At 37.0% G+C, this 144,179-nt stretch overlaps 1 protein-coding gene and 1 pseudogene across 1 annotated transcript; one reads left to right on the top strand and one right to left on the bottom strand.

Annotated features, from left to right (window-relative positions):
- Positions 1-29,008: 29,008 nt before the first annotated feature.
- On the bottom strand, positions 29,009-142,484 carry HFM1 (helicase for meiosis 1). Its single transcript, XM_044945443.2, has 39 exons — positions 142,274-142,484; positions 141,999-142,179; positions 131,973-132,127; positions 130,476-130,785; positions 123,108-123,373; positions 122,803-122,850; positions 111,622-111,692; positions 111,050-111,182; positions 110,038-110,189; positions 109,422-109,499; positions 109,073-109,231; positions 106,857-107,057; positions 106,685-106,773; positions 101,893-101,936; positions 101,685-101,786; positions 101,141-101,286; positions 100,071-100,165; positions 99,325-99,458; positions 98,451-98,498; positions 94,829-94,909; positions 86,206-86,297; positions 84,660-84,766; positions 84,519-84,566; positions 78,071-78,168; positions 77,858-77,986; positions 72,615-72,700; positions 72,295-72,378; positions 72,013-72,170; positions 70,547-70,650; positions 69,807-69,953; positions 51,140-51,220; positions 50,779-50,894; positions 47,125-47,204; positions 46,022-46,128; positions 37,906-38,019; positions 36,476-36,566; positions 30,542-30,653; positions 30,297-30,448; positions 29,009-29,553 (listed from the first exon to the last, which is right to left on the bottom strand). The coding sequence occupies exons 1-39, from the start codon at positions 142,482-142,484 to the stop codon at positions 29,484-29,486; spliced, it is 4,680 nt and encodes a 1,559-aa protein (XP_044801378.2). The 3' UTR covers positions 29,009-29,483.
- LOC102407737 lies at positions 112,970-113,857 on the top strand (annotated as a pseudogene).
- Positions 142,485-144,179: the final 1,695 nt, after the last annotated feature.

The following is a 144,179-nucleotide window of genomic DNA, read 5'->3' as shown; positions in this document are numbered from 1 at the left end:
ATATTAACACACCCAAAACTTTCTCATTTTGTAACTGGAAGTTTGTACCTTTTGACTGCCTTCTGCACATCCTCCACTCCGCCGTCCAGGGAACCACCAATCTACTCTCTGTTTCTGTGAGTTTGTTTTTTCTTTCAGATTCCATGTGTAGGTGAGATGATACGGTACTGGTCTTTGTCTTGTTTCATTTCACAGAATGCCTTCAAGTTCCATCCATGTTGTTGCAACTGGCAGGATTTCCTTCTTTCTCATGGCTGGATAATATTCCATTATATATAAAAATATATCACATTTCCTTTATCCATTCATCTGTGGGTGGATGTTTAGGTTGTTTCCATGTCTCAGTGATTCTAAATGATGCTGCAATAAACATAAGGGTACAGATAATCTTTTCAAGATAGTGATCTCATTACTATTTCATTACTACTAGATATCTGAGTGACTCTCTCAGATATCTACCTAGAAATGGAACTGCTGGGTCATGTGAAAAGAAGAGAAGTGAAAATCAAAGGAGAAACAGAAAGATATACCCATTTGAATGCAAAGTTCCAAAGAATAGCAAGGAAAGATAAGAAAGCCTTCCTCAGTGATCAATGCAAAGAAATAGAGGAAAACAATAGAATGGGAAAGACTAGAGATATCTTCAAGAAAATTAGAGATATCAAGGGAATATTTCATGCAAAGATGGGCTCAATAAAGGACAGAAATGGTATGGACCTAACAGAATCAGAAGATATTAAGAAGACGTGGCAAGAATACACAGAAGAACTGTACAAAGAACATCTTCACAACCCAGATAATCACAAAGGTGTGACCACTCACACTCACCTAGAGCCGGATATCCTGGAATGTGAAGTCAGGTGGGCCTTAGGAAGCATCACGACGAACAAAGCTAGTGGAGGTTATGGAATTCCAGTTGAGCTATTTCAAATCCTGAAAGATGATGCTGTGAAAGTGCCGCACTCAATATGCCAGCAAATTTGGAAAACTCAGCAGTGGCCACAGATCTGGAAAAGGTTTTTCATTCCAATTCCAAAGAAAGGCAATGCTAAAGAAAGCTCAAACTACTGCACAATTGCACTCATCTCACAAGCTAGTAAAGTAATGCTCAAAATTCTCCAAGCCAGGCTTCAGCAATACGTGAACCATGAACTTCCAGATGTTCAAGCTGGTTTTAGAAAAGGCAGAGGAACCAGAGATCAAATTGCCAACATCCGCTGGATCATGGAAAAAGCAAGAGAGTTCCAGAAAAACATCTATTTCTACTTTATTGGCTATACCAAAGCCTTTGACCATGTGGATCATCACAAACTGTGGAAAATTCTGAAAGAGATGGGAATACCATACCACCTGAACTGCCTCTTGGGAAACCTGTATGCAGGTCAGGAAGTAACAGTTAGAACTGGACATGGAACAACAGAGTGGTTCCAAATAGGAAAAGGAGTACATCAAAGCTGTATATTGTCTCCCTGCTTATTTAACTTATATGCAGAGTACATCATGAGAAACTTTGGGCTGGATGAAGCACAAGCTGGAATCAAGATTGTTGGGAGAAATATCAATAACCTCAGATATGCAGATGACACCACCCTTATGGCAGAAAGTGAAGAGGAACTAAAGAGCCTCTTGATGAAAGTGAAAGAGGAGAGTGAAAAAGTTGGCTTAAAGCTCAACATCCAGAAATCCAAGATCATGGCATCTGGTCCCATCACTTCATGGCAAATAGATAGGGAAACAGTGGAAACAGTGTCAGACTTTATTTTTCTGGGCTCCAAAATCACTGCAGATGGTGACTGCAGCCATGAAATTAAAAGACACTTGCTCTTTGGAAGGAAAGTTATGACCAACCTAGATGGCATATTCAAAAGCAGAGACATTACTTTGCCAACAAAGGTCCGTCTAGTCAAGGCTGTGGTTTTTCCAGTAGTCATGTATGAATGTGAGAGTTGGACTATAAATAAAGCTGAATGCAGAAGAATTGATGCTTGTGAACTGTGGTGTTGGAGAAGACTCTTGAGAGTCCCTTGGACTGCAAGGAGATCCAACCAGTCCATCCTAAAGGAAATCAGTCCTGGGTGTTCATTGGAGGGATTGATGTTGAAGCTAAAACTCCAATACTTTGGCCACCTGATGCGAAGAACTGACTCATTTGAAAAGACCCTGATGCTGGGAAAGATTGAGGGCAGGAGGAGAAGGGGACAATAGAGGATGAGATGGCTGGATGGCATCTCTAACTCGATGGATGTGAGTCTGAGTGAACTCTGGGAGTTGGTGATGAACAGGGAGGCCTGGTGTGCTGCGATTCATGGGGTCGCAAAGAGTCAGACACAACTGAGTGACTGAACTGAACTGAACTGATGATAGTTCAATTTTTAATTTCTTGAAGAATATTCAAAATTTTCTCGAGTGGCTGCACCAATTTACAGTCCCTTCAACAGTGTACAAGTTTCCCTTTTATTCCCGTCCTTGCCAACACTTGTTACTTCTTGACACTTAGATGACAGCCATCCTGACAGGTGTAAAGTATTAACTCATAGTGGTTTGGATTTGCATTTCCCTGATGATTAGTGATACTGAGAACCTTTTCATATACCTGTTGGCCATTTGTACATCCTCTCTTGAAAAATGTCTGTTGAGGTTCTCTGAGTCCTTTCTTTCTCTCATATCTCGTAATCTGTCAGTAAACCCTACTGGCTCCACCTTGAAACTACACTCCGGGTTTGACCACTTATCACTATCACCACCATCCCATAGTGGTCCAGGCCACCCACATCTTTTGCCTAGATTCTGCCAGAACTTCCTGATTATTCTTCCTTGTTCTCCTTCAGCCCATTCCCCAACACAGCAGGCAGAATGACCCTGCTAAAATTAAAACATGCTGGGTCAGCACTCAGCCCAGAACCCTCCTATGACTCCCCACATGGTGCAGAGTAACGCCAGGTCCTTACCAAGTCCTGCAAGGCAAAGCTGATTTCGCCCCAGCCCTGCCCAATTCTGGCCTCATTTCCTGCTTTTCCCTCCCACCTCTGCTCCTGCCACAGGGGTCTCCCCACTCCTGCTCAGGTGCCAGCAGTGAGCGTCTACCTCAGGCTTTTGTACTTGCCTTTCCTCCCCATCTAAGTTCAGACCTTCTCAGAGAAGCCTTGCCCTGGCCAGTCCAATAAACCCCACTCCAGACTCCTTTTATTCCCCTCCCTGCCTTATTTTTACTCTTTATCACTGCCTAACATACTAATCTTTTACATACTGTATCTTTGCTTTATTTTATCTATTTATTTTCTGTCTCTTTCAGGCAAGCAAGAGATTTTTGTCTCTTTTCTTCATTACTGAGTCCTCCTTGCCCCAAATAGTGCCTGGCATACAGTTGTGTAATAAATGGGTGAATCCCCAGGCTCTGGGAGTGGGTCTTTGGTGAGAGCACAAAGAAGGAAGGTGGAATTGCACTGCGCAAGTGGTGGAACCATGGTTTGTAGGAAGAGAAGACACAGGAGGGAACCCGGGAGACAAGCTCCTTGAAATGAGGGCCTGCCTCATGGTCCCCATGATTTCCTCAGCATCTGCAACATGGCTAGGCCCCAGTAGCTGCTCAGAAATATTCTTCCAACGAGCATACTTTCTTTAGATTGAAAAAATCTGAAAAAGGAATGGGGCAAATCCAATCAGAGTTGTGATTTTAGACTCTTCCTATAAATTCTCAGGTTACACAGGAGTCTGTCACCTGGGTACCCTCTTGTTAGGCCACTTTTTTTCTTCAATATTTAAATAAAAATACCTCAAGTCTTGTGGGACACAAGCTATGGGAAGTCCAGTAACCTTCCCCAAAGTTAGTAAACCCTTGGGCCTCTGCTCTCTCAGTCACCCCTCTCACTAACCTCTTGGGCCTGCCAACACTCCACCTGACGTGTGTCAGCACTTTCTTGGGCTGCTCCCCTCTCTTGTCCCATGGAGAGCACCCCATGAGCCCTGGTAATACAGCGTCTGCAGCAGGCTCATTCTAAGATTAGGGTTATACAAAAATTTGGTTGTTGTTGGTTAGTCACTAAGTCATGTCTGACTCTTTTTGCAACCCCATAGACTATAGCCTGCCAGACTCCTCTGTCCATAGGATTTCTCAGCCAAGAATACTGGAGTGGGTTTGCCATTTCCTTCTCCAGGGGATCTTCCCAACCCAAGGATTGAACCCTGGTCTCTGACATTGCAGGCAGATTTTTTACCAACTAAGCCACCAGGGAAGCCCCCTATACAACAATATATGAGACATTTAATATGAAAACTTGTTATCCCTGTTCCTGAAAGTTCCTTGTCTTCCCTCACACTGACCACCACTGCCCCCGACCGGCCCCAGCCTGAGGTTTCTCACTGCCCTACTTTTCTCCTCAGGCCACACACAGACCCAGACAGGATAAGCCTGGCCTATATGTATAGTTCTTTTCTTTGGGTCTGGCAGAGTTCCCAGAAACACCTTTGCCTCCAATGTCAGGACACTGAGACCAGGTCTTACAAAGCTGTTTCCATTTCAACTGTGTGTGAATTTGGAAATATGGTTTGGATTATCTCAATTTATTATTTTGTGAGCACTATTTCCAACCTGGAAATGGTTACAAAATTGCTTCCTTCTCAACCCAAACATGTGGTGTAAAAATTAAGAACAATTCAAATGGGTCTCACCTCACCCAAGAGCCAATAATTCAAACCCACAAAGTCCCACTCAAATCCTGACTTTATCAGCCACTGTGGATTAAGGGGAGGAAAAAAGATAAGGTCAGGCATTGGAGGGGGGTGCCCCAGCTGTTTGCACTCACTAGGCCATGGGGTGTGGGAAGGAAATAAAGCTACCAAAGATCTGCTTGCACCTCACTTCAATCGTACATGTCTTAGGGATCAAGTTGCAAAGAACCACTTGTGTCTAAGAGCAGGCTTCACTTTAGGAGGACAAGCTGGCCTCCCAGCCACCTCTGGAGGATCTCTAGCCTGAAGATCAGCAATGTGTAAGGCTGGTGATTGTGGATCAACACCCGTTCTACTTCAGTTCACCTAAGGCGGTGGTTCTCATAGTGTGGTCTCCACACCAGCCACATCAGCGTCAGCTTTACCTGGGAACGAGTAGACACAGACCTCTCAAATCCCACCCAGACCTACTGAATCAGCAAGCTTGGGAGTGGGACCCAGGAATCTGTGTCCTCAAGTCTGAGGACCACTGACTTGGCCTTCTGTACAGCCTCTATACAAAGTCAGGCCTTCAAGCCTGGTGAAATCCGATCAATCCTTTTCAGGTAAAAAAACAAAACAAGGAAAAAGAAGCCTAACTTTATTTTTACAGAGAGATGGACAAAAAAGGCACAGAGAGGATGCTGATGTGACGCTCTAACTTACCAAGCACAGCAAGCGTGTCCATGACTTTGGAGGTCAGGTGCTGGTAAGGTCAGTCCTCCAGCGACCAGCAAAGGATGCACAAATGAATGAAGAAGTCCCGTGAACTGTCCACTGAGCTGTCACAACACCCCAGGGTCCTCTCTTAGAACCAGTTCACTTTTAGGTGTATCTGGTGGAAGCCGTGGCCCTCACAAATCTGTGCCAAATTCTGTACCAACATCCCTCCATCTCACAACCCTAGGCAAGTATTTCTTCTTTGTTTTATAAACAAGAAAACTCGGGAAATTAATTGTTCACGTTCACACAGGAAGTGATGGAGCTGGAATTCATCCTAGAATGTTGAACTGCAAAATGCCTGCTCTCTCTCGAGGCAAAATCCTGCCTTGTCTGATTAGAAGCGGTGAGGGAGGTTTACAAGGCAGCACATGGGGCGCAGGAGAAGGAAATGCTCAGGCTGTGTGTGTTAGGCACTCAGTCGTGTCCAACTCTTTGCGACCCCATGGACTGTAGCCCATCAGGCTCCTCTGTGTATGGGATTCTCCAGGAAAGAATACTGGAAGGGGTTGCCATTCCCTTCTCCAGGGGATCTTCCCAACCCAGGGATCAAACCCGCGGTTCCCACCTTCCAGGCAGATTCTTTACTGTCTGAGCCATCAGGGAAGCCAAGGCAAACTGGGGCCTGAAAACCGCAGCCCAAGAGCCCCAGCAGCCACTACTGAGTGGTAACTGGTAACAAGAATTTATTTTCACAAAGAAGTTTGTATGTCTTCACTCAAATCTAAAAGGAAGGGAAATATGCAATTATTGTAGAAATGCTAAAATGCAATATGGTTACACTGAATGGATTAAAATTTAAATATCATTTAAGGAAGACTGAGGGAAAACAAACCCATTTACTGATGATGTTGGCTAGATAAAGTGTCTCTGCAGTATACTTCTATTAAGCGCACGGTGAGCTTTTGAAGAATGGGTTTAGTCTTCAGTTCTGGACAGGTGAATAGTGTATCCATTTCCTGTATTGCACCCCATGAGCTCAAGCAATGATGCTCAAAGAATAGCTTCTGCAGTTTGGGCAGTCAGCATACACCTGGAAATGCACTTTAGAGTTTAACCGAAACCAAGCAAAAGTCAGCACTTGGTTATTACTATTATTGTTTTAATAAGCACCTTCAGCAAACCTACCAATCTTCCCTAAAAAAAAAATCTTATTCTTTTTCCCTGGTGACAAGGGAATAACTTATGAAAATATTGCCTTGCAGTTCAAAGAATGATGCAATGACAGACAACACTCAAATTGGCGATTATTTAGTACTTGGGCCTCCTGCCTGTTTCTAAAATGTTGATTAGTTCTACCCTTGCCAGGTGGGGTTGAGTCTTCCATGTGAAATGCTACAGAAAGCAGCAGCATTCCTATTTCAAGGATGGAAGAAACATTAATTATTCCTTGGAATCCTGTGGGGTGAAGTGGGATTTTTTTTCCCTTCCCTTCCCCAAACACAACAGGAGAATTATTTCCTAATAAAACTTCCACTAGGCTAGACTAGTGTAGATGGAACATAATTTTTAACAGGTAGTGGCCTGGAACCTGACAGATACTGGCAGAGTGGGTGCCCCTGTTTTAAAAAGCTGAATGTGGCTGACAGTAATACCACTGCTTCCTTACGTCTATTAGAGTCACTGTAAGGTTAGACAAATACATTCCCACCAGCACAAAACAGCAACCTTCCAAAATGTATGTCAGTGCTGGATTTACAGCCAAATCCAGAAGGGGCTTGTACTTCTTACACTGCTCCCATTAATGAGACAAATGTCAGCATCCATAAGCTATTTTTTTGTTCCTGCTTATCAAATCTTTCAAAAAATTGATAACTAGTCTTTATAGATTGTGAAAGTCAGATATAACTCTGAATGTATTACCTTACTGGACCCCTTGGGGTAAACTTATCACCTGGAAACCATTTTACATGGACGATTTGACTTTCATGTGGAGTGTCATAGTGTACCCTGGATGGAAATCTAAAATAAAATATCTGGACTACAACCTTCCTCTTGGTGGGATTTATGATTCCCTCAGTACAATAATTTTGAAAATTGTATCCCTTATGCTGCAAGACTTGATATATTATTAACTGCTTGAATTGGAAAAGCTTTCCAATAGGCTTACATGCTATCTAGAGGCATGGATTAATTTTTTTTGGAACTACAAGCTTATCTCCAACTCTTTTTCAGCAGTCTAAACTGCCCACTTCATCTTCTGTCTAGAGCAGATGAGAGTGTCTATCCCCTCTCTGGCAGCAGAGCTGTGAGGCTCTGCTTTTAGCAAAGGTCTTCCGGAAGATGATGACCATTGATACACTAGAGAATCGGTTGTGTTCAGTTAATCACACCCCAGAGAGACCTGCATCCACTGGTTCTCCTATTTCTCATGGCATTTTCTGGTTTTAATTCTACTCTGGCAGAACTGAACTGGTGTACAGAGAATGCTGGTAGGAGGGAGTCAGTGAGGGGGAAGGCGATGCAGAATATTGTTTTTGTGAACTTAGGGAATAGATTTTTTTTTTAACCTTAAGGGACTTGTACTGCCACAGAGAAATTATCCACCTGTCTTCTGCTTTCATGGCCCCTCTTCTCATCCCAGACACTGTGCCTTGAAAATCAGCCATGATTTTCTGGTGTATAAGAACCACCAGACTCTCCAAAGGCAGAGAGACCCAGAAAGCTTTCCATGGGGCTCTTCTTATAAGATTCTTTCCCTTCAGCCATGTCAGCTGGGTTGGAAATACATGGAATTACCTGTTTTACAGTCAATTCTGTATGTAGTCAAGATAAGGCTAACTGTCCTAATCTGGGGACAGCTTCTGTAAACATTAATTTTGGGGACATGAAAGTGCAGGGCTTGGGAGCACATTGCAGTAAAAACCAATGTGTTCTATGGCCTAAGGTGCTAGAAACATGGGAACATATTTAGGATCAGTCACATGGCTCAGTGGTAAAGAATCTGCCTATCAAGCAGGAGACACGTGGGTTTGACCCCCAGGTCAAGAAGATCCCCTGGAGAAAGAAATGGCAACCCACTCCAGGATTCTTGCCTGGGAAGTCCCATGGACAGAGGATCCTGGCAGGCTACAGCCCATGGGGTCACAAAAGAGTCAGACACAACTTAGCAATTAAAAACAACAAAGCCACAAGAAAATTTGAAATTCCCTGAAATTTCACAGCTCATGTATGAAAGAATTAGAGGCTCTCTCCAATTTGATAACAATCCTAAAACTTTACGTGATGTTACATATAACATATTGTAAAGATGAAGTAAATTCTAAAAACTATCATTAATAAGCAACAAATTTTTATCAACTACATTACAGGGTAGACTGAACAGGTAGTCAATTGTAGAGAAAGTGTTATAAAGGTGTATCCAATTAATCAAAGTACATTAGTTTTGTGGCTTTTGTGAGGCCTATAACTTTCTGTGTTGCTTCTTTTTTATAATTTGTTGTGTTTTTCTCTCCACCTAAGTAAATATTCACTTTGTACTCATTTTGTATCAAACATTTCCAAATTGAATGAACTTTAGGCTTTGCAATATCTGGATCTACCCCTGGATGGGTTAATCGCCCTTCTCTAGTAAAGGGATGACAAATTTTGGGTAATATAATCATCTTCTATGTATAATCTAATCAATTGTAGGACTAAGCTTTATAGAATTTATAGTTTTAAAATCTTTATTAAATCTAGAGTTTTATATAATACCTCTTTATGGAAAATATATAGAATATATCAGCAAATCAACATTGAGATACTTTTTTCAGGTTAGCATAACAGAGTTCTGTAAAAGCTTTAAAGTTCTCTGTGAAATACATCTACTTATGGTGAGTTTCTCAGGTTTTCTTTTTACAGACTTCCCTGGTAGCACAGTGGATGGGAATCCACCTGCCAATGCAGGGGATACAGTTCGAGCCCAAGAGGATTTCACATGCCTTGGAGCAACTAAGCCCATGTACCACAACTTCTGAGTCTGCACTCTAGAGCCCAGGAGCCATAATTACTGAATCCTGAGAGCCCAGAGCCTGTGCTTCACAACAAGAGAAGCTACCACAATGAAAAGCCTGTGCACTGCAATGAAGAGTAGCCCCTGCTCACCACAACTGGAGAAAGCCTGTGCACGGCTATGAAGACTCAGTTCAGTTCAGTTCAGTCGCTCAGTTGTGTCCGACTCTTTGCGACCCCATGAATAGCAGCACGCCAGGCCTCCCTGTCCATCACCAACTCCCGGAGTTCACCCAGACTCACATCCATCGAGTCAGTGATGCCATCCAGCCATCTCATCCTCTGTTGTCCCCTTCTCCTCCTGCCCCCAAATCCCTCCCAGCATCAGAGTCTTTTCCAATGAGTCAACTCTTCGCATGAGGTGGCCAAAGTACTGGAGTTTCAGCTTTAGCATCATTCCTTCCAAAGAACACCCAGGGCTGATCTCCTTCAGAATGGACTTGTTGGATCTCCTTGCAGTCCAAGGGACTCTCGAGAGTCTTCTCCAACACCACAGTTGACTCAGTACAACCTAAATAAATAGTTTGTTTTCTTTGCTAGCTATTTAATTATTTATTAGTCATCTTTAATGATCTCTTTTAAAAGTTTATATATACCAAGGACTTTTATCATCCAGTAAATGTTAACACTGAAGGTTTAAAAGTATGTTGAGGATTAGTTAACTGACTCATTTAATGAATAAATAATGCAGTGATCAAATGCTGAATTGATATGAGTAAAGTCTGTTATTAAAGGATCACAAGATATTATTTTTCTATAAGAAAATCTAAAGTTATCACTTGAGGGATCATCATTTACAGGAAAATGTTCTTCCTGAAAGGGGTGCAGACTAGCTGGCAAGGTGAAGGGGCTGGTATGTATTTCTCTGGCCTTCCCAGAAGACAATATACAACAAGATAAATAAGCTCTATCTTGCAGGTGGGGAAGGAGCCAATAAGCATTAAACTAATGCACAGCTAAAATTGGGGGCAAATTTCAGAGGAATTCCTCCAGCCGGCATGGGGGACACTTGCCTGGAAGCAGTGCAGATGATTCCAGGGTCTGTCTCTTCCCAGCTGTGAACCTCAAGCCACACACCATTTTTAAACTTTCTGTGTGTTAACTTTAGATGATGAAAGTCCTTGGTATATATACACTTTCAAAAGAGATAATTAAAGATGACTAATAAATAATTAAACAGCTAGCAAGAAAAAGAATGATTTATTTATTTATTTCAGCTGCACTGGGTCTTCATTGCTGCACACAGATTTTCTCTAGTTGCAGCAAGCAAGGCCACTCTTCCTTGACCAGGGATTGAACCTGGGCCACCTGAATTGGGAGCATGGAGTCTTAGCCACTGGACCACAAGGGAAGTCCCCCTCTCCAATAATCTTTTAGCCAGGCTGTTGGAAAACTTTTTAGAATACGGAAACTGGAGCTTCCCTTGAGTGAGTGACTAATTGCTCAGTCATGTCTGACTCTTTGCGACCCCATGGACTGCAGCCCACCAGGCTCCTCTGTCCGTGAGATTCTCCAGGCCAGAACACTGGAGTGGATTGCCATTCCTTTCCCTAGGAGATCTTCCTGACCCAGGGTTCAAACTCGAGCCTCCCACATTGCAGGCACATTCTTTACCACCTGAGTCACCAGGGAAGTCTTTGGCTTGACCCTGCAGAGGACAGAGTGAAAGCAGAGAAATCACTGCTGTCTCCTCCCTGGGAGGTTCCTGGGCATTCAACCCTCTTCGTTAGCTATACAGAAAACCAAGTTTGCAGTTGGTAACTTTGGCTGTCACACAGAGCCTATCCATTTGGAGAGCATTTAGCTTTTTGACCTAAATGTTCCCATGTTTAGGAAAAAAAAATGTAGTCTAATTAATTCACAATAAAAATCTTCTCATAGAAGATAAAACTCATCTAACCCAAACAGAATTGAATATGTGACAGGATGCAGTCATCAGCATGCAGCAGCCTTAAAAATTGCAATATCTGACCTTAATATGTGTGAATCTATCAGGATTCCATTGTCGACATGTATATTTTTCAATATTCTTCTCTAAGTTGAAATCATGTCATTTATATGCAAATGACCACATCCTCAGCAGCTGCTGCTTCTCCGTTGAAGCCAAGGGACTTATTTGCACTTAATAAAGCCTCATAAATAGGTTTTGCTTCTAAAAGGGTGGGGAAGCAGGAAACCCATCATAGCCTTTTACAGTTACAAGCTTCTTTTTGTTTTGAAAGCGAGCGGACACCTCTAAGAGGACAGTTCTCAGTTACCAAAAGGAACAGGGCTCCTCACCCAGTCAGCTTGCCCCTTTTCTTCTTGGGAAACAAATGCTCCGTCCTTCTTGGCACCTTCTTCCCACCACAGCCATGGCCATCGCCAGTCTGCATCTGGGTTGTGATTTAATCCAGACTCTAGTACAAAGGAGGACTGCTCTCTCAGTGGAACCTCCTGCCAGGTGGGAAGAGCAGGAGTCCAGACCCAGGAAGACCCCTCAGGCCCCCTCAGGCTGTTCTGTTTGAAAGGAGAAGGAGAGGAGAATTCCTCCCGAAGCGGAGGAGAATTTTTCCTTTTATGAGTTATGAGTTTCCCTTTAAAACACTCCACACAGGGAAGGGACAGCATATGGGGACAGTTTGTACCCTCTGAGGGCTCAATCAAACAGCGTTAAAGGAACATTAAAAACTCAGCTTAATTCATGGGGTAAGTGCATAGAAATTCTCCTTCTCTCCTCCCACTCCCGTCCCCCTAGCTGGTCTTCTTTGTCAACAGAATTGGATGGAAAAGGAAAAGACTATATGCACTAGGTGTCCATATAATATGAATTCTACCCATTTTCTATTAACGCTCCATAAAACCTCCCAGGCTTCTACACTGGGGTCAACAGAAATGTTCCATTTACCATTTAAGACCACTTAGGACATGCTTTAAAAAAAAAAAAAAAAAGAAGAAGAATATTATAGGATAATTGTCTCCTGCTGTTAGATGGCTAAGATAAACCTGAGGCACTTATGAAAAATAAATAATGATGGGAAGCAGGTCATTTATTTTTAAAGCACCGTGCTGCTGATTTGATAATAATGACCTATTATCCCTGTCAGAGTAATAGAGTGTTCCTGGAGTTTCAGTTCTGGTGTGTGAGCAACTGGCATGATAGAGATGATTACACTGTCTGATAAATGTGTATAATCATTGAATACACCAGTTGACAATACTATCATTAAATTGTCACCAGCTAGGCAAAGAGACAAACATCTCTACCATATCAACCTATCAGAGATGTTTATAACTGCGAAAACATCCAAACACAATGCTAATGTAAAAGACACACACCCATACATACACACATAAAAATCCAGTCACTAGGAGCAAAATGTAGCCAGGGAAGAGCTGACAAGAAGTGATACATGGTCCTTTAGTCAGGAGTCCCGGGCTCTAGTCTCATCTCTCTGAGCCTCAGTTTCTTTAATTTTAAAAATAGAGATCATACCTGTCTTGTGCACTTCACAATATTATTATCAGTATCAAAGTTGTAAAAAATACATAATACAGTTGTAAAAAATACAAAAAACACAAAATATACAAAATGAGTATTATATGCTCAGTCATGTCTGACTCTTTGCAACACCATGGACTGTAGCTCACCAGGCTCCTCTGTCCACGGGGTTCTCCAGGCAAGAATACTGGAGTGGGTTGCCATTTCCTCTTTCAGGGGATCTTCTTGACCCAGGAATCAAACCCATGTCTCTTACGTCTGCATTTGCAGGAGGGTTCTTTTTCGCTGGCGGCACCTGGGAAATCCCCTGCAATCTTTATCAGCATCCATTTCCAGAATTCTTTTCATCTTGCATCACTGAAACTTTGTGTCCACTAAACAATAACCTTCAATTCCCCCCTCCTCCCAGCCCCTGGCAACCACCATCCTATCTTCTGTCTCTATGAATTTGACTGCTCTAGGAATATAAATGGAATCATACAGAATTTATCCTTTTGTGTCTGACTGATTACACTTTACACAATATCCTGAAGGTTCATTCATGTTGCAACATATGTCAGAATTTCCTTCCTTTTTAGCTTAATAATATTTCATTGTATATATAAGCTGTTCTTGCTTATCCATTTATCTGTTGATGACTACTTGGGTTCCTTCTACTTTCTGGCTATTGTGAATAATGTCATAGTTTATATGAATAGGAAAATAGAAGTATATTCTATTTATGAGTATTCTAAGTATGAATATGTTTCTTTAAGACCCTGCTTTCAATTCTTTTGGGTATATACCTAGAAGTGGAATTGCTGGACCACATGGTAATTCTATGATTAACTTTTGAGGAACTCCCATACCGTTTTTTACAGTGTCTGCACCAGTTTACATTTCCACCAGCAGTGCACAAGGGTTCCAGTTTCTCCATGTTCTCAACAAGTCTTATTTTCTGTTTGTTTTTTTTTAAATAATAACCATCCTAATGGGTGTAAGGTGGTATACACTGGTTTACTTTTAATACAATGATGTACAAGAACCATTGTCTAATATTATCATGAAAATTTTCACATTTGGGATGACATTTTCTTTTATTTTTATTGAAGTATAGTTGATTTACAATGTGTTAGTTTCGGGTGTACAGCAATGTCACTCAGTTATTGCATACATATTATCTATTTTTTTCAGATTCTTTTTCCTTATAGGTTATTATAAAATATTGGAATGACATATTTTTTTAACCATAGATTAGATACTAATTTGCCAAGTATGTTTACAACTACAGTTCAGAGTGATTTAGGAGCTCCTCAAATACCTGTCATACATATATATATATGACAGGTATATTACAGATATAGCTTTAATGGAAATTTGCCCCCCAGAAATTATTTATATGCTAAATTATACATATAATTCATACATGCATGAAGAGTGATACTTAAGAAGTTTTATAATTTATATGCATGCGTGGTCAGTCTCTCAGTTGTGTATGATTCTTTGTGATCCCATGGACTGGAGCCGGTCAAGCGTCTGAATCCGCAGAATTCTCCAGGCAAGACTACTGGAACTTTGTGTCCACTACTGAAACTAAATGGGTTGCCATTTCCTCCTCCAGGGGATCAAAGAAGGTTACCGCTGAGCCCAGGCATCAAAGAAGGTTACCACTGAGCCACCTAGGAAGGCCCCAAGTCCCAAGTGTTTTACTCTTGCTTAATTTTGCATACAGAATCGAGGATAAATAGATTAAAAGACACTGTGCATGGTTGTAAATACCTTTTTAGAAAATGTTTTTAGGTTTTAAAAACCTGGGAGAGGGAAATTAACTCACAAAAGGACTGATTTCTTCCCATACTTAGGAACCCTCACCAACAGTCCATTTCGCAAAAGGCCTAAATATAAACAGGAACAAAGTGAGCCTCTGTTGCAGGACCTCCAAGTCTTGCATTACAGGCACAATGAATTTAATTCATTTCAGTTCAATTAAAATGACATCAATATGGTTCTGTGCCATAAGCCCATTGGATTCTGCTGTGACTTAGTGGCTTAAAATAACACAGATTTATCACTTACAGTTCTGGGGGGTCACAGGCCTCCTGGAGATAAAATCAAAGCTACTTGATTTTAAAACTGGGTTCAGGATGGGGAACACATGTATACCTGTGGCAGATACATTTTGATATTTGGCAAAACTAATACAATTTTGTAAAGTTTAAAAATAAAATTAAAACACACACACACACACACACACACACACACATACACAAAATAAATAAAACCCTGGGTTTCATTCCCTCCAGAGGATCTAGGGGGAGAATCCATATCCTTGCCTTTTCCAAATTCTAGTGGCTGCCTGAATCTCTTGACTTGTGTGACCCCTTTCTCCATCATGGACTTCCCAGGTGGCTCAGATGGTAAAGAATCCACCTGTCACACAGGAGACCCAGGTTCAATCCTTGGGTCAGGAAGATCTCCTGGGGAAGGGAACGGCTACCCACTCCAGTATTCTTGCCTGGGAAATTCCATGGACAAAGGAGCCTGGCAGGCTATAATCCATGGGGTCACAGAGTCAGACACGACTGAACAACTAACACTACTACTACTCTCCATCAGTGTGGCATCTTCAAATTCTTTCTCTCCTGAGCTCTGCTTCCACCCTCACATCTCCTCTGATTCTGACTCTCCTGCCTCCCTCTTTCATTTATAAGGACCCTTGAGAGTAGGCTGGGCTCACCCAGATAATCCAGGATAATCTCCCCATCTCAAAATCCTTAACTTCACATCTGCAAAGTTCCTTTTGCATGTTATGTGACATACTCATGGACTTGGGGATTAAAATGTGGACATCTTTGGGGGTCTTATTTTGTCTACCTCAGGGATGGATTATGCATTCTTTCCTCAGTCATAGGGCCTAGATATTATCCGTATTTTAAGTCAATACTTCAAATGGCACAAGCTGGCATTCAGAAAAGCCAGAGTTAATCAGATAAAAAGCAGATATCAGCATGCACTCTTTCACATCACCAAGAGAATCAAAACAGTATGACAATAAATTTAACTTCTTGTCATGTTGAATTCTTCTTTCAGTGCTACATTATCAGAAAGAGGCAGTATTGTTTTAATGTAATTTATATAGTGCCTTCCCCTGAGTGATGAACTGAATATTCCTTAGTATCCTTGGAGAATTAGGCTATCTCTTTTTATCCCAGCTCAGCCACTCCAGCAATATAATATGCTGCACTATAACATCTGTGTGCAAGAAATAAATCAGACTCACTAAATTTAAGGATTTCACTTAAAGAAATTCCTTTGGAGTTTTTTTTTTTTCTTCTCACTTGAAAATGCTCTTCTTTGGGTATTATAAAGCCATTGACCCATATTAGATTAATTAGGTCAATTAGCCTTTAGGTAGTAATTACCACTCAGATGGCTTTGACTAGTTCCTTTTTAATAAAGGTGTGCCTTGAAAAGAGATTATCAAATTCCTGCCATATAGTAGCATTAAGGAAACATGCATTTAGCAGTTCTTTCTGCAATGTGGTTTGGGTGTAGCAGTGACACTGGGTAGGAAAAGCTTAAGGACTTTACCTTCATGAGTTGCTTATTCACATTCAACCATTGTTAAAAGCCACATGGGTATTTTCCATTCAGAGAAGCTGTTGATAGCTCTGAATGCTGAGCCTAATTCAGAGCAACTCCCTCTCTTTTTCTAACCTGTCAATAGGAATTCCCACATTTTTAAACTGTCACTGGCCCCAGCACCTAAAATGGGACTCCCATCAGCCAACACATTTATCTGAAACTTTTGCTTTCTGTTTCTTTCCTTTAACAACATTCCCATATTTATGTTAACATTGACAATGCTGCTAAGTTGCTTCAGTCGTGTCCGACTCTGTGTGACCCCATAGACGGCAGCCCATGAGGCTGCCCCATCCCTGGGATTCTCCAGGTAAGAACACAGGAGTGGGTTGCCATTTCCTTCTCCAATGCATGAAAGTGAAAAATGAAAGTGAAGTCGCTCAGTTGTGTCCGACTCTTCACTACCCCATGGACTGCAGGCTACCAGGCTCCTCCATCCATGGGATTTTCCAGGCAAGAGTGTTGGAGTGGGGTCCCATTGCCTTCTCCACAATAGCTGCCGCTTAATGAGTATTTGCTAGGTTCCAGACATTTCACTTTTTAAAATGTTTCATTTATTTATTTATTTTGCTGCCCTGGGTCTTAGTTGCAACACACGGGATATTTAGTTGCAGCATGTAGGATCTAGTTGTCTCACCAGGAATCATACCACAGGCCCCTTGCATGGGGAGTATGGAATCTTAGCCACTGGGCCACCAGGGAAGTCTCTCGTTGCACATTTGTTATTCATTATTCCTAATTGTTACCATGAGTTAACAGCTATTTGTTGAAATATTTTCTCTAGATACTGGAGATAGTCAAGTGGATATCCTTTCTCCACATCATAGTTGAGGAAACTGAGGCAGAGGATCTTAGTGAGGCGCTCAGGCCCAGGACAGGGGTCGTTGCAGGCAGCCCAGGGGTTTACAGGGAGCCCAGGGTCTGTCTGGCTCTGCAGCATGGCTCCTCACACCCCATCAGTCTGCTCCAGTGGAAAGAGGGGTATTGGAACTGCTGTCTCCTTTCAGAGCTGTGTTTGAAAACTCACCGGACTGTTTGGTACATAAGGTTGCTGCTGCTGCTAAGTCACTTCAGTTGTGTCCAACTCTGTGCAACCCCATAGATGGAAGCCCACCAGGCTCCCCTATCCCTGAGATTCTCTAGGCAAGAACACTGGAGTGGGTTGCCATTTCCTTCTCCAATGCATGAAAGTGAAAAGTAAAAGTGAAGTTGCTTAGTCGTGTCCGACTCTTAGCAACCCCGTGGACCACAGCCTACCAGGCTCCTCCGTCCATGGGATTTTCCAGGCAAGAGTACTGGAGTGTGGTGCCATTGCCTTCTCCAACATAAGGTTGCTAATGAACTCCAAATCTTCGAGGAAAGTTTAAAGGCACTTTAGGAACCAGGTTGAAAAATAGATAACTCACAATTACTCAGAACACAAGTTTCACCCCTAGTAATTAAAGGTTTTAATTTTTTTCAGGAGTCTGATACACACACAGGTGTAAAAAAGTTGATGTACTACTTAAATGAATACATATAAATGGCATGAGGCATAGTTCTAGGTGCATCCTTGCTGCTGTTTTTATGAAGTGAAAGTGAAAGTCGCTCAGTTGTGTCTGACTCTTTGCAACCCCATGGACTATAAAGTTCATGGAATTCTCCAGGGCAGAATACTAGAGTGGGTAGACATTCCTTTCTCCAGGAGATCTTTCCAACCCAGGGATAGAACACTGGTCTCCCACATTGCAGGCGGATTCTTTGCCAGCTGAGCCAGCAGGGAAGCCCATAGTTCACTCAATTTCTGATGTTTAGATCATAAAGCAGTGCTCAATTGTCAGTTGTGCACTGACATCATCATGTTTTGTAGTCTTTGATTTCCCACGGAACAGAAAGGACTCTGAGCAAATTTACTCTATTGCTGAGGTCTGGACATTTCGATCTCCTGGAATATAGAGATAACTTTGTTTCTGTAGGTTTGTTCTACAAGTGTATTAAGTTTTAGAACCTAAAGCCTAAAGATTTAGGTTCCTAGAAGAATCAGAAATTTTCATATTGGGAATGTAAAAATGGAGTTTCTGGAGGGCAATTTGACAATAATTGGTTTCAATAATTTAAAGGTACATTTCTAGTGAAAGATGAATGTATAAGAATGCTCATCGCAATACCAGTTATTAAAGAACTGAAAACAATCTAAATATATATGAATAGGATAGTCATTCGGAGAAGGCAATGGCACCCCACTCCAGTACTCCTGCCTGGAAAATCCCATGGATGGAGGAGCCTGGTAGGCTGCAATCCATGGGGTCGCTGAGGGTCGGACACGACTGAGGGACTTAACTTTCACTTTCCACTTTCATGCACTGGAGAAGGAAATGGCAACCCACTCCAGTGTTCTTGCCTGGAGAATCCCAGGGACGGGGCAGCCTCATGGGCTGCCGTCTATGGGGTCACACAGAGTCGGACACGACTGAAGAGACTTAGCAGCAGCAGTAGCAGGGTAGTCATTAAATGTTTTGCATACCATGTTCATTCTGTTGATACATGAAAACTGATTATGTATAACATTTATATTGTATTGCTAAATGAAAATAAAGATAAAAAAGACTATAATTTCACTTTAAAGTGTCCTTGTGTGTATCTGGATGACTGTATTTCAAAATATGCAAACTGTGATTACCATCCAGTGGTGGATGGCAGGTGATTTTAACTTCTTTGTACATTTCTGTATTTTCTGAAATTTCTTTTATCCACATTTCCCATTTAGATCACTCAAACCACACCCACCAATGACAATAATTCTAATGCATGATATAAATCTTTTAGTTTGCCTATATTTCTACAAAATATTTTTTCTTGTTTTTTTGTACAGATATTTTAAATTTACTTAGATAGCTTCACGTTCTATTTCTTAACATTTTTCACCTAGTACTGATTTTTAGGCCTCTGTTGCTATGTGTACTAGTCTATTGCTGAATTATTTTCTTTTTTTAAAATATAAATTTATTTATTTTAATTGGAGGCTAATTACTTTACAATATTGTACTGGTTTTGCCATACATCAACCTGAATCCGCCATGGGTGTACACTTGTTCCCCATCCTGACCCCCCTTTCCACCTCCCTCTGCATACCATCCCTCTGGGTCATCCCAGTGCACCAGCGCGGAGCATCCTGTATCATGCATTGAACCTGGACTGGCAATTCGTTACACATATATTATACATGTTTCAATGCCATTCTCCCATACCATCCCACCCTCACCCTCTCCCACAGAGTGCAAAAGACTGTTCTATATATCTGTGTCTCTTTTGCTGTCTTGCATACAGGGTTATCGTTACCATCTTTGTAAATTCCATATATATGCGTTAGTATACTGTATTGGTGTTTTTCTTTCTGGCTTACTTCACTCTGTATAATAGGCTCCAGTTTCATCCACCTCATTAGAACTGATTCAAATGTATTCTTTTTAATGGCTGAGTAATACTCCATTGTGTATATGTACCACAGCTTTCTTATCCATTTGTCTGCTGATGGACATCTAGGTTGCTTCCATGTCCTGGTATTATAAACAGTGCTGCGATGAACATTGGGGTACACGTGTCTCTTTCAATTCTGGTTTCCTTGGTGTGTATGCCCAGCAGTGGGATTTCTGGGTCATATGGCAGTTCTTTTTCCAGTTTTTTAAGGAATCTCCACACTGTTCTCCATAGTGGCTGTACTAGTTTGCATTCCCACCAACAGTGTAAGAGGGTTCCCTTTTCTCCACACCCTGTCCAGCATTTATTGCTTGTAGACTTTTGGATTGCAGACGTTCTGACTGGCATGAAATGGTACCTCATTGTGGTTTTGATTTGCATTTCTCTGATAATGAGTGATGTTGAGCATCTTTTCATGTGTTTGTTAGCCATCTGTATGTCTTCTTTGGAGAAATGTCTGTTTAGTTCTTTGGCCCATTTTTTGATTGGGTCATTTATTTTTTTGGAATTGAGCTGCTTGTATATTTTTGAGATTGTTTGTCAGCTGCTTCATTTGCTATTATTTTCTCCCATTCTGAAGGCTGTCTTTTCACCTTGCTTATAGTTCCTTTGTTGTGCAGAAGCTTTTAATTTTAATTAGGTCCCATTTATTTTTGCTTTTATTTCCAGTATTCTGGGAGGTGGGTCATAGAAGATCCTGCTGTGGTTTATGTCGGAGAGTGTTTTGCCTATGTTCTCCTCTAGGAGTTTTATAGTTTCTGGTCTTACGTTTAGATCTTTAATCCATTTTGAGTTTATTTTTGTATATGGTGTTAGAAAGTGTTCTAGTTTCATTCTTTCACAAGTGGTTGACCAGTTTTCCCAGCACCACTTGTTAAAGAGATTGTCTTTTCTCCATTGTATATTCTTGCCTCCTTTGTCAAAGATAAGGTGTCCATAGGTGTGTGGATTTATCTCTGGGCTTTCTATTTTGTTCCATTGATCTACATTTCTGTCTTTGTGCCAGTATCATACTGTCTTGATGACTGTGGCTTTGTAGTAGAGCCTGAATTATTTTCATAGTATAAGTACTATAAATAAGCATATGCTATTTTCATAATCAGAAAAAATCCAACAGAACTTTTTATTGAAAAGATTTCTTCTAACATAAGAGCATAAAACCATAAATTATATGATTTTGTAAATGGAATATCCAACTGGAGGATTATTTATTACACTGAAAATTTTATTTTTCTAAACACCTCTACTTTAGAAATGTATTTGGAATATGTAACTTTTTTCCATAAGTGTAGAAAATTCAAAGAGCAAAGAGAATATTTCTATGAAGACTCTAAAGTAATTTATTTTAGGAGGCAAAATTTTCAAAAGACAAAGTTATTTTGATAGTGGAAAGTAGTGAAATGAACTTAATAAAGTGTGTTCTCACTATATATTAAAAATGAAATTAAAATCATTTAAAATAAAAGAAATATGACATTGCAATGCAAACAGAAATTGAGGAGAATCCCAGAAGGATAGGAAATAGTTGATGGACAGCACAGGAAAATGAAAAGACAACTGGAGGAAGTAATAAAGCCTATGGGGAAAAACTTGAAATTTATATACGGAAAGTTCATAATTTTCAACATAAAAATCTAATAACAACTGATAATCCCTTTCCTTTCTTTAATTTAAGGATAAAAATAGAACTTTAAGAATTACTTTATACAATCATATTTTTATAAGATAGATATCAAATACCCTCAGTAAGATTTGTGTTTAACTTTCAAACTTCTCCTCAAAACAGTATATTCCTAGATGATAGATGCAGAAAAAAAATCACATGTAACTATTTATTATGGGGGAAAGAGGCAAGATGAGAGCCATATTTCAAGCAGATAATGCTTAAGTCCTATGATGCTGGAAAATGTCACAAATAATTGGGTTTCTTCTCTGTCTTTTTTAGGGTAGTTTTCACATACAGCAGACAGAAAGCTTTATGACACAACACTAACAGACAAAACCAAATTGTCTTTACAAAAAGGATTTTGTTGAACACAGGCTCTCCTCTGTCTCTTCAAAATATTGGGTTTCAAAATGAAGTCATTGACCTAGGAAAGATAAACAAATAGGCTCCAGGGATCTGGAGGCAGGACAAAAAGCAGGTTAAAGAACAGAAGCTTAAGTGTGAAAACCGAAAAACAAAATAATTACCTGAGGCTCAGTGCCAAATGGGAAGAAGAGATGTCTACTGATGTTGACAGGTGACCTGCAAAGGGGATAACCCACTCCCGTATTCTTGCCTAGAAAAATCCCATGGACGGAGGAGCCTGGCAGGCTACAGTCTGTGGGGTCACAAAGAGTAGGACATGACTGAATCGATGCAGGAAGCACATACACATGTATAAAATATATACATAACAAGAGAATTTACCTCATAGGGCTATTGTAAAGATTAAGGGTATATGCCATCTATGTTCTATGTACCAGAGGGCCTTACTTAGGAAGTTTTTTTAAAAAAAGAAAGCATGTTTAACATTTGAGCATCCACCTGAGACTCAGATCTGAATTTTTATACTGAGATTGGTGTAATTGCAATGATTTCCATAGATCATATTAAGAAATGAGACTTCTTGCACAAATCTATCACTACTAATGATATAGTGAGTAGAAATATGGTCAAGAAGTTGTGTAAGAGAGAAAAATCAGAAAACAGATGCAGCTAGAAAGCCATTTGCTGAGGTGCAAATATTCAGTTGCAGAGAGCTAATTCCCAAACTAAAATTAAGGAGAAAAGGCATAAGTCATCATCACCATCCTCACTATCATCCCATGACTCAGATAGTTCAAGAGAGTCTCAGTCGTTTTCTGATTCTGAAAGTGCTTCTGAAGAAAATTTTTAAAAAGAAAAAATAAACATGAAAAAAGTCCTGAAAACACAACCAAGGAAAAATTAAAGAAAAATGCATCTAGTGAAATGAGGCTGAAAATCTTGAACATGACTCCAGTCTATTGTCTATTCAGAAGAGATACTCCTATACTTGAAAATAGATTCCTACCAGGAACATGAGACCAGAACCTCAGTGGAAAAGGAAAACCAAAAGTCAAATGGTCAAGAAAATGAGCATGTACATGACAAAAATAAAAATTTGATCATGTTATCAAGCAAGGCCTAGGACAAATGGAGGCAAAAGTGGATGAGTGAGTTGTGCAAATTAATTTCTATTTTGTCTCCATTTTCAAGTTTAGAGACCTGTTGATGAATTTCCTTTATTTCTGTATTTTCATTGTTTTTAGGTTTTTGGCTTTTTTTTTTTCTTTTTAATGAGACTTAAAATTGAGTTGATCTTTTGATAATCTGTAACCTGAATAATTTGTCTTGCTAAAATAAACTTGAAAAAAATTGTAGCAAAATTCTTTTAGCTTTAAAAAAAGTTCTAATTGGTAAAAGTTGTTTCCAAAGTTAACAATTTAGAAATAATAAAAACAAAGGTGACTTTAGTCATTTGTATAATTTTAAAGGTTTGAAGCTATCTACTGTCACGGGAGGTAAATTCAGGCAAAATGTTAATGTCAGCTGAATTTTAATTCCTCTTTTAATAAAACATTTTATAACTACAACATAAAATTCATGACTGTAGGTTTATGGACACTTTTATAAATCTTTTAGAATGCTATATGGGGTTTGGGTTATTTTGTTTGGATTTGTTTAGGTTCATTTTGTTTTGCTGAAGTATGTAAGGATTTTTAAGGCAGGTGTTAGTTTAGGGAAAGGTTTCTGAATTGAAATGTGAAAATAAGAAAGACAAAGATTGCTCTTTTGAATTATCTGCCCTAATTTTTTAAAATTTTACTTATTTATTTATTTAGGGCTGTGCTGGGTCTTCACTGCGAGCATGTTCTTCTCTAGTAGCAGTAAAAGGGATATTCTCTAGTTGTGATGCATGGGCTTGTCATTGCTGTGGCTTCTCTTGTTGGGGAGCACAGGATCTAGGGTGTGCGACTTCAGTAGTGTGGCACGTGGGCTTACTAGTTGTGGCTCCCGGGCTCTAGAGCACAGGGTCAACAGTTGTGGCACACAGGCTTAGTTGCTGTGAGGCATGTGGGATCTTCCCGGATCAGGGATCGAACCGTGTCTCCTGCATTGGCAGGTGGACTGTATTACTGAGCCACCAGGGAAGACTGAATTATTGCTTTTATGTTACGCTAATAAAACAAAACTCTACAGGGCATCTACGTATCTCTCAAAGCTACATAACAAAATACACAGTTGATGTATGAGAATTATAAAGATAATTTAGACAGTTGGTGAAGAAAACAACCTATACTGAGAGGTAATTAAAGAAGAGCTATACCACCATGCTACATTTAAAATAGGAAATATATGTGCAGAAAACCAAGTAATAATCATTACTCTTTTATAATTGTCTTCTGGAATGGATCCTCTTAAAATTCTGGTATCATTCTCTTCTCTTCCTTTCCAGTGAAAACAAGTGCTTCTTACGCTTTAATGTGCATATAATCACCTGAGGATCTTGTTAAAATGCAGATTCTGACTCAGAAGGTCTGGAGGGAGGCCCAAGACCTTCTAATCAACTCCCAGGTACCTCCCATGTTACTGGTCTTTGGATCAGACTTTAGGTAGCAAGGTCTTTAACTACTGGCAGCCAGGAGTTGAAATATCAAGAAATAGTAAGTGGCAGCATTTTCCCTTCTGTTTTGTTTGTTCCACTAACTAATCAAAACTCACACTAAATTCTTAGCTTACTCACTTATCTTAATTCTAAGCTTAGCTTAGTTTACTCCTCTTTGCCCTGATTTCCTCCTCACTGGTACCTTTTCTATACATACCTGTTATTATCTAGGATGCACTGGTATCCAGTGCTCTCCCTCTAGGTTAGGGGTCCTTGAACAGTATATTCCCTACAGTGCCTGTTGTTCCCATTTTCTAGAAATGGAGTCTTGGTAAAGAGACTATTTCATAATCTACTAAGGAGTAAATTGTGATAACATCTAGAAAAGTGAGTAACCCAGCGATCATTTGTATTTGGCTTTAGAATGTATTAGAATATGCCATTGAAACATGTAAAATATCATGTATGAAATGAGTTGCCAGTCCAGGTTCGATGCACGATACTGGATGCTTGGGGCTGGTGCACTGGGACGACCCAGAGGGATGGAATGGGGAGGGAGGAGGGAGGAGGGTTCAGGATGGGGAACACATGTATACCTGTGGCGGATTCATTTTGATATTTGGCAAATCTAATACAGTTATGTTAAGTTTAAAAATAAAATAAAATTTAAAAAAAAAAGAAAAAAAAAAAAAAAAAAGAAAAAAAATGTAAAAGCCATAACATCAACTCTTTTTCTTTCAAAAGAATGTTCCTGTATATTTTTGGTCCCTCTTGTGTATTCCACAATTTATTATAAGTATAGAGCCACAAACTTTGCCAATGGCTTGGGAAACTCTGTAACTGTGTACTTATGACTAGACAAGTTCATAATGTGACCATACTGTTTTTTAATTTTATATTAGAGTTTATATATAATTTTATAAAATAATTTTATATAAGAGTTTTGAACTCAGGAAATAAAGGATTTTATTTTGCTGTTAAAAAAAAAAAAAAAAAAAAAAGAATATGCCAAAGATTTATAATTACATTTTACTTAACATAATATTAAAATAGATCTGTGTGCTCTGACCATAAACCAACCAAGAGTGTTGGCGAGGAGGGAATGGGAATGGAGGGGACCTATTTGAAAGCATGAGGAAGTATATATAGGAGGGAGGTCTAAGATTAAAATCTTTTCTATGGATGATAATCTGTGGAAATCAAGAGTTCATTATTCAAGTCTTATGTGATTTAACACAACTCAGACATGACAATTAAACATTGTATTATCTCACCCCTTCCCAATGGGTTATTTGAAGTGCTGTTAAAGAATATTTCTTTTCAGTACAAATAGTTACCATTCATTGAACACATACTATGTATCAGTACTTAAACTAAGAACTTTCTATGTAGTGGCTTACTAAATTCTCACTCCATACCTATGAGGTAGCTGCCAAACAGCCAATTAAGGACATTTTTAGTTGAAAAAAACTTCTGGAAATTTAACCCAACAAAGATTTTTGTGAAAGCTCTGTTGTATGGTTCATTCTATAGGACTAAGTTAATCCAATGTATTTAGAGCATAGCTAATAAATAGGAAAACTTAGGGTTATTATTCACTTCATGGAAATAATACCCAGTGACTGTACTCCTTTAAGCGGTCAGTATAACATTTTTTGGTGCTCCAAAATCACTGCAGATGGTGACTTCAGCCATGAAATTAAAAGACACTTACTCCTTGGAAGGAAAGTTATGACCAACCTAGATAGCATATTGAAAAGCAGAGACATTACTTTGCCAACAAAGGTCCGTCTAGTCAAGGCTATGGTTTTTCCTGTGGTCATATATGGATGTGAGAGTTGGATTGTGAAGAAAGCTGAGCGCTAGCAAAACAGACACCGATGTATAGAACAGTCTTATGGACTCTGAGAGAGAGGGAGAGGGTGGGAAGATTTGGGAGAATGGCATTGAAACATGTAAAATATCATGTATGAAACGAGTTGCCAGTCCAGGTTCGATGCACGATACTGGATGCTTGGGGCTGGTGCACTGGGACGACCCAGAGGGATGGAATGGGGAGGGAGGAGGGAGGAGGGTTCAGGATGGGGAACACATGTATACCTGTGGTGGATTCATTTTGATATTTGGCAAAACTAATACAACTATGTAAAGTTTAAAACATAAAAAAAAAAAAAAGCCAGAAATACAAAAAAAAAAAGAAAGCTGAGCACTGAAGAATTGACGCTTTTGAACTGTGGTGTTGGAGAAGACTCTTGAGAGTCCCTTGGACTGCAAGGAGATCCAACCAGTCCATTCTGAAGGAGATCAGCCCTGGGATTTCTTTGGAAAGAATGATGCTAAAGCTGAAACTCCAGTACTTTTGCCACCTCATGCGAAGTTGACTCATTGGAAAAGACTGATGCTGGGAGGGATTGGGGGCAGGAGGAGAAGGGGACGACAGAGGATGAGATGGCTGGATGGCATCACTGACTCAATGGACGTGAGTCTGAGTGAACTACTCCAGGAGTTGGTGATAGACAGGGAGGCCTGGCGTGCTGCGATTCATGGGGTAGCAGAGTCAGACACGACTGAGAGACTGAACTGAAGTGATACATAACAAGGTTTTGAATGACATATATTTAACATACACATAATTTTTCAGGTAAGCACTTGCTCAAATGGCAAATTATCTACCCAAGTGTTTCTAAAATTGGCCTGATGATAGAAAATGACCTGGAGTGCTTCTTAAAACCATAGAACTCCTAGTTCTGTTCACTGGTGATTCTAAATTAGTTGCTCTGAGATGAAGTCTGCCAAGTTTCTGTACTTACTATATTATCCATCATTTCTTATGATGAGCAAAGTTTGGGAAACATCAGTTTGCGAGTAAAGTTCAAGCTTCTTATTTTAACATCTAAAGTCTTCCACAAAGTGACCTCAAGGTACAGATCAAACATCTACAACATTTACCTATGTTTATAATTATCTATTCATTATTCTTCCCTCGGAGCTTTGCTCAAACTGTCCCCTCTGCCTACAATGTCCTTCTCTCATGTATTTGCACATCAAAATCTTATTCATCTTTCAAAGCTCAGTTCAAATTTTTACCCCTATAAAGGTTTCCTTGACCCCATAGTCAGGATAATACTCTCTCTCTTACAGATTCCTATAGTTCTTTATTTTTAAAAAATATTCTTTATTTACTTTGGTTGAGCTGGGTCTTCATTGCTTACGCAAGCTTTCTCTAGTTGCGGCTAGCAGGGGCTACTCTTCATTGTGGTGCGGGCATCTCACTGTGGTGGCTTCTCTTGGTGTGGAGCACAGGCTCTAGGTATACGGGCTTCAGTTGCAGCACATGGGCTCAGCAATTGGGGTGATCTGTCTCTAGAGTGCAGACTCAGTAATTGTGGTGCACAGGCTTAGCTGCTCCATGGCATGTGGAATCTTCCTGGACCAGATATTGAACCCGTGTTCTCTGTGTTGGCAGGTGGACCCCTTCCACTGTACCATCAGGGAATTCCAGAACTCCTATAGTTCTTTAAATCTCTATTGCAATGATTCTCAAAGTGTAGTCCCTGGAATAGCAGTATCAGCATCACTTGGGAATTTGTTAGAAGTGCAAATTCTAGGCCCCATGTCAGATCTATTGAGTCAGAAACTGGGTATGGTGCTCAGCAATCTGTTTTCAAAGAAGCTCTCTAGAATATTCCAACACATCCTGAAACTTGAGGCCCACTTCTCTAATGTATTCTGTATTTATTATTGTTATATTATAGGTCTTAACTTCTCTGCCAGAATGTAAAGCTCCATGACAGCAAAAGTAGTGTCTTCATCATTTGTATCCTTTGCACTACCAGGCATAGTACTTTTCACTTAGCAGATCACAGTAGGTCTTCTTAAATTAAACTGCTATTTCTTTAGTGTCAAAGTCTATGTATGCTAGATGAGCAGACTGCAGTGAACCAATTTTTCATTTTAATGGTGTTTAATAACCTTTAAAGGTTGTAGCATGATTGATTCAGATGCAGAAACACCAATTGTAAAGATGACTAAAATAAGGGCTGGTTGCTCTTACTTTTCAACAGAGACAAAGTCTTAAACTTGTTCTAAGTTTAATACATATGATGCCTCATAAATGTTTACTAATAACAGCCAACAACCTCATCTTCTTCTCTACTTCTCTTGTCTCTAAGGCTTTTATATCTGAAGAAAAATTCCTAAAACTTCTGAAGTGGCTTCAACTTCACACTGTATCTATAAATAAATTAGATAATAAACACTGCTTAGCGTGCCTATGATACTACTTATTAATAAAGAAATCTGAGAGATAACTCACTGGAAAATAATATCAAATAACTTTTGCTGTATTAAAAATCAACATAACAAAGTTAGAAATCACCACATTAAAAAACAAGTTAAAGGAAGACAGTCTACACTGATTAATGTTTCCTTTATTGTTGCTTGAAATGATATAAGAATGGTTCAGACAGCCACTGGATTCTTAAAAATCTTTAGTAAAAAAAAAATCTTTTAGTAAATTAATGGTGAAAAATTGATACAATAAATAGATTTACTGACCTACAAACATTTTGCCTTCACAGAATTTCTTCTTAAGAAAATATTAAATTGGTTCTGGTCTAAATCCAATTAATAACCAAATAGTTATTTCTAAATGAAGCTTAATTATCAGCTTATGAAACAAAGCCTCTGTAAAAGTGCTTTTCATGAAGTTACAATATTATGGGGGAAAAAATCAGTCCAAATATTTTGTTGCAAAAAAAGTCAACAAAGTTGGTCAAATCCAAGAATAGAAAATCTGAACAAGTATGAACTGCTTTTTAAAAATAAAAATCATGCTTTGTAAGGTGTCCTTATAATTTGTCTTATTAATATAAAAAGCATTTTTGTCTGTTTTAGAAAATACCATCAAATATGCCCAGAAAAGACTTTATTTCGTCAGCTTCATCATCAGGATGATACCTACTGGGGGGAAAAGCAAATGTAAAAGTTAACTATTTTTATAACACAGATTTATAATAAATAATGTACTAAATATATAAAATGGATAAACTTGAAGATTGCTGAGAGGTAATTTATCAAATGAACTTCAATATGCATAATCTTATAGGAAGTCTGGAGGAAATTAGAATTCATGAACTATGAAAGGTAGAGACAAGTATATTAGATAGATATTTCTTTAGACATATTGGAAAGTAGTGCCATTTAATCACTGTCAACAGGTCTCAAAACCTTGACTATTCAAGAGGGAGACGGAAACTGCTAAAGGTAACCATAAAATCGATCAGCAGTAGGGGCACTGATTAGACTTAACCTGACTTCTTCTTTGAACCTGTAGAATTATAACAGAACCTGGTGGCTGAAATACAACTAGAACATTAGAAAAATTAGCTGATCTCATTTCTCAAGTGACTTCATATTTCATATTATCAACATATTGTATTCAAATTAGTAAAAAAGTTTATCAATGTAATACAGTGTTTTAATTACTGGCATCAAATACATAGGTTCTCAAAAATTGAGATATTTGACATTTTGAATTATCTTAGGGAGCTTAGCTTACCAGAAGTCTAAAATTTTTACATCTTTAAGTAAATAAAACATTTAGGTTCTGATCCTTAAAATGAACCAAGGGAAAAGGAATGCTGAAATTCTTTGTAGAAAGCTTTCACTTGTATAGTCTTAAAATATTTTTAAAGAGTTCTTACCTGAAATCAATCTCCTTTTTACATTCATTTCTAATAAAGCAATCCACTTTCTCATTAAAATTTGAAGAGTTTGATATTTTTTCAGAGCGAGTAAAGTATAGCTTTTCAATCTCTGGTGACAGACTTTGTTGTTTTCTTTCTTGTAAATGGACCTATATTTTGAGGTTAAAAAAGTCAGCAACCATTGAAGGTTTAACTATTCAGGCAGTATTTAACAGAAAAAAGAGAGAAGTGTTTCTTCTTATAATACTTGCATTTCCAGATTGTTGAGGTAATTGTGTCATGGAGGATGCACCAAACTTGGACACAGCAGAATTTGATAAATAAATATCTGGCTTTTCATGTGATGAAACAAAACTAAAAATCAAAATGAATTACTTGGTCAATTATGGCATATAAAAGAAACAAACCATTCTAATTTAGATCAATAGCAATTCTTTGGAAAATATGATTAGCTTATCATATTCATCACCCATAAAATTGATGCTCTATTTTTTAGACTCATGGTGAAATTGGTGTCTCTTCTTTCTTTTTGACAAAAAAGCAATTTGTATATTACAAATTAAATACGAATACTACTTTTAAAGGCCTACAGAAACAATCATTCTTCAGTTTTCATTAGAATTGAGTCTTAATCATCTGTAATCAAGCAGTCCATAAATCTTCTCTAAATACCACTTGCTTAACTTTTAGTATCCTTTCCCTATTTTGGTCTCACTGTAGACAGACATCTCTAGTTATCTTCTCATGTGTAACTGTATATTAGTGTTCATCTTTAATCTTTTATATTAAATTCATTCATTAAAAAACATTCATGATTCACTACCATAAGCCAGATATTGCACTAGGAGCTAAGTATAAGCAGTAAACAAATCTTTAGGAGGTGATCATCTATAGAGGTGCAGACAATAAACAAACAGTAAACATAATTACAGATCCTGAAGTGATATGAAGGAAATGAACTGAATAATAATATAGTAGATAACAGTGTGGAGCACAAACCCCCTTTAAAAAGATGGTCATGGATGCCACTCTGAGGAGGTGACAATTTAAGCTGACACAGGCTAAAATGTGACAGTCATGCAAGGAGCCACAAATAGTAGATGGTGTAGGGACGAATCACACATATTGCTAGGACAGAATCTTTTTATCTCTTATAGCAAGGAATGGCAAGGAATTAAAACAGTAAAAACAGTATGAAAGGAAGAGCATGTGTCGCCTTTTCATCATAGACCCTCAGCGCTCACAGGCCTTCCCAGCAGCAACTTTTGGCACCAGTTTCTCAGAGGTTTCTTGATAGAACTCCATTTTAAACCCACCTATTTTCTGTTGGTCACTTTTAAACTCTTCCAAAATTATTTGTACTTTTCTAAAGTTGTGGTGCACAACACTGTTCATATGCCTTGTTACTTTCCTACTTTGATTTGCCTACTTTCTTTATACCCATGGCTTTGTTCCACTGTGATGCTTCTAATCTGTTTACTCTGTATGACTTAGAGTTAGAACCAATGAATGGAAATGATAAAAAGACAAATTTTAAAAGCTAGTGAATGACCTGAGAAATCCAAACATGAAACGAGCACTATAGAATGAATAAGCTCCTGGTCACTGGAATTGTCTTGGTGGAAACAGCATGATTACTTGCCGGTAATGTTGGATGGTTCCTTTCAACTCTGGAATTCTATGAAATCTATGATTCTGTGATGTTGATACTAATGTTCAGTAAAATGACTAAATAATAGCAAAATATCATATGACACTTACAAACTTAAAAATTTTTTTAAAGTAGGAGAAATAACTCTTTAGTAGAAAACTGAACCCTGAATAAAAAGTTACCAATATTTCTTCTCTGTGGGAAAGTTTTGGTTCTGGCTCTAACTTCTCTCCCTTAAGTTCTAATCAGGTACAACATACAAATGTATTTTACATTTCTACAAAGATACTTTACGTTGAACACTTCTAATATAATTTTTTTCAAATGTCTCATATGCTCTATATCCTTAAATAATATTTATGTCTACCCACTTGTCATTTATTCTTCCCTGTTCCTTTACTGTAATATTCTATCAATTTCTAAATCTACTCTTGAAATGACTCAAAAATCCAATTCTATCTCTCAGTTTCTATCACTTCTGCCCCAGTTGAGGACTTATCATAGTCTGCCTTTCTCATTGGACACTATGCTCCTGGTGGTCCTACCCTCTACAATTCATTCTACATATCACTGCTGGAATGGTATTTTTCTGATTGAATTATATAACCTTAATAGTTATAAGCTTAAATAGCCTTCAGTTCAGTTCAGTTCAGTCGCTCAGTCATGTCCTACTCTTTGCAACCCCATGAATCGCAGCATGCCAGGCCTCCCTGTCCATCACCAACTCCCGGAGTTCACTCAGACTCACATCCATTGAGTCAGTAATGCCATCCAGCCATCTCATCCTCTGTCGTCCCCTTCTCCTCCTGCCCCCAATCCCTCCCAGCATCAGAGTCTTTTCCAATGAGTCAACACTTCGCATGAGGTGGCCAAAGTACTGGAGTTTCAGCTTTAGCATCAGTCCTTCCAAAGAAATCCCAGGGCTGATCTCCTTCAGAATGGACTGGTTGGATCTCCTTGCAGTCCAGGGGACTCTCAAGAGTCTTTTCCAACACCACAGTTCAAAAGCATCAATTCTTCGGTGCTCAGCCTTCTTCACAGTCCAACTCTCACATCCATACACGACCACAGGAAAAACCATAGCCTTGACTAGACAGACCCTTGTTGGCAAAGTAATGTCTCTGCTTTTCAATATGCTGTCCAGGTTGGTCATAACTTTTCTTCCAAGGAGCAAGCATCTTTTAATTTCATGGCTGCAGTCACCATCTGCAGTGATTTTCGAGCCCAAAAATATAAAGTCTGACACTGTTTCCACTGTTTCTCCATCTATTTCCCATGAAGTGATGGGACCAGATGCCATGATCTTCGTTTTCTGAATGTTGAGCTTTAAGCCAACTTTTTCACTCTCTTCTTTCACCTTCATCAAGAGGCTTTTTAGTTCCTCTTCATTTTCTGCCATAAGGGTAGTGTCATCTGCATATCTGAGGTTATTGATATTTCTCCAGGCAATCTTGATTCCAGCTTGTGCTTCTTCCAGTCCAGCATTTCTCATGATGTACTCTGCATATAAGTTAAATAAGCAGGGTGACAATATACAGCCTTGACGTACTCCTTTTCCTATTTGGAACCAGTCTGTTGTTCCATGTCCAGTTCTAACTGTTGCTTCCTGACCTGCATACAAATATAGCTTAAATATCTTAGATGGTTCTTCACTGCCTACTATGGAGATCAGAACCCAGAGCCGGCTAGGCTACAATGGGTCTCTAAGCATTATTATTTTTTGGATAAAGGGTGCTGCAGATACTTTAAAAAATTAGTTGTCAAAATTTAAATGTCAGATGTCACATAAATTTTAGATTCTTAGCTTTTTTGAAAAATCACAAAATCTGACAACACTAGACTTAACAGTTCCTGCACTGCAACATCTGGTTAACTCTGAGCAGTGGTTATTCCCTTTAGAGGGGGCACTCTGCAGTTACCCTTGGTCCATCAGATCCGGAAGCAGTTTGGGTTTGTGAACTCTGACCTACTGGACACAGCACAGGTATCTAAATATGGTCCCTCACAGATCTCAGCAATCTCAGCCTTAATTCTGTGCCAACATTGACCCACTTTACTGACCCTTGAGCACCAGATGCCTTTTCAAACCTTATCCCTTTACATACACTCTTCTACCTGGAATGCATACAGTTCAGTTGCTCAGACATGTCTGACTCCTTGTGACCCCATGGACTGTAGCATGCCAGGCCTCCCTGTCCATCACCAACTCCAGGAGTTTATTCAAACTCATGTTCATTGAGTCAGTGATGCCATCCAACCATCTCATCCTCTGTCATCCCCTTCTCCTCCAGCCTTCAATTTTTCCCAGCATCAGGGTCTTTTCCAATGAGTCAGTTCTTTGCATCAGGTGGCCAAAGTACTGCAGTTTCAGCTTCAGCATCAGTCCTTCCAATGAATATTTGGACTGATTTCCTTTAGGATGGACTGGTTGGATCTCCTTGCAGTCCAAGGGACTCTCAAAAGCCTTCTCTAACACCACAGTTCAAATCATCAATTCTTTGGCACTCAGCTTTCTTTACGGTCCAACTCTCACATCCATACATGACCACTGGAAAAACCATAGCCTTGACTAGATAGACATTTGTTGGCAAAGTAATGTGTCTGCTTTTTAATGTGCTATCTAGGTTGGTCATAGCTTTTCTTCCAAGAAGCATCTTTTAATTTCATGGCTGCAGTCACCATGTGCAGTGATTTTGGAGCCCAAGAAAATAAAGTCTGACACTGTTTCCATTGTTTCCTGATCTATTTGCCATGAAGTGATGGGACTGGATGCCATTATCTTAGTTTTCTGAATGTTGAGCTTTAAGCCAACTTTTTCACTCTCTTCTTTCACCTTCATCAAGAGGCTCTTTAGTTCTTCACTTTCTGCCATAAGGGTGGTGTCATCTGCATATCTGAGGTTATTGATATTTCTCCCAGAAATCTTGATTCCAGTTTGTGCTTCACACAGCCCAGCGTTTCTCATGATGTACTCTGCATATAAGTTAAATAAGCAGGGTGACAATATTCAGCCCTGACATACTCCTTTCCTGATTTGGAACCAATCTGTTGTTCCATGTCCAGTTCTAACTGTTGATTCTTGACCTGCATACAGATTTCTCAGGAGGCAGGTCAGGTGGTCTGGTTTTCCCATCTCTCCCAGAATTTTCCAGTTTGTTTGTTCCCGACAGTCAAAGGTTTTGGCATAGTCAATACAGCAGAAATAGATGTTTTTCTGGAACTCTCTTGCTTTCTTGTTGATCCACCGGACGTTGGCAATTTGATCTCTGGTTCCTCTGCATTTTCTAAATTCAGCTTGAACCTCTGGAAGTTCACGGTTCACGTACTATTGAAGCCTCGCTTGGAGAATTTTGAGCATTATTTTGCAAGTGTGTGAGATGAGTGCAATTGTGTGGTAGTTTGAGCATTCTTTAGCATTGCCTTTCTTTGGATTGGAATGAAAACTGACCTTTTCCAGTCCTGTGGCCACTGCTGAGTTTTCCAAATTTGCTGGCATACTGACTGCAGCACTCTAACAGCATCATCTTGTAGGATTTGAAATAGCTCAACTGGAATTCCATCACCTCCACTAGCTTTGTTCGTCTTCTTCTTTGTATTCTTGCCACATTTTTTTAATACCTTCTGCTGCTGTTAGGTCCCTACCATTTCTGTCCTTTATTGTGCCCATCTTTGCATGAATTGTTCCCTTGGTATCTAAAATTTTCTTGAAGCGATCTCTAGTCTTTCCCATTTTGTTGTTTTTCTCTAATTCTCTGCATTGATCCCTGAGGAAGGCTTTCTTATCTCTCCTTGCTACTCTTTGGAACTCTGCATTCAAAGAGGTATAGCTTTCCTTTTCTCCTTTGCCTTTCACTTCTCTTCTTTTTTCAGCTATTAGTCTTTTCTTTTATACCTGTTAAACTCAGTTTTGCTTTTGTAATGTTTATTTTTGGCTGTGTCTGATCTTAGATGCAACACACAGGATCTTTGGGATCTATGTTGCAGCAGGTGAGATCTTTCCATTACAGCATGTGGGCTCAGAAGTTGCAGTGCATGAGCTTAGTTGCCCCACGGCATGTGGGATCTTAGTTCCCTAACTAGGGATCGAACCTGTGTTCCTTACACTGGAAGGCAGATTCTTAACCACTGAACCACCAGGGAAGTCCATCTCCCTGTCAAACTCTTATTCAGTTTTCACATCTTGTGAAAAGTGAGGATTCCTCACCTCAGCCCCAGAGACCATGATTCAGTAAGTCTAGCATGGGGGCCCAGGAATGTGCATTTTTAATGTGTTCCCCTAGGAGTTGGACATAACTGAGTGACTAAGCGCACACACACACACACACACACACACACACACATGGCAATTTTGATTTGTGTGGTCTGACAAGAGGACTTTGAGAAACACTGCTCTAAGATTAAGAGGGCTTAGCTTGGCTGATACCCTACTGCTTCTCTGCCATCTAATGACATGATCCTCCTCTCTACTTACATGTCATAAAAATATAAAGTCCTAAGTATTTGAAACCAAAGTTCTAAAACTTGCCTCTTAGACAATTCTCTTTGGAATTGGCCTTTTGATTCTTGGAATGGTAGCTTACTTTCCCCAGTACTTGAACTCAAAGTGTTTCCAAATCCTAGGTAAAGAGATAACATTTTGAAATAAAATACCAGGAAACAGATGAATAAAGCTTTTCACAAGTTCTACAAGGACTCTCTCCAAAAAGACATGACCTGGTTAAAGAGAGAATGAAAAATTCTCAACAATTAAATTTACTGTACATATATAAAACAAAGGAGTGAAGTTAATGGAGTAAAACTACGTAACACATAGGTTAGCTTATTAGTCACTATATTAAAAGGCCCCCAAACCACTTTTATTCATTTACAAGCCATGTAAATGATCAAGTCAAAGTTATTCAATATTTTCAGTGATCTGCAAAGGGCTGATTTCCTGCTGTCAGCCATCCTGGGACAGAGTCTCTCCATCTTGCTATCTTGTCTTATACTTATCAAGGTTTTCACTTCTCTGTTTTAGTGAAATAGGCTGAATTTGCCAGTAGCTCAAAGGCCTAGTTCCATTATTTTTGGATTGTATATGATTTAAACACAATATCTAATACAGGAGAAACTAATCGTTTCCTCTTAATTATTTATACCAGAAAAGTCAATTCATGTATTATTTCTGCTAGAAATAATATTTTTATGTTGTTTACTAGCATATAAGAATATTTAAAAAAATGGAATATTTTAAAATATAGCAGTTGTTTACATGTCCATCCTAAACTCCCTAACTATTGCTTCCCCCCATCCTCCTCCCTTCCCCTGCCAACCCCAGCAACCAGCAAGGACCTAGTGTATAGCACATGGAACTCTGCTCAATGTTATGTGGCAGCATGGATGGGACGGGAGTTTGGGGGAGAATGGTTACATGTATATGTATGGCCAAGGCCCTTCACTGTTCACCTGAAACTATCACAACATTGTTAATCAGCTATACCCCAATGCAAAATAAAAAGTTAAAAAAAGTGGAACATTTTTGTCTTTCAAAAACATTACCAGACCATGTGAAATCTTAAAATGTAGAGCAGGATAGTCTCTTTTATGAGGGAAAATTCAATAAATCTTAATTTGAATACAGCCTTTAGCAACAGAAGGGACAACAGAATAGAAAAAACTCATTCGCTATATCATCATTATGGAATAACCTTGACCTCTGTCCTAGGGATAGGAAATGTTATGTGTGAGAGGGCCACATTTTTAGTTTTGCTAAAAATTATAATCTGAATAAATCAAAGCTAATTAAGTACATGCACCAAAAAGGCAAATAAAATTAGTTTAAAAAACTTGACTGAAAAACATTCGAGGAATTTCTCATGAATTATTTCATTCTAAAATACATACATTTAAAATTAAATACATATAATACATATATAAAAAAATACATACAAATGAAATATATTTTATGCTATTTACCTGATGTTTTTGTCTTCTCAGTTTCAGCTGAAAAGCTAGTAATTTCTACTAAGTTTTCATCATCAAAGTCATCCCAAACTTCATTTCCCAATTCAAAGTTCACTTTCAAAACTTCTGAAAATGAGAAATTACTTTTAATCACATCTGTCAAATTCTAGTTTCCAGATGCATTAAGATTTCTGTTGAATAGAATTGTTTGAGGGGCTTTTTTACTTGAAGTTATAGAATAGGTCCATCAAGAAAAATCTGTCATGTGTTTGTAATTAAGTATGCTGCTGCTAAGTCATTTCAGTCGTGTCCAACTCTGTGCAACCCCATGGACTGCAGCCTACCAGGCTCCTCCGTCCATGGGATTTTCCAGGCAAGAACACTGGAGTGGGTTGCCATTGCCTTGTCCAATAAGTATCAGTTGAGTTCAGTTGCTCAGTCATGTCCGACTCTTTGCGACCCCATGAATCGCAGCACGCCAGGCCTCCCTGTTCATCACCAACTCCCAGAGTTCACTCAGACTCACATCCATCGAGTTAGAGATGCCATCCAGCCATCTCATCCTCAGTCGTCCCCTTCTCCTCCTGCCCCCAATCCCTCCCAGCATCACAGTCTTTTCCAATGAGTCAACACTTCGCATGAGGTGGCCAAAGTACTGGAGTTTCAGCTTCAGCATCATTTTTTCCAAAGAAATCCCAGGGCTGATCTCCTTCAGAATGGACTGGTTGGATCTCCTTGCAGTCCAAGGGACTCTCAAGAGTCTTCTCCAACACCACAGTTCAAAAGCATCAATTCTTTAGCGCCTAGCCTTCTTCACAGTCCAACTCTCACATTCATACATGACCACAGGAAAAACCATAGCCTTGACTAGATGGACCTTTGTTGGCAAAGTAATGTCTCTGCTTTTGAATATGCTATCTAGGTTGGTCATAACTTTCCTTCCAAGGAGTAAGTGTCTTTTAATTTCATGGCTGCAGTCACCATCTGCAGTGATTTTGGAGCCCCCCCAAATAAAGTCTGACACTGTTTCCACTGTTTCTCCATCTATTTCCCATGAAGTGATGGGACCAGATGCCATGATCTTCGTTTTCTGAATGTTGAGCTTTAAGCCAACTTTTTCACTCTCCTCTTTCACTTTCATCAACAGGCTTTTTAGTTCCTCTTCACTTCCTGCCATAAGGGTGGTGTCATCTGCATATCTGACGTTATTGATATTTCTCCCGGCAATCTTGATCCAGCTTGTGTTTCTTCCAGTCCAGCGTTTCTCATGATGTACTCTGCATATAAGTTAAATAAGCAGGGTGACAATATACAGCCTTGACGTACTCCTTTTCCTATTTGGAACCAGTCTGTTGTTCCATGTTCAGTTCTAACTGTTGCTTCCTGACCTGCATACAGATTTCTCAAGAGGCAGGTCAGGTGGTCTGGTATTCCCATCTCTTTCAGAATTTTCCACAGTTTATTGTGATCCACACAAAGGCTTTGGCATAGTCAATAAAGCAGAAATAGATGTTTTTCTGGAACTCTCTTGCTTTTTCCATGATCCAGCAGATGTTGGCAATTTGATCTCTGGTTCCTCTGCCTTTTCTAAAACCAGCTTGAACATCAGGAAGTTCACGGTTCACGTATTGCTGAAGCCTGGTTTGGAGAATTTTGAGCATTACTTTACTAGCACGTGAGATGAGTGCAATTGTGCGGTAGTTTGAGCATTCTTTGGCATTGCCTTTCTTTGGGATTGGAATGAAAACTGACCTTTTCCAGTCCTGTGGCCACTGCTGAGTTTTCCAAATTTGCTGGCATACTGAGTGCAGCACTTTCACAGCATCATCTTTCAGGATTTGAAATAGCTCCACTGGAATTCCATCACCTCCACTAGCTTTGTTCGTAGTGATGCTTTCTAAGGCCCACTTGACTTCACATTCCAGGATGTCTGGCTCTAGATGAGTAATCACACCATTGTGATTATCTGGGTCGTGAAGATCTTTTTTGTACAGTTCTTCTGTGTATTCTTGCCACCTCTTCTTAATATCTTCTGCTTCTGTTAGGTCCATACCATTTCTGTCCTTTATCGAGCCCATCTTTGCATGAAATATTTCCTTGGTATCTCTAATTTTCTTGAAGAGAGTAAGTATAGGTACTTACTGTCTTTAAGAAGAGAAGTAAGTAAGTATAGGTACTTTTAAAACCATAAGCATCATTATCTATTGACATATGAAACACATTTTTCAACTTTAATTCACATTTTTCAACATTTTAAACAGAGGTCTTGTGTAGTAGTTTTCTAAAGCACTGGGGTCAAGCAGTATTGAGTACTGTAGTCAACCAGTTTTATTTACATTACATGTAGTGATTGATTACTACACTAAATTTAATTTTCAAGATATTTTTCTAGATAAAATTAATTTTCCCTCTTAATTCCTGCGTAAGAATAATCTTATTCCAAGATTGGATTGTAATAGCTTCTAAAATGGGCTTCCTATCCCATCTCCTTTCCTTACAAGTAGTTAATTTTGAGTATTGCTATGAAAATATATCTTTATTTTTCTCCTGCTAAAATATCCTCAGTGTTATCCACTGTATATGACCTGGGTTTAGAGCCAGACTACCCATTGTATGTAGCCTGAGTTAAAGTCAGACTACCCAGGTGAAAATTCCACCTCTCTGATTTACTGGTTGGATGATATTAGACAAGTAATTTAAACTCTGAGCCTAGTTTTCTCTTCTGCAGAACAGGGATAATAGTACCTAACACATATGATTATTATGGAAACTAAATGTCTTTACCTGTGCAGTTTTACACAGTAGTGTGTTAATAAATAGTAATAATTTGTTTCTCCAAAAAATCTTGTGCATATATATGTATTATATGTATTTATTATATGTAAAGGATGTGTGATTGCAGCCATGAAATTAAAAAACGCTTGCTCTTTGGAGGGAAAGTTATGACCAAATAGATGGCATATTGAAAAGCAGAGATATTACTTTGCCAAAAAAGGTCTGTCTAGTTAAGGCTATGGTTTTTCCAGTAGTCATGTATGGATGTGAGAGTTGGACTATAAAGAAAGCTGAGCGCCAAAGAATTGATGCTTTTGAACTGTGGTGTTGGAGAAGACTCTTGAGAGTCCCTTGGAATGCATGGAGATCCAACCAGTCCATCCTAAAGGAGGTCAGTCCTGGGTGTTCATTGGAGGGACTGATGTTGAAGCTGAAACTCCAATACTTTGGCCACCTGATGCGGAGAGCTGACTCATTTGAAAAGACTCTGATGCTGGGAAAGATTGAGGGCAGGAAGAGAAGGGGACGACAGTGGGTGAGATGGTTAGATGGCATCACCGACACAATGGACATGGGTTTGTGTGGACTCCGGGAGTTGGTGATGGACAGGGAGGCCTGGGGTGCTGTGGTTCATGGGGTTGCAAAGAGTCAGACACGACTGAGCAACTGAACTGAACTGAACTGAAAGGATGTGTAGCACACAATTTACACATGATAAAATACATAGCACGCTCAATTGTAAATTCCACACATCTAATTGATTATCACCGAATGTTTCCCTTGAATTTTGCCAAACTCTTGTTCTGTATCAACATATGGTTGCAATTGATAAATGTAGTTCTCACATTCATTTGTCAATTCAAATGTTGGTTGATATTTTTGTTGACTTTAATAAAAGTTGGAGAAGGAAATGGCACCCCACTCCAGTATTCTTGCCTGGAAAATCCCATGGACGGAGAAGCCTGGTAGGCTACAGTCCATGGGGTTGCAAAGAGTCGGACATGACTGAGCGACTTCATTTTCTTTCTTTAATAAAAGTAAAACAACAAAGACATGTTGGAACTTCATTCATTCAACCAAAGACTTAAGCAACTTCTTTGCTGAATTAGATAATAATTTTCCAATGCTAGAAGAATATTGTTTCAATTTTCCATGCTATCCACAATGTAAGGGCTACAGACATGACACTGACAAACCTAACTTCTAACATTTTCTCCATCACTTTCTTAAGTATAAACAATAAGTCAAGCTATGATTTGTATTGTTTGCTGACTTCTACGATGTAAAGATTCCCACTATGTGTCACACTGGTAGCTTGATTTCAAGCTACCAGTGTGACACAACTGAATGCAAAGTTGGGAAGAAATGCACAATAGCACCTCTTCATGAAGTATTTCCATCGTATAGATACAAATACAGATGTAAATCTCATGTGTTAGTGTTAGTCACTCAGTCGTGTCCAACTCTTTGTGACCCCATGGACTGTAGCCTATCATGTTCCTCTGTCCATGGAATTCTCCAGGCAAGAATACTGGAGTGGGTTGCCATTTCCTTCTCCAGGGGATCTTCCCAAGCCAGGGATCGAACATGGTCCTCCTGCACTGCAGGCAGACTTTACCCACTGAGCCACCAGGAATACAGATAATAGTAAAATGTAAATAGTAAATGTAAAAAAATAGTAAAGTAGAATAATGAGGAAATGGTTAGTTTTTAATATTTACAGTCTTAGTTTTTAATATAATTTATTTAATTGAAACTTTATATAATTAAACTTTAATAATGCCTGAAAGAATCCCCTTATACTCTCACAAGCTGGTATAAGCTCACTCCAGTAAAATTTTTCTTCACTTTAAATAACCTCTACACTATCCAAAACTTTCTCTATGCTTTCACTCCACCTCCAACTCCAGTTCACATTATTCTACTTTTGTACCTTGATAACACGAGAGAAATATCAATAACCTCAGATATGCAAATGACACCACACTTACGGCAGGAAGTGAAGAGGAACTAAAAAGCCTCTTGATGAAAGTGAAAGAGGAGAGTGAAAAAGCTGGCTTAAAGCTCAACATTCAGAAAATGAAGATCATGGCATCTGGTCCCATCACTTCATGGGAAATAGATGGGGAAACAGTGTCAGACTTTATCTTTTTGGACTCCAAAATCACTGCAGATGGTGACTGCAGCCATGAAATTAAAAGACACTTACTCCTTGGAAGAAAAGTTATGACCAACCTAGATAGCATATTCAAAAGCAGAGACATTACTTTGCCAACAAAGTTTCGTCTAGTCAAGACTATGGTTTTTCCTGTGGTCATGTATGGATGCGAGAGTTGGACTGTGAAGAAAGCTGAGCACCGAAGAATTGATGCTTTTGAACTGTGGTGTTGGAGAAGACTCTTGCGAGTCCCTTGGACTGCAAGGAGATCCAACCAGTCCATTCTGAAGGAGATCAGCCCTGGGATTTCTTTGGAGGCAATGATGCTAAAGCTGAAACTCTAATACTTTGGCCACCTCATGCTAAGAGTTGACTCATTAAAAAAGACTCGGATGCTGGGAGAGATTGGGGGCAGGAGGAAAAGGGGATGACAGAGGATGAGATGGCTGGATGGCATCACTGACTCGATGGACGTGAGTTTGAGTGAACTTTGGGAGATGGTGATGGACAGGGAGGCCTGGCATGCTGCGATTCATGGGGTCGCAAAGAGTCGGACATGACTGAGCGACTGAACTGAACTGAACTGAACACATACGTATCTATGTTGTACAAAGAGAAGTAGGTACAAAGTGCAATGGAAATATAGAGAAAAGGACCATCTGGCTAGATGGGCTGCTGCTGTTCAGTTGCTAAGTCATGTCCATTTCTTTTGTGACTCCATGGACTGTCACCCACCAGGCTCCTTTGTCCATGGCATTTCCTAGGCAAGAATACTGGAGTGGGTTGCCTGCTATTTCCTTTTCCAGGGGATCTTCCTGACCCAGGGACCGAACCCAATTTTCCTTCTTGGCAGGCAGATTCTTTACTACCTGAGTAGCCCTGGCTTGATGGGGACTGGCAGCTAAAGAAGGAAGAGACTTGAGCATATTTGTATGCTGGAAAGCAAGAGATCATAGCAAGAAGATATTGAAAATAAGGGAGACAGCTAGTCTCCAAAGTTCCAGGGGAGGCAGAACTGGAAAAATTAAGATTACAGATGAAAGGCTAAACCTTAAATAGAAGAAAAGATAATTCTTTTTTTAAAACAGTTAAGGATGAGTACAGAAACAGAAAAATATATAGTTGTGGGGTGGAAAGTTGAAAGAGTTCATATATTATAGGTTTGATTTTCAATTCTCCACTGATAACTAAAAGTCAATTTCATTTTATAGAAATGGTATTGCTTGGGAATCAAGAGATATGGAATCTATTTCTAGCCTTGTCATTAATTAGATATGTGATTTTGGACAAGTCATTTAATCTCTTTGAGTCTTGGCTTCTTTCACTGTAAAATGAGAGTTGCACAAAGGTCCCTTACAATTTAAATTGTACAATTCAACATGCTTTCTCATAAAATTTCTAAAATCTTTTCTTCTTCTCTTCTTGAACATGGAATACAGATGATAAAAAATGCCATGTTTTTCTTAAAACAGTCTTAAGAGCAATATTTGAATACATTTAAAATATGTTTTGCCACTAAAGACTAATGTGTAAAAAGTATAATGAATATACTCATTTACTATTAATAATAGTACCAGATACTATACTAAGAGCTTTACATACATTATCTCATTTAATCCTAAAATTCCTAAAATATAACCAGATGATGGAATTGAGACAAACTGGGTAAGTTTTGAAAAGTCACTCAACTACTAAATGAGCTAGGATTTGAACCTAGACAGATTATTTCTATATCCTGCAAGTTTAATTACTATATTATACAACTTCTTTAAAAAAATGGGGGAGGTGTTCAGTAAAAGATGGGTATAGTTATTATTGGGGTTTAAAGTATTTAGATGAGACTTTTATATCATAATAAAAATAACATTTGGAATGGCGGGTGGGAAAGAAATAGAAGTAGAAAAACTATTTAAAGACAACATGAAAGTAATCAGAGGGAAGGATAAACTCTGGTATGGAGAAGGGCAGGGGATAGAGTAGCTATACAAGGAGTAAGTTAGAGGGCTATAGGTTGAAGAGAGATAAAGATAAGAGGGCTAACAATCTTACACTTTGTATCCATGTTGTAATGATATTTTTCAGGCTTTCAACAAACTGGATAAATGCTCTGATATTCTAGGTGAGGTTAGGGGATTTTTTTTATTTGATATTGGGTCTAATGAGTGCCACAGTGTCATAAGGGGTGGTGGGTACTCAAGTCCTTGCCTACTTCAGATCTTAAATTATGGCTAATGACAGCAATAGAGTGAAAGAATAAAAGAAAGCGTGGCAATAGAAGTAAAAAACAATACACATAAGAAATTGTTTTCAGAAAACCCCAAGCTTACCATTTCTATGTACAGGTACTTGAATAAACAACTTTATGGCCAGAATTATTTCTTACATGTTTTAACAGACTGGCTATTGGTACCATGACCCAAAGAAATGGTACTAGTAACAGCAGGATAAGGACTAAGGAGGAACCAGGCTCAACACTGAAGAATTTATATGTATTATTTCATTAATTTAATGACAGACACAGATATAAAGCAAATCTATATTACAAATGAGTTATATCCCATAAACTGGGTTATATTCTCACATTATCATAGAGACTGTAAAAATCATAGTTTTAAGATCTACAGAGATATTAAAGTCACTAAATTTTCTATTCTTTAATTTTAAAGATAAGATTAAGCTCAAAAGAGGTTAAATAATTTTACCAAGGTCACACAGCTATTTTGTAAAATGAAACTAATTTTATAAACAAAAAAATTATTTCAAATAATTCTAAAGACACATAAAAGTAACAGTTTGGTATTTTAATACTTTAAATGTTCAAAGAGCCCTTATATTCTCAGCTTTTCCTCATATTATCTTTTTAAATTAATTAATTTATTTTAATTGGAGGCTAATTACTTTACAATATTGTGATGGTTTTTGCCATACATTGACATGAATCAAATAGTCAATGCTATGTAGGAAAAGATTCTAAAAATCTGTGACAGACACAGAAAGACCATCTGAAATAACAGACCCAAGAATTTGAAACTGGTTCAATAACTGAAGAGAAAAATGTTGACGTTAGTAATGATAATACTTTTAGATGTTGGTTTTTCAATAACATTGCTTGTCAGTCCAAAGTAGTGATAAATCATATTCTCTCTCAAGTCAATATCAACAGTAATTTACCTTTGTCTTGATATGCAGATTTACCTGTGTCTTGATATGCAGATGATTGTTGTTGTTGACTTTTTGTATAGATCTCATGCTGATCCCTCTGCTCCATTACAGGCAATTCAGGTGTGTTTAAATATTCTGACCTTTATAAAGATAAATAAAACCATGAAAATGTTAAAGAAAATATTACAATTAATCTGACTTTGAAAACTACTTATTCATATAAGTGAGAAAAAAATTGGTTAATCTACTCAGTACTTCTATGATTAACTGTGCTAGCTTGAGTAGTAAAGGGTTAAAAAAAATTTCTGTTTAATGGAAGTGACAACTACTTAGGTCATGTAGTCATCTTCACATGTCCCCATAGATTCCTGATATCTGTGTGTCGCCTTAAAAATTTATTGCTAATGCTTCTTTCAGTTAGATAACAAAAGCTAGGATCTCTAGAAGTACTGTTGGCATCTATTCTGATTGGTCAGTGGCTGTTCTGTACTGACTGTTAAGCATATTAAATGTCATCCCAGCATATGGAATGCCCTTATCCGGAAGGGAAATTACATATACTGTATTTTTCAGGCATCATAATATAGGAAAAGAATGCTGAGTTCTCATCTAGAGCCCTCTGCTTACTAGGAATATGAGTTTTGGTTATTTCATCCATATAATGAGATAAAAATACCTTGATTTATAAGCCAGGTTGTTGCTAAGGTCAAAAGAAATAATGCATAAAAGCTCAATTTTTAAGTTATAAAGTATTTTATAAATCTGAGATATTATTAATATAGAGTGGGCCCTAAACAGAAAAGACTGGACTTAAAACACTAACATGATTTCCCCTTTTAAAGTATACTCTTGTCACCTGTTAAGTTTATAACCTGAGGGCATGACACATAGGATGACTAGTTTTTCCAAGAAAGAGATGATTTGATCTATGTTAAAAGTATACTATAACTACAGAGTTCTAAAAAAACCTGGGGGTACAAAAGATAAAACTCTTACGATGTCATTACCTCATTATAGAACTAACTAATTACTATGATTTAAGGTAGCCAGTAACAATCTTTCTCTGAGTAGATGATTATTTGGAGAAACAGTTTATGATGAATAGTTTACCTCAGATATTAACATTATATTTGTACCTTGCTATACTGGGAAGAGAAGGTTTTGGAGCAAAACCAAAGTCCTTAAGGTCCACATTTGGAGATTTGTTCATCTGCATCTATTAATGAAAAATAATAAGTTCAACTATCAATTTCACATCAATACCTTTTAACAAATGAGACAAACAGCAAAATTCCTGCTGACACATATAGTCCCAAAACCAACAAATTATAAGAAACACAGGCTAATTCTCAATTCAAATCTCCTTCTCAGGCCCTTCTTAAATGCCGGTATTCTTCATGCTTCTTCTTCACTAGGACATCTTCTCTTTTCACTCTACACATTCTCAAAGATCTCATTTCTTCCCATGGCTTCAGTTACCATCTACACATGAATGACTCTCAAATCTGTAGCTCTCTGTAGATTTGAGCTCAGTTCTCTTTCTTAATTTTCTAGTTCAGCTCTCTCCTGACTTTCAAACAGCTATATCCAACTGTTCATAGAGCATCTTTACCTAGACATCTTGTAGGCCTCAAAATTCAGTATTTGTCAAATGAACTTATCATGTCTCTATTCCTCCAAACTTGCTTTCCCTTTAGAGTTTTTACCCTAGTGAGGCCCCACTTTTTCCCCAATTGCTCAAGCCAGAAAGTGAAAGTGAAGTCACTCAGTCGTATCCAACTCTTTGTAGCCCACCTGGCTCCTCCATCCATGGGATTCTCCATGCAAGAATACTGGAGTGGGTTGCCATTTCCTTCTCCAGGGCATCTTCCTGACCCAGGGATCAAACTCAGGTCTCCCACATTGCAGGCAGACTCTTTACCGTCTGAGTCACCAGGGAATCCCAGAAGGCTGGGCATCATCTTTAACAATTCTTTCTACTTCACCTCTCATAAGCAATTAAGTACCAAGGTAGCTGATTCTACCTCTGAAAAATATTTTAAACCCAGCCACTTCTCTCCATTGCAACTGCCACTACATGAGACTAGGCCATTGTCTTGCCTGGATTACTATAAAACCTCCTAAATGAATCCTTACGCTCTTTTTCTATTATCTCTAATCCATTCTCTACATTGCATCCAGAGTGAACTTTACAAAACAGCCACTGATTAAAGTCCTTTAGTGATTTCCCTTTCAGGATAAAGTCCAAATCTTTAAAATAGCAAAATTGTTTTCATGATCGAGATCCTACTTACATTTCTTCACCCTTATCTGTCTCCACCCTTCTACTTGTACATGAACTCCAGATATACTGCATTACTTCAGTTTTTAAAAAGATCTGTATCTCTTTCTCTGCCCTGGGCCACTGCATATTCTCTACATCTGAAATAATTTTCTAACCCTCTTCACCACCACTCTAGTATTCACCTCTCTCCATACTTGGCTTATGCCTATATATCCTTTCAGGTCTTAGTCATGTTTATCAGGAATCCTTTCCTGGCCTATTGAAAATGGAGTGAGTGTACTTTCTATATAAGTTCAAGTTATCTTACACTTCGGTCACAGAATCACTCATCACACTGTGTTGAAAAAAACCTACAGGATGGGGAACACATGTATACCTGTGGCAGATTCATTTTGATATTTGGCAAAACTAATACAGTTATGTAAAGTTTAAAAATAAAAAAAAATAAAAATAAAAAAAGAAACACACACAAAAAAATTAAAAAAATAAAAAAAAAAAGAAAAAACCTAATTACTTATTTGTATCCTTCACTCAACTGTAAGCTCTATGAGGACTGAGACTAAAACTCTCTTATCATTGTATCTTCCACATCTACTATAGTGCTTGGCACATTCTTGGTGTTCAATGAATATGAAAAGGAAGGAAGGAAGGAATGATGTGGAATAAATATGAAAAAAAAAAGAAGGAAAAACTTGGGATACTAAAAAATAATTGTCTCAGAAAAGGTGGTTGCCATTTCAAACTGCAAACCTCTCCATGTTTCCCAATAGTCTCCATATTTTAGCCTGATGACTCAGAATCTTCTTTTTATAAAAAATACCCTAGAAAAGAAACCAGCCAATCCTGTAGGACATCAACCCTGAATATTCATTGGCAAAACTGATGCTGAAGCTGAAGCTCCAATACTTTGGCCACCTGATGTGAAGAGCTGACTCACTGGAAAAGACCCTGATGTTGGAAAGAGTGAGGGCAGAAGGAGAAGGGAGAGACAGAGGATGAGATGGTTGGATGGCATCACCGACTCAACAGACCAGAGTTTGAGCAAACTCTGGGAGATAGTGAAGGACAGGGAAGCCTGGTGTGCTGCAGTCTATGGGGTCTCAAAGAGTTAAGACACAACTTAGAGCTGAACAACAACAGAAAAGAAACAGGGGCTCTGTCATTTTCTTGGCTCTGTTCTGTTCTGTTCTGTGAAGGTGAAGTTGCTCAGTCGTATCTGACTCTCTGCGACCCCGTGGACTGTAGCCTACCAGGCTTCTCCATCTATGGGATTCTCCAGGCAAGAATACTGGAGTGGTTTACCATTTCCTTCTCCAGGGGATCTTCCCAACCCAGGGATTGAACCCGGGTCTCCCGCATTGGAGGCAGACGCTTTAACCTCTAAGCCACCAGCTTGATCAGTTATTTTGCCCTGGATATGATGACCAAGGCTTAGAGTTAGTTTGCTAGTGACTTATCAACCAGAAGGAATTCCCATTCCTTCATCACTTGAAAGGGAGACTCAGTACTCATCTAGAAGAGTGATGATGAGTCACTCTTGTAAGTCATAATTAAAATCGGCTTTAGATTTTCTGGTGGCTCAAAGGTTAAAGCATCTGCCTGCAATGTGGGAGACCTGGGTTCGATCCCTGGGTTGGGAAGATCCCCTGGAGAAGGAAATGGCAGCTGACTCCAATATTCTTGCCTGGTGAATCCCATGGACGGAGGAGCCTGGTGGGCTACAGTCCACGGGGTCACAACGAATCAGACACGACTGAGCGACTTCACTTCACTTCACTTCACTTAGATTTTACAGCCCAGTCCACCACAGATGCAGCCAGGAAAAGGCAAGAGGATCTAGTTTCAATTGCTGAACCAAAGCAAGCTACATACCCCTCTCCATTTCCCTCTCTCCAGTTTAAAAAATAAAGAAAAAAAAGGCTAATGAAGGAAAGGTTTGTATAACTATGCTCCAAACATGGATTTATAGATTAATTATTAAAAATTACAGTATCTTTCCCTATGGGCTTCCCTGATAGCTCAATCAGTAACGAATCTGCCTGCTATGCAGGAGACCCCGGTTCAATTCCTGGGTCGGGAAGATCTGCTGGAAAAGGGATAGGCTACCTATTCATGACTGAGTCAGACATTTTCTTCACACTTTTCCTATAGAAACCATACTATGAATAAAAGTCATATTACTAGTCAAGCCTTTATGTAACTCTAAAGTACTTCTATGGATACCTATCAAATTGATACACAGCCTGGTAGGCTACAGTCCATAGGGTCACTAAGAGTCGGACACGACTGAGCGACTTCCCTTTCACTTTTCACTTTCATGCATTGGAGAAGGAAATGGCAACCCACTCCAGTGTTCTTGCCTGGAGAATCCCAGGGACAGGGGAGCCTGGTGGGCTGCCGTCTATGGGGTTGCACAGAGTCAGACACGACTGAAGCGACTTAGCAGCAGCAGCAGCAGCATATATATTTAACTATAGAACAAGGGATAAATGTTATTAAAACTAACCTTCAGACGTTTAACTGGAGGAAGAGATGAAACAGCATTTCTATTTCTTAAATCAGATAAATATGAAGAAATTGTTGATTCTTTCACTTCTGACTTCTGTGCAACTCCAATTTTACCTATGAAAGGAAATTCTAGATTCTTTAAGTTCAACTTTAGGTATTATTCAAATAAGACCAAATTTCTGCAATATTTCTAATCTAATATTTACTTTTTAAAAATGTTGTCCACAAAAGAATAAAAATTATTTGAGTTATAAGCTGCATAATATAAATATCATGTATAGATAATCAGGGTATGATTACTATTCCTCAAAGAACTTTTAATTTTTAAAATCTGAAATAAACTGTTTTATGGAACTCACAGCAGTCATGTCCACATGTATGTTTATTTTTACAGTGATGATTGCATTCTCGGTTCCCAGGTTTTTTGCAAGCAGTCATTCCTAAATCAATATAAGGGGAAAAAGATCTCTTTTTCACTGTATCTGTTAACACAACTGTTAATTATAATTAATTTTTATCCACCTCTTTCCTTTCTGATGGTACAAAAAGATGATGATTTTCACACTTCCTCAAAAATTAACCCATTTCATATGTATTTTCAAAAGATATTCTGATAACAATCAGTCCCTGCCCACCATCAGCTCTATCCCAGCTTTTCACAAGAAGCACTGAGTCACCTATAAGCTTCTCTTAATCTCCCTAATATATTTATTTATTTATTTTACTTTACAATATTGTATTGGTTTTGCCATACATCAACATGCATCTGCCACGGGTGTACACGTGTTCCCCATCCTGAACCCCCCTCCCACCTCCCTCCCCATACCATCCCTCCTAATATAAACAGAATTAAATATCACAGAATATCAGTTAACTCTTGCTGAATGAGGTAAGAATGTGGGTGGAGTTTTGAAACTTTTTTTCTACTTTATACTTAAGCCTGAAAAATCTGGAAAGAAGCAAACCTCATGGCATTTTGTTGGCACCACAGACAGCAGCTAATAGATAGGACACCATGCATATTTAATAAATGTTAGAAATAAGTGCTTTAGGGATATAAATAATTTTCTATATGAATTCACAGAAAGGAGAGATTACTTCCAGCTTGACCCCTGTAAGCTAGAATTAATACACCTAAATACATAATTTATTCTTCATTTATTATATTTAAGTAGGCTTTTTCTTGATTCCAACTGTCCAAACAACATGTAGGAAGGGAGAGACATTTGAACTGATCCTAGAAGGACAGACATGATCTGGACATGAGAAGGGGACCACAGGAAGATGTCCCAAGTACAGAGCATAATATCCAAAGGCAGCAAACCACAGACTAGAGAAAAGAATTGGTATATTTTCGCTGGAGCACAGATTTTTAAATGAATTAGAAATGCTGGAGATAGTGAAGAGTTTTGAATACTTCTGTAATCTTTCTTGGACCTTTACTCTTCATTTTCAGTGTGTTACTCAATCAACCTTTTTCAAAGCATGGCATAGCTAAACAAAGATAATATCTATATAGCACCCTGGGGTAAATGAATAAGGCTGCTCACCATATGAGGGAACTAGTTAGATGCCATGAGACTGAGAAAATCAATGAATTGGGTACTGAATAAGTAATAAAATATTACTGGCAGCTGGAAGCTGATAGCTAAACCACAGTGTTCCCAATTGAACATAAACAATTTTGGTAAAATATAAACAATACTCAGATAAGGCCACTCTATGATTATAATGGAAGACAGATGTGAGACTACTGTATAATTATTTCTGAAAGTAGAGACAAGGACACTGAAGAACCACAAAAATAACTAAACATCTCCCTCTTCTGGCTAACGCAAATGACTACCATTTCTTTAATCCGTTCATCTCCAAGACAAGACATACCAAAATATCCAATACCCTACTTGCCAACAGCACCCAATCTAGAATTGACCTCTGCTTTCCCTAAGTCCTTCTAAGAATTGCCTGTCACAAGCTGAACTCCTATAGTAGGCTCCTTCTGATTCCCTGAGATGACCCACAGTTCTGCAGATGCTATACTCTCCTTTGAGGCAGCAGTTAGAAACTACCTAACTTTCTTCAAATATGGGCTTCCCAGGTGGCACAGGAGTAAAGAATCTGCCTGCCAATGCAGGAGACACAAGAGATGCAGGTTCAATCCCTGAGTCAGGAAAATCTCCTGGAGTAGGAAATGGCAAACCCCTCTAGTATTCTTGCCTGGAAAATACCATGGACAGAGGAGCCTGATGGGCTACAGTCCATGGGGTTGAAAAGATGGGATATGACTGAGCGACTGATCATCATCATCACCTCAAATACAGGTATGCTCCTAGTGGCCCTTGTCTGAAAGTTTTTAACATTATATTTTACAAGGTGTGTCACAGCTTGAGAAGTTTTGCCACAGGTTGAGAAGTTTTGTCCCAGTTCATGATCTCTGGTTTCCTTGAATCCAGTCCTACCATGTTACAATTTATTTTATATGCTGTTGCTTAGTTAATCCTCCCAAAATTCAGCTCTGATCAGATCATCTGCTCACTTAGAAACGTTAGTTACTTCCTGCTGCCAATAAAATTAATTCCATATTTAAGGTCCTCTACGATGTAATTCTTATCATCCCTTTTAGGACCCACATTAACCCTTACCATCAAAATATATCTATTTGCCATTAGTATTAAAACAGTCCCAAGCCTTTCTATGACTGTACCTCTGATATTACCTCTTGTCTTAGAGACTTTGTCTATCAGAAGCCTATCAACTTTCAAGACTGACTCAAATAGCACCTCTATCATGGAGATCTAATCATTAGGAAAACACTCTGATCACCTAAATTGGAAGTGATTTCTCTCTCCTTTGAGCCCTTATGGCATTTCTTTGTCCCTCTCACTAACTGTATGCTGCCTTATACTTAATGTATTTACATGAAAAACACAGTAAGGAAATATAGGGCACCCTAAACTAGAGTAAGATAACGTGAGTCCTAATATGGGCTGTTCTCTGTAGAAAACAGGGATTAAAAATAAACTGTTTTGCTATCTCACGAAGTAAAAAGATAAAATGAAATTATGTATGTGACTGCGTTTTAAAATTAAGTAATAAACTAATATATTAGTATATGTATTAACTCTACTATTACATTAACTAAAGGTTATACAAGTAAGTATAGAATTATTTTGACTGCTATGAAGGAGAGGAGCACAATGCTATATAACAGGGGAATGGTCTGGTTAGGAATGTTTTGGAAAGCTTCCCTAAGGAAGTAATAATTGGATTGAGGACTGAAAAAAGAGCAGCATTTACAAGGGGTAGGAGAAAGAATGTTTCAGGCAGAGGGGATAGCTATGAAAAAGCTCTAAGACAAGGGAAAGCATGGCATACAAATTAAAAGAAGGTCATTGTGGCTGATGCTCAGTAAATAAGACAGAGTGCATGAGATGAGACTACATTGGTAGAAAGATCAGTCTATGTTCCTAGGGAAATGGCTTTACCATGGCACTCTGGTGATTGCATGTCACCACCTAGGCAAGGCTCTGCTGGTTACAGAATGCCCTCTGATCTTCCCTGGAATGTGTCAAGATATGTGGTCTTGCGAGGAACTGTTTGTAGGCCATTTCTCATCTGCCTCCTTGGCTTGTAGGAGGCTCCCTATTTTGCATAAGGCTGCCAAGAGGCAGTTTCTCATCTGTCTTCTGGTTCTAGTCAGGCATATGACTGTCCACTTTGCCTCTTTCAGGCACAGCTATAGGCTATAAAACTGCTTAGCTATCGCCTAGAGTTGACTCCTCAAAAACAAAGCAACTCATCTTTGATGATATCTGGCCCCTCCAGTTCAGTGTCATCCTATGAGATGATGGATACATGCAGCTGATATCATGCCGATCTTGTTTTGCCATCTGTGTAAGTAATAAACTGTCTAAACATATTTGGGTCTCTTGGGTCCTTACTAGTCAACCCTATTGGAGGTGAAGCAAGACTTACATAGCAGCTGGCACCCCACTGCTACTCAGGAACTCACTGTTTATGTGATAATATGGAAACTTGTTGAGAATGTTAATGATTTGTATTTTTATTCTAAGAGCTATGGGAGCCACTGAAGAGTTTTAATCAAAGAAGGAACATAACTGAATCTGCATTTTGAAAAAGCAATCTGTGGAGTATAGTATGGAGAATGGATTTGAGAGAGGACAGAGTAGATGCAAGAAAACTAGTTAAGAGGTTACTGTAAGAGAATAGATTTGAGAGCAGACAGAGTAGATAAAAGAAAATTATGGTAAATTATAGTCCAGAGTGGTAGTATTAGCAGATTCAAAGAGAATGGACTAATTTAAGAGATATACAGAAGGTAAATGTATTTTTCAAGCAGAATCAAGCTAGTGTTTTTTTTTTCCTTGAGCAATATTTTATTTTCTCTGAAGTTTTACTGCCTTCCTTTTAGTCTAGCAATGTCTACCTTAAGTTTCCTTATTAGTTCATTCAATATTCCAAAGATAAGGACAACCACATGAAAACACCTTGCCCGCTCACTCCCCCTCAATAGTATCTCTTGTCTAGAGCCCTCCAACTTCCTCCCAGTGCAATCTAGGCCTGTACTATAGTTGTCATCCTGGAACGTCCTTTCATTAAGCTCCTGGATTGAATCTACTATTGTTGGATTTTTTGACTTTTTCTTTATTGTTAACTGTTTTGATTGTGCTTATCCTTGAACAACTGCCTGAGAAAGGATGCATGACAGTTAAATTTTCTGAAAAATTGAATATATTAAGATGTCTTTACTTTCACACTTAATTAATAGTTTGGCTAGGTATAGAACACAGGGTTGGAAATAATTTTTTTCCCCTGGACTTTTAAGTCCACTGTCTTCTAGCATCCAGTACTGCTGATGAAAACACTAAACTATTTCGATTTTTGTTCCTTGGAAGCATTTATGATTTTCTCTCTATCCATGATGTTCTGAAATGTTCTCTTCTTTGTAGATCTTCTTTCATTCATCCTAACTAGCACTGTGCTAAGTTGCTTTAGTTATGTCCGACCCTGTGTGACGCTATGGACCAGGCTCCTCTGTCCATGGGATTCTCCAGGCAAGAATACTGGAGTGGGTTGCCATGCCCTCCTCCTGGGGGTCTTCCTGATCTGGGGATGGAACCAGCATGTCTATTGTGTCTCCTGCATTGACAGGTGGGTTCTTCACCAGTAGTGCCATCTAGGAAGCCCTAAGTAAACCCTTTTGATATGCAGACTTATGCCTCGCTTTAGGTCTAGCAAATCTTCTCAAATTATTTCTTCTGATTTGTTTTTTCTGTCTTTCTGGAACTCTTATTAGTTGGGTATCAGGCTGCAGATTGCCCTCCTGTCCCATGTTTCCTGTCTCTTATTGTTTTGCTTTCATTCAGATTATACTGACTTTATCTTCTGGCCCTCCAACTAGGCTATTTTTTTTTTTTTTTTGAATCATAGTTTTTGCTTCCCTATGCTTACTCTTCTTCTCTAATTGATTTTTTTTCATGGTATCCTATTGTTTTATAGTTGCAATTTAATCTTTAATTTGTCTGAGATTACTAATCTGTTTATATTACATTTGTGAATTATCCTGTTTTTCTTTTATCCACTTTCTGTTTACTTATTTGGGGCTTTCTTTAGCATGTTCCAAATTTTCTTTGAATGCCTCTTTATCCATGGTTGTCTGCCTATGCGGCAGTCCTATTATACCTTCACAAATGAGGAAATTAATTCATAAAGAGGTGAAATAACATGTTCAAGACTGTGCAATAATAAGCAGCACATTTCAGATTTTAATTCAGGTAATCAAATTCCAGAGGCTGATCTCTCAACCACCCTGCTTTACTGGTTATAGCAGCTGCCTTACTTCTCCCCCATATAATGCATTTAATTTACTTAGTGATGAAATTTTATCAAGTAATTAATTACTTACATGATGAAAGTGAAAGAGAAAAGCGGAAAAGCTGGCTTAAAACTCAACATTCGGAAAACTAAGATCATGGCATTATGGCATCAGGTCCCATCACTTTATGGCAAATAGATGGGGAAACAATGGAAACAGTGAGAGACGTTCTTTTCTTGGGCTCCAAAATCACTGCAGATGGTGACTGCAGCCATGAAATTAAAAGATGCTTACTCCTTGGAAGAAAATCTATGACCAACCTAGACAGCATATTAAAAAGCAGAGACATTACTTTGCCAACAAATGTCCATCTAGTCAAAGCTATGGTTTTTCCAGTAGTCATGTAATGGATATGAGAGCTGGACTGTAAAGAAAGCTGAGTGCCGAAGAATTGATTCTTTTGAACTGTTGTGTTGGAGAAGACTCTTAAGAGTCCCTTGGACTGCAAGGAAATCCAACCAGTCCATCCTAGAGAAAATCAGTCATGAATATTCATTGGAAGGACTGATGCTGAAGCTGAAACTCCAATACTTTGGCCACCTGATGCGAAGAACTGACTCATTGGAAAAGACCCTGATGCTGGGAAAGATTGAAGGAAGGAGAAGGGGAGAACAGAGGATTAGATGGTTGGATAGCATCACTGACTCAGACATGAGTTTGAGCAAGCTCTGGGAGTTGGTGACGACAGGGAAACCTGGCCTGCTGCAGTCCATGAGGTCGCAAAGAGTCGGACACGACTGAGCAACTGAACAGAACTGAATTTACTTAGGGAAGGAATCCATGGTTTATAGGGTGGGAAGAATAGGAGGAAATGCCTTGCAGGTTGTTGTTTTGCAGTAACGGATAAGGAGTCACTTTGTCCCTTATCCAACAACATCTAATAGATGAACTGAAAAACATTACCACACGATGGTGCACAATGACTATACACATTTGTTACCAGTGGTGGAAATTATAAATAGGATCTGAAAGTCTAATTATATAGATTCTGGGGACACCCCTAAGGCAGAGTTGAAAGAGTTAACAAGTCTTTCTAGGCATGAGAGCTTTATTTCAGCTTGTTTACAGAATACTAGCATACGGATATTACCTAAGTGACAGAAACTTCTACTATATTTATGTTAGAAATACTTCAGAAACATAAGTGCTCCTCCATTCCCACTCCACTCCCTAAGTTCTGAGAATTGTCTGAATTTGCCTTATTAACAAACACAAGCTTACAGAGATTTATAACTAGAAAAATAAGGTTCTGAGAGAAAATTGACATAAAATGTACATTTAGGGATCAAATTAACAGATCCCATACTCCATCATTATCAAAATCTGAAATGTATACATTTTCTTAGTTCTGCCACATAATATATTAATTTATATGTTTTTAAAGCTCCAGTTCCAAGTACTGAAAGCAAAATAAATCATTAATGTGAAATAGAAATGCATTTGAAATGAATACATAAAATTACTTTAACAAGGTCAATAATGACCAATAGGGTAAGGTCAGGTAAGATTTTTTTTAAATCTAGAAAAAAAACAAATTAAAAATAGGAGGCATCCTTGCCATACTTAGGTTCACATCCTAACTATGTGTGCACGTGTGCATCAGTCATGTCGAACTCTTTGTGATCCCATGTACTATAGCTCGCCAGGCTCGTCTGTCCATGGGATTCTCCAGGCAAGAATACTGGAGTGAGCTGCCATGCTCTCTTCCAGGGGATCTTCCCAACCCAGGGACAGAACCCACATCTCTTCTGTCTCCTGTATTGGCAGTTGAGTTCTTTAGCACTAGCGCCACCTGAGAAGCCCCCCTCTTAACTATAAATTCAAATAATTTGGATGTTCATAGCTTCTGGAGTTAATATTTTTAAAAGAATATTACTTTCATTTTGTAGTTCCTGATACATGGTAATCGCATTGATGCACTTTATAATTTTACTTTTTAAATGAGAAGGCAAATCTCCTTTTAATTTTTGTCAAATATTATACTATCATTTTGTAATTTATCAAAAAAAGGGTAACACTGATGAATTGGAGTCCTTGATTTGCAATTTAATGAATATATACACCGAAAAGTATAAAGAAAAGCAGACTGCCTTTTGACTAGTATTTAAATGTACATACTTCCAAAGTGCTTGGGCACTGATATTATCCTTGCATTCTTCAAATACATTAAATTTTCATACTCAAAAGGCATAGCCAATGCAAATGAACTTATTAATGTCAAATTAATTTTCTTCAAATGAAACAAAACCCATACTTCAACCCCCCGGACTGCAGCACACCAGGACTCCCTGTCCATCACCAACTCCCAGAGATTACTCAAACTCATGTCCATTGAGTTAGTGATGCCATCCAACCAGCTTGTGCTTCTTAAAGGATAAGAAGTTTAAATGCTAAAAATAAAAGTTAAAACAATTTTTACAACTGAAAATGTGTATTTTCACACTGGCTGATCTTAAAAAAAATAGCAAAAATATTTTTCCTTAAAATTTACAAAACTTTTTATCTCTTGGACTGTAACTGTGAGAAACTACAGCTAAAAAATGTTTTCAAATTGTTATAGGAAGCATAATAAGAATTTTAAATTCTATTACGTACTCTAAGGTATATACTTTTGTCTAAATATGGTCCTACAATTTGACAAAATAAAATATTAAAATATTTGTTGAACCTGAAAGCATATTTGGAAATAATCATTTAAGCAACTAGATTTTCTGAGCTAAATATTTTAACATTTAATAATATGGTCAGACAAGAGGTCAGAAAAACAGAAATTTGTATTGTTTTGAAAGGCTATTCTCAGCCTTAGTAGGGTAAATCGGAGAAGGCAATGGCACCCCACTCCAGTACTCTTGCCTGGAAAATCCCATGGACAGAGGAGCCTGGTGGGCTGCAGTCCATGGGGTGGCGAAGAGTCGGACACGACTGAGCGACTTCACTTTCACTTTTCACTTTCATGCATTGGAGAAGTAAATGGCAACCCACTCCCGTGTTCTTGCCTGGAGAATCCCAGGGACAGGGGAGCCTGGTGGGCTGCCGTCTATGGGGTCGCACGGAGTCGGACACAACTGAAGTGACTTAGCAGTAGCAGTAGGGTAAATCTATGATTCTGTCATTGTGTAAGTTTACTGAGAAAGAAAATGCAGGTAGTGTATGTATGTCATACATGAAGAGATAATTACACATCTTAATTTGGGGATATTTGATTTTGTATATAAGAACTGAATTATATATCCAGAATGTATAACTCAGATATAATTCAGATATAATGTAAATTTCAAATATAATCTGACTGTATAAATCAGAATGTATAATGGGATGGTTGTATATATAATATGTGTATGTGAATGGGATATGTGTGTAATAAAACACTTGCCTGATAGGAGGCATCTTTGATCTGTTTTCTACAGGGTCATACTGAAAATCTGCGGGACTTTTGCTCTTAAAAAGTCTCATGCTAATACTAAGTATAATAAACATCCTAATTTCCACTACAGTTGCAAACAACAGAAACAATTCAAGCTATTTTAAACAAAAAGAGTTACAATAAAAAAACCCTTGTGGGGTTGGTGGAAATATATTACATTGTTGATCAGCCAACAAGTCGAGTCCGACTCCTTGTGATCCCATGAACTGCAGCACTGCCAGTCTTCCTTGTCCTTTACTATCTCCTGGAATTTGTGCAAACTCATGTCCATTGAGTCCATGATGCCAAACAACCATCTCATCCTCTGCCTCGCCCTACTCCTCCTGTCCTCAATCTTTCTCAGCAGAGTCTTTTCCAGTAGTACTGGAGCTTCAGCTTCAGCATCAGTCCTTCCAATGAGTATTCAGGGTTGATTTCCTTCAGGATTGACTGGTTTGATCTCCTTGCTGTCCAAGGGACTCTCAAGAGTCTTCTCCATTGCTCAGTCTTCTTTATGGTCCAACTCTCACATCTGTACATGACTACTGGAAAAACCTTAGCTTTGACCATATGGACCTTTGCTGGCAAAGTGATGTCTCTGGCTTTTTAATATGCTGTCTAGATTTGTCATAGCTTTTCTACCAAGGGGCAATCCTCTTTTAATTTTGAGGCTGCATTCACCATCTGCAGTGTCTTTGGAGCCCAAGAAAATAAAATATGTCAGTGTTTCCACTTTTCTTCTATCTATTTGCCATAAAGTGATTAGCCTGGAGGCCATGATCTTCGTTTTTTGAATACTGAGTTTTAAGTCAGTTTTTTCACTCTTCTCTTTCACCATCATCAAAAGGCTCTTTAGTTCGTCTTCATTTTTCTGCCATTAGAGTGGTAGTATCTGCATATCTGAGATTGTCAATATTTCTCCCAGCAATTTTGATTCCAGCTTGAGTCTCCCAGCCTGGCATTTTGCATGATCTACTCTTCATATAAGTTAAATAATCAGGGTGACAATACACAGCCTTGATGTACTCCTTTCCCAATCTGGAACCATCCGTTGTTCCATGTCCAGTTCTAACTTGCTTCTTGTCCTGCATACAGGTTTCTCAGGAGACAGGTTAGGTGGTCTGATATTCCCATATCTTTAAGAATTTTCCACAGTTTGTTGTGATCCACACAATCGAAGGCTTTAGTGTAGTCAATGAAGCAGATGTCATTTTTGGAATTCCTTTGATTTTTTTTTATGATCCAGCGGATGTTGGCAGTCTGATCTCTGGTTACTTTGCTTTTTCTAAATCCAGCTTGTATATCTGGAAGGTCTCGGTTCAGGTACTGCTGAAGCCTAGCTTCAAGGATTTTGAGCATTACCTTGATAGCATGTGAAATGAGCACAACCATATAGTAGTCTGAACATTCTCTAGCACTGCCTAATTTTGGGATTGGAATGAAAACTGACCTTTTCCAGTCCAGTGTTACTACTGAGTTTTCCAAATTTGCTGGCATACTGAATGTAGCACTTCAACAGCATCATCTTTTAGGATTTGAAACAGCTCAGCTGGCTTTCCATCATCTCCACTATCTTTGTTTGTAGTAATGCTTCCTAAGGCCCACTTGACTTTACACTCCAGGATGTCTGGCTCTAGGTGAGGGACCACACCATCATGGTTATCTGGATCATTAAGGCCTTTTTTTGTATAGTTCTCTGTATTCTTGCCACCTATTCTTAATCTCTTCTGCTTCTGTTAGGTCCTTTCCATATCTGTCCTTTATTGTGCTCATGTTGGCATGAGATTTCCCCTTGGTATCTTCATTTTCTTGAAGAGATCTCCAGTCTTTCCCATTCTATTGCTTTCCTCTATCATTTTGCATTGTTCACTTAAGAAGGCTTTCTTATCTCTCCTTGCTATTCTCTGGAACTTTGGCTTCAGTAGGATATATCTTTCCCTTTCACTTCTCTTCTTTTCTCAGCTATTTGTAAGGCCTCCTCAGACCTTCTTGCCTTCTTGCCTCAGACCACTTTGCCTTCTTGCATTTCTTTTTCTTGGGGATGGTTCTGGTCACCACTTCCCGTACAATGTTATGACCCTCTGCTCATAATCTGGTTCTTCAGGCACTCTGTCTACCAGATTTACTCCTTTAAATCTATTTGTCACTTCCATTGTATAATCATAAGGGATTTGTTTAGATCATAGCTGAATGGCCTAGTGGTTTTCCCTACTTTCTTCAATTTAAGTCTTACTTTTGCAATAAGCAGCTCATGAGCTGAGCTACAGTCAGCTCCAGGTATTGTTTTTGCTGACTATATAGAGCTTTTCTATCTTTGACTGCAAAGAATACAATCAGTCTGATTTCAGTATCGACCGTCTGTTGATGTCCATGTGTAGAGTTGTCTCTTGTGTTGCTGGAAGAGGGAGTTTGCTATGACCAGTGCATTCTCTTGGCAAAACTCTGGGTTAGCTTGCTTTATTTTATACTCCAAGGCTAAACTTTCCTGTGACTCCTGGTATCTCTTGACTTCCTACTTTTGCCTTCCAGTCTTATAATGAAAAGGACACCTTTTTTTTGTTGTTGTTATCTCACAGAATCCAAAAGCAGTGTGGCAGCTAGGGATCAGGAGGGACTGAAACCAAGAAATGGAAAGTCAGTAGAACTTCAGCTCTAGCGTTCTCACCTTTGCTTCTTTCTGTACCTTTGCTTTAGTCTTCTCTTACACAGTCCAGCTATCTTTGATAGTTTCTGTACATGGTAAAGGATCACTACCGATAGCTTTGATTTTATATACTCTCAGTGCAATGCTAATTCTAAATTGTCTTTCTTAAATGGACGTATCTCTTTCCTTCTAGGAATTTGGACTTTGGCCTGAATAAAAGGTTACGCTAGCTACTGATAATTTTGCTGTCGGAAAAATAGTGGCCAGAACAAAGGTCCAAAGAGAATGTAGTATAAACAAGACAAACAACCTACTTGCCCCTTTCTCCTGGAATCACTAATCTACTTTCTCTCATTATGTATATGTTTGTTATAGAGATTCATATAAGTGGAATCATACAATATCTGATCTTTTGTGACTGGCTTCTCTAATTAGAATGTTTTCAAGGTTCATCTATGTTGTAGCATATATTAGTAGTTTATTCTTCTTTATGGCTGAGTAACACTCCACTAAATGAATATGCCACATTTTTCTTATCTGCTAGTTGATAGATATTTGGGTTGTTTCTATTTTTTGGCTGTTAGGAATAATGCTACTATAAACATTCACAAATACATTTTTATGAGTATTTTTTAATCCATTTGGACATATACCTAAAGGAGGAATTCCTGGATCACATGGTAATTCTATGTTTAACTTTTTGAGGAACTGACAAAATGTTCTCCAAAGCAGCTGCACAATTTCATATCCCCACTACCAAAAGTGTGAGAGTTTCAATTTCTCTGCATCCTTGCCAACATTTGTCATTGTCCATCTTTTTTATTAAAGCCATCCTACTGAGTGGTAACACCCTGGTTTTGATTTGAATTTCTGTATTGATTAATGATGTTGGACATGTTTTCATGTTGTATATTGGCCATTTGTAGTTCTTCTTTGAAAAATATCTACTTAAATTCTTTGACCAGTTTTAATTGGGTTGTTTGTCTTCTTATTTGTTGAGCTGTAAGATTTCTTTATATATACTAGATACTACTCTTTTATCAGATATATGACTTGCAAATATTTTCTCATTCTATGGATTGTTTTCCACATACTTTTTCTTCACTTTCTCGATAGTTTCATTTAAAGCACAAAAGTTTTCAATCTTGATAAAGTCCAATTCATCTGCTTTTTTTCCCCCCTTTGGTTGCCTGAGCTTTGGGTGTCATATCTAATAAACTACTGCCTAATCCAAGGTCATGAAAATATACACCCATGTGTTCTTCTAAGGGTTTTACAGTTTTAACTCTTATCTTTAGGTCACTGATCCATTCGGAGTAAATTTTTATATGTAGGATGAAGTAGAGGTTCAAACTAATGCAACTGGTTATCCAGATGCCTAGCCATTTTTGGTGAAACACTATTTTTTCCCATCTGAATTGTTTTGGCATCTTTGATCAGAATCAATTGACCATAGATGTATACATTTATTTCTATACTTTCAATTATATTCTATTGGTCTATTATTATAGTAGTACTACATTATCTTGGGAATCACTGATGGCTCAAATGATAAAGAATCTGCTTGCAATATGGGAGACCCAGGCTCGATCCCTGGGTTGGGAAGATCCCCTCGAGAAGGAAATGGCAACCCACTCCAGTATTGTTGCCTAGAGAATCCCAAGAACAGGGGAGCATAGAGGGTTATAGTCCATGGGGTCGTAAAGAGTTAGACACAACTGAGTGACTAACAACATAACACAAATACACTACCTTGATTAAGTTTTATAGTAAGTTTTGAAATCAGGAATTGTGAGTCTCCATGTATGTTCGTTTTTTAAAGATTGATTTGGCTATTTTGGGTCCGTTACATTTCAGTATGAATTTTAGAATCAACTTGTAAATTTTCTTTTCTCCAGCTTCAAAAGAAGCTGGAATTTTGAATAGGGATTGCATTGATTTTTTGAAATAATTTGGGAAATATTGCCATCTTAGTGATATTAAGACTTCTAATCCACAAACATGGTATATCTTTCCATCTATTTACATCTTCTTTAATTTCTTTCAATGCTGTTTTATAGTTTGCAGTGCTCACATCTTGCACTGTTAACAAAATTTAACATTTTGTTAAATTTATTAAGTATTTTATTCTTTTTTGATGGGGAGTTTTTAACATTGACTCTGTATCCAGTGATGTTTCTAAATTTATATATTAATTTTAATAGTGTGTCCACAGAGTCTTTTATATTTTCTAGGTACATAATCATGTTGCTTTCAAGTAATGATAGTTTACTTCTTCCTTCCCAATCCTTATCCCTTATATTTTTTTTGCTAAATAGTTGTACTGACTAGGGCTTTTATCACAATATTAAAAAGAAGTAGTAATAGAGAAGACCATTTCATCATTCTCCATTTAAATAGGAAAGTTTAAAAAATATTTCAATATTGTGTATAACATTTACTATATATTTTTAATAAAAAATTAACACTGGATTTTTGTCAACCTTTTTTTGACATCCATAAAAAGGATCACGTTTTTTTTTTTTTTTTCCCTGTTAATGTAAGAATTATATTGATCCATTTTTAAATGCTAAGGCTTTCTTGCACAGGTAGAATAAGCTATACTTAACTGTACTATATTATGCTTTTTAAATATGTAGCTAGATTCCACTTGCTAATTGTTTGAACAATTTCTCTTTCTTTTAATGTCCTTGCCAAGTTTTGAAATCAAAGTCATGCTGGCTTTTGAAAATTAAAACATTAGAAAATATTCATTTTTTCTAAAAAAGTTTGGGTAAGTTTTACATTGCTGTGCTGTCCTGTGTGCTCAGTCATGTCTGACTCTTTGTGACCCCATGGACTGTACCCCACCAGGCTCCTCTGTCCATGGAATTTTCCAGGCAAGAATAGTAGTGAGTTGCCATTTCTTATTCCAAGCGATCTTCCTGATCCAGGGAGCATAGCCACATCTCTTGTATGGTGGAATATAATATAATCCAGAATCTGCAGATAAAATGGCTGCCATACAATAAGAACCTATGAAACCTGCAAAGAGGCAGGACCATTTAACTAATATTTAACTATATAAGAAAATGAAGTCATCTGAACCTCAGGATTTCTTTATGGAAAGATCTTTTAAAATTTCCTCAGTTTTATTACTAATGTCAAGACTACTCAGATTTTCTATTTCTTCTGTCAGTTTTGGTAAGATTTCTTCTCAAGGTATTTGTTCCTTTTTACCTAAATTATGTCAAATTTATTGGTAAAGTTATTTATAATATCTTAGCAGATTTTTTATGCCTATAGGATCTGTAATGATATCACCTTTTTCATTCTTGATATTGTTAATTCATGTTTTATCTCTTCATTTTCAGTCTTATGTGGTCTTCTGTGTATTTATCTCTTCTTGGGCTTGCTGAAATTCTGAATCTGTAGGTTGATGTCTTTCACTGTTTTGGAATGTTCTCAGCCTGTCTCTTTGAATACTGCATTTGTCCCATTCTTTCTTTACTCAGACTTTATGCATATGTTAGCATTTTGAGTATTATAGTCTTTTGTGTTCTTTCTATTCTCTTATCTCTGGGCTTCCATTTGGATATTTTCTATTGATATGTCTAACAGTTCATAAATCCTGTGTTTGAACATATCCAAACTAATATTAAACCTACCTAATGAGTTCTTCACTTAAGATACTACATTTTTCAGTTCTAGAAAGTTCATTTAAATATCTATGGAATTCCAATTTTCTGGTGAAAATTTCCATCATTTCATTAATTTTGTATATTTCCTCCCCCTATTTTCTTGAAAATATTAATCACAGTTGTTTTATAATCTTTAAATGCCAACTCTACCATTTGAATCACCTACAGGGCTATTTCATTTTCTTATATAGTTAATTATGAGTCATATGGTCCTGCCTCTTTGCAGGTTTCATAATTTCTTATTGTATGGCAGACATTATATCTGCAGATTCTGGATTATGTTATATTCCACCAGCAAGGGTTTGCTTTTTGCTCTGTCAGGAAAACATAGTGAATGGCTGATCCCACAAACTGTGTGATGCAGCCAAAAAAAGTGCAGTTTGGTGCTGTTAACTTGATAAATAACAACTAATTGTGTGTATAATATAGAATAAAGAAGACTAGTGGCATTCTATCATTTTTGTAATCATTGAGAATCAAATTTCTCAGCATGGCAGAAAGGAGATACAGATCATTGAGTATAGATCATTGACTTTAAGGATAAATACTATAGCTCTGAATTTGATTTGGACATTTAACTATAAATAAATTATGTATTTTGTCTTTAAAAACAAAAAAATCACATATTTCATAATTCTGTGCATGGAAAAAGGTAAGAGATAATCTCTCAATGGCAATGAGCTCCTCAAGCACACAAAATATTTATCATGAAAAGAAACCAGGGATCTTTGGAGAAAAGGCTTATTACAGGTCTGAGGCTGGAATTATAAAAGGTAAGCCTAGAACATCATATCATCCCATACAGCATGAAAGCTATCAAAACTACTAAGGACATAGCAAAAGGATTCAGGAGCCAATCTAGTATATCTAGATGGTATCAAGATGATATATCTATGATATTTATGAGTAATCAACAATTTGAACATTAACTCAGTATTGGATAATAATTAGTTACCATTAGTGCAAAGAGTTGGACATGACTGAGTGACTGAACTGAACTGAACTCAAGTGTTCTTGGAGAATCCCAGGGACGGCGGAGCCTGGTGGGCTGCCATCTATGGGGTCGCACAGAGTTGGACACGACTGAAGTTACTTAGCAACAGCAGCAGTTTTTTATGTAATACAGTTATTTTTTTCTTAAATCCTTACAAATATATACTAAAACATTTATGGAGGAAATAATATAATATCTGATTTTCTTCAAAAAAATACAAGGGGAAATATGAACCCTGAGCTGAGAACTGTTTAAGGTGGATGATGGGTACATATACACTTCTTTCTACTCTCTATTTGAATGTTTATTTGAATCTCTATTTGCATGTCCCATGATAAAGAAAAAAAAGTTGTCACCTGCTTTGTCTTATCATATCTGTTAATTCTTGTACATCACTTACTCTCTCCCTAACATAGCCATAAGAATGGAGTGGGTATGTAAAGGGGAAACATATATAAAAACTAGTCAATTTTTTTCACCAAAAATCACCCCAGAAGATTTTTGAGCTTTCTTTGAAGAAAGGAGTACAAATGCTGCAGTGTCTCTTTGGAAGGAGCCTGAGGTCCAGCAGCAGGCTAAGTGAACTTCAGCTGAAAGGAATTGTGACAACGGTATTGAGCCAGCAGGGATATTTCCTGAGGATACACCCAGATGGTACTGTAGATGGGACCAAGGACGAAAACAGCGACTACACCCTCTTTGATCTAATCCCTGTGGGCCTGCATGTGGTAGCCATCCAAGGGGTGAAGGCCAGCCTCTATGTGGCCATGAATGGTGAAGGTTATCTCTACAGCTCAAGATCAAGCCCTGAGCCTTTGGAGTGGGAGCACTGACTCCAAGACCCTAGACTACCAGAGAACTAACCCTAGGAAGTATCAAATAGTGAGAACTCACACAAAGGAAACCACCTGAATACAAGACCTGGCATCACCCAACCACCAGTAGCACGCTGTGAAGGACATCTCATTTAAACAACAAACAAAACAAAAATACAAACCCAATCATCAGCAGACAGGATTACCACCTTACTCAGCCTTGCCCATCAGAGGAAAAACAACAACAACAAAAAAACTCAGCACAAATCTCACCCTATACAAAGCTTACACAAACCACTGGATCAACCTTAGGAGGGCAGAAACCAAAAGGAAGAAAAAAATTCAACCTTGTGGTCTGGGAAAAGGAGACCTCAAACACAATAAATTTTAAAAAAATATTGAAAAGGCAGAGAAATACTACACAAATGAAGGAACAAACTAGAAACACAGAAGTCCAAATAAATAAAGAGGAAATACGAAAATTACCTGAAAAAGAATTCAGAATAATGACAGTAAAGATGATCAAAAATCTCGAAAACAGAATGGAGAAAATGCAAGAATCAATTAACAAAGACATAGAAGAATTAAAGAATAAACATACAGAGACAAATACTACAATTACTGAAAATTAAATACTCTAGAAGGAATCAATAGCAGAATACCTGAAGCAGAAGAATGAATTAGTGAGCTGAAAGATAAAATAATGCAAATAACTTCTGAAGAGCAGAATAAAGCAAAAAAGAATGAAAAGAACTGAGGATAGTCTCGGAGACTTCTGGGACAATATCAAACGCACCACTATTCGAATTATAGGGGTCCCAGAAGAAGAAGAGAAAAAGAAAGGGTATGAGAAAATTTTGAAGAGATTATAGTTGAAAATTTCCCCAACATGGAAAAGAAAATAATCAATCAAGTCCAAGAGGGGCAAAGAGTCCCATATAGGATAAACCCAAGGACAAACATGCCAAGACACATACCAATCAAACTAACAAAGATAGAATAGTAAAAGCAGCAAGGGAAAAGCAACAAGTAACATACAAGGGAAACCTCATACATTTAACAGCTGATCTTTCAACAGAAACTCTGCAGGCCAGAAGGGAATGGCAGGATATATTTAAAGAACTGAAAGGGAAAAACCTACAACCAGGATTACTGTACCCGGCAAGGATCTCATTCAAAACTGATGGAGAAATTAAAAATCACCCCAATTTGACAAATACTAACTATAAGAATTCCTACTATATATTATTAATGCAATTATTAGAAAGCCTAAACATCTAATGCTGGGAGGGATTGGGGGCAGGAGGAGAAGGGGACGACAGAGGATGAGATGGCTGGATGGCATCACCGACTCGATGGATGTTGAGTATGAGTGAACTCTGGGAGTTGGTGATGGACAGGGAGGCCTGGCGTGCTGCAATTCATGGGGTCGCAAAGAGTCAGACATGACTGAGCGACTGAACTGAACTGAACTGAACTGAAACATCTAATTCCAGAGTATCTACAATCTAAATGAAGCAATACTATACTGATGATACCATCCCCAGCCTTATACTTGCTTTAATGCAAAACAGGAATAAACACAGATGTTTACCTTTTTTGGGCCCTGCTACAGTAGATCTATCTGAATGTTCAGAATGGGAAATCTCTGTTTCTGATTTTTTTTGTATAATTATTTGATTTCCAAATCTCTTGGGTCCTGAGTAAAAGACTGTAAATTTGCGCTGTATATCAAGTCCAACTGGAAAAAGAAAAAAAAGCATACAAATGCTTAAGTCATATATATTCATGCATGAGATCATTTATTTATTTTTATACCTCTTATATTTTATACTTTGTTGAACTAAAAAGTCTAACAAGTTCAGGAAATAAAAATGTTTTAAAGAAACTTTAAAAAAGTATAACAAGTGAAAAAGTACACATCTGTCATAAAAATAAAAATCAATGCTCCTACAATAATTGAAATTTACCTTAAAAAAGAAGAGGGATGGAATGGGGAGGGAGGAGAGAGGAGGGTTCAGGATGGGGAACACATGTATACATGTGGCGGATTCATTTTGATATTTGGTAAAACTAATACAGTTATGTAAAGTTTAAAATAAAATAAAATTAAAAAAAAAAAAAAGAAAATGTCTATAAATGAACAGACGAAAATTTAATTTTATTATCCTAGTCTACATTACCCAAATACATGAAACTTCCTTTAAAATTATTCATTTTACTTAAATTATTTTTATACAATATCACTTATGTTGTTTTTCTGTTTACATAAAGGAAATTTTTAGTGCTATCATATTTTTTACATTCATGTATTCATTATTTCAATGAACTTACCATATTCTGAACTGATTAGATTTATGCTAAGATCTTCAGATTTAAGAGCTCTCCTCACATCAAACTTTTTAGCCCAATTTCCAGCTTTTAGCAAAACAGAATCCCTGAAAAAAGCAATGTGTCACTTAAATTGTGATCCTGAATGTTAAATGAAATACTAAATTAATCGTCAAGGGCTAATTGACACTAAGGTATACCACATCTGGTAGTAAACTTAAGTCAGTTTCTGAAAACTATTTTCCCCAAGTTCTTTGGATAGGGAAAATGGAATTTCAATGGAGCTACCATTTCCATAATTTACTTAACTATATGTTCACCCAACAGCTGGTTCTAAGTTGCACACAATCACTTCAGGCCCACCTGTACATATAGTTGTTCTTGATAACCTATGATCTTGCCCTTAAATCACTACCACTTTTAAATGGCTATACATAAGTTACATGGATTTGTGAGAACTTTGAGTATTTTTTAAATGATATGAAATAGTTTGTACCTAATAACATCATATCACCAGCAGTCAATTCTGTGGTTGAACTTATTTTAGCCTCCTATAGTCAAAGTCATTAGATTTACTTGTCACAGAGAATAAAGATTTATATAATTATATATTCTCTGTAAGTGTATTAAGGCTAGTTGCAGGAGAGTAATTATCAGTGAAAAGCATATCTCTTTAGGATCCTTGCATGGGGTGTTTTAGGAAAGTATCTTCCAGTACACTGGCAACAGTTAGTAGATTCCCATTTCACTTAGTACCATCCTGAACTCACAGGTATATTATATGCTTAGGAGCATAGACTCTGGAGTTAGAATGCTGGGCTTCGAATCTAGTTTTTGCTATAGACTACCTATATAACGATTAAACAGTTCAATACCTGGAACTTGCTAAGTGCTCAAAAAGTATTAGCTGCAGCTACAACTATTATCCTCAGAATTTGCTTATGACACCCCTGGGAGAAAATATATGAGTATCAGAAAAAAGGCTGAAGTGAAAATTATAGAATGATATGCTACAGAACAAAATATAAGGCAAGGTATCTCCTTCATCTATTGGATCTGGTTGCCTGGATCCTACAGTGGCTCTAGCAGTTAAATTTTAAAACAGAAATAGAAAATATATTTTGAAGATTGCACTCAATCTTCAAAAAAAAGTAATAAGGTCATGAATTATAGAAGAAAAGCAACAAAATAAGAAAGTTCAGCAATACTGAATTAGAGCTACTCCTAAAGGTCATCTATTACTTGTTTCAAACCAACTACTTTATACTTTGTTAATTTGAGTACTAAATAATCTAAAACAGACCTAATATTAATACCTTCTTTAATAGACAATTTCTTTTGTCCCATTATAGAATCAGGAAAATGTAATTTAATTGACCCCACCATTATTTTACTACTCTTTTCTTCAGCAGAATTTTTCTTTTATAATACATGCTTTAAAATAAAATAAATAGAAATTTCATACTTACATAATTTTGTGCTTAAAAACCAGTTGATTATCTGCATCACCTATGATCAAGGTGACATAGTGAGAATTTGATGCTGTTCTTTTAGTTTGTAGCTGTTCAAAGTTTCTTAATATAACAGTCACTAATATTTCTGCCATGGTATCACTGTATCTTGTAATCTTTAAAAAAGGATAGGCATAAAATGTGTTAAAAATAACCTTACTACTTATACTCAGTTCCAAATCAGCTATGGGTAGCTTTATTCCTGAAAATCAAAACATATTAAAAACAGAAAATATTTACCTGTTCCACTTCAAGTTCATATTTTGGTAGATACATCACTGTTTCTTTTATCTGAGTTCCAAAAGGTGGATGTCTATTTAAAATCTAAAACAACATACTTATATCATTATGTTCTTACTACAACACTAAAAACTCTTTTAGTAAAATACCTTTTAGAGTTAATAGTTTTAATACATTTATTACCCAAAATTTTAAATTAAAAATATATAATGACTATGATGGGGAAAATCATTTTTTTAGTAGAAATAAAGATATAAATGTCAGGCTTTGGAATGTATACAGAATTCAAGTAACATTAGGAATAATTAAATATTAAATACCAGCTCAAGTTCCCTTGCATCTGTTTCTTCTATTTTTTTAAAGGAAGTCAAACCTGCATTTACCATAGCATTTGATAATGTTATACCTGTGGAAAATTAATCAAACAGTAGTTTTTAAACAATACATTTTAAATCTACACTTAAATATTTAACATCTATATTACTATAAAATCTGAGAGCAGACTAATGATTTTTAAAGTTTTAAAAAGATAGTCTCAATTGGATTAATTGGTCTGTGACATTATTTGGTTGTTCATATTTATTTTTTCAAACTCAAATAGAACACGCATATGCTTTATAAAGTAAAGAGGAGTTCTTTGATTCATGTGATGTCTCAACCCTTAATTTTACCTTATGTCATCCACAGAGCAAGTACCAAGAAACATCTATGGTTATACTTGTGTGTATTTTTTTTTTTTTTTAAGGCAACATGATTCAGGGATGGAATATTGCTTTATGAAGCTATGGCTCTCTGAGCATTTGTCTTAGAAAATTGAGTTCTCTCTCTGTTGCTGTACTAATTTAGGTAATTTTACTCTTCTGCCTAAAATTTCCAATGTCTTTCCATTGCATTTAGAATAAAGTGGCAATTTAAAACTCTCTTACCTAGTGATTTGACCACAGCCTACCTCTCCAATTTAATTTCCTGCCATTCCCCTCTTGCTGACTATACTGCAGCCACATCAACTTTAATTTTGCTCCTTAAACACAAAGAGCTCTTCTGCCTTTGTACATTTTCTGTTTCTTTATGCATTTAAGAAACTGAATTTTTAATTCTTATAATCACATGAATGAATTTAGCCAAATCCTCAAATAGAAAATATTGTCAGAAGTATAAATTTCCAAAGTAGTACCACCTTGTTTAAGGAATATATATTACTGGGGAGGGTATGATACTCCTTTCCTTACTCAAAGCTGACTATTTTTGAGAATTTTTCTTACTCATTCTTAAGACACAACACCTAGTATTCTTAATTCCTTAATTTTAATTTCCATTTTCCCTTATAACCTTTCCTGAGTTTTAATTTTTAGCTGATAAACACTGTTGAAAATCAACTTGTATTCATTATTTTTTCCTGATGCTCAATTTACTTTTTTGTCTGGATTCTCTCACTTTTCTATTGTATGAATTTTGCTGGGCGATATTTATTTCTTTCTGTTCAGCTGTACTGAGGAAGTGTGAAAAACATGTTTGTGTTCAACAATTTGGAAGGGATAGAATGCAACTGATGCCCAGACTGACAATATTCTAGAAAGTCAGAAAGACTGACTTCTTCAAATATAGTGAAATTTTATTAATAATCATTTTTATGGATAATTCATACTTTAATCATTTTGCTACTGGTGAGCATTTAAGATTATGCAATGATAAATAATTTGTACCTTTGTGGAAGTGTTTCTATAAATTTAACTGTTAGTGAAACAGCTGTTTTAAAAAGATTGTGCAATTTAATTGACACTGTTAGACTTAAGCTCCAACCAACACTGCATGAGCATGTTCATGACCTTATTTTATCTCCCCACAAGACTTTAGTTTTTGCTCATTTGGTAAGTGAATATTTTTTCATTTTTACAATTTTATTGACTGAATATAACTGATTTACAATAAACTTGACATGTGATTTCATGTGTTTGTGTATGAGAAACTATCACTATAACCAAGCTAATAAACAACACTATTGCCTCTAAAAGTTTTCTTGTGCCCCTTTGTAATTTGGCCTGCCCTTCCCACACTGTCCCTAAGCAACCACTGATCTGCTTTCTATTACTATTCTATTTTCTAGTCTTTCATTTAAATGTAATTAGTCTGGCTTCTTCTACTCTGTATGATTATATTGTAAGATTCATCCATGTTGTTATTTGTGTCAACACTTCATGCCTTTTTATTACTGAGTATATATATTCATACCATGGGATATAACACTAATTTCCATTTGCCTGTTCATGGATATTTAGGCTGTTTTCAAATGTCTTTGTTACTAGAATTGTGTGTCTACATGGTTTTATTTCTCTTGGGTACCTAACCATGACAGGACCACGTGGCATGGTAGGTTTATGCTGAACTTTTAAAGAAATAATCAAATGGTTTTTCAAAGTGGTTTTAACATTTTACATTTCCACAGTGAGAGTTCCAGTTGAACCGTATTTTCTCCAGCACGCTATCAATTTTTAATTGTGTACTGTGTGTACTGTATAATTTTAAGTGTGCTAAATTAAATTAATAAATTTAATAAAATTTTGATAAATATAATTAAATTAACAAATTTAATTTTAATTGTGTGGATGTGAACTGGTATCACATTGTCATTTTAATTTGCATTTCTCTTATGACTAATGATGTTGAACATCTTCTCGGGTACTTATTTGAGGTACACACATCTTCTTTGATGATGTCTGTTTCAATCTTTTTGCCCACTGTTTTATTCAGTGGTTTGTCTTATTATATATTCTAAGTACAAGTCCTCCATAACATATATGTTCTGCAGATATTTTCTTACAGTCTGGTGGCTTATTTTCTCTTCTTCCTCCTCCTTCTCTAACAGTATTTTATGAAAAGCAAAGTTTTAAGTTTTGATTAAATCCACTTTTTTCTTTTATAGTTTGTGCTTTTGTACTGTATCTAAGATATCTCTGCCAAATCTAAGATCACTTGTTGCCTCTGAAGATAGAGGAAAAGGGCTATGATCAAGGAATCAAGTATTCTCTAGAAGTTGAAGGCAGGAAAACAGCCTTTCCCTAAGGAAAACAGCCTTGCCAAACCTTGATTTTATCCCAGTGAGACCCACATCAGAAATCTATAGAACTTTAAAGATAATAAATTTCTGGTGCTTTAAGCCACAAAGTTTGTGGTAATTTGTTATAATGGCAGTAGAAAACTAATATAGCATAGTTTTTCTAATTTTAGCTTCTGATTTTTTCTTACTAGTATGTAGAAATAAAATTAATTTTTACACATTGATCTTGTATCCTTCAACCATGCTTAACCTCTCCTACCTTCCGTGGAATTTTCTACACAGATGACCATCTAATCATGTATTAATAAAAACATGTATACTTCTTTCTTTTCTAAACTGTACCCTTTTTATTTCTTTTTCTTGGCTGATTGTACTGGTTAGAACCTCTAGTATAATGTTTACTGGAATTAGTAACAGTGGGCATCCTTATTTCATTCCTGATCTTAGAGGTAAAGCATTCAGTCTTTCACTATTAAATATAATGTTAGCTATAGGTTTTTCATAGATGTCCTTCATCAGTTTGAGAAATTTCCTTCCTTTTTAAATTTGTTGAGAGTTTTATTAGAAATGGATTTTGCATCTTGTCAAATTTTTTAACATTACTGAGATGACCATCTGGTATTTTTTAGTTTGTTAATATGATAAATTACACTGATTGACATCAAGTGGTAAACTCATCTTGTATTGCTGGAATAAACCACATTTGGCCATGATATGTTCCCCCTTTTATTTATCACTGGTCCAATTTGTTAAAATTTTATAAAGAATTAGTGCATGTATATTGCTAAGGGCTACTGGTCTGTCCTTTTCTTGAATGTCTTCATTAGGTTTTGGTAACAAGGCAATGCTGGCCTCATAGAATGAGTTGGGAACTATCACCCCTCACCCTTTAAATTTTCTGAAAAAGTGTTTAGAATTAATACCGCTTCTTATTTAAATGTTCAGTAGAATTCACCAGTGTAGCCTTCTATGCATCGGGTTTTCTTTGTAAGTTTTAAACCAGAAATTTATTTAATTAATATATCCTACTCATGCTGTTTCTTCTTGAGTGGTCTCTGTCAATTTGTGTTTTCAAAGAATTTTCCCATTTCATCAAAGTTGAGGAATTTAATGATATAAGGTGTTTTATAACATTTTCTTTCTATCATTTTGTTATCTATAAGATCTATAGTTATATCTCACATTTTTGTTATTGGAAATTTGTATCTTTTCTCTTTATTTCTTGATCAGTCTGACTAGAGTATTAATGATTTTAAAATAATCATGTTTTTGTTTCATTTATATTTTTGTTTTTAATTTATTTATGTTCTTTCAAAATTATTTCTTATTTTCTGCCCACTTTGGGCTTAATTTGCTCTTTTTCTCATAACATGGAAACTGAAATCACTGTTTTGAGACCTTTCTACTTTTCTAAGATAAGTGTTTTAGTGCTATAATATTAATAACCATTTTACCTAAGTTCAAAATTTTCTGAAAGTTGTGATTTCCTAAATGTTGTACGTAACCTCCTCCCTAATTCAGAAATCTTGTATTTGTGGAGTGGGTGTGGCATTTGCTTTGCCACGACTTATATACTGACAAGAAAGTGAGCCATTAATCAAGAAACTTTCTACTTTGACCTTACTTTCACGATCCAATCTCCACCTTCACCCCAGCTCCCAGGACTGGTCAGCTCCTGACTGATTTCCCTCACTGATCTCAAACTTCAAAGAAATACAAAGTAGTATTTCCTCACAAAATAGTTAGAGATCTTTGTTCTAAGGAATAATCAGAGAACCCTTAGCAACCCATTATCTAAAATTTTAATGTCCCCAAGATGCATATAAAGTTATACAGTTAATAAGACTATCAGTCATGAAAAAACAACTGTCTTTTTGGAGTCCTAGCTATCTAAGAACGAGTAGGGTCACAAAGCCAGACACCAAACTGGAAAATTCCAAAGTGTTTGAGGCATATCCCAGTCTTTGTAAATAGCACCCTCTAGAGTTTTTCAGTTCGTGTTCTGAGCTAGATCCCAACAGGAAATAAATTTGTCTACAAAATTTTATAGTATCTCTATGAAAATCAGTACTAACATTGAAATGTTACTGAAAAAAGACAAAAAGGTACAAATAAGTGGCATAATTTTTTGTAATGAATTAGGAATGACCAGGACTGCTAGCTCTGTACCTTGTCATTGAGATCAAAACCAAATAGTCATAAAAGCAGAAGAAAGAACACAATATAGTTACCTAGTTACTAAAACAAAATTTCACTCTTGGTTTCAGAACAAATTTTAAAATAAGAGTATTCATTTTTGTTAGATTTCCAAATTGATTTCAAATGAATTCTTTAAGCAGAAGAAAATGAAAATCAGATTTTCAAGAGAAGGAAAGTACAGTAACTTACTTAGGCCCATAGGCACACTTTTCCTTAAAGGTCTACCATCATAGAACAATGTTCCTAACAGTGAAATACAAAAATAAATTGCAGACATTGATACACTGCCTACCTGTACTCAGTACCTACCAATTTTTTCCAGCTGTTTGGATACATGTGGAGAGTTTTCCCAAAGTTTACATCTAAAACATTTAGCTAAAATCAAACTGTTCAATAATACAGCAAACTTTTCTTGAGTAGCCACAAAATCTGATAACCCTAAAAAAAAAAAGTTTCCAGTATTAAATCTAGTATACTATTTTACTGGGAAAATATTGAAAATCTAATAAGCCTATAACATACATCTTGTAATTCGTGAGCCATTTCTGAAAATCTTTGCAGTATCTTGCGTCAAAGCAAAGTCTTGTACGGGAATGCATCCTAGCTGAGCCTGAATAAGACTGGGGAAAGAAGAAATTTCATTATTTCTTTTTAAAAGTTACTATCTCACAATATTTGACACAGTGACTTAAGTCTGTCTTCTTAAAATTCCTCTCTGCCTTGATTTCTGTGACATTATACAGCTCTGTATCTTTTATCATTATTGTTGCAAGTCATTGTTGACTTCCTCTTCCCAACCTCTGAAAAGTCAGTTCTTATTTCTCTACTCCTCTTTATTCACTCAACCTCTCTTTTTCTAAAAAAAAATCTCATTTCTTCTCAAGACTTTCATTATAATCTCTAGACTGATAAATTTCAAGTGATCATAGGGCACTTGTACTTAGACTGTTTTTTCTTTCTACCTCAATACATCTAAAATTGTTTTCATATTCTTCTCCAATGCAGCTCTGTCTTTGAACTTTACTATATATAAGTATTATAGAAAACAACACAATTTATATAATCAACAAATATTTATTAAGTGCCTACCGAGTTATAAAGCATCCTGTTAGGTGCTGAAGATTCTGTTCAACATTTGAAGGTTAGTAGCTTATTAGTCGGAGAAGGCAACGGCACCCCACTCCAGTACTCTTGCCTGGAAAATCCCATGGACGGAGGAGCCTGCTAGGCTGCAGTCCATGGGGTCGCTAAGAGTCGGACACGACTGAGCGACTTCACTTTCACTTTTCACCTTCATGCACTGGAGAAGGAAATGGCAACCCACTCCAGTGTTCTTGCCTGGAGAATTCCAGGGATGGGGGAGCCTGGTGGGCTGCAGTCTATGGGGTCGCACAGAGTCGGACACGACTGAAGCGACGCAGCAGCAGCTTATTAGTTGATTATTAGAAACAAGCAGTTGCTTGGCTATAAAAATTTGAGTGGTGGTAAGAGGGGAGAAAAGGAGTTATTATCTATTGTAACTACTGTATCTCAGGTCTTTGCTAGCTCTTTTGTCTGTTTACTTATCTAACCAGGCCTTGATATGCAAATCCCCCTAAGATTCTAACTAAAATCATTAGACTCGTATGTTCTGGGGGGGATCTCTTATAAGATCAAAAACTGGTATACAAAGACAAAGGGTAGAATAGTTATATTTCATGGCTTGCCTTTAGTAGACAATATATGAAAATAGAAAGAAGCAACTAACTCACATCTCAGAACGGATGTATATAGCTGAAACTATAGACTAATTGGGGCTTCCCTGGTGGTTCAGTGGTAAAGGACTTGTCTGCCAATGCAAGAGACATGGATTTGATCCCTGGGTCAGGAAGATCCTCTGGAGAAGGAAATGGTAACCCACTCCAGTATACCTGCCTCGGAAATCTCATGGACAGAGAAGCCTAGCAGGCTACAGTCCATGGAGTTACAAAAGAGTGGACAGGACTAAACAACAACATAACAGGCTAATTGTTTTTTGGCTACAATATATGCCTCTGAAAATTATTCTGTTACATCTATTTAGAAATGGTTATACACCCCAGTGTTCACAGCAGCATTATTTACAATCACCAAACAGAAGCAACCTAAGTGTCCATCAATAGACGGATGGATAAAGATTGTGGTACATAAATATACACTCCAGTATTCTTGCCTGAAGGATCCCCATAGACAGAGGAGCCTGGCAGGCTACAGTCCATGGAGTTGCAAAGAGTTGGACATGACTGAGCGACTAAGAACAGCACAGCATGCTAAGTCAAATAATTCAGACACAGAAAGACAATTATTATATAATATCACTTTTATGTGGTATCTAAAAAATACAACAAATTAGTGAATAAAGCAAAAAAAAAAAAAAAAGAAACAGATTCACGGATTCAAAGAACAAACTAGTGATTACCAGTGTCGAGAGAGATGGGGGCAGGGCAATATAAGGGTAGGAGGAATATAGAATTATTATGGCATTATATGAAATCATGTGTGTGAAACTTCTGAAAATTGTAAAGCACTGGCAGGAAAGCTATGACAAACCTAGACAGTGTGTTAAAAAGCAAAGATATCACTTTGCTGACAAAGATCCATATAGTCAAAGCTATGGACATGGAAGCAACCTAGATGTCCATCGGCAGATGAATGGATAAGAAAGTTGTGGTACATATACACAATGGAATATTACTCAGCGATTAAAAAGAACACATTTGAATCAGTTCTAATGAGATGGATGAAACTGGAGCCTATTATACAGAGTGAAGTAAGTCAGAAAGAAAAGCACAAATAGAGTATATTAATGCATATATATGGAATTTAGAAAGAGGGTAACGGTGACTCTATATGCAAGATGGCAAAAGAGACACAGATGTAAGGAACACACTTTTGGACTCAGTGGCAGAAGGCGAGGGTGAGATGATTTGAGAGAATGGCACTGAAACATGTATATTATCATATGTGAAAGAGATTGCCAGTCCAGGTTCGATGCATGAGACAGGATGCTCAGGGCTGGTGCACTGGGATGACCCTGAGGGATGAGATGGGGAGGGAGGTGGGAGGGAGGCTCAGGATGGGGAACACATGTACACCCATGTCCGATTCATGTCAATGTATGGCAAAAATCACTACAATATTGTAAAGTAATGAGCCTCCAATTAAAAAAAAATTAAAGAAGAAATATAAAACCTAAATGATGAGTTATAAAATATCACAGAAAGATCTGAGTAGATGACTAGAGATATCATACTTTTAGATTTCAGTACTGAGAAAGAACAATTCTTCCACAAACTAATCTATAAAACCAATTTCAAAAGGACTTTTCCTAGATCTTGACAAACTGATTCTAAAGTTCATAGGGAGGAAAAATGCAGGAATATTCAAAATGTTTTTTAAAGAACAGTAAGAATGGACTTGCCTTACCAGATAACAAAACATGCAATAAAATGGTAGTAAGTAAAGCAATGTGGTATTGTCATAGCAACAAAATAAACAGACTAACAGTAAGTGTCCAGAATCACACCCTTAGGAATTTAGTTTATGTGAAGATGGCATTCCAAATAAATCGGCAAAGAGAGAAAGACAACATATTTATTAAACCCTCCTGACTGTCTTTCAGGGATGAAATATAATTAAATTCTTAATTCATATCACACATAAAAATTAACTCCAAACCTATGAGAAGCCTTCAGATAAAAATCAAATGATTTTAAAGTATTAGAAGAGATGATAGGAAAAGTCCTATGATCTTAGGATATGTGGCAGACTGCTTTATCTACGTAACACTCATTTTCTATTTCCATCTTAATAGCAGAATCCTAATTTTAATAAAGGCACAGTAACAACAAGACATTTCTCTGTCTCCTTTGCACTTGGCTCTAGCCATGTACTCAGTGTGAAAGTGTTATCTGAGACTTCCAAGAAACCTATTGAAAAGAGAAAGGATATTCAAGTGTAATAATGGCTGAAGCTCTAGCAGTCATTATGGACAATAGAAGTCATGTGTGGGAAAGCAAGGCAGAAAGACAGGAATACAGATTTGAAAATTTTTTAATATAATTTTTCACTCATTAGATTAACAAAACTTCAAAGATACAAAACAAGTATTGGGAGGATGAATGGGAATCATTCTTTTTACACTGTGGATGACAACTGTAAATAAGAGAAGCTTTTTAAATGCAATTTGCATTAAATATTAAATCTTCTCATGTATATCCTTTCACCTGGAAATTCTTGAATAATATGGCATAAATATAAGGAAGTTCATTTCAGCCTTATTTAATTATTTAATATTTTAATTTTATATTTTATATATTTTTATATTAATTTATAATTTTATATATTAATTAATATTAAGTAATTAATAATTTAATTATTTAATAGCAAAAATTTATAAGCCATCTAACTCTTCATCAATAAAGGAGTGGTTAAAAATTACAGTATGTTCATACTATAGAATACATTGCTGTTAAAATATACATTGGTATTAAAATAAATGAGATTAACATGTGTAGGTACTGATATAGAATCTTCATATCACAAGAGCAATAATTACAGTAAGATCTTTTTATATAGATATAACATGTCTATTAGCACATATTAAATACATATGTACTAAATAAATAGAAAGGAAATTGGAATGACCCACAGAAAACTACTGATAATAGTTACTTCTGGGGGTCAAAGGAGACCTGATTTTTTGCTTTATAAATTTTAATTTTGAATCTTTAAAAATGAATCTATGCATTACTTATTATAAAGGTAATTTATATAAGAATTATATAAGAAGAAACAAATATGAAAAGAAATCACTGATTTGGAAACACATCCTATAAGCTCACTGACAAATACCAATCAAAGAAAACAGAGCTAATCCTGAAGAAGACAGACCTCAGAATTATGAAAAATTAAAAAACAGTGATAAAGGGCAGAAAGTTGAAGGATAAAATTTTAAAATTAAGAGGATTAACACCTGGCTGTAAAAGAACCGATCTGAAATTCAGCAAAGTAATAAGAATATGAGAGAGACATCAAAGTGGTAAATATTAGCCTTCATTACCCACCAAAAGACTGTACATTTTAGATTAAGAAAATGCCTCCCAGACAGTCACTCTTCCTAGTCAAGTAGTGACATAAGGTGGAAAATTAAAAAAGGAAGCTAATTTATGATACATATGTGAGCATGTGTGCCAAGTTGCTTCAGTTGTGTTGATTCTTTGCAACCGTATGGACTGTAGCCCTCCAGGCTCCTTTGTCCATGGGACTCTCCAGCCAAGAATACTGGAGTGGGCTGCCATGCCCTCCTTCAGGAGATCTTCTTGACCCTCAGGAATTGAACCTGATCTCTTACATCTCCTGCACTGGCAGCTGGGTTCTTTACCACGTGCGCCACCTGGGAAGCCCTATGATACATATAGAAATAATTAGAAAGTCATGAATTTTAAGAATCTGACAGTCCTAATCAAAAGAATGCATGATCCAATCTAAGGCAAGGTGTAAGTGAAAGCATTAAAATTGCAAATATAGTGTTCCCAACAAGATGCTTATGCAAAAATACCTTGATTTAATTTGACTCAGTAGTTAATGCAACGGGGTATATTGAGAAATCCATTGTGACACTCAAGAGACCTAGATTCTAATTCTACAGCTGTCCTCAGTATAGCACCATAACCTCAAGCAAGTCAGAACTTACCTAGGCATCACTTACTTCATTTATAAAATGAGAGGATTTGGGTACATGATCTCTAAGTTCTGTATGATCTCTAGGGATATTTAAATTTCTAGAGAAATATGGCTAAGAAACAGAACACTAACTTCTGCCCTCCAAGCTATAGATCTGCCTGAGGAATAAGTATACAACAGTGAGAAGTTTGTTTCTGAGATGTCAAGGTATTTGGGAGATAAAGTTTAATAAGACTTTAGGAAGTATCCTAGAGAAAGAGTGACCTCCTTTAGCTAAGGAGACAAAAGGAAATTCTTTGGCCAACTGGTTTTATTGAGCCCCATGAAAAAAAATCATGTTTACTTGAACTCACGTGATCTAAATCAAGTTGTTTAACACTAAGATATAACTACTTAGAAAACCAAGCACTTGGCATCCAGAAAAAGTATCATTGCCTGTGTGACTGCAAACCCAGTAAAGTCATTACAAGCTACAATGTAATTTTAGTTTACTCTTCCAATTACTCTCCTCTATACAGACTTCCCATTGCTGGCATAACAGTCACCCCATTATCACATATGCATTCCTTCACTCAGGTTATTTCTTTTAATATGTCTTTCCAAGGCAATGGCACCCCACTCCAGTATTCTTGCCTGGAAAGTCCCATGGACGGGGGAGCCTGGTGGGCTGCAGTCCATGGGGTCGCTAAGAGTCGGACATGACTGAGCGACTTCACTTTCACTTTTCACTTTCATACATTGGAGAAGGAAATGGCAACCCACTCCAGTGTTCTTGCCTGGAGAGTCCCAGGGACGGGGGAGCCTGGTGGGCTGCCATCTCTGGGGTCGCACAGAGTTGGACACGACTGAAGCGACTTAGCAGCAGCAGCAGCAGCAGAACATCATTAATGTTCTACAGACATTGTCTATATGTGTTTTCATACCGTCCATTATTTTTATACACATGGTTCTCATTCAAGCCAACTTGAAAGTTCTTGTAGATGAGAAGCACATCTTCTTTCTATTGTCTACCATGCCTCAACAGATCACACTCTCAGTGTTTGTTGATTTAAAAATTCACAAGTTATCTTTTTAAATTAAAGACTTGAGAGTTTGGAGAAATTAATTTTACATCTGCATGCTGACTCCTCATTCTTATGTAAATGTTCTTTCTTTGTATTAAGGAAAACAAATTTAAAATGTTTTAAACTTATAAAATACCTTCATAAATATGAATCATGGACAAGTAATCAATATTTTAAGACATTTAACAATTAATTTTCTTTACCAATTTACTTTCATTTCTCTTGTTTTAATCCTTCCTTCCATTGGAAATCTGGAAATAAATAAGGCAAACTTTTATTATTATTACTTATTTTAGCTGAATGAAACCTTTTTAAAAATTATTTAAAACATTTAATTTCTGTACCTGATAGTTGTCCGATTTGGATCTTTGTTCAAAGTATTCAATGCTTTCTTTTCATTTATTCTTAATTGTACATCTAGAAATTCCTTGCAGCTGGCTATCATTGTGACCTATAAAATTTCAGCATTTGTTCATTTGGTTATGTCCATTCTTTACTTCTTTTCTCTCATTTATTTTTCTGTACTTATTTATTTTTAATGCTGCTTTGGGACATCACATTTAGCACATTTTGCCTTATACATTTTGCTTCTTTAAGGATTCATTCCTTCACTGACAAATATTTACAAACACCTGTTATATATGCCAGACACTCTGCTACACACTGGCTCTGTACCATTAAGATTGTAAAGATTAACAAGATGAAATTTAAAATATTCATCCTAGCATGTAGCATATGATAAGCACTCAATAAATGAAGATTTCATTACTACCACTATTACTACTGTTATATTATTGTTCAGGCTTCTATAGTTTGCAAATGGTTATACTTACTGAGGATAATTTTTTAATGAAAAAGAATGATGTTGGTATAAAGAAATTTGTATTCAAGAACCTACCTAATTCTCCCAGATGATTTTGAGCAAAGCACTCTGCTTTGAGTTCTCACACCTGTAAAATGAAACTAGCACCTTTTCTAATTCTAATTCTCTTTTACACTTACAGAACTCAAAATCAGATGGGTTAATGTTAACTCTTGATTTCTTCTCAGTTAAGAATAATATTCAACACAACACTGTAAATCAACTATACTTCAATAAAAAGTAAATTAGAAGAGTATTTACATGAAAATACAAGCCTTCTACTCATCAATTTTTGTATAATTTTTAGTATCAATATAATAATCTTATTGCAATAATCAACTTAGATATTTTAAATAGTTTAAATTTGGGAATAAATATAAAAGTCATGTTTCATGTTCATATTCCCAGTTAAGGAAGGAAGGAGCAATATAGTTATAGGTGCCAAAAATATGACTATGCTTTTATTCACTGCTGTAGCTACAAAGGTACCCCACTGGCAATATTTTAGGACAGCCTGTTTTTAATTCCAATTTTCTCCAAAATTAGTTATTTTTTCTGGCCTATCACCAATACTATTCTCTTTCTACAGTTATTGTTATCCTGATGCAAAGGATTTAGGGAAGAGTTGCAAGTAAGAGGCATGTGTCTTTCATTCATGGCAGACTTTCCTAATATATCATGCCACACCATCTTGGAATCTTTCTCAACATACTATACTTGGTAGCCACTACTAAGGTAATCAGAATTATCACATAAGTTGAAAGGTAGCTGCTATCCTTTCTTCGGGTATGTATATAAATTTTCTTAGCCCTAATACAAAGATGCTATTGGAAATATATTCTAAGGAGTAATATTCCATATTTTGCAGTTAAAGACAAATAAAGAGGAAAATATATGCACTACTAGAAATGCTTTCTTTTCTGCTCATTTATTCTTAAATTGCAGGAGATATACAAATCAGTTGTTTCCCCCAATAGTATTTTATACTATATCACTGTATACTTATTTTCTTGTGAAAATTAATTTACCAGATCTGATAAAGTTTCTTTTCCACTGATTGTACAAAATTTCTTCACTGTCTCAAATGTAATATAATACCAAGCCATCAATCTTCCTGCCTCTGTAGAGAGAGATGGAAAAAATAAACATTCCAAATCAGCTGATACAACTTGCATTTTCATCAGTTTAATACACATTTCTTTAGCTTATGACCAACCTAGATAGCATATTCAAAAGCAGAGGCATTACTTTGCCAACAAAGGTCTGTCTAGTCAAGGCTATGGTTTTTCCAGTAGTCATGTATGGATGTGAGAGTTGGACTGTGAAGAAGGCTGAGCACCGAAGAATTGATGCTTTTGAACTGTGGTGTTGGAGAAGACTCTTGAGAGTCCCTTGGACTGCAAGGAGATCCAACCAGTCCATTCTGAAGATCAGCCCTGGGATTTCTTTGGAAGGAATGATGCTAAAGCTGAAACTCCAGTACTTTGGCCACCTCATGCGAAGAGTTGACTCATTGGAAAAGACTGTGATGCTGGGAGGGATTGGGGGCAGGAGGAGAAGGGGACGACAGAGGATGAGATGGCTGGATGGCATCACTGACTCGATGGATGTGAGTCTGGGTGAACTCTGGGAGTTGGTGATGGACAGGGAGGCCTGGCATGCTGCGATTCATGGGGTCACAAAGAGTCGGACACGACTGAGTGATTGAACTGAACTGTGCCTTTAATAGCATCAGGTACAAAAGACACCACTTAAAATTCTTGAGCATTATTTTAATGAAATTGGAATTTGAAACTAAATTGTTTTAGAAATAAAACATTAGGTTGGCTGAGGGTAGGAGGATGGGCAGAGTGAGGATAAGTAATTGATGAAATGGAATTCATTTAAAAGGTTACTGGCTTCAATTATAAGTTGTCAAAAACAGCACAAAGAATTTCAAGTCTTGTGAACACACAGAAAACAGCTGAGAAGAGGAAAATGGTATACTGCTTCTCAAGGTAAGGTCTATTATTTACCTATGTGCTACAGGTTTTGCTGAAGAATAAAGAATGTGACATTCCATCACTTAGAGCCATCAAGAACAAGGTACAGTGGACAGAACTTAGACTCAGGAATAGCCACTTTCTCAGTTAGGAGTCTAGTGAACATGTTCAGCCAAAACATGAGTAATGTAGTGGTTCATAAAAGTGAGATTCTAAGAGCTGTATGTGAGACAGTGAGAATATGACTACCAAGGGAACTAGTATACATTATATTTGAAAGTGAAAGTCGCTCAGTCTTGTCCGGCTCTTTGTGACCCCATGGACCATACAGTCCATGGCATTCTCCAGGCCAGAATACTGGAGTGGGTAGCTATTTCCTTCTCCAGGGGATCTTCTCAACCCAGGTCTCCTGTATTGCAGGCGGATTCTTTACCACCTGAGCCATGCTCCTCTTATCCTGTGCTGTGTTGTGCTAAGTTGCTTCAGTCGTGTCTGACTCTGTGTGACCCTATGAACTGCAACCCACCAGGCTTCTCTGTCCATGGGATTCTCCAGGCAAAGAGTACTGGAGTGGGTTGCCATGCCCTCCTCCAGGGGATCTTCCTGACCTAGGGATCAAACCCATGTCTCTTATGTCTCCTGCATTGGCAGGTGGGTTCTTCACCACTAGAGTCACCTGGGAAGCCCCTTCTTATCCTAGATGTTTATAAATTACTATAGGGTATCTCCCCACCTGATCTGCCTCTTAAGAAATTTGTATGCAGGTCAGGAAGCAACAGTTAGAACTGAACATGGAACAACAGACTGGTTCCAAATACGAAAAGGAGTACATCAAGGCTGTATATTGTCACCCTGCTTATTTAACTTATATGCAGAGTACATCATGAGAAACGCTGGCCTGGAAGAAACACAAGCTGGAATCAAGATTGCTGGGAGAAATATCAATAACCTCAGATATGCAGATGACACCACCCTTATATGGCAGAAAGTGAAGAGGAACTAAAAAGCCTCTTGATGAAGGTGAAAGAGGAGAGTGAAAAGTTGGCTTAAGGCTCAACATTCAGAAAACAAAGATCATGGCATCTGGTCCCATCACTTCATGGGAAATAGATGGGGAAACAGTGGAAACAGTGTCAGACTTTATTTTATGGGCTCCAAAATCACTGCAGATGGTGACTGCAGCCATGAAATTAAAAGACACTTACTCCTTGGAAGGAAAGTTATGACCAACCTAGATAGCATATTCAAAAGCAGAGACATTACTTTGCCAACAAAGGTTCGTCTAGTCAAGGCTATGGTTTTTCCTGTGGTCATGTATGGATGTGAGAGTTGGACTGTGAAGAAGGCTGAGCGCCGAAGAATTGATGCTTTTGAACTGTGGTGTTGGAGAAGGCTCTTGAGAGTCCCTTGGACTGCAAGGAGATCCATCCAGTCCATTCTGAAGATCAGCCCTGGGATTTCTTTGGAAGGAATGATGCTAAAGCTGAAACTCCAGTACTTTGGCCACCTCATGCGAAGAGTTGACTCATTGGAAAAGACTGTGATGCTGGGAGGGATTGGGGGCAAGAGGAGAAGGGGACGACAAAGGATGAGATGGCTGGATGGCATCACTGACTCGATGGACGTGAGTCTGAGTGAACTCCGGGAGTTGGTGATGGACAGGGAGGCCTGGCGTGCTGTGATTCATGGGGTCGCAAAGAGTCGGACACGACTGGGCGACTGATCTGATCTGATCTCCCTTCTGGTGAAAATGAAAGTTTTTGAGAAAAGGCTTATATTTGCTGGCTGATTAGTAAGAATGAAAGTTACCTAGCTAAGGTATATAAATAACCTAGAAATGAAACTATGAAGAAAATGAGTCAAGGGAGACAGAATGGAAAGAATTTTAAAAGAATTGCAACTGAAGAGAGAAAATAAAGAGACAAATTGCTATCAATATAGTTTTTGAATGATAAATATTTTCATAGTAGCAAATATAGGGTATTTCAAAGTAAAAGTCATAGAGTTGGAGTGAGGGAAGGGAACTAGAGGTGTTGAGAATACACCTCTCATATCTCCTACTGCAAGAAGTGCTCTGATGGATGGTCCCAGCTGCTGTGTTCTGAATCTATCACTATGTACACACCAAGATTACACTTTTCTTGAGATGCTCCAAACAAATGACTGGGCATGGCAGGAATATTAAGGTAGACCTTAATGGGACTCCTTGGATGGGCAACTTTGAATTGAAGATTCCCCATCAACTTTGCCGAATGGTCTTAGGACTGCATTGCAGGACAAAATTCTCCTTCCTTTTATCTTTCCTTCCTTTCCTCCTTCCTTCCTTCTCTCCCCTTCATAGAGGTAAGATTTGCATCCCAGTTGAATGACTTTCTGTGCTTCTTGCCGTTACTGTCCATTTTCATTAGGTTGTTAATCCTTAAATTTGCACAAAATAAGACTTGGTCTTTTGAGCCCTTCTTCCATATACATTAGCAGGCAGAAGAGCTAAAAACCCAGACAAGAACACAAGCATACAGATAAAAATACCTAGATACTTCAGTATTATGATTACAAATTAAAAAAGCAAAAGCAAGAAGCAGAATTACTGGAACATACAGACTAAAATTTAATTAAAAAATACTCAAAGAGATAAAAGAAAATAATAGCAAAGGATCATGAAGTCATAAAAAAGAATTAATTAGAAATAATATGTAAAGAGCATCCACCCACATTAATAGTAGGCTTAGTAATCATGATGGCAAAACCACTTCAGCATTCTTGCCTTGAGAACTCCATGAACAGTAGGAAAAGGCAAAAAGATATGACATTGAAAGATGAACTCCCCAGTTCGTTAGGTGCCAGGAAGCCTGGCATGCTGCAGTTCATGGAGGCATGAAGAGTCAGACATGACTGAGGAACTGAACAACAACAACAAAGTAATTATGAACCAATCCCTCTGCTGAAGGCAACCAAATCAGAAAAATGAAATACATGAAATATCTTTTACTAATCATCAAAGAACTAACATGATATTTATCTGGGAGGGCACTTAAAACCAAAAGAATAAGCACACTCAAAATATTTATAAAAACTAAAAACACCAATACAGTATACTAACGCATATATATGGAATTTAGAAAGATGGTAACAATAACCCTGTGTATGAGACAGCAAAAGAGACACTGATGTATAGAACAGTCTTATGGACTCTGTGGGAGAGGGAGAGGGTGGGAAGATTTGGGAGAATGGCATTGAAGCGTGTATAATATCATTTATGAAACGAGTCGCCAGTCCAGGTTCGATGCACGATACTGGATGCTTGGGGCTGGTGCACTGGGACGACCCAGAGGGATGGTATGGGGAGGGAGGAGGGAGGAGGGTTCAGGATGGGGAACATATGTATACCTGTGGCGGATTCATTTCGATATTTGGCAAAACCAACACAATATTGTAAAGTTTAAAAATAAAATTAAAAAAAAAAAAAAAAAAAACAACTGACCACATATGGGTCCATAAAACAAGTCTCAACAAATCTCAAAAGACTGAAATCATACAGAGAACATTATCTGATACAAAGCAACTGCATCACATGTTAAGAACAGTAACAATGAAACTGCTGCTGCTAAGTCGCTCCAGTCCTGTCCAACTCTGTGCGACCCCATAGACAGCAGCCCACCAGGCTTCCCCGGCCCTGGGATTCTCCAGGCAAGAACACTGGAGTGGGTTGCCATTTTCCTTCTCCAATGCATGAAAGTGAAAAGTGAAAGTGAAGTTGCTCAGTCGTGCCTGACTCTAGCGACCCCATGGACTGCAGCCTACCAGGCTTTTCCGTCCATGGGATTTTTTAGGCAAAAGTACTGGAGTAACAATGAAACTAGAAAAGAAAAATAATTAGAAAACCATCAGATGTACAGAAGTTACAAACCAGATTTTCAAATAATCCATAGGTCAAAGAAGAAATAGTGGAAATTAGAAAATTCAACAAACTGATTGATAACAAAACTATTACAAACCAGTTAATAAAAATTCTTGTCCTTAAATACATAGTATTCCTATATTTTTATGTAAACCTTTATTTCCTATAAATACATAGTATATGCATTCCTATAAATTCTCATATAAAACTGCATATGAAAAATAACAATGCTTATGGAAAAAAAGTATTGAGGCAAACAACAAATTCATACAACATTGTATCAAAAGAACTAACCTAAATAATCCTAATAAAAATACTAGCACAATTAAAAACATATGTTAAATTCCTCATAAATAAATATGTACATTAATGTATATATAACACTGTGTGTGTGTTTAAAGTAACTTAATGGTTTAGGGTGTAACAAGAGTTGAGGATGCTGAGTTAATAAACACAAAGGACAAAATATCCAATGATTGGGAATTGCATAATATGTGTTTTCAAAGCAGAATATATGACCAACCTCAGCACAGAGGAGTATGTAAAAGGACATCATGCACAATAATTCTTCTGAGAATTCAGCTGCATTCAGCTAGAAAGTATATTTTATGTTAAGCTGCTGTGATGCTAAATTTTGTGTGTCAACTTAACTGGGCCATAATCTGTCCAGATACTTGGTCAAATATTATGCTGGGTGAGTTTGTAAGGATGTTTCTGGATAACATTAACATTGAATTGATACACTGAACACTGATAGAACATTAGTGTTCTTTGCAATATTAATGGATATTCCATTTAAAAGATTTCTCTGGGCAAATAAAAATGTAAAAACCCTAGGCTAACTAATTTTGGCTCTTTCTTACTGCCTTTCTTCTTAGCACATTTAATATGTCATTGAACCCCATGATTTTCCTAAAGAAGATAGTTTAGAGTAAAACTGCACTCTCTATTTCAGTTTGGAATCTCTTCCCCACACCCTCAGAATACACATTGAGATAAACTGTGAGTATGACACAAAGATCTGAATAGATTTTCACTATGCTATTTATTGAAATATCACTCCCAGGGGCAGTAGTTCTCAATTTTATGTGCAAAAAAACCATCCAGGGTTCAAGCTTAAAATCTAAATTACCAGGTGTTACTCCTAGAAGTTGAGGATTTTAAGTCTGGAGTAGGGCTCATTAGTTTCATTTTTAACATAACAGCACTCTCAGATGATTTTGAGAGTAAGTAGTTAACCCAACCACACTTAGGAAACATTACCCTGCTATGTGATAAGGAATATTTTCAGCTCCAAGACTGGATTGTCCTTTTGGACACATCCTGCCTAGTCATGCAATGAGTGAGGAATGAAAGAGAAACCAATGACATCAAACATTTTATAATTTCAGGCTTAACAAACTGGTTAGGCTATTGAGAAGGAGGGGCAAGTAGAGATATTTTGCTAACCTTGGACAAAAGAGAGCAACAACTCATGTTTTCAGAATTTTTTTTCCTATAAATGTTCATTATCCCATTTGATCATCATAACAACCTAATAAGGTAAATATATATATTATATATTCTTGTAATATGTATTCTTATTTTGCAGATATATATTAGTACTAAGGCTCAGTGAGTTTAAGGTCCCAGCTAGTATAGTGGCAGAAATGGAACTGAAATCCAGGTATTTGAAACAAAGATTTTATGTTCATATCATTGTACAATATTCCAGGTCAAATTAACGGTTATATGCTTCCAAGTGTCAAATTTCATGTCACATATGTAAGAAAAGATTTCTAATAGAAAATTAATGGTCAAATGTTATAGTAAAGGTAAAAGACCTAGATCAAAACCACAATTACATAATGACTATAGCTTAACCTGTGAAGGTAAATTATGTTTTCAAAGAAATTATCATAAACTGAGAATAAAGGTCCAACATCTGCATGTTTAAGAAGCCTATAGTAAGGCAAAAAAAGTCAGCAAACAGAAATTCATTGAAGAAGCAGAAAAAATAGAATCAAAAGCAAGTTAAAAAGAATAAAATTAATCAAGTAGTATTCACTGATGATGGAGAAAGACAGCAAATAGTATATATATCCTTTATTAGGTATGTTTAAAGGTAGAAGAAATGGTATCAGTGGATTCGAGAAGTTCCACAGGGAAAGAATGACAGTGGGAATAAGATTCTTGAGAATTAAAGTATATAAAGAATAGATGATGAAGTTATATTAGTTTTCCCTCCTATTGTATAGCACAGGGAACTCTACTCAATACTCTGTGGTGACCTAAATGGGAAAGAAATCCAAAAAAAAAGGGAATATATTAATATGTATATGTATAGCTGATTCACTTGCTGTACAGTAGAAACTGAAATATAACATTGTAAAGCAACTATATGCCAATAAAAAATTTTTTTAAATAAAATGACAGGGTTAAAAATAAAAAAGGAAGAAGTTATATTAGTGATTCTCATGCCTCCTCAGTGAGACATCCTAGAATACAAAGAAGGTAATTCTCACAAACAGATTTACCAGAATGAAGACCATGGGAGAAGGAAAAAAATGTTATAAATCTGTGGCTGAGAGTTAGGGAGCATGACACAAAATCATACATTGCTATGGTATGGTTGCAAGTACATTAAAATGCATTTAAAAATAGAAGGATACATGCAAAATTAGATAGTCATATATTGATTTTTTCAAACTTTTCTATGCTTCCCAATTTTTATTAGGCAAAGTACAATGAAGTCGATATTTTTCCCCAAGAAACTTCTAATCATGTGTGTTAAAAACTACAAAACACTTTCTTGCTTCTATTATACCCTATATAGAATCAAAAAGAGAGAGGCAGAGACAGAGAGAGAAAGAGAAGGCACCTAACTAACCATCTTCATAAGCCTTGTTTGAAGAAGTAAGAATTAGTAAAATGTTAGCTACAAGAGTTACAATGTCACTGAAGCAACCCAAAGATTTGAACTTTTCAATCCTCTGCTGCTGCTGCTGCTAAGTCCCTTCAGTCATGTCCAACTCTGTGCGACCCCATAGACAGCAGCCCACCAGGCTCCCCTGTCCCTGGGATCCTCCAGTCAAGAACACTGGAGTGGGTTGCCATTTCCTTCTCCAATGCATGAAAGTGAAAAGTGAAGTCGCTCAGTCGTGTCCGACTCTGCGACCCCATGGACTTGCAGCCTACCAGGCTCCTCCGCCCATGGGATTTTCCAGGCAAGAGTACTGGAGTGGGTTGCCATAGCCTTCTCCATTATATGTAACTTTAAAAAAAAATTCAAACATGTATATGACTAAATAAATGACAGGTACACTTCCTCCATGAAATACTGAAATGGATGTTGAAATGATTTCAAAAACAAGCAATGTGAAAAAGTGTTTATGACATACACTAAGAGAAATACACAGGATACAAAATCGTATACATATTAGGATTGCAATTGTAAAAAAAAATAGGGAAAACATTGGAAGCAAATCCAAAATTATTAACTGAATGGTTCTTTTAGGATACTGAGATTATGTTTTCCCCCTCATTTTCAAGTTTCCCATCATGTTGCCACATAAGTCACCAAAGTTAGTGAACAGAAATTTAATGCCTGTCAAAAAGGCAGCTCTATAATCTTATAAATAGGAATCATATAAATTTATCATGCTAATAATGATGATACCCTGTTGAGAATTGAAACCACAATTTAATTTTACCATCATCTAAATTTTAGTGGAACAAATGTTTAAATTTAGTCTTAATTGTTAAATTTACTAACAACAATGAAAAAATTACCAGTTGGTTTGAAATTAATATCTTCATCCATTTTTATCAGGTTCAGAGATGACAAATCATTCAGATTCTTCAAACACAATTCTGTTCAATTATAAAAAAACATATTTTAACTTTAGTAAAATAAAGAGGCAATAAAAAAACAGAATACATTATTAAATATTCTGAAGTCGTGTTTCTGTGTAATTTTTCTGGGAAGAACTGTAATCCCTACTTAAGTGGTAAAAACAAAACAAAAAAAATCTCATTTAAACAAAAGAGCCACCTAATATGCTGAAAATTTTTTTCTAACAGTAAAAACAATAAAAATAACACTCGAGTGATAACATTTACAACTTAAAATGATACATCTGTATTATCTCATTTAATCCTCAAATAGACCTAAATGAAATTGAAGCTTTCAGTTCAGTTCAGTTGCTCAGTTGTGTTCAACTCTTTGCAACCCCATGAATCATAGCACGCCAGGCCTCCCTGTCCATCACCAACTCCAGGAGTTCACTCAGACTCATGTGCATAGCGTTGGTGATGCCATCCAGCCATCGCATCCTCTGTCGTCCCCTTCTCCTCCTGCCCCTAATCCCTCCCAGCATCAGGGTCTTTTCTGATGAGTCAACTTTTCACATGAGGTAGCCAAAGTATTGGAGTTTCAGCGTCAGCATCAGTCCTTCCAAAGAACACCCAGGACTGATCTCCTTTAGGATGGACTGGTTGGATCTCCTTGCAGTCCAAGGGACTCTCAAGAGCCTTCTCCAACACCACAGTTCAAAAGCATCAATTCTTCGGCACTCAGCTTTCTTCACAGTCCAACTCTCACATCCATACATGACCACTGGAAAAACCATAGCCTTGACTAGACAGACCTTTGTTGGCAAAGTAATGTCTCTGCTTTTCAACATGCTATCTAGGTTGGTCGTAACTTTCCTTCCAAGGAGTAAGCGTCTTTTAATTCCATGGCTGCAATCACCATCTGCAGGGATTTTGGAGCCCAAAAAATAAAAGTCTGCCACTGTTTCCCCATCTATTTCCCATGAAGTGATGGGACCAGATGCCATGATCTTCGTTTTCTGAATGTTGAGCTTTAAGCCAACTTTTTCACTCTCCACTTTCACTTTCAAGAGGCTTTTTAGTTCCCCTTCACTTTCTGCCATAAGGGTAGTGTCATCTGCATATCTGAGGTTATTGATATTTCTCCCGGCAATCTTGATTCCAGCTTGTGCTTCTTCCAGCCCAGCATTTCTCATGATGTACTCTGCATAAAAGTTAAATAAGCAGGGTGACAATATACAGCCTTGACGTACTCCTTTTCCTATTTGGAACCAGTCTGTTGTTCCACGTCCAGTTCTAACTGTTGCTTCCTGACCTGCATATAGGTTTCTCAAGAGGCAGGTCAGGTGGTCTGGTATTCCCATCTCTTGAAGAATTTTCCACAGTTTATTGTGGTCCACACAGTCAAAGCCTTTGGCATCGTCAATAAAGCAGAAATAGATGTTTTTCTGGAACTCTCTTGCTTTTTAAAAGGCTATGTAAAACATGTGAGATATGTTCCAAGAATAAAGAGAGTGCAAGGACCTGAAGTGGGAACAGCTTGATGTGGTTAAGAAACAGCAAGATAGCCAATTTGGACAGAGTGGAAAAAAAGGAGGGGAAAGTGACAAGAAATGAAGTCAGAGAAACAAACAGGCACAGGGATATCAAACAGGACTTTGTGGTGAAGGTTTGCATTTTATTCTAAGTGTGATGGTAAGGCTGCTTCCCAGGTGGCGCTAGTGGTAATGAACCCTCCTGCCAATGCAGGGGACCTAAGAGATATGGGTTTGATCCTGGGTCAGGAAGATCCCCTGGAGGAGGCCACGGCAACCCAGTCCAGTATTCTTGCCTGGAGAATCCCACGGACAAAGGAGCCCAGCTGGCTACAGTCCATAGGGTCACAAAGAGTCAGACATGACTAAAGTGTTTAGCAAACACACACATTGGTAAAGCTACTGGAGGATACAGAGCAAGAAAATATAACCAAATTTAGGAAACAGCATAATCTATGCTAAGGATCCTTCCTAAGAAATTTAAGGCAGAACTCTAAGGAAACCAAAACATTCTATCCAGTTACATAATAAATTCAGCTATTTGTTATAGGGGAAAATTAGCCACTCTATAATAACTGAAAATAAGACAAATATGAACTGTTAAGAACAGTTTAGAAAAGTTAAATCATTACAGCTACCAGAATATAGCAAGATATTTCTTGGTAATATTTCATGAATTATTTCTCATTTCATGTGTATTTGCTCATTTTGATTAAAAAAAAGTACGCTTTTATTTTGTGTGTGTGTGTGTGTGAGGAAAAGTATGCTTTTAAAACTCCATTTCAAATTTGGTCAATACAGAAAGGATAATACAACTATTTTACAGATCTGTTTCTCAACAGCAGCATTATTAATGTAAGCTATCGCTTATCAGCATTTTTAACAATATATTTATTCTTTAAGAATGATAATTTTACTTCTTCATCCTTATCTCTGAATTTTTATTTGCCATATGTATATATCCAAGTAGAGAATAAAGTTTGTTTTTTTTTTTAATAAAACTTTTTTTTTTTTAACTTTACAAAATTGTATTAGTTTTGCCAAATAGCAAAATGAATCCACCACAGGTATACATGTGTTCCCCATCCTGAACCCTCCTCCCTCCTCCCTCCCCATACCATCCCTCTGGGTCGTCCCAGTGCACTAGCCCCAAGCATCCAGTATCGTGCATCGAACCTGGACTGGCAACTCGTTTCATACATGATATTTTACATGTTTCAATGCCATTCTCCCAAATCTTCCCACCCTCTCCCTCTCCCACAGAGTCCATAAGACTGTTCTATACATCAGTGTCTCTTTTGCTGTCTCGTACACAGGGTTATTGTTACCATCTTTCTAAATTCCATATATATGCGTTAGTATACTGTATTGGTGTTTTTCTTTCTGGCTTACTTCACTCTTTATAATAGGCTCCAGTTCCAAGTAGAGAATAAATTAAAATTGGCTAAATATTTTTAGGGATCTAACATTTTTTCTTTTACTGGAAGACAGTCTCAGTACAATGTAGAGGCAGCAATTTCTACTCCTAATAAATGCTCAACAATCTGATATTTTCAAAGATATGTAATGAAATACTAAATTCAAAAATGAAGGAATGAAAATACTCATTTCAAAAATGAGATAATGAAATTAACTGAAAACTAAAACTGAGGTTTGACAGGAATACTTTATTAGCACAGACTGGGATAAGAAGCCCACAGTCAAGCTAAGCTTATATTTTCAATTAAAATTAAACTAGAAAAGGAAAATAAATAATAAAATTGTATATCTATAGGCAACATTTCCAAAGACCAGGATCATTTTTAAAAACAAATTAATTAATGTCATACAAAGGAAGATATTCTGATAAAATTAATAGATTAATTCAGAAAAAAAAGTATATGTGTAAAGCTTTATTTACGTGTGAAAAAAGAAATCCATATATTTTTTCTGCAAATAAAGTAATTTTAGAAAATATTTTACTGGACTATTCCTAGTCTTACAACAACTAGACCTTTTCATTAAAATTTATAGAATATAATTTTTTAGAAGGAAATGCATCTAACCTTGTAATTTTGATTCAATTCCATCTTTGTTCAATCCAGATGCAAAACCTATTTAAGTTATGAAAATTTATTAAAAATAAAATAGAATGAGATTTATTCATCCTTAGAGGCTTACTTTGATACCCCAGTTAACTAGAAAAGAGTAGTCTAACTAAATCTTAAATGGAAGAAAAAAGTACCTTAAAGTTAAAAAAAAGGCTTAAACATCTATAGAAAATAACCATTGTTGTGAAATCCTTTCAATATTAATTGGCTTTCTTTTGTTAATTTTACTGTGTAACAGTGACCAGGAATACTATATGTATTTTTTCCTCTTACAGATCTGAAACTTTTGAACCTGTGGAATTAGAATGGTATTATAGCAAGTCAGGTTTTAATTTGATATTCTGCAATTCCAAGTATTTTTACTTTATAATCTTTACCACATGAAAGAACCCTCTAGAAGCAACATAACCATAAATGTTAGCTTTAGAAGGAAGATGAAAATTCCAACAGCAACAGTATTATCATATATTTTGGTTTGAACACCAGTTTGGACAAAATTCAAAAATTGTTTTTGATTTTAGCCACCAGGGAAGTCCTTTAACTTATTTTAAATAATTCTAAGCATTTTAAAAATTTTTACTGGAGACAATTTTTTTCTAAAAGGTCTATATTTAACAGTGTTGATTTCAAGCCTTATTAAAAGACTAGAAGTAAAACAGAAAAAGATTTCTCATGTTTGTCTAATCTTGCCTCTAAATGTATTTGTTATAGTTGTTACTTTTACTTCTGCTACCTATTAACTTCTATAATCTATTCTGTGACCTATTAGTAAAAAATAGGCCCAAATGGCTTGATAAAATTATTACTCTTCAAAATCAAAGTAACAAACCATAATGAGATGGATTTTTCAAGGCTCTGATATAAAGCAAGGTTGATCGTATCCATTCCAAAGCAATATTCACGTTTGTGATGGTATGCAATACTATCTCTGCATTTAAATGCTCAATAAGATGTCTGTGCAAACTAATGGGGGAAAAAAACCTTTTCATTAGTATTATGCATTTCAATGTCATAAAACTCATTGTTTAGAATAATATTTGAATAATTTAATGATATAGTTGACTATAACTGAATACTATTGCTACTTTAATAATTCAGGAAAGTTAACTTAATTTTCAAAAATATGAGTAAACCTTAATGTCAGTTAAACTTTTCAAAAGTTACAGATTTCTTTCTACTCCATGACTCTAGAAAACAATATTGCTTAAAAAAAAAAAAAGGGTGGGGAATAGATTACATCCTATTTTCCCCAAGAGTATTATAATCAAACACTTTACTACAAGGTCTCAGGGTTCCTGTCTTCTATTATTATGCAAATTTAAAGATGTGAAAATTATATTCCTCTCATTAGTAATTTGGCCTTTTATAATAAGAATACATGCAACTGCACGCTGATAAACAATGCTAAACAACTATTACACTGTCTTTTTCTAACTACTAATTTCTTAAAATAATAAACTTTCTAATTAGGTTATTGAAAAATTCCAAGAAAATGGCCTTAGAAAATCCCTAATCTATTAAAAGGAAAAATACAGGATATATTAACATTATTTTTTGGAATATTTTACATATTACCTGCTTTCTATAGTGTCACTGCAAGCAAGCATCTGAATATACTTCTCTTTTGTGCTTAACCGAGTCATAATAACTGCAGTAGCTGTAGTGTCAAACTGGAAGAAAAGAAAAAGAGAGAAATTTAATAAAGAAAAGTATATGTTCATACCAGTTTTCTTCAATAACACAAGATTTTCATTTTATATTAAACAATTCCCTGTCTTAAACAACAGGTCAAAAAGACCTTAAAAATGCTTCTGAATTGAATGTTAACTGAAAATTTACCTTAAAATCCTCCCAACAGTATAGACATAAAAATACCACTTTGGTTTCAATATAACAATTTTGGCAATAGTAAAACCAAAACAAACTTAGGTAACTGGTTAAAAGCTGCAAGATTTAGTGTAATTCACATATAATCTAAATTATCCTATAAAAATTATAAATTTGTGTAACACAATATTTTGGTATTCTCTGAAAAGATATTCCTCCTAAATTTTACCTTAGTCCATACATGAATGACTTTTTTATTCAAGAATTTGTCAGATTAAGCCATGTTTTATAATGTATATGGGTTGATTTTTAATTTTCACAATACCTGGGGACCACTACTGCCATTTGTGATAGTATCCAAGAATGCTACATGTTCTGCAATGTATGAGTCCTATGGAATGAAAAACAGTCCCATCCAAACTGCCATTCAGTATAAAAAGCAAACAAAACAAAACAAAAAAATCCCCAAAGCCAAAAAAAACCAACCCCAAAACCCTGTAACAGCATATACATTCATAAACTCAATCACTTATCAACAAGTAGGAGTTTAGAGGGAGTGAAGGGAGTACTTGACACTTGTGAAGGGAGTTATGTGGGACTTTGATGAGACTTGTTTTACTTCTACTCCTCCATGAAAGTAGTAGATTTTCTTAGTTACATTTATTTTCAAACCTACTTTAAATGTGAAATATTAATCTTTTGTTTAACAAAGAATGCACATTTCTTTTTGCTTTTTACACTGTCTTTATTCTTTTATTTTTTTTCATTTTACATTGTCTTTAAAATGAATTACAAAAAAGTGAAATACTGTCACTTACTTGAGGTCGACCAGCTCTACCAATCATCTGTAGAATATCTGTTTCACTGTATTCTTCAAACATTCCTCCAGCATAATGCATTGTAGATTTTATAACCACTAGGTGAGCAGGCAAATTGACTCCCATGGCTAAGGTACTGGTAGTAACTGTATCAAATTAAAGAATATTACTTTTAAGTCATATAACTTTATTGTTTCAGGTAAAAGTTTTCTTATAAAAGACATATTTTTATAAATGTATAACAATAAAAACATATATAGGAAATTTAGAATAAAAAGAAAGAAAAGAACATCACTAGGTAAAATAATATATCTTAAAGCTGAAAAACTACTAATTCTTACTTTTCAAACTGCAGTATTTGCTAAAATAATAAAGAACTAAAACTGCAAGAGAGTTTACTGTAGCACATATTTGTATGCATAGTTATAATTTAGATTCTTGGAAGAAAACAGAAATAAGTAAGAATACCTGAGTTTTTTCTTTTTTTCCCTTAAAATAGTTTCCAAAAGATCTTACAATATCCACAAGAATATGTTTTACTTACAAAGAACTGGTACATCTCCAACAGTAAAAGCTCCTTCAACTACTTTTCTATCTGACAGTTCCATACCAGCATGATGATAAGCAACACCATGTATTAAGATATCTACAAAAGAAAAATGTCATCTGTCATGTACTTTTAAAGTTAATTAGTAATTGGCTCCTGTTATCTACAGGTGAAAATATGATTTAGAAATTATCTCTAAACCTACCTCTCAGTTTTGAATCTTTTATGGAATATGCACACTTTTGTAACCTATTTAAAAAACAAAAAAGTATTGAGTTTTTCCTATTAGCATCAAAAACTTGGATAGTGTATTACTTATTTTGAAGATTACAGATATCAAAATATGTTTATAACATCATTTTTCAAAAACAATCTTCAATAAGTAGAGACTATCTAACTTTCACACTGAGAAGTCCCTAATTTTACAACTAGGCAAAACAAAAACAGAAACCCCTAGATAATCCAATTTTTAAAAGGGCAGAGGACCTGAATAGACTTTTTTTTTCAAAGATGACATACAAATGGACAACAGGATAAGAAAAGGTGCTCAACATCACTAATCATTAGGGAAGTGCAAATCAAAACGACAATGAGACATCACCTCACACCTGTCAGAATGGCTATTATCAAAAAGACAACAAATAACAAGTGCTTGTGAGGATGTGGAGGGAAGGGAATCCTTGTGCACTGTTGGTGGGAATATAAACAAATGCAGCCACTATGGAAAACAATATGGAGATTTCACAAAAGTTTTAAAACAGAACTACCATATGATCCAGCAATTTCATTCCTAGGTATTTATTCAACAAAAATAAAAACACTTAATTCAGAAAGATATACGCATCCCTATGTTCATTGCAGCATTATTTACAATAGCAAAGATATGGAGTCAATGTGTCCAACAATAGATGAATGGATATATAAGATGTGGTATACACATACATACACACACACACACACACATACACACACACACACACATACACACACACACACACACACACACACGTGGAATATTACTCAGTAATAAAAAAGAAATGAAATCTTGCCATTTATTTGTAACCACATGGATAAACTTAGAGGGTATTATGCTAAGTGAAGTAAGTCAGATAGAGAAAAGCAAAAATTATATGATTTTCCTCTTATGTGGAATCTAAAAAGCAAAACAAATGAACAAACACAGAATAAAAATAGAGTAATAGAAACAAAACAAACAGGTGGTTGCCAGGGGGCGGGGGGCAAAGAAATGTGTAAGGGAGATTAAAAAGAACAAACATACAGTTACAAAACATGAGTCATGGGTACAAAATGTAAAGTGTGGGAATACAGTCAATAATTATGTATCAATATTACCTTATATAGTGACAGATCATTATGACGATCATGACAATCGTCACTAGACTTATTATGACGATAATCTTGAAATGTATAGAAAACACCAAATCACTCTGTTGTAGAACAGGGACACTGACCCCACAGTGTTGAAGGTCAATTATACTTCAAAAAGGAACAAACAAATTCATGGAAAAAGATGGTGGGGAAGGGGAACTAGATGAAGGTAGTCAAAAGGCACAAACTTCCGGTTACAAGATAAATAGGTTGTTGTTGTTTTCAGTCATTAAGTCGTGTCCAACTCTTTGAGACTCCGTGGACTATAGCACATCAGCTTCCTCTGTCCTTCACTATCTCCTGGATTGCTCAAATTCATGTCCATTGAGTTGGTGACACTATATAACCATCTCATCCTCTGCCATCCCCTTCTCCTTTTGCCTTCAATCTTTCCCAGCATCAGGGTCTTTTCCAGTGAGCTGGCTCTTTGAATCTGGTAGCCAAAGTACCAGAGCTGTGCTTCAGTAACAGTCCTTCCAATGAATATTCAGGACTGATTTCCTTCAGGACTGACTGGTTTGATCCCCATGCAGCACAGGGGACTTTCAAGCATCTTCTCCAGCCCCACAATTCAAAAGCATCAGTTCTTTAGTGCTCAGCCTCCTTTGTGGACCAACTCTCATTTCCATGCATAAGTACTGGAAAAACGATAGCTTTGACTATACGGACCTTTGTCAGCAAAATAATGTCTCTGCTTTTTAATATGCTGTCTAGGTGTGTCATAGCTTTCCTTCCAAGGAGCAAGCATCTTTTAATTTCAAGACTGCAGTCACCACCAGCAGTGATTTGGGAGCTCAAGAAAATAAAACCTGTCACTGCTTTCACTTTTTCCTGTCTATTTGCCATGAAGTGATGGAACCAGATGCCTTAATTTTAGGTTTTTTTAATGTTGAGTTTCAAGCCAGCTTTTTCACTTTTCTCTTTCACCCTTATCAAGAGGCTCTTTAGTTCCTCTTCACTTTCTGCCATTAGAGTGGTATCATCTGTATATGTGAGGTAGTTGATATCTCTTCTGCTTCTGGTAGGTCCTTACCAGTTCTGTCCTTAATCATGCCAATCCTTACATGAAATGTTCCCTTGATATCTCTAATTTTCTTGAGATCTGTCTTTCTCATTCTATTGTTTTCCTCTATTTCTTCACATTATTTATTTAAGAAGGCTTTCTGATCTCTCCTTGTTATTATCTGCATCTCTGCATTCAGATGGTTATATCTTTTCCTTTCTCCCTTGTCTTTTGCTTCTCTTCTTTCCTCAGCTATTCATAAAGCCTCCTCAGACAACCATTTTGCCTTCTTGCATTTCTTTTTCTTTGGGATGGTTTTGGTCACTGCCTCCTGTACAATGTTATGAATCTCCATCCATAGTTCTTCAGGCACTCTGTCTACTAGATTTATCCCTTGAATCTATTTGTCACCTCCACTGTATAATCATAAGGGATTTGATTTAGTTCATACCTGAATGGCCTAGTGGTTTTCCCTACTTTCTTCAATTTAAGCCTAAATTTTACAATAAGGAGCTCATGATCTAAGCCACAGTTAGCTCCAGGTCTTTTTTTTATTGACTCTATAGAGTTTCTCCATCTTTGGCTACAAAGAACATAATCAGTCTGATTTTGGTATTGATCATTTGGTGATATCCATGTACAGACTTGTCTCTTGGGTTGTTGGGAAAGGGTGTTTGCTATGACCAGTGTGTTCTCTTGACTAAACTCTATTAGCCTTTGTCCTGCTTCATTTTGTACTCTAAGGCCAAGCTTGCCTGTTCTTCTGGTTATCCCTTGACCTCTTTTGAATTCCAATCCTTTAAGATAAAACTATGTCTTTTCTTGGGGTTAGTCTAGAAGGTATTGTAGGTCTTCATAGAACTGTTAAACTTCAGCTTCTTTGGTATCAGTGGTTGGGGCATAGACTTGGAGTACTGTGATGTTGAATGGTTTGCTTTGGAAATGAACTGAGATCATTCTGTCTGTTTTGAGATTGCACCCAAGACTGCATTTTGGATTCTTCTGCTGACTCTGAGGGCTAGTCCATTTCTTCTAAGTGATTTCTGCCCACAGTAGTACATATAATGCTCATCTAAATTAAATTTGCTAATTCCCATCCATTTTAGTTCACTTACTCCTAAGATGTTTAATCTTGCCATCTTCTGCTTGACCACGTCCAATTTACTTTGATACAAGGACCTGTATTCCAGGTTCCTAGGCAACCTTGTTCTTTACAGCATTGGACTTTATTTTCACCACCAGACACACCCACAACTGAGTGTTGTTTCTACTTTGGGCCAGTCGTTTTATTCTTTCTAAAGCTATTTATTAGTAATTGCCCTCCTTTCTTCCCCAGTAGCATACTAGACACTTTATGATCTGGAGGGGGCTCATCTTTCTGTGTCATATCTTTTTGACTTTTCATACTGTCCATGGAGTTCTCCAGGCAAAAATACTGGAGTGGACTGCCATTTCCTCCTCCAGTGGACCAATTTTTGTCACAACTCTTCCCTATGATCCATCCATCTTGGGTGGCCCTGCATGACATGGCTCATAGTTTCATTAAGTTACACAACCCCCTTCACTGTAACAAGGCTGTAATCTATGAAGGGGAAGATAAATAGTTACTAGGGATGTAATGTTCAATATGATAAATATAATTAACACTGCTTCATGTTATATATAAAAGTTGTTAAGAGAGTAAACGCTAAGAGTCTCATCACAAATGAAAAACATTTCTATTTCTTCAATTTTGCATCTATAGGTATGGATGACAAATATTCACTAAACTTAATGTGGTAACCATTTCATGCTATATGTAAGTCAAATCATTATTTTTTATACCTTAAACTTATACAGTGCTAGATGTCAATTATATCTCAATAAAACTGGGAAAAATAAGGAAATGAATAAGTATAAATAAAACCATCCAAAAAAAGAGGGAAAACCCCCAAAATCTCAGGAAACACTTTCACTATGAGAATACTACCAATTAACTTCCTGAAGTTAACTACATTTTTTAAAAATGTAAAAAATTCTTAAATACATGATATGCAGAAAAACTATTTTTAAAAAATCTATGGAGACCAAAGTAAACAAAATGTTGGGTATGTTAGACAAGTTTAGAAACCTTAGTAACAGAATCTTGGATAGAAAGAACCCCTAGAATGTTAACATTTAACAATTAGGTAGAAGAAGTGAAAAGGGACTGAGACTGAGTAGAAAGCAAAATAGGAAGAAACATGGTAGACAGTGATCATGAAAATACACAGACTGGTGTTTTTAAATAAGGTAGGAGTGGTCAAATGTGTTAGAGGCTCCTGAGAGATGACTTGACAAGATTGGCTTTAGTAAACGATTACAACAGATGGATTGAAAGTGAGTAAAAAATGAAGAAATATGAATAATCTTTCAAATAGGGCTATGAAATAAAGAAGACAGGATCACAGTTGTACTAAGATTCATTGTCTTATTAATCCTCCAAATTACTATTATCCTTATTTTACAGATAAGGAAGCAAGCTTGGGAAAGTCAAGTAACTTGAAAAGGTCAACCCAGTTTTCTCATCTCATTTACGTTATCCCTGAAAGTCTTTCTACATACAAGAAAATATTTTAAAATATACCTCTGTTTCTGTTCCACAGTCATAATAAATTTTGCATCTTTCACAAGAACCGAAGCAGCCTGTTGCACACCTTTCCTTGTTGCACAAAACTAAAAACGAATGAATAATTTTTATATTAATCATATTAAAAATTAAACATTACATTAAAAAATAATCAACCAACAATCCATACCACAAGTGTGGGTTTCTGATCAGAGTACGTTTGTATAATACTGGCAATTTTGTAGTTGAGCGTTAAATCAAACTTGAATTCAGTTTGGTTATCACTGCAGGGAAACCCAAGAACCACTTTCCGAAGTTTCACTGGTCTATGTCTCTCATCCATTTTCAGACATACAGCAGATCTTTCACCATCTGAAAGCCATTCTGCAATCTTTAAATGACAGAAACACACACAATGAATTTTTTTCTAGTAAAGTTTTATGGCTAACATGCCCAATTACAGATCACCTTAAAGTCAAGGTATAAAAATATTTAGTCAAGTAGTCTTTTTCAACATTACATATTTTAAAGATACTATTCAATTGATATATTGGTAAATATTTTCAATTAGCAGCATTTCAAGATTACACCCACTTTTTAACATGATAAACTTTCAATTATTATTATTTTGTTTTAGTTTCCTTCTATAGAGTCTAAAACTAATTTCAACAAAGAAATTTAATTTCTCAGTAGCACTGTAACTTCTTTGCTATTTTTCAGAACTATGCTCAGATATAGCTGACACTTCTTTTGTGTTATACTGAATACTACCTGAATAGTAGCAAAGTAATGATTGGCAAAGGCTGGCAAAGGTTGACAACTTTTCTAAACACAGAACAAATAAACACTTGTGAGATGGAAATGCCAAAAGCATATTTCAGACTCAACTCTAGAGTCCTTAATTTCTGGAACTGTGGAGAGCAATCCTTAACTTCACATAGACTGGTTAGGCTTCATGTTCTGCTCTGAAACTGTTTCTTTGACAGGAAGATTAATGAGTTTCTAACTGCATAGGAAGGAATTATTAAAACATCTTCAAGGCTCTCATAGGTACAGATGAGAACAAGAATTTACAATTTGAGAAGGCCAAGGATAAAGGCAAAAACTGAGGAACAGGACTTATAGAAAGAGACAGATGGTGTTCACAGAAGTAAAGATTATCACAAAGGGGAAGACAGTTTCAAGAATTAGAGTACTGATATTTAGTAATTGCTTACAAATCAATATAAAATTTTAGTATCCCAATGTGAGAAAGGACAAAGTCTATGACCTGGCAAGTTGCAAAAAAAAAAGAACTTAAAGTGATTGACTAAAATATTAAAAATATTTACTTCGGTAGTAATCAAAGCAGTACAAAATTTTAAAATAAGGTACCATTTTCAATAACAAATGAGAACTATTTATAAGTAATAATAACAATAATTTCATTATATTATCCAGCGTTAGACTACAGATAAATAGCTAATGGTAGAAGTATAAATGAATATAACATTTATTGACATGGAAACACTTAAAGGTAGCATGTAAGTCATAAATGAGTATGCATATTATGAATTCATCAATACATCTAGAAGGACAAATGCTGGGTTTTTGTTGTTTATACATACTTTAAAATTTTCTCTATTAGTTTTGAATATAAGCAAAACAAGTTGTAATTTTAAAAATAAAAATGATTAATTGTGTTAAAGTAAAGGCAAAATTTTACACTGGATTAGAGAATACCATATAGCAGCTTTTATGAAAACAATTTCTAAGAATTAGCTCAGGGAACAAGTCACCTTACAAGTAGGCTGTTAAGTAAATAGGAGTGAGAAAGCAGAGGGAGACTGTCCTATTTTTCAAGCTTGCCAAAAAACTGAAGAAAAAAGTAGGACATGTATTTGTCATAGAAAGTATAATATTGCACAATTATTTATTTACCTGTTCGTGTACCCTATTAACTTTGAGAGCCTCCTGAAGAGCAGGGCCTATGTTTTCACTTTTGCATCTATTAAGAGTGCCTATGACAATTCCAGGCAAATAGAAATGGGGGAGGTGGGTGGCAATCATTCAACTAATACTAATTATTTTTATTCTCTATCATATTTGCTAGATAACTAGAATCAGCTGGTTACAACAATCATATTAGTCAACTTTTTATGAAACGTCTAAAACCCATGAAATTATGACTTTTAGATACTAATAAACAATGGACTTGCATCAAACATACTTTATTAAATCCACTCAACCAAATTTCATGGCCTTAATACTGTCATATCTATGAGATCTAACCATAACCTTCCACAACATACCTTCCAATTAAATTGGTTAGGTGATTTACAGAAAAAAACTCCTCACTTTTCTCTAAGATCAAATATTTCACTAAGCCATAAAAAGAAAAACTGATAGATTAAAATTCTAGCTTACGTCCTCAGCATTTGGAATTGTTGCAGATACAGCCACAAATCTCATTGGAATAATACTGTTGGTATTTTCTACAGCATGAGATAAAATCTGCACAGTTTTCATTCTGCTGACTACAACTTCAAGAGTTGGTCCACGATTTTCATCTTTTACAACATGTACCTGAGAAAAAAACTAAGACTCATTAGCTAAAAACAAAAATCTATCTAGTCAACTAAAATGTAAAACAATATTAAACACACTTCCCTAAGAAAATAAGCATTTTCCCCTTGAAGGGATAAAGCACATATAGTTTGTCCATTCAAATCATCTCTTCATGTTTATATCTGAAAGTGAATAATGTGTTCACTACCTCATCAATGAGAAACAATCGAACCAGATGGACCAAAGAGTTGTCTCTCCATTTTCTAGTCATGCTATCCCATTTTTCCTAGGAAAAAAATGCAAGTGGTTTAATATGATAAGGAATTGTAATAAGTATTATTAAGATATTGATAAAATTTTAAGATATTACAAATGATGGGCAATATTTTAGTTAATATTGATGTCTTAAAAGTATCCAAAGAGACTTATGGAATTTTGATAATACTGTGTTTAAAAAACTGAACCCCCATTTATTTTTAACTTTTATTCAAAATTATAGTCCAATTACCCTTTTTAAGCTCTGCCAAGGTCCTCCCTCTATAATACATAACATTTGGATAAAAGAATACAGCAACAAGTATGATTATAAATTGTCCACAATAACTGCCTATCCATATCTTTTGCCAATTTACTCCCTTTGTTTATCTTTTGCTTAATTGACTTGTTAGTGTTCCTTATATACCCTGAACAGTAGTACTTTTTGTTTGTTTGCTTCACATTGCAAATACATTCTTCTACTTTGTGTTTTCTTTTAGTTTTTATTCATGGTAAAGAGAAAGAGATATTTTCTAAAAAACAAAAAAATATATATAAATAACACGTACTGGAGTTGTCATAATAATATGGGCATGCTGAATCTCAAATAGGTCATCCATTACTGTATCTCCAGTGAGTTCTTTACAATTCAATCCTATTGGTCCAAATTTTTTTTTCCAATCATCAAAACGCTGACTACACAGGGCTTTTATTGGTGCCACTGCAATATAAGATATCCATTTTGAATGTCAGTGCAATTTAAAAATTATTTTCACCAATGTTAATAAAGTTAGCACACATCAAGATGCCACCTAATATTTATACATTAAAAGTTAATAACATAAACATATTCAGATATATAAAGTTAATCACTGAGCAGAACTAACAAGAGAAAATTGTAACTAATAGTGAAGAAAGGTAAGATAGGAAATTATCACTGTTTATGATTATCGTCTTTTTTTAACCATGTGTATAAATTTGGGGGGGGCTTCCCTCATGGCTCAGATAGTAAAGAATCCACCTGCAATATGGGAGACCTGGGCTCAATCCCTGGGTTGGGAAGATCCCTTGGAGGAGGGTATGGCAATCCACTCCAGTATTCTTGCCTGAAGAATCCCCATGGACAGAGGAGTCTGGCAGACTACAGTCAACAGGGTTGCAAAGAGTCATGACATGACAGAATGACTAAGCACATATATTTTTTGATGAAAAAAAATTTAATATATATGTTAAAAAGGAGAGTAGAGGGAAATCTGAGAAAATATGTTTTGAAATCTGGGAAAATGTGTTTTGAATTCAATGGTAACAGGACCAAATGTGATATGGCTTTATTTAAAAAGTATGAGAAACTAAATAATAGGACTTCCCTGGTGGCTCAGACAGTAAAGCGTCTGTCTACAATGCAGGAGACCTGGGTTCAATCCCTGGTTTGGGAAGATCCAAATGTGATATGTCTTTAAAAAGTATGAGAAACTAAATAATAATTCTTATGTCTTGAATTTGAACTTATTTCTTACTTTTACCTCAATGGGTTTTCATTATTATGATTAATTATTACTTTTTCAATATACAGATACTTACTGTAAACAATTTTAATGTTTGACCATGGCAATGGTACTTCCATTAACAATCTTGTTATAGCTAGTTCAAACACTACAGTTTTCCCAGAACCAGTTGGAGCACAAATCACAAAATTCCTATCTGTATAAAGAAGCTAAAAAAATAAAATTTAATCAATCATAGGATAGAATTTTTGAATTCTCAGTTTGTTAGAAAATATGCCTTAGGAAGAGTCTATGGAATAATAGTTCAAACATCTTAACTTCTAAACTTACTAAAATAAGCTTGCTTTACATCTGCCACTCTCAAAAATTAATACTATTAATAATTTATCATCAAATTTTGTCAAAGTAATATGCTAGACCTAGAAGTAAATAATTTATTTAGCATTCAGAGACATTTTTATAAATCTAAACAACCCACCTATGAAAATTGCATGCATTCATTTAACAAACATTTTTTGAGCTTCTATAATGTACCAATCACTGATAGCACTAGGACATAAAAATGAATGTGATCTGGTCCTTGTCCTTAGAGAGCACACAATCCAGTAAGAAAAGGTAGACAGGTAAATAATTAAACAAAATACTTACATCATCAAAGGCTTTGGACTGTATATAATTGAAATATGGGAATTCTTTGAAAATACTTCTAAATTTAGCAGCTGAGAATGACATTAAGGAGTCAAATATTTCAAAATTTTAAAAACTGGTTACTCAACTGAAAAATTAAATCAATATTGACTGACAATATTTAATTTCAAGGCTTTAATACTTGTATTTTGGCATCATAAGAAAGGAACAGACAGCTACAGAGGGAAGGATGGAGATGGCACCCCAAGAGGCTCAACTAAAAGAAAGGATCAGTGAACTTAAAAGACAGGACATTGGGGTTAATGCAATCAGGGGAGCAAAACCAAAAAGATTGACAAAGAGTGAAATTAGCTTAAGGGACTTATGGAACAACATCATGTGGACCAATATACACATTATAAGGGTCCCAGAAGAAAAAGACATAAAACTTATTTAAAGAAATAATGTATGAAAACTATCCTAGCATGGGGAAACAGACATCCAGATCCAAAAAATCCCAGAAATTACCAGAGAAGGTGAATCTCAAGAGACCCATATTGAAACACACAGTAATTAAATTGCCAAAAGTTAAAGACAAAGGGCTTCCCTGATGGCTCAGTTGGTAAACAATCCGTCTACAATGCAAGAGACCCTGGTTCAATTCCTGGGTTGGGAAAATCCACTGGAGAAGGGATAGGCTACCCACTCCAGTACTCTTGGGCTTCCCTTGTGGCTCAGCTTGTAAACAATCCACCTGCAATGCGGGAGCCCTAGTTTTGATCCCTGAGTTGGTTAAGATCCCCTGGAGAAGGGAAACGCTACCCACTCCTGTATTCTGGCCTGGAGAATTCCATGGAATATTCAGTCCATGGGGTCACATAGAGTTGAACACAACTGTGCAACTTTCACTTTCACTTGCTGAACAAAAGACAAAGAGAGAACCTTAAAAGCAGCAAGGGAAAAGCAACTCATTACAAAGGAATTCCCATAAGACTATGAGTGAATATTTCAGCAAAACCCTGGTGGAGCAGATTGTGGAATGATAATTTTTGGGTGTGGAAAGAAAAAACTGCCAACCAATAATGTTTTACTTAGCAAAGTTTTCCTTCAATTCTGAAGAGTTTTTGCTAGAAAAAAAACTGAAGGTGTGGCAGCACTTGCTGCCGCTGCGCCGTGCTGCACGTGCCGAAGGCTCCTGCAGCTGCTCGCGCGGAGCCAGAGAAGAACGGCGAGAACGATACTGACACTTCTGCTCCCCGCCGCCGGACACTTACGTGGGACCCTTGCCCAACTCAGCCTCAGAGCTGCGCGTTAAAAAAAAAAAAAAAAAAAAAGCAGCCGCCGTCCCCTTTTGCAATATTGCAAGATAGGGGAAAAGCAGACCATGGTGAATCCGGGCAGCACCTCCCAGCCGCCCCTGGTGACGGCCGGCTCCCTTGCCTGGAAGCTGTGCGCAAGCTGCGGGGGCAAGATTGCAGACCTCTTTCTGCTCTGTGCCATGGACAGCTACTGGCATAGCCGGTGCCTCAAGTGCTCCTGCTGCCAGGCGCAGCTGGGCAACATCGGCACGTCCTGTTACACCAAGAGCAGCATGATCCTTTGCAGAAATGACTACATTAGGTTATTTGGGAATAGTGGTGCTTGCAGTGCTTGTGGACTGTCTATTCCCTGCGAGTAAACTCGTCATGAGGACCCAAGGCAATGTGTGTCATTTAAAGTGTTTTACATGCTCTACCTGCCGGAATCGCCTGGTCCCGGGAGATCAGTTTCACTACATCAATGACAGTTTATTTTGTGAACATGATAGACCTACAGCTCTCATCAATGGCCATTTGAATTCACTTCAGAGCAATCCACTACTGCCAGACCAGAAGGTCTGCTAAAAGGTCAGAGTAATGCAGAATGTGTGCCTTCATCTCAGATCTTGTTCATCACAGGTGGATCCCATGTGTCTTCAGTAGACAAGTCACCTTTGTAGCTAGCACCAGTGCCAGCTCCATGCCATTGCACCTTCTTTAGTCTTGATTGCTCTTCCCGCATTTATGGGTGTATTAAAATGACTGAATATGAACATTAAGGACTCCGTGAACTTGAGCTAATGGGAGACTGTAGAGAAAATGAAAAAAGATCCACTGGAGGATATCTTTGGTGTGGGGAGAAGAGGGGAGGGAGCTTGGGAGGAGGGAAATGACTAATGAAGCTAATTAAAAGAAGCATTCAAATCTGCTTTCTACCCTCATTAACAATTAGCAGGGCACTGGCCAGAGTTTGTACCATGTGTTTTACCTTAACAACATTCTGTTTGCTCTTTGTATATTTAAGTGTTGTAAGGAAATGTGTTTCAATCAAAACTGAACATGAGATAAAGGAAAGAGATGTGGCTTTTGTGATATTCTATCACAAACACTTTTATTGTATCTCTGTAAAATACATTGTATGTATATATATAAGTGTTTTTATCCTAATGTTGCTACTCCCATGGCAAAGACAAAAAAAAAAAAAAATTGGGAAAAAAAATCAGGCTCATAGCAGCTACTATGTATAAATTTCCCCCTACTTCTAATTTGCTAAATGAAAAAAAAAAATCTTTTATTTGTGATATTTTCAGAGACATTTGCTCTAGTATGGTGTATTTAAATAATAAAAGCTTAAAAGAAAAAAAAAAAAAACTGAAGGTGTTGGTTACCACTAGACCAGTTTTACAAGAAATGGTAAAGGAAGTTCTTCAAGCTGAAATGAAAGGATGCTAATTAGTAAAGGTAGTTAATCACTTACAACTCCAGTATAATGGTTAGAAGATAAAAGTACTGTATCTACAATAATTTATTATTGGATACACAATATTAAAAGATATAAATTGTGGCATCAGAAACAAAATGTGAGGAAGCAAGTATAAAATTGTAGAGCTTTTGTATGTGTTCAAATTTTTTACCAGATTAAAAGAGACTGTTAAAACTGTAAGACTTTTTAATGGAAGTCTCAAGGTAACTACAAAACAAAACTCTACAGTTGATACAAAAGATAAATAGAAAAGAGCAAGAACACACCATTATAGAAAATCATCAAATCACAAAGGAAAAGAACAAGAGAAGAAAGAAGCAACAGAACTACAAAATGTCAAAATACATTAAAGTGGCAATAGTAAGTACATCTCTATCAATAAATACTTTAAAGGTAAATGGAATAAATTTTCTAATTAAAAGACATAAAAGTGGCTGAATGGACTTAAAAAAACAGGACTAACTTATTTGCTACCTACAAGAGATTCATTTCAAAAAAAAAAAAAAGAGATTCATTTCAGCTTTAAGGATACACATAGATTGAAAGCAAAGGGATGGAAAAAGATATTCTATACAAATGGAAATCAGCACATAGTAAAGTAGCTCTACTTATATCAGCAAAATAAACTTAAAGACAAAAACTGTCATAAGAGACAAAGAGGTCATTATACAATGATAAAGCAGTTAATTCATCAGGAAGATAGAGCAATTGTAAATACTTATGCAAATCAAACATTGGAACACCTAAATATATAAAACAAATGTTAACAGATTTGAAAAGAGAAATAGACAGCAATACAATAATAGTAGGGACCTTCAAGATGCCACTTTCAACAATGGATAGATCATCCAAAAAGAAAATCAGCAAGGAAACACTGGACTTAAACTATGCCTTACACCAGATGGATCAAACAACTATATACAGAGCATTCCTTCCAGCAGAAACAGAATATACATTCTTCTCATGTGCCCATAGAACATTCTCCAAGATAGATCATAAGTTAGGGCACAAAACAAGTTTTAATAAAGTTTTAAAAGAAGACTGAAATCATATCATGCCCCTTGTCCAATCACAATAACACAAAATTAAAAACCAACTAAAAGAAGAAAATTGGAAAATTAACAAATATATGGAGATTAAACCACAAGCTCCTGAACAACCATTAGGGTTAAAGAAGAAATCAATAGGGAACATACCTTGAGACAAATGAAATGAAAACATAACATACCAAAATTTATAGGATCCAATAAAAGCTGTTCTAAGAGGGAAGTTTATAGTGATAAGTACCAAAATTTAAAAAAAATCACAAATAAACAATCTAACTTCACACCTCAAGAAACTAAAAAATGAGGAATGAAATAAGTCCACAGTTAGCAGAAAAAGGAAATATCAAAGATTAGAGGAGAAATAAATAAAAAGAAACACCAGAAAAACAACAGAAAAGGTCAATAAAGAATAAATTTATTCTGAAGAATAAACTTAAGTAAAAAGATCTGTATGTTGATAATTATAAGACATTGATGAAAGAAACTGAAGATAAAAATAAATGGAAAGATATTTCATGTTCATGGATTCAAAGAATTAATATTGCTGAAAGTCCACACTACTCTAAGTGATCTACAGATTCAATGCAATCTCTATCCAAATTCCAACTGCATTCTTCACAGAAATAGAAAAACAAATAAAAACTCATAGAAAACCACTAATGAAAAACAAAAAAAAAACCCATCTAAAGCAATAAATACTAAAAAAGAACAAAGCTCTCCAGCCTTGTTTCCATAATATGCCCTGATTTCAAACTATATTACAAAGCTATGGTAATCAAAATAGTATGATACTGACATTAAAAACAGACATATAGATCAATGGAACAAAATATCCAGCCCAGAAATAAACCTACGCCAATATGGTCAATTAACTTTCATCAAAGGAGCCATGAACTAGGAACAGATAATCTCTTCAATAAATGGTGATGGGAAAATTGGATATCCACATGCAAAAGAATGAAACTGGACCTCTGTCTTACATCATATGCAAATATAAGCTCAAAATGGATTAAAGCCTTTAACAGAAGACTTGAAATCATAAAACTCCTAAACAAAAACAAAGGGGAAATGCTTCTTAACACTGGTTTTGGCAATGATTTTTTGGATTTGATACCAAAAGTGAAAGCAACAGATGCAAAAATAAACAAGTTTAAATATATATCAAACTAAAAAGCTTTTGCACTGTAGAAGAAACCATCAACAAAACGAAAAGGAAACCAATGGAATGGGAGAAAATATTTGCATACCACACATCCACCAAGGGTTAATATCCAAAATATACAAGTAACTCACAAAATTCAAAAAACAAATAATCCAGTTTAAAAATAGGCAAAGGATCTGAACAGACATTTTCCTGAAGAAGGCATACAAATGGCTAACAGCACATGAAAAGGCACTCATCATCCCTGGTCACTAGGGAAATGCCAGTCAAAATCATGAGATAGCACCTAACACTTACAAATCAAAAAGATAAGAGATAAATACTGGCAAGGACATGGATGAAAGGGAACCCTTGTACACTACTGGTAGGGATATAAATCGAAACAGTCATTACGGAAAAGAGTATGGAGTTTCCTCAAAAAATTCAAAACAGAAGTACCATATCATCCAGCAATCCCTGGGTTATATCCAAAGGAAACAAAATCAGTATCTCAAAGAAATGTCTGTACACCTGATTTCATTGCAGTTATTATTTATGCTAGCCAAACCATGGAAATAACCTAACCATTAAGAAATGAATGGATAAAGAAAATATATATACAACAGACTATTATTCAGCTTTTAAAAAGAAGGAAATTCTGCCTTTTGTGACAACATGGATGAAACATCATACAAAGTGAATTAAGTCAGACAGAGAAAGACAAATCCTGCATGGTATCACTTACAAGTGGAATCCTAAAAAAAAGGTCAAACTCATAAAAATGAGTTGCCAGGGGCTGGGGATACAGGAGAAACAGAGGCTGGTAAAAGAATACAAATTTTTAGCTATAAGAAGATTAAGATATGAAGACCTAATGTATAAAATGGTGAGTAGAGTTGAAAATAACTGTATTATTTGCTGAGAGACTTGAACTTGTGTTCTCACCCAAAAAAAATTTTAAAAGGTAAATATGTGAAGTGACAGATGTGTTAACTAACTTGATGGTGGGAAACTTTTGTAATGTATATGTTTATCAAGCTACCATACAGAACACTTTAAATATAATTTTATTTGTCAATTATACCTTAATAAAGCTGGGGTGGAGGAGGAATTAAATTATTCCAGTCCCCAGTCACATTCCATATTCTGAAAAGAACTTATAAAGTCCTTGTAGAGAAACAAGACTATCCAAGGGTTCAGTTCAGTTCAGTTCAGTCGCTTAGTCGTGTCTGACTCTTTGCAACCCCATGAACTGCAGCATGCCAGGCCTCCCTGTCCATCACCAACTCCCGGAGTTTACTCAGACTCACATCCATCGAGTCGGTGATGCCATCCAGCCATCTCATCCTCCGTCGTCTCCTTCTCGTCCTGCCCCCAATCCCTCCCAGCATCAGAGTCTTTTCCAATGAGTCAACTCTTTGCATGAGGTGGCCAAAGTGCTGGAGTTTCAGCTTTAGCATCATTCCTTCCAAAGAACACCCAAGGCTGATCTCCTTTAGAATGGACTGGTTGGATCTCCTTGCAGTCCAAGGGACTCTCAAGAGTCTTCTCCAACACCACAGTTCAAAAGCATCAATTCTTCGGCACTCAGCTTTCTTCACAGTCCAACTCTCACATCCATACATGACCACTGGAAAAACCATAGCCTTGACTAGACGGACCTTTGTTGGCAAAGTAATGTCTCTGCTTTTGAATATACTATCTAGGTTGGTCATAACTTTCCTTCCAAGGAGTAAGCGTCTTTTAATTTCATGGCTGCAGTCACCATCTGCAGTGATTTTGGAGCCCAGAAAAATAAAGTCAGCCACTGTTTCCACTGTTTCCCCATCTATTTGCCATGCAGTGATGGGACCAGATGCCATGATCTGTGTTTTATGAATGTTGAGCTTTAAGCCAGCTTTTTCACTCTCCTCTTTCACTTTCATCAAGAGGCTTTTTAGTTCCTCTTCACTTTCTGCCATAAGGGTGGTGTCATCTGCACATCTGAGGTTATTGATATTTCTCCCGGCAATCTTGATTCCAGCTTGTGCTTCTTCCAGTCCAGCATTTCTCATGATGTACTCTGCGTATAAGTTAAATAAGCAGAGTGACAATATACAGCCTTGATGTACTCCTTTTCCTATTTGGAACCAGTCTGTTGTTCCATGCCCAGTTCTAACTGTTGCTTCCTGACCTGCATATAGGTTTCTCAAGAGGCAGGTCAGGTGGTCTGGTATTCCCATCTCTTTCAGAATTTGCCACAGTCTATTGTGATCCACACAGTTAAAGGCTTTGGCATAGTCAATAAAGTAGAAATAGATGTTTTTCTGGAACTCTCTTGCTTTTTCCATGATCCAGCGGATGTTGGCAATTTGATCTCTGGTTCCTCTGCCTTTTCTAAAACCAGCTTGAACATCTAGAAGTTCACGGTTCACATATTGCTGAAGCCTGGCTTGAAGAATTTTGAGCATTACTTTACTAGCATGTGAGATGACTGCAATTGTGCGGCAGTTTGAGCATTCTTTGGCATTGCCTTTATACTTTGACAATAAGATCTAACAGAAGAGATACAAATACATATGTGAAAATATATCAGAACTAAGCATGAAGTTTATCTTTTCCAGAGTGATATTTTTTTCTTATTCATCTTGATTAGGCCACTTGATTTTTATCTCTTTTTTAAAATCCCAAATTTCATTTTTTTTTAACTGTTGATTATGTTTCATTAGCTGATATATTTTGTTGCTGGTCACTTAACCCCTTAATTCCTTTGTTTTTGGTAATTTAGTTGTGCTAAGTGGTGGATTTAATTGCAATTATCAGCATATTGGCTCAACAGGAACTTAAATCAGCCTTCCTCTAAGAAAGCTCAAAAATATTAGTAGATATAAAGAATAAACTGTCTCCTTTCCAAGTTAAGAGTCTATTGCCAGTTGGGGAGATATTAGTACTTACACGGTATTCTTATTAGTCTTGAGTCACATTTGTCAACTACACTTAGTAAACACTATGCAGAATACATTACTAGATTTAGAAAGCTGAGGAAGTTGTAAATAAAGAGAAGGTGAGTTCCAGAAACTGAGGCTGTTACAATCTATTAGGAGATATAAAACAGATAATACATTTCAGAACACAAGTATGTAGCTATTTAAGCAATTACATTTTTATAAAGATATAAAAAATTTGACAGATTGTGGTAAGTGATCCTGTTAAAAGTTAAACCAAAGCACATTACAGCTGTACTCAAATTCCCCCATTTCTCTCAAAGTATATGGCCACAAGGCCCTACATAATCTTGCCTCCCCACTTCACCTTTGTGTTTCTGACCTCGTGTCTACTACTCTTGCTTCTGATTCATTTCCTCCAGCTTCTTTTTCTAAAGACCTACCCTGATTACTGGGCTTCCCTGATAGCTCAGTTGGTAAAGAATCTGCCTGCAATGCAGGAGACCCTGGTTCAATCCCTAGGTCGGGAAGATCCACTGGAGAAGGGGTAGACTACCCACTCTAGTATTATTGGGCTTCCCTTGTGGCTCAGCTGGTAAAGAATCTGCCTGCAATGCGGGAGACCTGGGTTGGGAAGATCCCCTGGAGAAGGGAAAGTCTACCCACTCCAGTATTCTGGCCTAGAGAATTCCATGGACTGTATAGTCCATTGGGTTGCAAAGAGTCGGACACGACTTCACTTTCCCTTTTCTTTCTTTACCCTAATTCTTCTATTTAATACTAATCCTAAACGTCTATTCCAGCATTCCCAATTTAATCTCCTTTACTCTGCCCCATATTTTTCTTTTCTCATATTATTTATCACCTTCTAAAATACCATAGGACTTATTTATATACTATTACAATTGTTCCCCACCTCCATCTCAAAAATGTTAACTTCTCAAGGGTAAGAATTCACTGTCTGTTTTCTTAACTGGCATATCCCAAACCTGGCACATAGTAAGAACTCAATTTATGCAGGTTTGTATATATTAAATCAAGCAGATAACTCACAAATCTTTAGTTTACTTTCAGTTGTATACTGTGTCAGAATACTCATTCCAAAACAAAAAACATAATACTAAGTTTGTCAATCCATCAGCTTTTGAATGAATATCATTTTTTCCTTCAAAATATATCTCTTCCTTTAAAATATTTATTTTTAACAAGCCCACAAGTTGGTAATCATGCTGGTTTTTCTCTCATTAGGTAGTTCCACGTCAATTTACACTTGCAAAAATGAATCTATGATTCAGAGTAGATGTAAAATCAGTTTTCTAGCTTATGAGAAAACTCAACTACTAAGTACATCATTTATCATCTCTATCAACACTTGATATCGAATTTTTCCTTTTGTCCAACAAATTCTCAGCAGTCTCCCAGTAATTATATGTTATAATAGTGTATGGGGGGAGGGAATGTCTGCAGACCTGAAAATGACAAAGTACTGTGACAGGATCAATGTGATCAAACTTCTATAGTCCTCAGGATTCAAATATAGCAAAATTCTGTAAAATAATCAGAAAATAAGTCCAAGAAATCCCCAAAGGCTCAAATTATCATGAGTAGGATACCATCTTCCACTTTAAATACACACTTGGAAACAATAAAGTATAGTAAATTCAGTGAGTTTGACAGAAAATGAATACAAGGGACACAAGAGTAGGCAGCAGTCTTAACTAACAAAGAGACCTAAGTAGTAGAACCACTTCAGCTGTGCTAAGATAGCAAGAAAATCTTTAAAACTCTTCAAAAATAAGTGTCATAATATGGCCAGTTCAGGTATGGGATAAGAATTTCCCATCATACAGATAATGAAACTGTTTACTGCTAACGTGTTTCCTACATTCCCACACCAGAATTTATTTAGGTCACCAGACAGAAGGAAATGCAGTGAGATTGAGATGCCATGGTGAATAGGAGCACTAATGGCTAGCCATGTGTGACATTATTATATCATCAATTATAACCCTTCTATAATCTGCTCCTCCCATTCCACCCACTCATTTATCTGCATTGGAGGCAACTTTTCACAAGTGGCTAAGCAAACATTTTCTAACTATACTTCAGAATTATCTCAGTCCTCAGGATACCCAGGACAAGAATCACTCATCCCTAGATTTCTCCAGCTCAACTACCTAATATCTGAAATTCAGTTTCTGTTTCGCCAACTAGATCATTATTTTTGTGGATTCTAGAACATTCCCCAGCTTTGAGTCACTAATTCCATAATCCTAAAGCATGGTTTTGGTAATGTAACTTGACTTGCTCAAAAATACTTCATGGTTTCTCTTCATGGCTTAATAAATATATAAAAAGTAAAAGCAAAAACTTCTGACTTGGTATTCATGGCATTAAATGATCTAATCCTAATATACCTACCCATCATTATTTTCTATTAATACTACCCTTTTTTAAAATATATTTATTTTAATTGGAGGCTAATTACTTTACAATATTGTATTGGTTTTGCCATACATCAACATGAATACTACCCTTTTAATCATAACTTTTTTCACCCAAGCTGGAATTCTTGTTCTTTTCAAACATATTCCATACTTTCTTATCCTCCCCCTTCCTCAGGGCTACTTTTTTGCCAGAACAACTTCCCTACTTTATATGGCTTTCAATGTATTTAAAGATAAGAAGATACACAAGGTTTGGTCCTTGCCTTCAAGGGGTACATAGGTCAAAGGGAAATAGTCACAGAAACAGCTGATGAATTATAAAATAGAATAAATATACTGTAACAGACATACACAAACTATCAAAGAAAAAATGTTACCTTCAGATACGTACTCAAAACATACATACTCAAAATATTTACATTGGAAATGCCCAGAAATATAAAATAGTATAAACTACAAATTAGGTTCTTTCAAAAATTACTCAATTTGTAAAAATGTCCCCAATCAATAGAATATCCCATTCTCAGTCATTTCCCCTACCCACGTTTATACCAATATCTAAAGAATAAGAAATTATCTGTATCAATTTGTAAGTAAATATGCTAAAAGTTCATTCAATAATATAAATCTCATATCTGTACTTGCCACTGACTGGTAACCAGCAGTTCACAACTGGCACCAGTCTGCAGACGACACTTTTAGTAGCACTGTCACACATATTGGGACTCCTACATGACCCAAAAGATCCACATTTCCCTCTTTTGCTCTGTCAGCCAAAACAAACAGAAATGCAATGAAATAAAATGCTTTAAAATTATGACTTCAAATATAATGCTAATGTAGTAAAATACTTTAAAGGATACGAATTTCTGTGACAGCCTTCAAGGAATCTAAACTTCTTTCTGTTACCCCTAGGGAAAAAAAAAAATCTTGCATTCTTACGGATATTTTTAAACTTTTCCATAAAAGCTACTTCAATAAAATTTGTATAAACTTTTTACTAAAAGAATAGATAAAACAATATTATATCACAGGTAAAAAAATGCAATATAATAAATTGCACATAGAGTGACAACCTACTCAAATTTATTTTTGTATTCTTACCTATACTAAGAAATACAAACTAGACTGTACTCATAAAATCAACTGAAAAAAAGCAAGAAATTACCTTGAACTGTATGAGGCTGGGATGCAACTGGAAAAGGTGGTGCTTTGATTATGCCTTCTCCGATTTCAGAAGCAAAAAGTGTATCAGTGGCTGTCAAAATGTTACAGTCTGAATATTGAGGTTTCTGCTTACTATTGCTATCTTTCCATGATTTCCCTTTGTTCACTTCTGTTTGGACAATTTTCACTGAGCCAATATTAGAGTCCAAGTTTGCACTGTCATTGGAATAAGCATCCTCATGTATATTATCAGATATTTTAAATAACCTGCAAAAAAATTTGCATATGTAATCATTACTTAGAATGTAAAAAACTAGCATAAAATTGGTTCCTTTAAAAATACCTATAGGTCATGGCTTATTAGAACATAAAAGCTAATCATTCTCCTACAGTGCTGCTGCTGCTGCTAAGTCACTTCAGTCATATCTGACTCTGTGTGACCCCATGGATGGCAGGCCACCAGGCTCCCCGATCCCTGGGATTCTCCAGGCAAGAACACTGGAGTGGGTTGCCATTTCCGTCTCCAATGCATGAAAGTGAAAAGTGAAAGTGAAGTCGCTCAGTCGTGTCTGACTCTTAGCGACCCCATGGACTGCAACATACCAGGCTCCTCTGTCCATGGGATTTTCCAGTCAAGAGTCCTGGAGTGGGTTGCCATTGCCTTCTCCTTCTACGAAAGTATAATTTGCTAAATTAACCGATTATGGCTTATCTGAACACAAAAGCTAATCATTCTTCTAAAGTATGATTTGCTAAATTTACCACCGAATTATGTCTTTTCACTTTCTTAAAACTCAGATAAATCCATCTGTGGTGGCCAGCCTCTGAGACAGCTCTGATGCTCCTTGTATACTGGTGCTCACACTGTTTTGGAGTTACCTTCTTTGAATCAGGACTTGCCTATAAGATTAGCAGAGTGCTGTGGAAGCACAAGCATGTGACATCTAAGGCTAGGTCATAAAAGACTGTCACTTCCACATAGTCTCTTAGATCATTTATTCTGAGGGGACCTAGCCATTATAACATGAGAACACTGAAGCAATCTTATAGAGCAGCCCATGTGGACAGGTTCTTGTCAGTAACTAGCACCAACTTCCCAAGCACTGTTCAATAATCATTTGAGTGTAAGAAATGGCTGTCTGCAAAGTTCTGTAAAACAAAGAAAGGCCATCTTTATGATTGTAATTTACTATAGTTGACTGATTCAAAGACAATCCATCAAAGTAATTTGTTCACAATAGCCCTAAGGGAAGAAGTGATCAATAAGATTCCTAATAGTACAACACTAGCAGCAGCAGCAGCAAGTTATAGAATAAGTAATAGAGCTGACAGCAGGTTATCAGTCTTAAGAATTCTGTAAGGAATGACACCCAAATAATTATGATACGAATACAAAATATTTTCTGTTATTTTCACTATTAATCTTAATGACAGGTTTTTTTGTGTTAGTCACTTCAGTTGCATCCAACTCTTTTCGACCCCATGGACTATAGCCCGCAAGGCTCCTCTGTTCATGGGATTTCCCAGGCAAGGATACTGGAGTGGGTTGCCATTTCCTTCTCCAGGGGATCTTCCTGACCTAGAAATTGAACCTACGTCTCCTGCATTGCAAGGAGATTCTTTACCATCTGAGCCACCAGGGAAGCCCAAGTTTTTGTATGAGACCCAGTCATGTATGGATGTGAGAGCTGGACTATAAAGAAAGCTGAGCCCCAAAGAATTGATGCTTTTGAACTGTGGTGTTGGAGAAGACTCTTGAGAGTCCCTGGGACTGCAAAGAGACCCAACCAGTCCATCCTAAAGGAAATCAGTCCTGAATATTCATTGGAAGGACTGATGTTGAAGCTGAAACTCCAATACTCTGACCACCTGATGTGAAGAATTGACTCATGTGAAAAGACCCTGATGCTGGGAAAGATTGAAGGTGGGAGGAGAAGGGGACGACAGAGGATGAGATGGTTGGATGGCATCACTGACTCAATGAACATGAGTTTGAGTAAACTCCAGGAGTTGGTGATGGACAAGGAGGCCTGAGTGCTGCAGTCCATGGAGTCCCAAAGAGTCAGACACGACTGAGTGACTGAACTGAACCGAATCGAATCTTTCAAAAAACTAGAGACATGTATCAGAGAAGGCAATGGCACCCCACTCCAGTACTCTTGCCTGGAAAATCCCATGGATGGAGGAGCCTGGTAGGCTGCAGACCATGGGGTCGCTAAGAGTCGGATACAACTGAGCGACTTCACTTTCACTTTTCACTTCCATGCATTGGAGAAGGAAATGGCAACCTACTCCAGTGTTCTTGCCTGGAGAATCCCAAGGACGGGGGAGCCTGGTGGGCTGCCATCTGTGGGGTCCCACAGAGTCAGACATGACTGAAGTGACTTAGCAGCAGCAGAGACACGTATTCTAAAACAAACTATAGAGCTGCATCGTCCAATGGTAGCAGTTTGATTAACCATCAAAAGCAGATGGTTAATCTTTCATAATACAACAGAATCCCATTTTAAAATGGTATTGAAAACAAGGAAAACACTGATGCCAACAGTGCTATATGCTGTGATTTAACTTAAAAGCACAGATTTTGGAATCAGACAAACCTGGATATAAATCAAAAGCTCCTCCACTTTCTATCTGTATGACTTTAAAGTTAGAGTTTGAAATAGATTTTTCCAACTGTAAAAATATTATCCACACAACTATTTATTTAAATTCCCTGAACTTCATATTCTTCCTAGGTCCTTTGGCTCTTCTACGCCACACTCTCTTATATCCTTTGCTTCTTTACTGAATTTTATATTTACTTCCTGGTCTTAACAAAAATATTTACTTGCCCTGGAAAACTCTCGCTCTTAAAAAAACTCTTAAGTGGACAAACTGCTAATTCTCTCATATTTCTTCTCCACTCCAAATTTACACCATTACTTTTCCACTCTCTCACAAAAGTATCTGTGCTGTCTAGCTATGCAACATTGTATTACTCCTCATTGCATATATCCTATATCAACCTCTGGTCACTGTAGAATCTTATCCTCTTAATTACAAGCTCTTCCATAAACTGGGTTTTGTTGTTCAGTTGCTCAGTTGTGTCCGACTCTTTGTGACCCCAAGGACTGCAGCACGCCAGGCTTCCCTGTCCTTCACCATCTCCCAGAGTAACTGAGTTACTTCACCATCTACGGAGACAACCCATTCAAAATTCTACCCTCTCCGTTTCTTAGCCTTTTATCTCTAGCAGCTTTCTCCCTCATCTGATTTCAGTCACCTACTCTCCCGCCTTAGATGTTATCATTATCCTCTTCTCAAAACAACAATTCTAAAAAATCATTTTCTGACCACAACCTCCTATCCTTTTAGCTTGTTTGCTCAAGGTACTAATGAGGTCAAAGAACAAAATTACTATAATTAACCTCTTTATTTTCTCCCAAACCATCTTCCCCTTCACTTTTCTCAGGTACCTTGAATGCATTTAATACCATGACATATCTTTTCAATCACTCTCTTATCAATATTCTAAACCCCTCTCCCCTTTTATACTTTTATCATACTTATCTTGCAAATCCGAAATTCTATGTAAATCTATCTACAATTTTTTTTATAATTGCAGTCAAGTGGTAGAACACTATTGAAAAAAGCACAACTGTTAGGTAGATGAATAATATGCAAATTCAAATTCACATCAGCCAAGACTGAAGAAATAAAATCAATATACAAAAATCAACTGTACGTCTATACATTTTCAATGGACAATCTGAAATTCCACTTAAAATAACATCAAAAAGAATAAGTACTTATGAGTAAATGTAACAAAATAAGTATGACTTGTCCTGAAAGCTACAAAATATCTTTGAAAGAAATTAAAGAAAATCTAAATAAGTGGAAAGGTATCCCATGTTCACAGATTGGTAATCCTAAGTAAAATGCTTTTTTAAATCTGTGAGTAATTCTAGCAAAGTATTATACCGAATGCATGGTGGTGGGAACTCCCAAATTTGTAGACTGCAAGGCAGAAATTTGGGTAGCCTGTCACCCTATTTGTGGCTGGCACTTGAAGTAGGGTAGTCTTGTGGGACTGAATCCTTACTTAACTCTTAGAGTCTGATGCTAACTCTAGGAGTTAGTAAGAAAATTGAATTGTATTGTTGGACACCAATTGGTATTGAAGAATCAGACAAATGGATGGTAAGAAAACACTCCAGACTTTCCATTTATAGCCAATGGATTATCAGTGCAAGTGCCATGTCATTCAATGGGGAAAGAACAGTTTTGTTTTGCTTTTAACAAATGGTGCTGGAAAAACTGGATATCTATGTGCAAAAGAATGAAGCTGGGCTTCTACTTTGTACTATATTGAAAAAATTAACTCAAAATGGATGATAGACCCAAATGTAAGAGCGAAATCTTAGAAGAAAATGTAGGAGTAAGTCTTTATAACCTTGGATTAGGCAATGGTTTCTTAGATAGGACACCAAAAATCCAATCAAAAATTGGAAAAATTGGACTTCATCAAAATTAAAAACTTTTGGCCAGCTAAGGATATGAACAGAAAAGTGAAACACAGCACACAGAATGTAAGAAAATATTTGCTACTCATATAACTGATAAGAGATTTTCAACCAGAATAAGTAAAGGACCCTTACAACTCAACAATAAAAAGACAACATAATTTTAAAAACAGATCAAGGATTTGAATAGACACTACTCCAAATAAGATATGTAAATAGCCTATAATCACATGAAAAGCTGCCCAACACCTTTAGTCAGCAGAAACACACGAATCAAAACCACGAGACGTACATCACACCCATTTTGTATGGCTATAAAAGACAGACAACAAGTACTAGCAAGGAGGTGAAGAACTCAGAAACTTCATATACTGCTAGTGAAATTGTTCAGCGGTATAGTTACTTTAGGAAAAGGAAATGGCAACCCACTCCAGTATTCTTGCCTGGAGAATCCCAGGAACAGAGAAGCCTAGTGGGCTGCCATCTACAGGGTCGCATCGAGTTGGACACGACTGAAGTGACTTAGCAGCAGCAGCATAGTTACTTTGTAAAACAATTTGGCAGTTTCTCAAAAAAAGATAAATATAGAGTTAAATATATGACCCAGCAATTCCACTTCTAAGTATAAATCCAAAAGAATTAAAATACATTTCACCCTTGAACAACATAGGTTTAAACTGCATTGGTCTACTTATGCTCGGATTTTTTTCTTCTTCAATAAATACTACAGTACTATATAATCTGAGTTGGTTGAGTCCACTGATGCAGATCTACAGATAAGGAAAGCCAACTATAAAGTTGTACTTCAATTTCTGACTTCCCAGGAGGTCAACACCCTTATTAAGCCCTGTGTGTGCAAGGGTCAAATGTATATATTCACACAAAAATTTACATCTGAATTTTCATGGCAACTTTATTCATAATAGCGAAAAAGTGGAAACATCTCAAAAGTTCACCAACTGACAGATCAATAAACAAAATCTGATATATCCATTCAATGAAATGTTACTGGCCATAAAAAGAATAATGTACTGATGCATGACAGAACATGGTTGAACCTTGACAATGTTGTGCTAAGAGAAAGAAGCCAGACAGAAAAGGCTCCACTTATAATATTAAATATTTAGAATAGGAAAACCCACAGAAACGGAAAACAATTAGTAAATGCCAGGGGCTGGGTGAGGGATGGAGAAATGGGGAGTAACTTAATGAGTATAGAGTTAGTCTGGGGCAGCAAAAATTGTATAGTAGTGATGGTTGCACAACTCTGTGACTATTCTAAAACCTACAAATTGTACACTTCAAAATAATGAATTTTATGATACGTGAATGACATCGTAATAAAATTTATTTAAAAATTCACAGACATCAACCTCAACTGGGACCTTCACAGTGTCCAACAATTCTACCATTATTCTAATTAGATTGCTTTCCCATTCTCCATAATTTCTTCCACCCTTCTCATACTTGCTCAGTACCTCTACTTTCCCCCTCAAATTCCACAGATGACTTCATCTATGTCACAGAAAAAACAAAAACTATCAATGATATCTCTTCTGAATCCTAAACCCATATATCCAATTGTCTATTTGGACATTTTGTAAGTACTTAAAACAACATGTACAAATTTGTACTCATCACCTTCCCCTATTCTTCCTTTGCAGTTTCTACATCATAAAAGAACACTATCATCCTTCATCAATCTGGCTCAAGCCAGACATCTAGGAATCAGGTCCTAGGTCAGGCTACCATTTTCTCTCATCTATACTAATAAAATAATCTAAATGACCCTTCACAATGTATTCCAGTTCTCTTCTAATTTATCCTACTGGGGCAAAAATGGACTTTAAATTAAAAAAGAATATCTAATTTTACTTCTCTGCTCAAAACCCAGGACCTTAGGGCAACAGTTCTCAAACTTTTGTGTGCCTAACAATCATTCAAAAAATGTATTAAAAATGAAGATTCCTCGGTCCCATCCTCACCTTGATCCAGAGTGTGATTCAACAGATCTAAGAAAGGAAGTAGGAATCCAAATTTTTTAACAAGCACTCCATGTGATTCTGATTCAGTGAGTTCACAGGCCACAATTTAATAAGCACTACCTTAAAAGTACAAAATGTTTCACTCCCTACAAGATTCTGAATGACTTGACCCCTCCATACTTTGTCTCTTAGCACGCTCTCATTCTCTCTTACTTTAAACTATAAAAATTTCTAAGAATAAGCCAAGCTCTGTGCTACTTTAGTCCATTTGCACAGACTATTCCTTCTGCCTGGAACACTCTCCTTTATTTGTACTAAGCTTGACTTTATTCTTCCTTAAACTTACAAAATCATTCCTTCAGGAACATCTTCCCTGATTGTGCAGCAGATTAGGATCCCATATTAACAGCCATTCTCAAATGATGGTCAAGATTCAGAGAGTTCATAGGATCAAAACAATTTCCATAGCACTTTTTTCCCATCATTTTAATTTACAATATGGTTAAATATCAATAGATATAACCCAAAAAAGTAAAAGCTCTATGGGAATCCTCAATAATTTTTAAGTGGAAAGGGGTCCTGAAAACAAAAAGTTTGAGAACCTCTGCTCTAACCATATATCTCATCAAAATATTGTCATATAAAAAGTATTTAATTATTTTTAGTTATTACTTGCCTTTCCCTCGATAAACTGTAAGCTCTCTGAAGGCAAGAACCTATGGCTAGAACTCAGTTAAAAGAGTGTTGAGTACACAATAGACCTCTATTTGTTGTTGATTTTTTTTCTCATTCAGATTCTATCATACTTCAAACTTCTGGACATACACATAAATATTCAACTGTATCACTGAATATCATTTATTTCATTTAATTAATTACCTTTTGCGGAAGGCTGACATGCTCACTCCTTTATCTTGTGCAGAATTAACTAACTTTGTATCATCTGGAACATTTTTCTCAAGTTCTATCTCAGTGCCAATGTGATTTCTGCATTTCTGAGAAGAACCACATGTCAGCTTGCCAGCAACATGTAAGTCATTGTTATCTGCCCCTCCTAAATTTAGATCATCTTCTTCATATTCATTAGAAGGGAAGTTAAACTGGAATTTTTGGGTTTGTGAAACATAATTTGTGTCTTCATTAGTTATCTTTAAATTTGATGGTAACATTTTTGATCTTTTATTCTGACCTACAAAAAAGAAACACTTGAATTATTACACATTCTCCTTGAAAACAAACTTTAAAAATGATGATAGAAAAATTTAATAAAATTTTTCAAAAGAGCTTACTAGGTGAATATGAAAATAACAAAATGATCTGAAATACCATATGTGATTTTGAAATACAATAGTTGTTACTCTTATGGTACATCATAACTGAAGGATAACTCGAAATTAGTTAAGAATTATTGAAATTAAGTTTGAAATTTAAATTAAGTCTATATTATAAAAAAGGTTTAATTTCTGACCCACTGAAATAACCATAACTGGAAATGGGTTGCAAGAATACTGGGGTGGGCTGCCATTTCCTCTTCCAGGAGATCTTCCAGACCCAGAGATTGAACCCATGTCTCTTGTGTCTCCTGCACTAACAGGCAGATTCTTTACCAATGCACCATCTGGGAAGCCCAAAAATTAAGATAATAGAATGTTTTCATCAAGGCAACAGAACTTTAAAGGTGTCTTTATAGAGGCTTTATAAGCATCTTTGAAAGATTGGAAGGCTTATCATTTACACTATACTAGTATACATACATATTATATATATGCGTGTGTGTTCTATTATAACACACAATAGAATTACTACATTCTACATATAATTTGCTATATACAAGAGTATAAAATATATAAAAATTTTGAAACTTAATAATAAAATATACATGCATGAATCTAATAATTTAAAAATCAGTTTTACCAACAATATCACATTAGATCACATATACTATTTGAGTGTGTTTGTTTTCTAACTTTGTAAAGATGATAACACACTATATAGTTTTTGCATCTTGTTTTTTTCACTCAATGTATTTCATGAATCTGGTTTCCTAAACCAGAGGATCCTACCTTTAGTAAAGTCTAAGACAAAAACTAAATAGCAGTGATAGTTTTAATGGAATGAGGAAACAAATTCACAGAACAATATAACAGGTGTGTGTGAAAGTATATTTTGTGCCTGTAATATACATATGTGTGTATATGTATGCATGGAGAAGGAAAACGTTTCAGATTTTAAAGTTTGGTGACCACTATTTTGAATTAGTCTCTAACTTTCATTTTATTCCATTAAAATAAAAGAAATGAATATTTCAATATTAGATTTTTTACACTGACATGAGTTGAATGGGTTTGACTTCACAACTTATATGTGATAGTTTACCTAACAGTTTACGATTTTCTATTTCTTCCTCTAATGCCTGAGGATCTGGAATTTCTGAAATCAGTGGAGCAGGTGGAAGAAACCAATCCAAAGATTTTTCACTGTCTAGGTGGCTATATAAAATACAAAAATATGAATTTATGTTAACAAAGATATAACATCAGAAACTACATATTTATTAACTAAACATAACTCAGTTACAGACTGGAAAAGGTCAGTTTTCATTTCAATCCCAAAGAAGGGCAATGCCAAAAATTGCTGCACAATTGCAGTCATCTCACATGTCAGCAAGGTAATACTTAAAATCCTTCAAGCTAGGCTTCAACAGTACATGAACTGAGAACTTCCAGATGTATAAGCTGGATTTAGAAAAGGCAGAGGAACCAGAGATCAAATTGCCAGTATCTGTTTGATCATAGAAAAAGTAAGGAAATCCTAGAAAAACATTGACTTCTGCTTTATTGATTATGCTAAAGCCTTTGACTGTGGATCCCAATAAACTTTGGAAAATTCTTAAAAAGATGGGAATACCAGACCACCTTACCTGCCTCCTAAGAAACCTGGATGCAGGTCAAGAAGCAATCACTAGAAATGGACATGAAACAACAGACTGGTTCAAAATTGGGAAAGGAGCACATCAAGGCTGTATACTGTCACTCTGCTTATTTACCTTATATACAGAGTACATTATGAGAAATGCCAGGCTGGATGAATTACAGGGTAGAATCAAGGTTGCCAGGAGAAATATCAATAACCTCAATATGCAGATGACACCACCCTTATGGCAGAAAGCGAAGAGGAATTAAAGACCCTCTTAGTGAAGGTGAAAGAGGAGACTGAAAATGCTAGTTTAAAACTCAACATTCAAGCCAAAGCAATCTTGAGAAAGAAGAATGGAACTGGAGGAATCAACCTGCCTGACTTCAGACTATACTACAAAGCTACAGTCATCAAGACAGTATGGTACTGGCACAAAGACAGAAATACAGATGAATGGAACAAAGTAGAAAGCCCAGAGATACATCCATGCACCTATGGACACCTTATGTTTGACAAAGGAGGTAAGAATATACAATGGAGAAAAGACAATCTCTTTAACAAGTGGTTCAGGGAAAACTGGTCAACCACCTGTAAAAGAATGAAACTAAAACACTTTCTAACACCATACACAAAAATAAAATGGATTAAAGATCTAAATGTAAGACCAGAAACTATAAAACTCCTAGAGGAAAACATAGGCAAAACACTCTCTTACATACATCACAGCAAGATCCTCTATGATCCACCTCCCAGAGCAATGGAAATAAAAGCAAAAATAAACAAATGGAACCTAATTAAACTTAAAGCTTTTGCACAATGAAGGAAACTACAAGCAAGGTGAAAAGACAGCTTCAAAGTGGGAGAAATAATAGCAAATGAAGCAACTGACAAAGAATTAATCTCAAAAACATAAAAACAGCTCATGTAGCTCAATACCAGAGAAGGCGGTGGCACCCCACTCCAGTACTCTTGGCCTAGAAAGTCCCATGGATGGAGGAGCCTGGTAGGCTACAGTCCACGGGGTCACGAAGAGTCGGACACGACTGAGCAACTTCACTTTCACTTTTCACTTTCATGCACTAGAGAAGGAAATGGCGACCCACTCCAGTGTTCTTGCCTGGAGAATCCCAGGGACGGGGGAGCCTGGTGGGCTGCTGTCTATGGGGTCACACAGAGTCAGACACAACTGAAGCCACTTAGCAGCAGCTCAATACCAGAAAAATAAATGACCTAATCAAAAAAAATGGGCCAAAGAACTAAACAGACATTTCTCCAAAGAAGACATACAGATAGCTAACAAACACATGAAAAGATGCTCAACAACACTCATTATCAGAGAAATGCAAATCAAAGCCACAATGAGGTACCGTCTCATGTCTATCAGAATGGCTGCTATCAAAAAGTCTACAAACAATAAATGCTGGAGAGGATGTGGAGAAAAAGGAACCCTCTTATACTGTTGGTGAGAATGTGAACTAGTACAGCCACTATGGAGAACAGTGTGGAGATTCCTTAAAAAACTGGAAATAGAACTGCCATATGACCCAGCAATCCCACTGCTGGGCATACACACTGAGGAAACCAGAACTGAAACAGATACGTGTACCCAATGTTCATCACAGCACTGTTTACAATAGGTAGGACATGGAAGCAACCTAGATGTCCACAGGCAGATGAATGGATAAGAAAGTTGTGGTACATATACACAATGGAATATTACTCAGCAATTAAAAAGAACACATTTGAATCAGTTCTAATGAGGTGGATGAAACTGAAGCCTTTTATACAGAGTGAAGTCAGTCAGAAAGAAAAACACCAATATAGTATATTAAAACATATATATGGAATTTAGAAAGATGGTAACAACAACCCTATATGTGAGACAGCAAAAGAGACACAGATGTAAAGAACAGACTTTTGGACTCCATGAGACAAGGTAAGGGTGGGATGATTTGAGAGAATAGCACTGAAACGTGTATATTACCATATGTGAAACAGATCACCAGTCCAAGTATGATGCATGAAAACAGGGCACTCAAAGCCGGTACACTGGGACAGCCCAGAGGGATGGGATGGGGAGGGGAAAGGGAGAAGAGTTTGGGATGGGGAAAACATGTATACCCATGGCTGATTCATGTCAATGTATAGCAAAAACCACCACAATATTGTAAAGTAATTAGCCTCCAATTAAAATAATTAAAAAAAAAAAAACCAGCATTCAAAAATCTAAGATCACGGCATCTGGTCCCATCAGTTCAGTTCAGTTCAGTTCAGTCACTCAGTCGTGTCTGACTCTTTGTGACCCCATGGACCAGAGCACGCCAGGCCTCCCTGTCCATCACCAACTCCCAGAGTTTACTCAGACTCATCTCTATTGAGTCAGTGATGCTACCCAACCAACTCATCCTCTGTCCCCTTCTCCTTCTGCCCTTAATCTTTCCCAACACCAGGGTCTTTTCAAATGAGTCAGCTCTTCGCATCAAATGGCCAAAGTATTGGAGTTTCAGCTTCAACATCAGTCCTTCCAATGAACACTCAGAACTGATTTCCTTTAGGATGGACTGGTTGGATCTCCTTGCAGTCCAAGGGACTCTCAAGAGTCTTCTCCAACACCACAGTTCAAAAGCATCAATTCTTCAGTGCTCAGCTTTCTTTATAGTCCAACTCTCACATCCATACATGACTATTGGAAAAACCATAGCCTTGACTAGACGGACCTTTGTTGGCAAAATAATGTCTCTGCTTTTGAATATGCTATCTAGGTTGGTCATAACTTTCCTTCCAAGGAGTAAGCGTCTTTTAATTTCATGGCTGCAATCACCATCTGCAGTGATTTTGGAGCCCAGAAAAATAAAGTCTGACACTGTTTCCACTGTTTCCCCATCTATTTCCCATGAAGTGATGGGACCGGATGCTATGATCTTAGTTTTCTGAATGTTGAGCTTTAAGCCAGCTTTTTCACTCTCCTCTTTCACTTTCATCAAGAGGCTCTTTAGTTCTTACTTTCCTCTTTCAATTTCATCAAGAGGCTCTTTAGTTCTTCTTCACTTTCTGCCATAAAAGTGATGTCATCTGCATATCTGAGGTTATTGATATTTCTCCCAGCAATCTTGATTCCAGCTTGTGCTTCATCCAACTCAGCATTTCTCATGATGTACACTGCTGCTGCTGCTGCTGCTAAGTCTCTTCAGTCGTGTCTGACTCTGTGCGACCCCATAGACGGCAGCCCATCAGGCTCCCCCGTCCCTGGGATTCTCCAGGCAAGAACACTGGAGTGGGTTGCCATTTCCTTCTCCAATGTATGAAAGTGAAAAGTGAAAGTGAAGTCGCTCAGTCATGTCCGACTCTTAGCGACCCCATGGACTGTAGCCTACCAGGCTCCGCCGTCCATGGGATTTTCCAGGCAAGAGTACTGGAGTGGGGTGCCATTGCCTTCTCCGGATGTACTCTGCATGTAAGTTAAATAAGCAGGGTGACAATATAGAGCCTTGATGTATTCCTTTTCCTATTTGGAACCAGTCTCTTGTTCCATGTCCAGTTTTAACTATTGCTTCCTGACCTGCATACAGATTTCTCAAGAGGCAGGTCCCATCACTTCATGGCAAATAAATGGAGAAAAAAATGGAAACAGTGACAGACTTTACTTTCTTTGGCTCCAAAATTCCTGCAGTGACTGCAGCCATGAAATTAAGACACTTGCTCCTTGGAAGAAAAGCTATGACAAACCTAGACAGTGTGTTAAAAAGCAGACACATTACTTTGCTGACAAAGGTCTATATGGTCAAAGCTATAGTTTTTGCAGTAGTTGTGTACAGATGTGAGAGTTGGACCATAAAGAAGGCTGAGTGCCAAAGAACTGATCCTTTCAAATTGTGGAGCTAGAGAAGGTTCTTTGAGAGTCCCTGGGACAGCAAGGAGATCAGGCCAGTCAATCCTAAAGGAAATCAGTCCTGTATATTCATTGGAAGGACAGATGCTGAAGCTTCAATACTTTGGCCAGCTAATGCGAAGAGCCAACTCATTGGAAAAGATCCTGATTCTGGGAAAGATTGAAGGCAGGAAGAGAAGGGGATGGCCGAGGACGAGACGGTTGGATGGCTTCATCGACTCAATGAACATGAGTTTGAACAAACTCCAGGACAGGGAAGCCTGGTGTGCTGCAGTCCATAGGGTCACAAAGAGTTGGACATGACTGAGCAACTGAACAACATTCAGTTACAAACTCTTAAACTTAATACACTACCTTTCTGTGATGACTTCAATTTATCCTTATAGAGCAGCATATAGCATATCCCTGTACATTCTCAATCTTTTTTCCTTGTGTATCACAGGATTAATGACACTGCTCTGAGGTATGCTACCTAACTAATGGCTATAACTCCATTTTCTCCAATTCAAATGCTGTGACAGGGATCTTAATCTGCTCCAATATAAAAAAAGAAAGTAATAAACCATTCCAAAACTTTAGCATCTTAACCAATACAAGTTAACAAATTACTGATGATACACTGGACAACTAATCATGGGTCATAAGTGTGTAAATGACACTGAAACATTATTACAAATTAATGTCTTAACCCAAATATTCCTGGTCCAAAACCATCTATGACAACAGAAAAGCCAAACAGAAAAGAAACCAGTTGAAATTGACAATCTGTTTGAAAACCTGTAGTAACTGATGAGATTTTGTTACCCTATTGGCATCTGCCTATTGCCCTATTGTTCAACTGTGATCCTATTAACATGTAATGTTTCAATATTTCCTTTCCAACCTAAGTTGGCTTGTCCTTCATTAGAACAAAGATAAGCATTGGGAAACAGAAAATAAAGTTGAAGAACACCACATAAACTGTCTAAGCCAAGTCCTGAGGATTTGATGATCTTTTTCCTTATTGCTTTGTTTAGGGTTTTATCTCCCAGAAGAGGCCCAGTCTTTCACTTTTCTACATCTCATAGCACCTCAAACATAGCTACTGCAGCTCTATTTTCCAAATCAAAAATCTGAACACATTACCTGACAATATCTAACAGACTGTCTGACTATATACCAAAACAACTGAAATTTAGGACTATGTCACAGAGTTCTAAGATCATCACCAGGGTCAATAATTCCCTAGGGTGACTCATAGGACTCAGCAATATAGTCCTACTCATGACTGTTAGATGAAGTCTGAAGGAACTAACAATACTTTGTATTGTTAGAAGAGCAACCATATGTTCCAAATTTGCTGATGCCAGTCCTGATTAACAACTGTCATTCCATTTGGATGCACTCTTTCACTCTCAAAAGTATCCCAGTCTGAATTACATGGTCACATTATTTATGAATGATTCTTCCATATATGTATTGAACCTCAAGCTGACTGTAAGTTTTTTAAAGTAAAAGTCTTTAAAAGTCTTATTCAGTCAATATTTGAATAAATGAAAGAATAAGTGAGCAATAAATAATTCACTCAATGTTTCACTAAGAAAGAATAGAACACATAGAAAACTTAGAATTAAAATGATTCATATGTGAAAATCCTTAAAAGCCAGTATTTAACAGACTCCCTATTCTCCAATTCATATTTCCTTTAGTGTCACATTTTTAGTTCCACCCCTGATTACTGCTTGCATTGAACCTGCCTATCACACTTGGCCTTTGGCACACTGCCCTTTCTGTTTCCAAAAGCTGCCTGCCAGCATCACTCCTTGTCCTAAGCTACTCTTTCACCATTACTTTCAGTCTTTACTTTAGCCAAAAGTAACTTGAACAAACCATACATGCAAACAAATGAAAGCCAAATAGGCAAGAATCTATTCTATTTTTTAAATTATAATATGTCAAACTTCAGTTATTCCCTTATAACTGAATTTCATGTTTACCAAATATATACCTGAAATGGCATTCTGTTGATCCCTTATTTTTTATTTATAAATTTACCAAAGATAAAACTAAAATGCTGTAAAAATAACAAACCGAAAACAACAGACTGCTATTTTTTAAAGCAGACTTACTTTTCAGCTTCATCTGTTTTTTCAAAAAACAAATTATCCAAGGAAAACACAGAGTCATTTGATTCCAACATTGTTAAAAGCTGGACTTTGTCATAAATCTAAAAAATAGCAAAATCCAGTTTATAGCCTATTTACAAAGATGTAGAAAAAAATTTTCTTGATCCATAAACTATAATTATTAATTTCCTAAAATAATCAGTCTTTCTTTTGCAACATCCTCCTAAGTGCTTAAATATTCAAATACATTACTCTGTCATCCACTCATTCACACATAGTCACACATGTATGCCTCTCTTCATGCTGCACAAATGCTTAAAATGTGTTTTCTTCCATCCTCCACCTGACATATTCCTACCCATACTTCGTGGTACAGGTCAATGTCATTTCTTCTTCAAAGGCTTCTCTGACTTTGTCCTCTTATGGAAAATAGAATTAGTGACTCCTTTTGGGCTCTTAAAATACTTTGTTCATACCATTATTTTTTAGTATAGTGCATTTAACTGTGATATTGTATAGGAAAGTACATTTTATTGTGAATGTGTGTGTTTCTAAAAATATACTGTGTACATATGCAGGGATTTCCTTCAAAATCAAGGGACAGAGTAGACTTACTTCAAAATAAATAGGAAAATGTTAAGGAATACTGATGAAAAAAATTGGCAATGAGTTAATAATTGCTAATGCTACATAATGGGTACATGGAGTTCCTTAGAATGTTGTCTATTTTTATATATGTTTGAATTTTTCAAAATAAAAAAATTAACAAATTCAACACATATATTTGTATTCATATTATATCACACACACATATATATGCTTAAAAAGATAATTTTTACATTCAGTGGTGTTATCTAAATATAAAGGATAAAAACATTCAGTATTGACTACCTGAAAAAATAACAAAAATCTGGGCTTCCCAGGTGGCGCAACAATAAAGAATCCACCTGCCAATGCAGGAGACACAAGAGACTCAGGTTCGATCGGAGTGTAGAGAAGATCCCCTGGAGGAGGAAATGGCAAACCGCTCGTGTTCTTGCCTGGAAAATCTCATGGACAGAGGAGCCTGGAGAGCTCCAGTCCATGGAGTTGCAAAAAGTTGGACACGACTAAACACACTCACGCACACACACACAACAGAACCATGTCTATGGATACATACAATTCTTCCCCCTGCACATCAACACTACATCTCAATTTTTTTTCTGATTTCTGAAACAAAACTCTACACGATAAAACACGAAATCAGATGCACATATCATAAAATATAAGCCACATTTCTATTTATTCTGTGATATACTGCAAATCGTTCCTTAGGATGGAAACTAAAATCAAAGACACTATATGAGCGCCATCTCGTGGAGAAATCCACATTACCACGTCAGAGCTACTGCTGCTAAGTCGCTTCAGTCGTGTCCGACTCTGTGCGACCCCATAGAACGGCGGCCCACCAGGCTCCCCCGTCCCTAGGATCTCCAGGCAAGACACTGGAGTGGGTTGCCATTTCCTTCTCCAATGCATGAAAGTGAAAAGTGAAAGTGAAGTCGCTCAGTCGTGTCCGACTCTTAGCGACTCCACGGAAGGCAGCGCACCAGGCTCTGCCGTCCATGGGATTTTCTAGGCAAGAGTACTGGAGTGGGGTGCCATTGCCTTCTCCGACCAAGTCAGAGCAAGTCCCTTCAATTTTGAGCCCTCCCTGATGTGATGAAGAGACACATTATTACATCAGGAAGTATGTAAAGAAAAGAGAAATGTTTCCACACGTACCCCAAAGGGCTAAATCTGATTACACTAGGACTGTCCTTACTTTATCAGAATATTGTGGGGTTTTTCATTTGTTTAGTTATTGGGCTTTTCTCCTTTCCATCTGTTTAGGATAGCTGCCCTCTTCATTTTTCTCAATTTATTAATCATTTAGTCACCAAAAAAAAAAAAAAAAAAAAAAGCAAAGTTCAAACAAATTAGCATGGTTCTATAAATGTTTTAAACACTTTAATTATGTGAAAAATAGAAGCCTAGGATATCATGTTTCTATAGCATTCAAAAGTAACCAATAAAATGTTCCTTTTCTAGTCTTAGGAGAACTATGTAATCTTAAACAACAGAAAGAGTTTTCCAAATTAAAACTCACCAGATCCCTTTTATATGGCTATGCTTCCTCAGAACGTGAGTAGAAACTCTTAAGGTTAACACACATGTGTTTGAACTCTTTATTCTAAAAGAAGCTGCAAGCAAAACAATAAAAGTGCAAATTAAAAATATTTGGTTCTGAAAAAATATTTCATAAACTAATCTAAAAACCTCCTATATAAATAGCAAATATTTCCAAGAGAACTTTTGTTTTGATGTCTAGTTCTGACATAAAAGAGAATATAACTTGTTTGGGTCCATAATGAAAACATTGTGTATATATTTTCATACTGATGCAGCCCTATGAAAGAAAACATCCTTTCTATCTAAAATACTGCATCCCCATACTGTGCATTATTTTTCTTTACAGCATTAATTTATAACTGCTCAGTTGTTTATCTTTCTCCCTGTAGAGAGAACCAGTTCTTTTTATTTACTAATGTATTCGTTTAGCTCATAGTAGATGATCCATAAGAATTCTCTGTGGAATAAATGCATTAGCAATGTTCAGTTTACAAAAATAATTTTAAATAAAAATAACTTTCCATCAATTCTGAGTCTTAAAATTTTACCCCCCAGATCTTTAATGCTCAGTTTTAAAATGTAATTTTTTTTTAGTTCAAGATAAATGTAATCAAATCATGAAAGTTTTAAAAGACCATAAATTTGACACTTGAATTATGTAAATAAATTTTTTTTAAAACACAGGCCTGACAAGGGACCTTGCCATACTTCAACATGAGTTTGTTATTGAAGAAATGATATTTTGGATTTTTAGGTTTAGAGTTAGATTTTCTGAGTACGTTTCTGTGTTAGATTACTTTTTACAAAGTTCTAGTTTCAGCGTGTATGAAATTGTTATTTTACTTTTTAAGTGTTTGCTTTTGCTCTAACCACTCTTAAAACACTTAAACTATTTTTGAAACTACATAATTTGATGAGTGTTGAAATGATCTACACCTTACCTAATTAGTGACAGTTTAGCATTTTACCTTCTACAGTCCTTATTGTATAAAATGTTCAGATCCGTTAGTTATCTCTTAAAACTTTTACTCTCAGAAATACACATTTCAAAAGTGCATAAACCTAGATAAGAAATACGGATTTGCCAGAAATCGGTAGTCAGTGAAGACTCAGACCAACATTCACTGGAAAAGCCAACCGTCACAAATGACTGCAGGGAAGTAAGTTGACAAAGCGAATGAACGTGGGAACAAATTACCATCCTGAGTCTCAGCCAGGGAGAGGTCTTTACAGTCGGAGGCCTGATCTCCACCACCTGCCCGGTGAGACGCAGGGGGCCGAAAAAGCTACAGCAGGAACCGAATTGGGGTCTGAGGTAAAAACACGCCCCTGATGTACCCTAAATCCGAGCAAGCCCACCCCAGACTCCCGGGCGCGCGGCGGAAGTCTTCAGGCCGGGCGAGTGACCAAGACGCGGGCGCGAGCGCCGCCACTGGGTCCGGGAATCTAGGGTCGCGTCGCTGCGGACTCACGGCTACATGCGCGCCGCCCTCCCGCTCCGCCCCGGGCGTGAAACAAACTTTGGAATAAACACGCGGGACTCCGGGCACCGTCAAAGCAACGCACGATTCTGCTAGCGTTGTGGGCCGGCGGCCTTCCAACCCGTCCCTCACAAGCCGGAGCCGCCTCAGGCCTCGCCTCGCACCTTCTGACTGGAAGGCGGCTGAGGAACCGCGCGGGCTGGGGCGGGGACGGGGTCCCGCCGTGCGTACTACATACACCTCCCCGCGCCCGTCTCCTGCCGCCCGACACTTGCTTTGGAAAATCGACCACTTCCCGGCAGCCAACCTGGCCTCCCTCCCCGCTGGGTCCCTGTTCTCCCATCGTTTCCTTCCTGTGAGAGCCCCGGGTCCCAGTCCCCACCTTCCCCAGCGGGCGTCCGGGTTCCCCCGAACTCACCTCCTCGCCGGCCCTGGAAGCCGAGCGCCTATTCACCGGCCCGGAGGACCCCCAGCCTGGCTAAGCCGAGCTCCAAGCAATGGATCGCCGGAGCCCCCAACCTCTCCCTTCCCTCCTCTCCCTGTTTTCTCCGAAAGTTCATAATCCCTTTTAAATTATGGCTTTCCGGATATTGTTGCCTATTTTCACTGAATAAAATGCTTAATCCTCCCCTCAGCTCTTGGTAATTTTAGTTCCCTCCTTAAGAATTGGTCTATCTGAGATACCTCATATAAGTGGATTTATGGATTTAGATGGTGTTTGTCTTATGTCTGGTCTATATCATTTACCATGATGTTTTCAGAGTTTATCCATGTTGTAGCAAGTATCAAAGTTTTATTCCTTTTAAGGTGAGCTTCCCTGATAGCTCGGTTGGTTAAAAATCCGCATGAATGCAGGAGCTGCTGCTACTGCTGCTAAGTTGCTTCAGTCGTCTCCGACTCTGTGCGACCCCATAGATGGCAGCCCATTAGGCTCCCCCATCCCTGGGATCCTCCAGGCAAGAACACTGGAGTGGTTTGCCATTTCCTTCTCCAATGCATGAAAGTGAAAAGTGAAAGTGAAGTCGCTCAGTCGTGTCCGACTCTTAGCGAGACCCTGGTTCAATTCCTGGATCGGGAAGATCCGCTGGAGGAGGAATAGGCTACCCACTCCAGTCTTCTTGGGCTTCCCTTGTGGCTCAACTGGTAAATAATTCACCTGTGATGTGGGAGACCTGGGTTCGATCCCTGGGTTGGGAAGATGCCCCTGAGACGGGAAAAGCTACCCACTCCAGTACTCTGGCCTAGAGAATTCCATGGACTTTGTAGTCATGGGGTTGCAAAGAGTCAAACACGACTGAGCGACTTTCACTTTCATTCCATTTGTGGTGTTGGAGAAGACTCTTGAGAGTCCCTTGGACTGCAAGGAGATCAAACCAGTCATTCCTAAAGAAAATCAGCCCTAAATATTCGTTGGAAGGGCTGAACCTCCGATACTTTTGCCACCTGATGTGAAGAACTGACTCACTGGAAAAGACCCTGATGCTGGGAAAGATTGTAGGCAGGAGGAGAAGCGGAGGACAGATTATAAGATGGTTGAATGGCGTCGCCTACTCAATGGATATGAATTTGAGCAAGCTCCGGGAGTTGGTGATGGACAGGGAAGCTTGGTGTGCTACAGGCAGTATCCATGGGATCGCAAAGAGTCAGATAAGACTGAGTCCATGAAACTGAATTCCATTTGTAGGTATATACCACATTTTGTTTACCCATTCATTCATGGATGGTCATTTGTGTTGCTTCCAACCTTTTGGCTGTTGTGAATAATGCAGCTATGAAAAAATGGTATATAAAACTCCATTCTGGAACTTATGGTTCTGCAGGGGATAGTTGGGTATTGACATGCACACACTGCTATGTTTAAAATGGATAACCAACAAGCACCTACTGTGCAGCAGGGAACTCTGCTCAATATTATATAACAAACTAAATGGGAAAAGAATTTGAAAAATATGTATAACTGAATCACTTTGCTGTACCCCTAAAACCAGGGCAACATTGTTAATCAACAATAATATACTCCAATATAAAATAAAAATTT

Source organism: Bubalus bubalis, chromosome 6 (genome assembly GCF_019923935.1).
Source record: "Bubalus bubalis isolate 160015118507 breed Murrah chromosome 6, NDDB_SH_1, whole genome shotgun sequence".
Classification (NCBI taxonomy): domain Eukaryota; kingdom Metazoa; phylum Chordata; class Mammalia; order Artiodactyla; family Bovidae; genus Bubalus; species Bubalus bubalis.
The sequence above is the reverse complement of the archived record's forward strand: the minus strand, read 5'-3'. Positions and strand labels throughout refer to the sequence as shown.

What these genes read in the sequence shown, in the direction of transcription:
- HFM1 (XM_044945443.2), bottom strand. Translation starts at nt 142,484, where the DNA reads ATGGGAGAACAGGGACCCAGCGGGGAGGGAGGCCAGGTTGGCTGCCGG. An exon ending in AAAAGATTCAAAACTGAGAG is followed by an intron (nt 101,787 to 101,892) that starts GTAGGTTTAGAG and finishes TTTCTTTTGTAG; the next exon opens with ATATCTTAATACATGGTGTT. An exon ending in ATGCAAGGGAACTTGAGCTG is followed by an intron (nt 72,379 to 72,614) that starts GTATTTAATATT and finishes ATGTTGTTTTAG; the next exon opens with ATTTTAAATAGACATCCACC.